The sequence below is a fragment of the Sciurus carolinensis genome, chromosome 5, assembly GCF_902686445.1.
Source record: "Sciurus carolinensis chromosome 5, mSciCar1.2, whole genome shotgun sequence".
Lineage (NCBI taxonomy): Eukaryota > Metazoa > Chordata > Mammalia > Rodentia > Sciuridae > Sciurus > Sciurus carolinensis.
The window spans coordinates 400,914-536,991 of record NC_062217.1 but is presented as its reverse complement, the minus strand read 5'-3'; the positions used below and the strand labels follow the sequence as shown (position 1 = coordinate 536,991).

The 136,078-nt window shown below is 60.8% G+C and overlaps 4 protein-coding genes across 8 annotated transcripts in view; 2 read left to right on the top strand and 2 right to left on the bottom strand.

Annotated features, from left to right (window-relative positions):
* The window catches only part of Atp4b (ATPase H+/K+ transporting subunit beta), a 5,204-nt gene extending 2,713 nt beyond the window's left edge, over positions 1-2,491 (bottom strand). Inside the window, exons 1-3 of the mRNA XM_047554494.1 lie at positions 2,380-2,491; positions 1,204-1,332; positions 75-188 (exon numbers count right to left, since the gene is read on the bottom strand). Coding sequence (XP_047410450.1) covers positions 75-188; positions 1,204-1,332; positions 2,380-2,491 — 355 coding nt within the window. The remainder of the gene's footprint in view (positions 1-74; positions 189-1,203; positions 1,333-2,379) is intronic.
* A 6,704-nt stretch (positions 2,492-9,195) lies between these two features.
* Grk1 (G protein-coupled receptor kinase 1) lies at positions 9,196-18,246 on the top strand. The gene is made up of 7 exons (XM_047554443.1): positions 9,196-9,891; positions 10,853-10,980; positions 11,952-12,109; positions 12,569-12,652; positions 14,489-14,613; positions 16,224-16,425; positions 17,948-18,246. Exons 1-7 carry the CDS (start codon positions 9,196-9,198, stop codon positions 18,244-18,246), a joined length of 1,692 nt encoding a protein of 563 aa, XP_047410399.1.
* Positions 18,247-28,998: 10,752 nt separating this feature from the next.
* Tmem255b (transmembrane protein 255B) lies at positions 28,999-62,210 on the top strand. Of its 3 annotated transcripts, none has more exons than XM_047553102.1 (9): positions 28,999-29,175; positions 35,059-35,201; positions 40,499-40,561; positions 47,504-47,593; positions 52,160-52,240; positions 53,073-53,158; positions 54,854-55,013; positions 55,600-55,743; positions 61,229-62,210. In XM_047553102.1, exons 1-9 carry the CDS (start codon positions 29,127-29,129, stop codon positions 61,247-61,249), a joined length of 837 nt encoding a protein of 278 aa, XP_047409058.1. In that variant the 5' UTR covers positions 28,999-29,126; the 3' UTR covers positions 61,250-62,210. The 3 variants fall into 3 exon arrangements, with proteins under 3 accessions (XP_047409058.1, XP_047409059.1, XP_047409057.1); XM_047553103.1 differs by having other exon boundaries at positions 61,002-62,210; XM_047553101.1 differs by lacking the exon at positions 61,229-62,210 and adding an exon at positions 60,643-60,992.
* Positions 62,211-68,354: 6,144 nt separating this feature from the next.
* Gas6 (growth arrest specific 6) lies at positions 68,355-97,186 on the bottom strand. 3 transcript variants are annotated; one of them, XM_047553078.1, is made up of 15 exons: positions 96,462-97,184; positions 95,925-96,091; positions 84,443-84,467; positions 83,257-83,319; positions 79,028-79,150; positions 78,397-78,519; positions 77,701-77,823; positions 76,320-76,441; positions 75,539-75,657; positions 75,199-75,388; positions 73,013-73,177; positions 72,045-72,213; positions 70,478-70,650; positions 69,550-69,778; positions 68,355-68,818 (listed from the first exon to the last, which is right to left on the bottom strand). In XM_047553078.1, the coding sequence occupies exons 1-15, from the start codon at positions 96,538-96,540 to the stop codon at positions 68,664-68,666; spliced, it is 2,025 nt and encodes a 674-aa protein (XP_047409034.1). In that variant the 5' UTR covers positions 96,541-97,184; the 3' UTR covers positions 68,355-68,663. The 3 variants fall into 3 exon arrangements, with proteins under 3 accessions (XP_047409034.1, XP_047409035.1, XP_047409036.1); XM_047553079.1 differs by lacking the exon at positions 77,701-77,823 and having other exon boundaries at positions 96,462-97,186; XM_047553080.1 differs by lacking the exons at positions 83,257-83,319; positions 84,443-84,467; positions 95,925-96,091; positions 96,462-97,184 and adding an exon at positions 81,547-82,557.
* Between the last annotated feature and the right edge of the window lie 38,892 nt (positions 97,187-136,078).

The following is a 136,078-nucleotide window of genomic DNA, read 5'->3' as shown; positions in this document are numbered from 1 at the left end:
GGGAGCCCGGAGACCCCAGCCGCTGAGTGATCCTTGGACAGTGTGGGACCTCAGAGAAGGGCCCTCGCGCCTACCTGCCAGGAAGCTGTGGAGGGAGTGCGTGAGGCCCGCCCAGGAGCTGCTGTCAGACACGTTGTAGCAGATCTCCAACCCTCTCTCCCCGTAGACGTCTGGCCTCAAGGTCACCCCTGGGGAGAGGGCACGTGGCTTTCCCAGGTGCTCGGGTACCCCGAGCATGGCAAGCCCAGCCCGGGAGACTGGTCAGCCTGGGCTCAGGGTCAGGGCCTCTCCTGGGGAGGAAGCTGCAGCTGGGCTTGCTCTGGAACCTCAGGGGCTCCGAGCACATGTCACCCCGGGACCCTGCCCGGGAGCCAGGGAGTAGCCAGGCTGGGCCTGATCCAGAAGCTGGGTGCCCAGCCCAGCAGGGGAGCCACGTGCGCTGTGGGAGCAGGCGGCTGATGGGACTGACCCCAGGCACACTGCTGTCACTGTCACCGCTCAGTGGCGTCTGTGACTGGCTGTCCGCGAAAATGCACACAAGAAGACCCTTCTCTGGTCTAGCCTAGTTCACAGAGGTTTTGTGTAAAAAATGAAGACTCAGTGCAGGGGAGTAGGAAGTCAGAGAGAAGCCGTCCCTGTGGCCACAGGGCTTGGGCACCTCCTCGATGGCCGCCCTTCCCTGACATGGGCCTGACGGCAGCTTGCCGCACACGCGGGGCCGCCCACACGGTCCCGTTCCCAAGGCGACTGCCAGCCCCTCTCCCTGCCATCTGACTCAGCTCTGGTTGCAGCCGCAGCGCGCTGGGCATTTGTGGGGGATGGTGTCCACCCTGCCTGCTCTGCTCCTGTCTGTGGCTGGCCTCTGGGTGTGGAAGCTGGGCGCTGCTGTTCTGTGGGTGCTGTGAGGGCAGGGCTACCCCTGCCTTGAAGTGACGCCGTCAGGTCTTCGGGGACAGGCCGACAGGCCTGTGGCGCGCCAGACACGCCCCTCTCTGGACCCTTCCTCCCTGGTCTCCGGGCCCTTGCCAGGGCCTCTTGTGTTCTCCAGAGACGTCCCACCAACATGTGGTGCTTGCGAGCACGCGAGAGCAGTTTCCTCGTCTCTGACAGACGTCTGTGGTCATGACTGAAGCTGAAGCAGAGTGGCCCTGTGATTAGGTCCTGTCCTCTTTGGGGAAGCTGAGCTGTCCCACCTGCACTTACCCGGTGACTTTAACTGGTCCTGGTAGTCGGGCGTGTACGGGTCGATGGTCTGCATCAGGACGTAGAGGCACAGGGCGAAGAGCCCAGTCATGACCACGTAGAAGGCCACGTAGTACAGGCTGATCCACACTGTGGGAGAGCAGGGTCAGGAGCAGCCTTTCCAGGGATGTCTGTCCAGCAGGGATGGCACTGCCGAGCTGCAGGGTCCCGTGGGGACCCTCCTGGCCAGCAGAGCCACAGCCGGGTTCTCGGGTCCTGAAGGGCGGGTGCTCAGGGGTTGGCTCTTCAGGGGCTCACGGACTCTGCTTGCTGAGGACCTGCCTGGTGGGGCAGCCCCGAGTAGGTCTGGGCCGCCCTGTTTTCTGTGGGGGCATTTCTATCTCCTGCAGTGGCCTGAGGGGACACCCGGGCCTTTTCTTGTTCTCCTCGCCCCGAGGAAGGGTGCAGGCCCCGCTGGTGGCCGAGGGGGGAGGGACTGTAACCAACCAGCCTGGTCCAGCAGCATCTGCCACAACTCTGGGGATCAGGGTGCCTCCGGGGTCATCTGGTGACCCTGGCTTCCTGCGAGGGTGAGACCGACACATCAGAACCCCCAGGACACGGGCCCCCTGGGGACCCAGGGAGAGTGCCTCTCAGGGAGGTGAGAAGCCAGGCTGGCGCTCGGCCTGGGCCAGGAGTCACACCAGGAGCAGGAGTGGAGGGCAGGGCTCAGTCTCCAGAGCAGGCCACCCTGGAGAGGGAGGAGGGCCCGGCCCTGAGCCCGTGCACAGGGAAGCGCCCGCAGGGACGCACGGTTCGGAAAGTGATCCCGGAGACTCCGAGGAGGGGCAGGGGGAGGGCGAGCGGGGAAGGGGCCCACAGCCCCTCCACCTGCAGGCCCCAGGTCTGGCTGAGAGGCGACCTGAAGAGGCGTGAGGAAGAGGCGGACGCCATGCCCCTCCCATGGACGCCACAGGAGTGTGCAGCTCTGTCCCTGGCTGGAGCCAGCCTGGGGCTCTGGCCCGTCTCCCCCGCCTCCCCTCGCCTCCAGCAGGAGTTCTGGATGAGAACCGCCTGTCTAGATTCCGTCCAGTGCACTGCTCCTTTCTGCAAGAATCCTGGGTCTGCCCTCGGCCCCTCGTCTCACACCACCCTGGACGGGCGTTCTGAGCAGTGTCCCCATGTGGCCCCACGTACCCCACCGGATCGGGGTGCGGCCCAGCATCTGCCCCGTGTCTGGGTTCCAGCAGTAGTGCTGGAACTCGGCCATGCGCTGGCCGCAGGACTTCTTCTCCTGCAGTGCGGCCATGTCGCCAGGTTGAGGGCGGCCGTTGTCCTGTGGGTCTTATAGTCTCCGTGCGTGGTCAGAGGCACCGGGAGGCCTTATCAGCTACGGGCTATTGGCTCTCCAAACACAGGGCCCGGTCCCTGGAGGCAGCCGTCCCCTGGCTTCCCTGTTATCATGGCCTGCCCTGTCCTGAGACACCTCGAGATGCCCTTGGCACGCGCTGCTCTGGTAGCGACGAAGGGCACACGTCTCCCTCAGCAGCAGAGGTCAGGGCGCAGGGCTGGGCACGTGGCTGCCACTCACAGGCTTGCCGCAGGGGCTGCGGGAAGGCTGCCCTGGGAGCCATGTCCTTCCATGGCCGGGTAGGACGGAGGTGCCCTGTCCTCCTCACAGGAGCTGAGGCAAAACCAGGCGGGAATAATGGGTGCTGCTCATGGAGAATCAGCAAGTGGGGTCACTTCTAATGTCATCCATGTCCACCCTGGCTGCCCTCCCATGGTCACCTCCTGGCTGCCCTCGCATGGTCACCTCCAGGCTGCCTTCGCATGGTCACCTCCTGGCTGCCCTCACATGGTCACCTCCTGGCTGCCCTTGCCATGGTCACCTTCTGGCTGCCCTCGCATGGTCACCTCCAGGCTGCCTTCGCATGGTCACCTCCTGGCTGCCCTCACATGGTCACCTCCTGGTTGCCCTGCCATGGTCACCTCCTGGCTGCCCTTGCATGGTCACCTTCAGGTTCACCACAGTCACCTCCTGGCTGCCCTTGCATGGTCACCTTCAGGTTCACCACAGTCACCTCCTGGCTGCCCTTGCATGGTCACCTCCTGGTCACCTCCTGGCTCATCATGGTCACCTCCTGGCTGCCCTCGCATGGCCTCCTCCCTCCAGGATCCCCTCATCCACGGTCACATCAGGCTCCCTGTTTATTCTCAGGTATGGCCACCCGCTCAGGGACCCAGGCAGCCAGCTGCCTTCTTTGGGAAGGAGAACGATGAAAACCAAGCAGCCACAGTTGTGTGTGTTTCTCTTTGAGGTGGTTTGGAGCGTTTCTCAGGACGCGAACCCTGAACTTCAGGTGGAATGGCGTTAATCTAGCTGGGCTCCTGTGGCTTCCTCATGAACACACGATCTGAGGCACTCTGCGTCCTGACTCTGAGTCCCAGGCAGTGCCTGCTGAAGTCCCCAGAACCCAGGTGCTGGGATCTATGCAGTTCTGCCTGGAAATGTGGAGATGCTCTGGAAGGGAAGAGAATACCCATTCTTTCTGAAGGGCTTGAGCTCAGTCTTCCTCACCTGGCCTCTGGGTTTCTGGAAGCAGGCCCTTGTGTAAATGCCACCTGTTGTCAGAGTGGCCTTCCAAACACGTCCCTTGGCAGAGGGGCTGAGACCCAAGCAGTTTCCCTGCAGTGTGTTCTGAGAGCCTGTAACGGGGCTCGGGCGACGGGGTCTATTTCCCACCCTCCTGCCTGACCCTGGCTGGCTGGCACCAGACTTGGCCTAGTGCAGAGTCAGGGCTTTGACCACCACCTGTGGTCAGTGGAGACCACACGAGGAGCCAGAAGTCCCGCCCACCCAGGTCACAGGAGGACTTGGACTTCTGCCCTTCCTGGTCATGGTGAAGCCTCCCTTCCGATGTCCTAGTGCAGTCTGAGAAAACCAGGCAGAACAGAGGAGTCAAATAATTCAAAATGTCTAGGTTTCAACCGGTAATTGCTCGTCACACTAAGAACCAGGAGGATTAAAAATGAAAGTCGACCATCTACGTGTGCGATTGTCAGGTGAAGGATGTGGGGGTCAAGGCAGGCATGCTCAAAACACTCAACGGCAACTACAAACATGCCTACGGCAAAGGAAACAGTGGACAACCCTGGCATTAAGGAAAGGAAGGAAGCTAGAGAGAACCAAGGGGAACTGCACGAACCCATCCGTGGATCCATCAGTGAGGTCAGAGCCCACGGGGCACACCACTCCCCAGCCTGAAACAAGGGCTGTCCTTGCAAAGATCAATAAGGTCGACAAACACCGTAAGAAACAAGACACTAGTCACCAGGGTCAGGAGCCAGAGGGGTGCCACCAGGCCCTGTGGCAGGAGGCAGTGGGGGTAGCGTGGAGAGGTGGACCTCTGTGGGGAGCGGCAACGGAGATTGGGGGTCTCTGATGACCTCATGGCTGTGGCATGCCCGGTGCCTGGGAACATTCCTGTGCAGGGTGCCCTGCATGAGGAGGCTGTGCAAGCGTCCTGTCAGCTCTGACCTTGATCTCAGGCACACGGCTCCTGGGAATAGAAGACTTATGCTCGACCACCCCAGTGTTTCACCAACAGCGTCTCTGGTCCCTGCCTGCCTTACAGTGACTTTAAACAATGGGCTTTCTTGAGAGTTAACATTGCACTTTGCAACTGTGGATTGCAACTTTGGAAAAGCTCCATAGATGGCCTGGTTTCTGTAACTTTCCTGAATACAAAGAATAATGGTTGCGTAGACTTTAATCTGATAACAAACCTGATAACGAGACATATATAAATAAAGATTGCTGGTGTGACTCTTTAGACCTGCATCTCCAGCAGAGAGCAGGCTGCACCTGATCCCAGCTTCATCTTCAAGGTCTGTGTTTGTGATTCTTTATTTTCCAATCCCCCTTCACCCCTCCCTGAACTGAGAGTTTGGCGTGCTGGTGGCCAAGGCCTCCTTAGGACACACCACACACCTGTCTCAGAGATGATTTCAACAGTCCTGTGACTACTGAGGAAATTAATTCATAATTTAAAATGTCAAGACAAAAAATCTCCAGTCCCAGGCTTCACTGGAGAATTCTACCAAATATTTAATGAAGAATTTATACCAATTCTTCACTTTTATCTTCTAGGAAATAGAGGACAAGAGATATTTCCCATTCCATTTTGAGACCAGTGTTAGCTGGATCCTAAACCAGATAACAGCTGGGCTGTGGACCAGCAGCCCTTGGGAACATGGGCACAAATGTTCTTTAAAATATGGGCAAGTGAATTCAACAATGTATGAAAGCGCACACTGTGACCAAGTGGGATGCGAAGTGGGTTTGTTGTAAAAAAATCAAGCCGAGTTACACACCATATTAACAGAATAAGAGAAAGACTGTGTCCATCTGTGACTCCATCCGGCATGGTGTGTGAGGGAGCCGAGTGGGCGCCGGGGAAGGAGTCCGCTCAGTCTGACTGGAGTGTCATCGCACGCTGGGGCTCATGGTGGCCCCAAGGGACGTGAGCGAGTCTGCCCAGGCGGGTCGCAGCAGTCACTCAGCCGGGCACTGAGGTTCTTGCCGGCCCAGTGCACAGGAAGAGGAAACGAGGGCTTCGGGTGGAAGGAGGGCTCACCGTCCCCCTCTGCAGGCACGGTGGCACACACCCACGTCCTGAGAGACTTGGAAGGAGACAGCAGATCAGTGAGCAGGCACGGTTGTCAGACGCGGATGACGTTCAGAGAGCAGCCGTCTTTCTAGGTGCAAGAAACACACGTGGATACTCAAATTAAAGGGCAGTGCCGTTATGACGGCTCCAACCGAAAAGGCTATCAAGATGTCAATCTAACAAGACACGCACATGACGCAGGCGCAGCCCTCTGGGTGGTGTGCGAGGAAGTGGAGGTCTCAGTAAGGAGAACAGGTCCACTGACTCAGCACAGTGGAGACTGAAGTCTCCAAACTGATAACTCTTATCAAAATCCAAGCAAGATTAGCTTGGAGATACAGATAGAAATTATTCTAAAATTTATACAGAAAACCAAAGGAACCAGAATAGTTTAATATTTTCTTCTATATTTTGAATAAAGAATTTTTGAAAATGTTTCTGACAATCAGGAAAAACTTGGGAGGACCAGGTCTGCCCCGTCTGGAGCTGGTTACAGCTTCAGTAGTCAGGAGAGGCCAGGGGAGAGGCCAGGGGAGAGGCCAGGGGAGAGGCCAGGGGAGAGGCCAGGGGAGACGCAGCTCTGGGGACGGACTCACGCAGACGTGCCCCACCGACTCCTGCAAAGGCGCAGAGGAAATTTGAGGTGTGGAAATAGCCCCTGCCAGGTGGTGTGGAGGCATCTGGACCTGCACCAGACCCTCCACTTAAGCCCAAACCTGGCCACAGGTAGCTCAGTGGGCTTCAAACCCAGGGTGACATGTCAGGAAAGACACAGGAGGGTCTTCAGGAGCCGGGCTGGGTGGAGTTAGGCTGGATGCCAAGCCCGCCCGTGAGAGGGTTGTGGTCGGCTGCAGTTCAGACAGTGCGCCGAGTTCTGTTCCGTGCAGCCACATGAGGAGACGAGGCGGGCAGCCGCCAGGAGAGGACTTGAGAACCCACATTGATAAAGGGGCGTGAGGGACGCTCCAAACTCAGTGGCAGAAAGCAGACCTTCAGTTAGAGGGGACACGCACAGAGGACCCAGCAGGGGCCCTTGGGAAATGCAGACCCAAGTCCCTGGGGCACCAGCACTGGCCAGGACTGAAGAGGAGGAGATGGGAGGGCCTCCAGCAGTGGGCCTGTGAGGCAGGGTCTGGTGGGGCAGCCCCGGGAATGGTCTGCAAGCTTCCCAGGGAGCAAAGGCAGCCCCGCCGCATGATCCAGAGTGGCTCTCGTGGACGCTCTACCCACACGGAAGCCACACAGTATCCGCAGTGGCTCTCCTTGTGGTAGTGGAACATGGGAAGCAGTGGCGGGTCCAGCAAGCTGGTTTCGAGTCCAAGGGGAGGGACCGTCGTACGCGCCGACCTGGGTGGCCTCTGAGCCATGCTGAGTGCAGAGCTGGACTGGAGGCTACTGTGAGGTCGGTGCAGACAGCGACCTTGGATGCTCAAGTGCCGCGGACTAGCGGTCCGCAGAGGTGGCCAGGAGGTGTATGGCACCGAGGCAGCACAGGGTCCTTCTGCCCTGCTGTGCCGGGGCTGGCTGTTACCCTGGGGGCTCTCTGTGGTCCCTTGCAATGCTGTGATCAGAGATGGTTTGGGGTCAAAGCACACCCCACCCTCTGGGCCATGTCTGCTAGGTCTGCGTCCCTGGGGGAGCAGATGCCTGCCTTTGCCGGCTGGGCACTTCCTGGCAGAGCCTGGATGCCCTCTCTGGGCCCCTCCAGAGCATCTTCCTCAGCCCCATATCTCACGTGGGCCATGACAGGTGTGTCCCCTGGGAGCCACCAGAGGGGGGTCTGCGCCTGCCCAGGCCCACTGAGGTGGGATGCCTCAGCAGGATCTCCAGGTGGCTCTCCTGGCTTGGGCTCCAGGGGAGGCAGCAGAGGTTGCCCCACACCAGCAGAGCCATGAGAACCACTGTCCCCTTCGACTCTGGTGACAAGAGGAGGTGAGGTGTTTGGCCCAAGGTCACCTGCAGCTAGGGGGCAGGGCTGGCCTAGCCCCGGGCGCGGGGACACCACTGCCCCGCCAGGGTGTTCTCTGAGAACTGGTGCAGGAGCACCCGGTGCCTCCCCGCACGGTGGACCGGCCACATGGTCTGCAGACCTGTCCTGGCACGGGTACTCTTCTTTCTGTACCCCTGGGTCCCTCCCCTCTGCAGGCGGGAACAACCCCTGTTCCCACCTCCTTTTCCACACCATGCTGAGCACTGTGGTATGTGCGGCCCACCTGGTGAGGCCAACCCTATGGAGATGGAGTTCCTGCCTGTTCTCCTAGGCCCAACGTGGGCATGCCCAGGTGTGTCCCTGTGTGTGTATCAAAGTGTCGCAGGGCGCCCTGTCTGAATGTCAGGTGTGCCCAGATGTGTCCCCGTGTGTATTTCCAGGTGTCCCGGCGTGTCCGTCTGAATCGCGGGTGTGCCCAGGTGTGTCCCTGTGTGTGTTTTGAGGTGTCCCGGTGTGCGTATCTGTCTGAATCGCGGGTGTGCCCAGGTGTGTCCCTGGATGTGTTTTGAGGTGTCCCGGTGTGTGTGTCCGTCTGAATCTCGGGTGTGCCCAGGTGTGTCCCTGTGTGTGTTTTGAGGTGTCCCGGTGTGCGTGTCTGTCTGAATCGCGGGTGTGCCCAGGTGTGTCCCTGTGTGTGCCCCTGGTGTTCTTCTGCCCAGTCCCTGCCTCACTTGTCCTCTTTCACCTGCCTCTCGGGCCCTGCCCAGGCAGCTCTGAGGTCCGGCTCCCTGGCCCGTGTCACCTGTGCTGTCTCTTGCAATCCTGCTCTGAGGAGAAAGTGACTTGGAGCTGGCTGCTCAGCATGGGTCCTGGCCTCTTCTATGGACACCCCTGGACAGCTGTCCTGGGGTTCTCCTCTCTAAGCTTCTATTGGCAGGTGGTTTGCTTCTCACTTGTAATTTTCTGAGCATAAATATTGAATGACTGACCAACCTTACAGAGGATCTCTCTGGGTTCCCTGTCCTTGCTGACCAGGGTTCCACAAGGACAGGCTCCTGACCCTGGGGCCTGGGTTCGTCCTTCCTGCAGGAAGTACAGGTCTCTGGCTGCAGGGCGCTGAGCTGCCGCCCCGCTGATCCGCTTTGGGGCAGCTTAGGGGATTTCCTTTTCTGAACCTGGTGGTCACCCCCAAGGTGCCCCCCTGCCCTGGGCTGGGACTTAGGTGCTGCATCAGCACTGGGCTCTCTGGGGCTTTGCGGCAGGTCCTCAGGCATCCTTGCCACTGCTGGGAGGTCTTCCTTGTCCCCAAGGGCAGGAGCAGGCCACAGGCCAAGGGCATCGGGTCAGCGCCAAGGGCTCGGCCTGGCTGATGGCGCCTCACGCCTGACGAGGGCAGGAGGCAGCGCCAGCATGGATTTTGGGTCTCTGGAGACCGTGGTGGCCAACTCTGCTTTCATCGCTGCCCGGGGCAGCTTTGACGGGAGCAGCGGCCCTTCTTCCAGGGACAAGAAGTACCGGGCCAAGCTCCGGCTGCCCCCGCTGTCCCAGTGTGAGGGTCTCCGGGACAGCCTCAGCCTGGAGTTCCAGAGCGTGTGCTCGGAGCAGCCCATTGGCAAGCGGCTCTTCCAGCAGTTTCTGAGGACTGACGAGAGGCACGTACCGGCCGCGGAGCTCTGGCAGGACATCGAGGACTACGACACTGCGGACGATGACCTGCGGCCTCAGAAGGCACAGGCCATCCTGGCCACATACCTGGACCCCCAGGCCAAGCTCTTCTGCAGCTTCCTGGATGAGGGGGCCGTGTCGAGGGTGAAGGGGGCGGCGGGGAGCCAGGACGGGCTCTTCCAGCCGCTGCTGCAGGCCACACTGGCGCACCTGAGCCAGGTGCCCTTCCAGGAGTACCTGGACAGCCTGCACTTCCTGAGGTTCCTGCAGTGGAAGTGGCTGGAGGCCCAGCCTGTCGGCGAGGACTGGTTCCTGGATTTCAGGGTCCTTGGGAAGGGCGGCTTCGGGGAGGTGTCCGCCTGCCAGATGAAGGCCACAGGGAAGATGTACGCCTGCAAGAAGCTGAACAAGAAGCGGCTGAAGAAGAGGAAGGGGTGCCAGGTGAGGGCAGCCGCCCAGCGGCAGGGACACACTCTCGGGGTCCAGGTGGAGGCCGGGCTGTGGAGGACCTGCCAAGGGCCCGTGTCCCTCGGCACTGGCCCTGGGGCCTGCAGTCCTCACTGGGTTTCTGGCCGGCGGACCCCGCACATCAGGGATTGCTCTCTGGAGTCTGCCCCTCTGGAAGTCCAAAGCCTGCTGACGCCGAGACAGAGGAGGCGCCGGGATGGGGGCCTGGCACCTTGGACTGGCTCCCCCTGTGGGAGGCAGAACTGGCCTGTGGGGCCGAGGTGCAGGGACAGCCTTCCCGGAAGGGGAGAGGGCGGCACGGGGCTGCTCCATGTTTTGTTGGCTCCTCTGCTGGCTCCGGAGTGTCCAGGCAGGGTCAGTGGAAGCTGCTCAGCCTCGAGGGACGCAGCTTCTGAGGCCAGGTGTGATTGTGCCCAGGTGGCCGGAGACCGTCTTGAAGGGCAGCTCTGGGTAGAATTCTCACGCCAGGCTGTGCGCGTCCAACCCACAAGAAGGTCTCGCCTGGCTTCAGCCTCCTTGGGTGCACCTGCAGGCTCAGCGAGCCTGGCCCCTGTCCTGTCCTTCACCAAGGGGCCTCACGCGGTCTCAGGATAAAGATGGACAGTGAAGCGGAGCTCATGGTGCAGAGGCTGGCCGGCCGGGGCTGGGTGGCCACAGGAGTGACTGGACCCAGGAAGGACTGGGAAGGAGGTGGTCATTGGCTGGGTGGTGGGCCTCCCTTGGCTGGAGCTGCCCCAGAGGCCCAGGCCCAGTCTGTGGTGACCTCTCATGCCCATCCTCTGTGGAGTGGGTGTGTGCAGAGGGTTCACGTCATTTCAGTTGCTTTCGAAGCCGGTTCAGTCTGGGGCAAGTCTGGCCCCGTTGCCACTGCGTGGGCAGCAGGGGCCCCTCCGTGTGCCTTCTGGTCCGCAGCCTGAGCCCCCTCTCCCTCCAGGGCGCCATGGTGGAGAAGACCATCCTGACCAAGGTGCACAGCAGGTTTATCGTGTCTCTGGCCTACGCGTTCGAGACCAAGACTGACCTCTGCCTGGTGATGACCATCATGAACGGAGGCGACGTAAGGTAGAGGTGGTCCAGACCAGGGTGCGAGCGGCTGGGCCGCTGGGCCCGGGGAAACCTCCGCGTCCTCCGGGAGCTGGCCCTGGCCTCAGCCCCACACTGGGGCAGCAGCCCTGCAGTGGCCCTGGCCTGGTTGGTCACAGGCCCCTGTGGTGCCACCCCACACGGCTCTGGAACCGGAGGAGGCTGAGGGCCTCGCACGGAGCTGGTGCCTGCTGAGGCCCAACCAGGAGGGAGCAGGGCTGGAGACACCAGGGGCCAGCGTGGACTCCCAGGAAGGTCGGAGGGCCCGAGAGCCAGCTGGTGGCCTGATCTTCTGTCTATAAAATGGGACAGCGCCACACCTAGGTTCTTGCTGTCCTGGGGACCTTGCTGTCCTTGCTGCCCGGGCAGGTCCTGGAGTGTGGGCACCGGCCCAGCAGGGGGAGCTGTGGCTGCGAGGTCTGCGCTCGTCCCTCAAGCCCGGCCCCACCCACGGACCCTGCTGTCTGGCTGCTCGGGTTCTAGTGAGGGACTTGAGGTCCACACAAGCAGCCTGTGAGGGCCCAGGGCGGGGAGTGGGCGGCCCACAGGGCAGCTGGCCTGCGGCTTCTCGCCCGCCCCTCCTGTTTTCTCCACTCTCCTCCAGCTCAGGGCACTCACCTCCGTGTAGCTCTGGGCTTGGCTTCTCTCAAGATGCGTACAGGCGCATCAGGCTCAGGGTGGGCTTCAGGGTGGGGCTGGGCAGAGGACTCTGTGGGTCCACCTGGGAGCTCGAGGTTGGGTGAGGACCTCACACCTGCTGTGGACCACGCATGTCTGCAGGGACTGGTGGCCACTGGGCCTTGAGTGGTCCTGCAGGTGGCCTTGGGCTCAGGGAGCACAGGCCCCAGACCGCAGCTCAGGCCTTTAACAGTCGCGGCTGGGGCAGGAAGCTGGGGCCTCTCCAGAGCAGGCTGAGCCCAGGCCCAGCGCCCCCGCATGCTGGCCTCCAGGTACCACATCTACAACGTGGACGAGGAGAACCCTGGCTTCCCGGAGCCGCGGGCCATCTTCTACACGGCCCAGATCGTGAGCGGCCTCGAGCACCTGCACCAGAGACGGATCGTCTACCGTGACCTCAAGCCCGAGAATGTGCTGCTGGACAATGACGGTGAGCGTGGTGGACGGCTGGCAGTGCCGGGGTTGAGGCTTGGTCAGGCGGTCTTGCTCTTTTAACAGTTTCCCAGCGGTCACTGCGAGAGCTCTGAGTCCTCTCCGAAGGACTGAGGGGTGGAGCGAGATAGGCCCTGGGGTTGCCGACGGCTCCGGGTGCCCGGGGCTGTGCGATACTAGAGCAGGGACTCCTGTGTGCCGGGTCAGGAGGTCCTGGGCAGGACACGGCCTGGAGCTCGAGGCCACCCGTGCCACAGGCAGAGGGTGCAGAGGCACGGCCCAGGGCTGGGGCAGAGGACCTGGTGGCAGGCAGGGTCACCCCAGCCTGCTGCCCTCCTGCCACCCGGCCAGGGGGGTGTGTGTGCTGCCTGCTGTGGGCACAGGCGCCTGCTGGCTGCTGCCTTGCCAGGCGCCCTTGCTCTGCAGAGCAGTGACCGTGGCCTGTGCTTGCGTCCAGGCAACATCCGCATCTCTGACCTGGGGCTGGCCGTGGAGCTGCAGGAGGGGCAGAGCAAGACCAAGGGCTACGCAGGGACCCCAGGTGAGGCGGGGGCAGGGCCCAGGAGGCTCTGCTCCAGGGGAGGTGCGGGCAGGGCCTTGAGGCTCACGAGTGGACAGCAAGAGTCCCGCAGGGCTTCGCCAGGGCTCCGAGCTCACTGCTCCTGGGGTCACCCTCTGCCCACACGCCACAGCTGCCCTTGGGGTGCGAGGGGCAGGGACCCAGGACCTCAGGCTCCCGGTCTCAGAGAGTGAGGGCGTCCAGAGCGCTGGCCAGAGGGGAGTGAGCCGAGGGCGAAGGTCAGGGGCTCGCTCCTCCAGTGCCACCCGCACTGTCCTTGCAGCGTGCACCACCGCGTGGGGTCTGTACACGTGTGTCATGCGTGCACACTTGTGAATGCGGGCACCGCCTCGCCCATGTGTCTGCCTGACCCATGTGTCTGTGCAGGTGTCTGTGTACACACACACTTGTGCCCTGTGTGCAGGTCGCTGTGCACCAGGGTGTGAGCTTGTGCCTGTGCCTCATACCCCCCGCCAGCAGAGGAGGAGGTAGCACACCCTGAGGAGAAAAGAGGAGGGGCATACTGCAGGCTCAGGGGTGCTGTGTGACGTTGGGTGATCTGCTTAATGTCTCTGGTCTTTGGTTCTGATGCACACCACAGGGGTTTGTGGTGAGGATTGACTGCGGCTGCTTGCCTAGTAACTGCGCAGAGGCCAGGGCAGAGCCACCTGTCTGCTGGGACGCGATGGCCCTGCCCGAGCTCTGGTGTGGCAGTGTGCCTGCGGTCGCCACAGCCTCCTGGAGCTGCTGAGGCAGAGCATGAGCTGGCCCATGGCCGTGGGCAGAGGCCAGGGCCTCCCTGTCTCCCAGTCTCTGCTTGCTGAGGATGGTGCCTTCTGTGTGCAGGGCAGGGACAGGGCATGAGATACTCAAGGGCACAGGACCCACAGCCCCGGTGGCGTCCTCATCTGTGGGACAGCAGGGGCACCTCTGGGTGGCGTGTGGCTTTGGGCGCAGCATCTGGAGTGGCAGGATGGGCTGCGCTGGCTGGGCTGAGGTGGCCAGCGGGGAAGATGGGCCAGGACCCTCCTATTGTAGGAAGCACCTGGCTCTTCATGTGCTGCGTGGCCGTTACAAACGCCAGTGAGGTGAAGATGAGGGGGTGGCCGTGATGGCCGCTCAGCTGCCGGCCTGTGGGCCCAGCCTGGCTTCCTGCTGCCTGCATTGGCCTGAGCAAGCTCCGTGGGGCCATTAGCTCCTGCCCTGTGGCTGCTAGCTCTCGCGTCGGGAGGGTTAAATGGACAGGGCTCCAGTGGCACTGGGTGGGGGCAGCGTGGGGTCAGCTCGGCAGGTGCCGCCAGAGGTGCCCGGGGATGAGGTTCCCCGGCGAGGGGGCAGGGCCTGACCTGTGGCCTCTGCCAAGGCAAGACACCTGGGTGTCCTGGGGCACCTGGCTAGGATCTGTGCCCTTGAGTGTTGCACAGAGCGAGCCGAGAAGCCTGCAGGGCACCTCGGCCCCCGAGAGCCTGCGCGTGGCTCGCTTGCCTGGCGTGATCTGCAGGATCCGGGAGTCCGGGCTCCAGGGGGAAAGGAGACCCGTTCCACGTGTGCAGGGCTCGGTTCCGGGCAGGGGAGCCTCCACCCAGGGAATGAGGGCCGTGTGGGGTGCCGTAGGTTGTCAGGACCGGGAGGCCGTCCGTCTCCTCGGGTGGAGACCAGCCTGCTGCCAATGTCCGGGACACTGCACTTTCCATCCCAAGTCTCAGAAGTGCTGAGATGCTGAGACCCCCAGGGTGGTCATCGGAGCATCGGCCGGCGGTGCGGGGGCAGGGCCGCCAGAAGTGCCACCCGTCTGAGTCTGCGGTTTGTGCCTGGCAGGCTTCATGGCCCCCGAGCTCCTGTGCAGCCAGGAGTACGACTTCTCTGTGGACTACTTTGCCTTGGGCGTCACGCTGTATGAGATGATCGCGGCCAGAGGCCCTTTCCGAGCCCGAGGAGAGAAGGTGGGTGCTGCCCAGCAGCGGTCTTGCCCTGGCCCTCGTTGGGTGGGACTGGCGGTGGCTCTGAGGACCACTGGGGCGCAGGTTTAGGTCAGGGTCTTGCTCCTGGTGTTGCTGTCTCGAGGGTGACACCCCTGGCCCTAGAGACGGTCCAGGCCGCCAGCCCCCAGGGCTGTGGGTCCTTTTGCCCCAGAGTGAGAGGTGGCAGAGGAAGCACCCCATGGAACATGCTGCCCTCCCTGTCTGAATGGCAGGTCGAGAGGAGGCGTGGGACTCATCCACAGGTCCGTCCACAAAGGGGCTGCTTCTGCACTGTCCCAAGGCCTGGCCAACAGCAGCTCCATAGCTCCCCGGCTGCCAGGCTGCCCACGGGGATGCAGGTCACAGTGGCTTATGCCCCTGGGACAGTTGCTACTCTTCCTTTCAGTACAGTGGGCTCCCCTCCTCCCCAGACCCTAAAAGCCTGCTGCCTAGCATGGGCACAGAGCTGACCTGAGCGTCCTGGAGGGAGGTGGCCATCTCGTGGTTCCCGTCCCACCCTGTCTCCATGAGCATCTCAGAACTCAGGCTCTCCTGCCACTCAAACAAGAAAGAGAACCCCTGCAGGTGCCTCTGCCCAGCTCAAGGCCAGCAGGGCGGCTCTGGGTCCATTCCCTTGGCAAGTGTGGACAGAGCTCAGAGGACGAGTGGCTGAGGCGGGGCTAAACTAGAAGCCAGGCGCCAGGGTCCCTGGGTGTCCTGCCGATGGGCACAGCACCTCACCGCGCCCTCAGACGCAGCCCTGTCCTGCTCTGAGCCCTTCACCTGTGACTGGGGGCCTTGGCTCTGCCTGGTGGGGTGCAGGCCCTGTGCTGGTCTCCCCAGGACGGGAGTTGGACGGGCGGAATTCTGAGCTCCTGGTGGCCCCCGATGCTCAGTCGCTGTCTGCCTCTGCCTCTACCAGGGCGGTGGAGGCCTCGGCAGCCGCTGGGGGCTGCACGGGCTGGGCCGCGCTGTCTGCACCTCACGTCCCCGGGGCCTGGGCGGCGCTGGGCCTCCAGAGTGCTGCTCAAGGCGCCTGGACCTGTCCTGCACTGCAGTGTGCTGTGAGGTCTTGGCCCAGCAGCGACTAGGCAGCGTCCTCTGATTCCCAGGCTCCCCTCCTGCAGCCTCTGGGTGTCCCTTAGGACTGCACTCCTGGGGCTTGGCCTTGGGTCTCACGATGCCGACACATCTGGGGGCAGCTTGCGGAGGGTCGTGCCACCTCCCAGGGCAGAGGGCAAGTTCTGCCGGGCTGCTGGGACATCAGGGAGGACTGTCCAGCCTGGCCTGTGGTGGGCTTGGGGCATCAGGGAGGAGTGTCCAGCCTGGCCTGTGGTGGGCTTGGGGCATCAGGGAGGAGTGTCCAGCCTGGCCTGTGGTGGGCTTGGGGCATCAGGGAGGAGTGTCCAGCCTGGCCTGTGGTGGTCTTGGGCATCAGGGAGGTGTCCAGCCTGGCCTGTGGTGGTCTTGGGCATCAGGGAGGAGTGTCCAGCCTGGCCTGTGGTGGGCTTGGGGCATCAGGGAGGAGTGTCCAGCCTGACCTGTGGTGGGCTTGGGGCATCAGGGAGGAGTGTGTCTACTCTGGCCTGCAGGTTGAGAACAAGGAGCTCAAGCAGCGAATCCTCTCAGAGCCGGTCAGTTTCTCAGACAAGTTCAGCCAGGCCAGCAAGGACTTCTGCGAGGCGCTGCTGGAGAAGGACCCGGAGAAGCGCCTGGGCTTCAGGGACGGCAGCTGCGACGGGCTGCGTGCCCACGCCCTCTTCAGGGACATCAGCTGGAGGCGGCTGGAGGCTGGTACTGTTGGGCACCTGGGCCTGGGGGCTGTGCTGTGTGGGCCTTGGTGGCCTGCCTGTCCTGGGGCCCTGAGGTGGGCAGTGCAGGGATGCCTGTGGGGCCACAGCTGCCTCCCGCCCAGCACACCACCCAGCCCTCTGTCCATCCCCAGTGTGCCGGGTCTGGGCACTGTGGTGGGGTGTGACCCTGAGTTCAGCTGGGTGCCCACAAGAGGCCGGGAGCTCACGGTGTGAAGGGGTGCTTCACCACCAGTAGCTGTCCTCGAACTGTGTGTGTCCTTGTGTGTCCACCCGTGTCCACCTGTGTCTGCAAGCATGCACGTGCAGGTTTGTGATCTGTGCGCACGTGTGCTCCCGCGTGTCTGTGTGTGCATCTGAGAGGGACGGGTACGACCCAGCCGTACCTGCAGGAGCCTGGGGAAGACTTGCACGTCATCTCTGCACGGTGCTCAGGACAGAGCGGGGACCACGGGGAGAAGCTGACCAGGGCAGGGGTCAGAGCCCCCAGAGTAGGGAAGATGGGCTCCACTTGGGAGAGCTGTCAGGACGTGGGCCCCAGGGAGGCCAGGAGTCAGGCGGGTGCTGGTCCAGGAAGCCCCAGGACTGTGTTCCGTTGGGCCAGGGGTGAGGTGGGGCCACTCACCCCGAGGAAGGCTTGAGTCAGTATCAGAGCAAAGTGCGTGGGGAGGAGGACAGAGGCCTTGGCCTCGGGAACTGCGGCAGCCCGCAGCCTCTCTGCACCCATGGGTCTGCTTGGAGGCGGGAGCCAGTGGGGATCTCCCAGAACAGGGAGAGCATGCACTGAGAGGAGCCTGGGGGGTCAGGGACTGGTGTCCTGCATCTGCTGGCTCCTGGGCATGTGAGCAGAGGCTGACTTGGAGGGAGGGCAGTGGGGTCAGTCCCATTGAACTGCAGCTGCAGTGGCAAGCCCCAGCTGGGGCCCAGCCGGGCGCTCTGGGGCCACAGGGAGGTAGAGGCAGCCACAAGAGCGGCTAAGCTTCCCAGGGGAGGGTCAGAGAAAGACCTGCTCCAGGAGGCTTTGGGATGGGGTCTGGGGAGCCTGCAGGGACGAGGGCCGAGTCCAGCTCTGTCCACGCAGGGGCTGGGCTCTGTGAGATGCTGGGCCCCTTCCCCAAAGCAGAGCCGCGGTCTCTGCACCCACGGGAGGCCCGTGCTCTGCCCCTCCCGCCTGTGCCCCTCACCTGCGCCCCTCACCTGCGCCCCTCACCTGCGCCCCTCACCTGCGCCCCTCACCTGCGCCCCTCACCTGCGCCCCTCACCTGCGCCCCTCACCTGCGCCTCTCACCTGCGCCCCTCACCTGCGCCCCTCACCTACGCCTCTCACCTGCGCCTCTCACCTGCGCCTCTCACCTGCGCCCCTCACCTGCGCCTCTCACCTGCGCCCCTCACCTGCGCCTCTCACCTGCGCCTCTCACCTGCGCCCCTCACCTGCGCCTCTCACCTGCGCCCCTCACCTGCGCCTCTCACCTGCGCCTCTCACCTGCGCCTCTCTGTCCCCACAGGGATGCTGACTCCTCCCTTCATCCCCGACTCCAGGACCGTCTATGCGAAGAACATTCAGGACGTGGGTGCCTTTTCCACCGTCAAGGGCGTGGTCTTTGACAAAGCAGACACGGAATTCTTCCAGGAATTTGCCTCGGGCAACTGTCCCATTCCCTGGCAGGAGGAGATGATCGAGACGGGCATCTTCGGGGAGCTGAACGTGTGGCGCCCCGACGGGCAGATGCCAGACGACATGAAGGGAATCGCGGTGGAGGAGGCAGCCCCTGCGTCCAAGTCAGGGATGTGTCTGGTCTCCTAGCTGAGCTTCCCAGAGCAACGGCTCTGGGTGGACGGAGTCAGACCGGCGGCCTGCAGGAGCTCCCTCCCTCCCTCCTTCCAGGCCCCATGGCTCAAGGACAAGAAGCCTGCAGGCCCCAGAGCAGCCTGGGGCCAGCCCGGCCGTCCACCTTCTGTCCTATTTCACTCAAAAGATCCAGCAAAGTGTTTCAGGTGGAATAAGTCAACAACACAGGTGGGCCCAAGGCCCTGCAGAGACGTGCAAGTGGACTCCGTTCTGGGTGGTGCTGGCCAGTCAGAAGCTGGTGGGCAACTCGGGTCTCCTGGGCCTCAATCACTACTGTCCCAGCCGAGGTCCCTCAGTGGAAGGTCAGCTGCCAATAAGCTCAGGGCCAGCAAACCACGGCTTGCAAGTGCTCATGCACATGAGAGTTTGGACTCTGGGCACTGTCCTGGACTCCTCACCTGGCCCTGCACCTCAGGGACTCCCATTTGGGGACATTGAGTCTTGTGAGGAGTGGAAATGAAGGAACCTCTCTGGGCTTAACTGGGAATCGCTGCTGCCCACAAAGTGGCAGGGACAGCTATCTCAGGTAGCCAGCACCACTGGTGGGGGACACCTCTGTCCTCAGTCCACAGCACCTGTGGTGGACATCCATCTGCGCAGTCCACACCTCCTGGGCTGATGTCTGTGTCCTCAGATAGTCTGAAGCTACCAGCTGCCCCGCCCCCAGCTTCTGCTGCCCCTGGGTCTGACCGGGGGAGGTCTTCCCAGCCTGGTCCACGCACACGTGGTTGTCACGCAGGACTTATGCCCAGCTGAGTCAGCGAGCACAAAGACACACCTGGCCACCCACGCTGCTCTGGGTCCAGGTCCATCACCTGCAGGCACCCTGCCTCTGCCGGGCCCTTGCATGACCATATTGCAGGGCAGGAACCCACAGGCCTGCCCCACCGGCAACCTCAGCTCTACGACCCTGACTTCAACACCCTTCCCAGAGGGGCAAGGTGCCTGACTGAGAGGCGACTGGCCAAGGGAGGGCAGAGGTGGGCAGCTCTTCTGCTCCTGCTGACCTCTCACCCCAGCAGTGTCTGCAGGCACCTCCACTGGGGGTGGCCTCTCAGGAACAGTCCTCCTACCTGAGCACAGGTGTCCTCCCTTCCTGCTGACCCTGCTTGGCCCTAGGAACTTACGGCCTTCTAAGTCCTAGATCTTAGGTCCTGCCTGGATCCTGGTCAGCAACTGCGACTCATCTGCTGGGCTTCATGATCCCCTGGAGAGACCAGTGCCCCACTGCTGGAGACTGGCACGTCTCTCAGGAAGTCTGGACACCACTCGTGCCAGGCCTGGGGTCCTCCGGAGTCCCTCAGATCTGACCCTGTCCAGACACCCTCCTGAGACCCCACCACAGGGTATCTCCTCTTGTACAGCTGACCCTGGGCATGATGGGAGGTGCCCCACTTCTGACTTCCTGAGACCTGCAGCTGCGGGGGATCATAGCCCCTCACTTCCACTTCATAGTCATTCTGGAAACTCTCTGCTCCCTAGGTGGGGAATGAGATGCCCTGGGGATGTTGCAGTCAGAAAGGACTTTGGATGAAAAGTTTGTTTAAGTAAAAAAGTATTAAAAATTAACAAAGAGGGGCAGGTTCCTTGGATTGTGATATGAGTTCCAATTTGCATTCTTTCCTTTAAAATTGCACATACACATGTATGTGCTTACATATACACACCCTGCACACATGCACACAGAACTGCACACTCACCCTACACGCCCCCACACCCCCACACCTGTACACACCTGTGCAATACCCTACATGTCCCTGCACCCACCCATACACATGCACACCCCATGCACACACCAGCATACATCCCTACACACACCCGCATGCATCCCACACACATGCACACACCTCTGTACACATGTGTACCCCTGTACCCACCCCTGCACACATACCTGTACACACCTGTGCACACACCCTACACATACCTGCACCCACCCATACACATGCACAACCTCTGCATACACCAGCACACACCCCTGCACATGTGCCTGCACATACCTGTGCACACACCCCACACACATGCACATACACCTGTGCACACACTCCTGTGCACACACCCCTGCACACATCTGTACATGCACCCTTACACACACCTGCACACACCTGAACACACACCTGCACACACTTGAACACACACATGCCACATCTTCATATACTCCTCCACACCCTGGCTGATTAGGGGAGCATCCTGGTTAGGTGGAGTCTTGATGGTTAGGGGAGCCTCCTGGCTGGTCGGAAGATCCTCTTGGTTGGGGGAAACTTCTGGCCAGCTGGGGAGTGCCCCCTGGATGGGGAGCCTCCTGGATGGGGAGACCCTGGCTTGCTGGGGAACCCCCTGGATGGGGAGACCCTGGCTTGCTGGGGAGCCCCCTGGATGGGGAGCCTCCTGGATGGGGAGACCCTGGCTTGCTGGGGAGCCCCCTGGATGGGGAGCCTCCTGGATGGGGAGCCCCCTGGATGGGGAGCCTCCTGGATGTGGAGCCTCCTGGATGGGGAGACCCTGGCTTGCTGGGGAGCCCCCTGGATGGGGAGCCTCCTGAATGGGGAGCCCCCTGGCCGACAGGGGAGCGGCCGTCAGTCTTTGTTCCTCAGGCAGCAGGTGTTCCTGCTGCACAGGGCAGTCTCTGGCCCAAGTGCTGGGCGCACGGAGAGCTGCACCCAATGGTAATAAAATTCCGTGGGTGTCTGACAGTGTCAAGCACAGTGCAGGAAAGAGCAGGGCAGGAGTGGGCTTTGCTAGTGGCCGCTGGGCTCCGGTCCTACCAGGGTGCTCAGAGGAACGTCTCCTTCCTGTTAGGAGAGACCTGGAGCAAAGCCCTGAGGCGAGACTGCCCAAGGGCCTCACATCCATTGTGGGGGGCATCCCTGCAGAACTTTGGAAGCATCCAGGCTCCCTCAGGACTCAGATTCAACCTGTGTGGCACCAGGTGGACTTCAGCCCACCCAGGTGACGGCAGTGCGCAGGTTTGGAGACACTGAATTGGAACTGGGTCCCACCTGCCCTCGTGCGATGTCCACCTTGATGCTGGGCACCTGGGTGGGAAGGTCACTTTCACAGCAGCTTCCACCCCGGAGGAGAGGGGTCTGACAGCGTGTCCAAGGGAAGCCAAGGAGTGGGCTGGGCTCTGAGGACGGGAGGCGCTGGCCCTGCCCAGTGACCCAGTGGACTGCAGCTCCGGGTCCTGGTGGGTTGACGTCACAGCAGCTGTGTTTTCCTGTCTGCAGCCTTCATGGATTTGCTGAAAACATGATCCCCTTTCGTACCTGCTGAGCCACACTGCGTCTTGGAATAGCCACGTGCTGCCCTTGGGGCTCATGCTCCCTGGGCTCACAGGCAAATGGGCCTGAAGATGAAGGGTGCAGCCGGCAGAAGGTGGTTTTGGAAGGAAACTTCAACTTGATTTTCATGCTTCTTTTTTTTCTGAGTGTATGTTTGTTTTTTGAGACAGGGTCCTGCTAAGTTGCCAGGCTGGCCTTGAACTTGTGGTCCTCCTGCCTCAGGCTCCCCTGGACTGGATAACAGGTGTGGCCTCTGTGCCCAGCTGAAAGGTCTCGGTTTGAAAACACAACACTGAGAAGGATGTGAGGTGGGCTTCTAGGTGGTGCCCGACAACCCAAGGTGCCCACAGGAGCTTGACTGGGTTTTGAAAACCATACCTCGGTCTTCCGTGTGTAGTAACAAAATGCTTTTTCCTCAAGTCCCAACTCTGTCATTCCCCAGACATGTGGACCGAGGGTCAGTGCCAATGAGGGGTGTAGGGAAGGCTGAGGGCAGGCCCTGGGTTGGTGCTGCCTGGCCAGGCGTGGGCCTTCCTGTGCTGCCGTAGTTGAGGGCCACAGCTGCTTCAGCAGGGCACGTGGTCAGGCGAAATCTGACCCGCCAAGTGCCAGCAGGCAGCCGTGTCTTGTTTCGGAGCCTGAGTTGGCAGGGTTCAGTTCTCTCCTTTCAACAGTAAGAGCAGGCTGCAGCCTGTGTGGACTCTTGCTAAGCTGGAGGTGTGGCTCCAAGTGCTGGGCAGGGTGGCCTTGCTCTGGGGGGGCGTCACATCCACCTGGGTCACCGCCAGCCTGCCCGGTTGCTTGGCGTCTTCCTGCTCAGGTCACTGGGAGGCTCTGGGGTGTCCCTTACAAAGCTCTGGGGTGTCCCTTACAAAGCTCGGGAGCCCATGAATTTTTAAGAATCTGTGACCGAGGACTCCTGCATCCTGCTCCTTGCTGGCCTCCACACCTCCATGCAGGCAGCGGAGGCCCCTGCTGCCCTGGGGCCCCAGCTTGCATTATTCAGGGGTTCTTCGGTTTCAGAAGGAGTCAGGTTGGACTGCCAGCCCCACCCCAGGATCGCTGAGAGCTGAGCCAGGTCCGGCCACCGCGTCTCTGCAGAGACGGCCTCCGGAGGTCGGTGAAGGGGGCCCACGTCTGCATTTCGTGACTCTTTCGTCCCCATGGGTTTGCAGCTGACAGTGCCTCGTGTTGCTCAAGTCTCGCGGGCCTTGTCCTCCTGCTGCAGGGCCTGCGAGTCCCGCGCCAGAGCCAGGGAGGTTCAGGGGTTGTTCTGAATGCCCAGCAGAGAGTGTGGCTGACCCAGGCTCAGGAGCAGAGCTCATGCGTCTTTTACTGAGGTCTGGGGGGCACCAGCTCACATCTGAGGAGAAAGGGACCCTCGTCCCGGGGAAACTGTCCTGAGGAGCAGGACCGCTGGGAGGCCTCAACTCAGAGGTGCACACGACTCCTTGTGGCTCTGGTGCCTCTCTGGAGTTGTGCCCCTCAGTCCTGCCCTCCAAGGCCACAACCCAGGCATGGTGGGCACACCTGTAATCCCAGCATCTTGGGAGACTGAGGCAGGTGGATCGCAAGTTGGAGGCCAGCCTGGGCAACTTAGCAAGACCCATCTCAGAAAGGAAATGCCTGTTGGGCTACCCAGGGAAGCCCCTTAGCCCCTGTCCCAGCCTGGGTCGCAGGCGAGGCTGCTCATGGAGCCACATCCTACACCATATCCACCACCTCCAGAGAGAACTCAGCTGGGCCCTGGGGGTATGTCACAGGCGGCTCACGGAGAGGAGGCTGCAGGTGGCCTCTGACTCCAGGGTCTGGTTCCTGCAGCACCAGCTCCAGGTGGACACAGGCCGATGGACAGACTGGCTCCTCAGACTGTGGCCTGGGCCAGCACCTTCTGGAAAGGAGTAAGAGCCTCCTCCAAGGAAGGCTGTGGTGGCACCGAGAGGGTCCAGGCCAGCACCTTCTGGAAAGGAGTAAGAGCCTCCTCCAAGGAAGGCTGTGGTGGCACCGAGAGGGTCCAGGCCAGCACCTTCTGGAAAGGAGTAAGAGCCTCCTCCAAGGAAGGCTGTGGTGGCACCGAGAGGGTCCAGGCCACAGTGGGGGTTTGGGAAGGCTTGTTTTCCACCCCGAGCGTCACAGAGGTCAGCAATCTTTTAAGTGACCAGTGCAAGATACCTCAGAGTCCTGCCTGGGAACGGCGACCCCCAAGAGCAGGAGCGTCTGTTGGGCTCCCCACACAGAAGGGACGGCACCTGTGCTTTCAGAGTCCTCCTGCACTGGCTGGGAGACCACGCTGTCTCCTTCTGGGGTCATTTCCAGAAGACGTCCTGTGAGGGCCCTTCAGAGGCAGGACAAATAGGATTACAGGCAGGTACACAGACGGGCGGCAGGCGGGAGGGGATGTGCCAGGGGACGCGGCTCATGCGATTATGGAGGCTGAGAAGCCTCACCATCTGCTCTCTGCCACCCACCAGAGGCCAGTGAACCAGGTCGTGGGGTCAGGTCCAAGGCTCAGAACCACAGCGGCCAGAGAGAATTCTGTCAGAGGCCCGAGCCCTGGGGATGAAGGTGCCGGGTTCCAGGAGAGGGCAGGTGTCCTTTGCCCTCCTGGTCCTGCCCAGGCCCACCCTGCCAGATGGGTGGCCACATGGAGGTGGAACTTCTCTACTCCCCACTGGCCACGAGCCAATCTCCTCAGGATCACCTCCCAAAGAGGCCAGAGGTAAGGCCTCAGCTGTCCGGGCTGCCCCAGCAAAGCCGACCCTGAAAGCAGTCATGGCGGAGAGGCACAAGGACAGCAGGCCCTCAGCCTCCCACACTTCACCACACACGTCACCGCCTCACTCCCACCTGGACTGTGCCTCAAGAGCAATGGAGCAGCTGCGCTCAACACCCAACCGGCCCTGCACAACCAGAGCGTCCCTGGCAGGGCGGGTGAGACAGTGGGTCCCAGTGGGACCCAGCACATCTGTGGTGCTCGGCAGCAGGGACGGTGGCTGTGGATAAGCAGCCACGTGTGTGAATCAAGCCAACACGCCCAACAACAGAAGGCAGGAAAATGTGGCCCAGGCCGCACAGTCGTTAACATGAAACAGGAGAACTTGCAAAACAGCCTGAGAGTGGGTCTGGGGGCTGGGGAGGGTCTGCAGGAGCGGCCGCGAGGGACACGGGAGCTTCGGGTGACAGGCGGTGCACCATCTGAGCGTGGTGGTTTTGTGGCGGGGTACACGTCAAAACCCGCGCACTCCCACCTGGGAGCTGTGTGGCCGTGGTACGCCGAGGTGTGCGTCTGTGGGCAGACCCAGGAGGTGCAGATGGGGTGGACACGGTCACTGTTCCAGGGAGCTCACACGCACACACGGCACGCGGTCAGGTTCACGGTCCTGGATGCCCCTGGCCACCGTCCATCCAGCCCACCCACGGCCTCCCCACCGGAGCGAGTGCCCATCCTGTTCTGACAGGCACTTGCACGGGTGGCACCGGACGGTGTTTGGAGGTCCACCCGTGTTGCGGTGTGTCTTGCTCCTGGTCTTCCACCTGCGTCTGCTGCTGGCCGTGGTGCGTGGACATCTGTCAGGCCCAGGAGTCACTCTGCCTGGTCCGGGTGGTGCTTGGTCACGAGGGGCTGTGGGGTGCGGCCCAGTGCCTTCTCTGTGTCCATGGAGATGGCCGTGGTCTGGGGTGTGGTGCGTCACACAACTGGGTCTGTTCATTGTGGGTCGGATTCCCTCATTCAAGCCCCTCTGGTTGTGGGGTATTCTGCCACATCCAGCGTGGGCGAGGGAAAGGGTTTCTGTTGGAGGAAGGTGCCAGCTACAGATTAATCACTAAGAAACATTTAATTAAATAAACACAGGAGCCAATTATCTTTTTAAATCGAAGCGGGCGTGACGGATTGAGCGGTGCTAAGATCTGCCTTCGACAACATGGGGAAGCCCACCTTCCCTTTGTTCATGGTCCCACAGGTACAGTGGACCGGGAGGAGTGCTTGTGTGAGGAGCAGGAGCGGGAGTCAGGGAGCCATCTGCCTCCGTCTTCCCTGCAGAACTGGCATCTCAGGCTGAGCCAGAGTCCCTTTCCCCGGCGACCTGGGGTCAGACTGCGTCCCGCCGCTCTCCAAGCCTGATTCTACTCCTCAGGACGGCACTTGCTCTGTGCTCTTCATGCCCACCCCTCCCAGGACAGCGTGGCGGGGCGGGTGCTGGTACGCAGATGTACGCCGATGTACGCGGGTGTATGCGGGTGTACGCAGGTGCCTCGCGGTGCTGAGGGTGCTTTTGCTACCACCCTGTCTGTTACTGCCATCTCCCTGCAGGAGTGCCGCCCACCAGCTCTCCCTCCCTCTGCTCCTGGTCCTCCTCAGGGGCTCCGGGCAGGGGTGCTGCAGGAATGGGGCGCGCTCCGTGGCGCTGAGCGCTTTCTCCTGCACCCTGCTCTTGGCGTTCGCTCTTGTGACCCACAGGAGTGCATCCACTTAGCCCCCCGCGCAGTCCAGAGTGAGCCCAGCAGTGCCCACGCTCCTCCCATGTCCCCCTCCTGGCGTGCCCTCCCCCATGTCCCCCTCCTGGTGTGCCCCCTCCCCCATGTCCCCCTCCTGGTGTGCCCCCTCCCCCATGTCCCCCTCCTGGCGTGCCCTCCCCCCATGCCCCCCTCCTGGCGTGCCCTCCCCCATGTCCCCCTCCTGGCGTGCCCTCCCCCCATGCCCCCCTCCTGGCGTGCCCTCCCCCATGTCCCCCTCCTGGCGTGCCCCTTCCCCTATGCCCCCCTCCTGGTGTGCCCCCTCCCCCATGTCCCCCTCCTGGCGTGCACCCTCCCCATGTCCCCCTCCTGGCGTGCCCCTTCCCCTATGCCCCCCTCCTGGTGTGCCCCCTCCCCCCATGTCCCCCTCCTGGCGTGCACCCTCCCCCATGTCCCCCTCCTGGCGTGCCCCTCCCCCCATGTCCTCCTCCTGGCGTGCCCCCTCCCCCATGCCCCCCTCCTGGTGTGCCCCCTCCCCCATGTCCCCCTCCTGGAGTGCCCCTCCCCCATGTCCCCCTCCTGGCGTGCCCCTCCCCCCATGTCCCCCTCCCGGTATGCCCCCTCCCCCCATGTCCCCCTCCTGGCGTGCCCTCCCCCCATGCCCCCCTCCTGGCGTGCCCTCCCCCCATGTCCCCCTCCTGGTGTGCCCCCTCCCCCCATGTCCCCCTCCTGGCGTGCACCCTCCCCCATGTCCCCCTCCTGGCGTGCCCCTCCCCCCATGTCCTCCTCCTGGCGTGCCCCCTCCCCCATGCCCCCCTCCTGGTGTGCCCCCTCCCCCCATGTCCCCCTCCTGGAGTGCCCCTCCCCCATGTCCCCCTCCTGGCGTGCCCCTCCCCCCATGTCCCCCTCCCGGTATGCCCCCTCCCCCCATGTCCCCCTCCTGGCGTGCCCTCCCCCCATGCCCCCCTCCTGGCGTGCCCTCCCCCCATATCCCCCTCCTGGTGTGCCCCCTCCCCCCATGTCCCCCTCCTGGCGTGCCCCTCCCCCCATGTCCTCCTCCTGGCGTGCCCCCTCCCCCCATGCCCCCCTCCTGGTGTGCCCCCTCCCCCCATGTCCCCCTCCTGGAGTGCCCCTCCCCCCATGTCCCCCTCCTGGCGTGCCCCTCCCCCCATGTCCCCCTCCCGGTATGCCCCCTCCCCCCATGTCCCCCTCCTGGTGTGCCCCCTCCCCCCATGCCCCCCTCCTGGCGTGCCCTCCCCCCATGTCCCCCTCCTGGCGTGCCCCCTCCCCCATGCCCCCCTCCTGGTGTGCCCCCTCCCCCCATGTCCCCCTCCTGGAGTGCCCCTCCCCATGTCCCCCTCCTGGCGTGCCCCTCCCCCCATGTCCCCCTCCCGGTATGCCCCCTCCCCCCATGTCCCCCTCCTGGCGTGCCCTCCCCCCATGCCCCCCTCCTGGCGTGCCCTCCCCCCATATCCCCCTCCTGGTGTGCCCCCTCCCCCCATGTCCCCCTCCTGGCGTGCCCTCCCCCCATGTCCCCCTCCTGGTGTGCCCCCTCCCCCCATGTCCCCCTCCTGGCGTGCCCTCCCCCCATGTCCCCCTCCCGGTGTGCCCCCTCCCCCATGTCCCCCTCCTGGTGTGCCCCCTCCCCCATGTCCTCCTCCTGGCGTGCCCCTCCCCCATGTCCCCCTCCTGGTGTGCCCTCCCCCATGTCCCCCTCCTGGTGTGCCCTCCCCCATGTCCCCCTCCTGGTGTGCCCTCCCCCATGTCCCCCTCCTGGTGAGCCCCCTCCCTGTGCTCCCTGCCTCCTGGTGCTGCACACACAGGTGGGGTCCAGTTTTGCTGTGGCACACAGTGCTGTGAACAGAGCTTTCTGTGTCTCTGTGCAGGTGTGCAAGCTGGCCACCTCAGTGGTGGCCGTGGGGACAACAGGACATAATCAACATCACCCCACAAGCTGGGCTCTGGTTCCCGGGCCCGGCGGGGCTCAGGACCTCTCTGCTGGTTCTGGGCAGCAGGGCTTAGAGCCAGGGCCTCCTTGGCCCCGGGGGCGCCGTGGGCCTAAAGGGCTGTTTCCCGAGGCTGCTCTCCAGGGGGCTGGGCCAGGTCTGCCGGGCTGTGGGCCGGGCTCCCCACTTCAGTGCTGGTCCCTGGGTGAGCCCAGCGTGTGCCAGCTGCAGGAGAGTGAAGCTGCTGCCCGGCGGTCTCCAAGGGCACCCCGACTGCCAGAGCGAGCGTCTACTCGGGTGTCCTCTCAGGTGGCCTCTCAGGTGGCCTCTCAGGTGGCGGCTGCTCCTCAGCTCAGACCCATTTCCAGGGCTGGGTCTGCCCCAGGGCCATCTGCTGCTGGGCAAGGGCTGCACACGGTCAGGGTCAGGCTGCGCCTCACAGGGTGTTTTAAGGACAAACAAGTGGCCTCTATGCACCTGCCTCTACCAGGACCCCTGTCCAGTAGGGGCCCCCTAGGGACTCACCCTTCTTTCCCACAATCTCATTCAGAGCAGCTCCAAGGGACGGCCTGACCAGGGTGGTCAGTGCTGTGAATACAGGCGCCCAACCGGGGCCTGCTTTCTGCTGCCTGCTGGAAACAGGCAGGGGCCGAGCTGCTGCCCCAGGGCCCTGTGAGGGGGCACAGGCCAGGAGCAGGAGGACCGCAGGGGTGCTCCAGCTGGGCTCCGGGCTCTGGCCCACCCGGGCAGCTCACGCTTCACTCCTCTGCCGCTCCCTGCACTTGCCAGTGTCCAGGGACCAGCTGGAGGAGTGTGGGGCGGGGTGGGGAGAAGGACGGGAGGGACGCGAGGGCTGGAGGGCGGGAGGGGAAGAGGGAGGGGGCGGGGAGGGGAAGGAGGCAGGAGAGGCGTGGCGGGAAGGAGGCAGGAGAGGCCTGGTGGGAAGGAGGCAGGAGAGGCCTGGTGGGAAGAGGCAGGAGAGGCGTGGCGGGAAGGAGGCAGGAGAGGCCTGGTGGGAGGAGGCAGGAGAGGCCTGGTGGGAGGAGGCAGACTGGGCTGGCTGCATCTGGGCCACCCACAGCCACCAGCAGACCACTGCTCTGCCCAGGGTGAGCAGAGGAGCAGCCCAGGTGTGCCGGCTCCGTGCGCCCTCAGGATGCCGCCCCCACCGGTTCCGGGGTCCCTGGCCCTGCTGGACACCACAGGTGAGGTGTGTGGCGGGAGCCTCCTGCGAGCTCTTCGGGGTGGGCAGTGAACCTGGAGCAGAGGGCTGGGGCCTGCAGGTCACAGTGGGGCAGCGGAGCAAGGGAAGACTCTGGGCCCAGGGCCTGTCCCCCTGCCTCCTTAGAGCCTGTCGGGCACCTTGCACTGGTCAGGCTCACCCCTCCTTTCACGCACCTCTCTCTCTCGTTGGTACCAGGATGGATCCCAGGGGCATTTTACCACTGAGCCACATCCTCAGCCCTTTTCATTTTTTATTTAGAGACAGGGTCTGGCTGTTACCTAGAGCCTCGCTAAGTTGCTGAGGCTGGCCTTGAACTCACGATCCTCCTGCCTCAGTCTCCTGAGCCACTGGGATAATAGGCGTGGGCCCCCGCGCCTGACTTCTCAGTGCCTCCCTCCCTCCGCACTCTCCCCTCTCTGCCCTGGGCCTTCCTTCTGTCTGCCTCTTCTGGTCTCTCTTCCCTGGGCTCTGTTTATGTGAAGAGCAGTGATACTGACAAATGGACCCACCCAGCTGCCTCCTCTCCTGGCTCCTCTGCCCCCTTATTCCCGGCTCCAGCATCTTCTGGAAAATGCTCCTTTCGAGGAACTGGGCAGTTTCCTCCTGCTTGAAGGTGGCAAGGTGCCTGCAGCTTTGGGAGGTGCTTGATCTGGGCATGCCCTCCCCCCACTCCTCCACATAAATTCACGGAACCTCCAATTGTTTAATTTCCAAATCAAGCCCGGTGCAGCTGTGGAGCCGGGCTGGGCTGGGAAAACAGGAAGCCGGGCGCAGCGGCTCCCAGGGGCTCTGCCAGAGGTGGCCGGTGGCTGCCGTGCAGGGTGCCCTTCCAAGGGCAGAGGACAGCGGGTGTTCTGGAAAGAAAAGCAGGCTCCCCAGGCCATGTTCCGAGGCAGAGCTGGGGCCTGGTGCTGGGTTCCACCGACAGTAAGAACTGCTGCTGCTGAGCCTCCGTGTTCTGTTTTGGTTTTTGTCTGTTGTTTGTTTTCATTTAAAATGTCTTTACTACGATGAGAATGAAAAATGTCCACAGGCAAAAGTAGTGGAGAAAATGCACACAAAGAATGAAAAAGACCCAAGCACTGGCGTTTCTGAAGGGACGTCACCCAGGCATCAGGTCCCTGCTGATAAACCACGGCATGAGCCACGGGGCGCGCAGCCTCAGGGAGGCACGCCTGGTCTGGTCTCTCTTTTCTTTTGTGTTTTTGCTCCTTTCGGCTCCAGACGGTGCGGAGGCATGAGGTGTGAGCACACCCTGTCTGCTCCTGCTTGTTCTTCCTGTGTTGGTTCTGCGCAGCCCTGCGCGGCCTGAGGGTGCCCTCTGACTGCTTGGGACTGACCCTGCTTCCGTCCCGGTGCCCCCTGGCCTGAGGGTGCCCTCTGACTGCTTGGGACTGGCCCTGCTTCCGTCCCGGTGCCCCGTGGCCTGAGGGTGCCCTCTGACTGCTTGGGACTGGCCCTGCTTCCGTCCCGGTGCCCCCTGGCCTGAGGGTGCCCTCTGACTGCTTGGGACTGGCCCTGCTTCCGTCCCGGTGCCCCCTGGCCTGAGGGTGCCCTCTGACTGCTTGGGACTGGCCCTGCTTCCGTCCCGGTGCCCCCTGGCCTGAGGGTGCCCTCTGACTGCTTGGGAATGACCCTGCTTCCGTCCCGGTGCCCCGTGGCCTGAGGGTGCCCTCTGACTGCTTGGGACTGGCCCTGCTTCCGTCCCGGTGCCCCGCGGCCTGAGGGTGCCCTCTGACTGCTTGGGACTGGCCCTGCTTCCGTCCCGGTGCCCCGTGGCCTGAGGGTGCCCTCTGACTGCTTGGGACTGGCCCTGCTTCCGTCCCGGTGCCCAGTGGCCTGAGGGTGCCCTCTGACTGCTTGGGACTGGCCCTGCTTCCGTCCCGGTGCCCCGCGGCCTGAGGGTGCCCTCTGACTGCTTGGGACTGGCCCTGCTTCCGTCCCGGTGCCCCCTGGCCTGAGGGTGCCCTCTGACTGCTTGGGAATGACCCTGCTTCCGTCCCGGTGCCCCGCGGCCTGAGGGTGCCCTCTGACTGCTTGGGACTGGCCCTGCTTCCGTCCCGGTGCCCCGTGGCCTGAGGGTGCCCTCTGACTGCTTGGGACTGGCCCTGCTTCCGTCCCGGTGCCCCGTGGCCTGAGGGTGCCCTCTGACTGCTTGGGACTGGCCCTGCTTCCGTCCCGGTGCCCCCTGGCCTGAGGGTGCCCTCTGACTGCTTGGGACTGGCCCTGCTTCCGTCCCGGTGCCCCCTGGCCTGAGGGTGCCCTCTGACTGCTTGGGACTGGCCCTGCTTCCGTCCCGGTGCCCCCTGGCCTGAGGGTGCCCTCTGACTGCTTGGGACTGGCCCTGCTTCCGTCCCGGTGCCCCCTGGCCTGAGGGTGCCCTCTGACTGCTTGGGACTGACCCTGCTTCCGTCCCGGTGCCCCCTGGCCTGAGGGTGCCCTCTGACTGCTTGGGACTGGCCCTGCTTCCGTCCCGGTGCCCCCTGGCCTGAGGGTGCCCTCTGACTGCTTGGGACTGGCCCTGCTTCCGTCCCGGTGCCCCCTGGCCTGAGGGTGCCCTCTGACTGCTTGGGACTGGCCCTGCTTCCGTCCCGGTGCCCCGCGGCCTGAGGGTGCCCTCTGACTGCTTGGGACTGGCCCTGCTTCCGTCCCGGTGCCCCTCCTGCCCCCGTCCCTCTGCTATTTACTTGCAGCTTTTTAAGCCTCTGTGAGGGTGTCCAGGGTGTCGGTGGTGAGGTTGGCCTCGCCGCAGAGGCAGTGGCCTCCTCTGCCCTCAGCCCTTCCGCCCCCTACCGTCCTCCCCCTGGCGGCTCTCCTGTTTCCTGGGTGCCCTGCCCCAGCTCAGGCCTTCCTGCTCTAGCTAGCACATCAGAGGAAGCATTCTCCCCTTGACGTTCGGGATCTGGCTTATTTTACTCAGCATGTTCTCCAGTTCCATCTATTTACCAGCAAATGACCCGATTTCATTCTTCTTTATGGCCGAGTAAAACCCTTTCTGCATACGCACCGTGGTCGTGTGTTGACCAGCACCTGGGCTGGTTCCATAGCTTGGCTGCTCTGAATCGGCTGCTGTGGATGTCCATGTGGCTGCGTCCCTGTGCCATGCGGATTCAGAACTTAGGGATTCCAACCAAGGAGTGGGACAGCTGGGTCACCTGGTGGCTCCTTTTCTAGTTTTTTGAACCTCGAAGTCCCGCTGTGGTGCTCTGGGAAACCCTTCGAGCGCGCGGGTCCGTGGGTGCTGGTGAGTAGCCCGTGAGGACTCCGGCTGCTCTCTGAAAGGCCCCACCGCTCCCACTTCCCCCGGCCGCACCTGGAGGCACACAGTTGTTGCTGCAGGTGGAGGTCACTTGGGAGCAAGGGCGCGTGCTCTCCATGGTGCCAGCCCCGTGGGCACCATGCCGAAGCGAGGGCCTGTGTGGGGCCAGAGGCTGGCACCAGGCTTCAGTGAGGTGCCCTGTGCCATTTCCACCCCTGAGGCAGTGTCCTTGGCCACCCAGATGGCCGGGCTGGCCCACCCTCTGTCCGCAGCCCGAGCTCCACAGAGCAGGTTGTATCAAGCCCATCTCAGTGACCAGGCTGCTGGGCGCGTCAGGATGCCGCCAGCTGGAACCACCCCGCCCAAGGCTTGGCGGTGCCACCCACTGACCCCCGGGCTCGCTTCCCGCACGGGCTCGGCCTCCCCGAAGCCTCCCACCTGCTCTTCACAGGTGCACCTCCTCCCCAGTTCCTCTGTCCCTGCCCTGCTCAGTTTTCCAGTGCCGGAGGCCACTGCTGCCCAGGCTGCATGTTGATTTGCCCTCTGGAACCCAAGCAGGCAGGGGCTGCTGGTGGTCATGGCCGATTGTCTGGCGGCTGGCGTGGCCCGCGCATGGCGTGCTCAGTTGAGTCTGTAGAGCGAGCGAGTGAGGGAGTGACCGGGACAGGGTAGTGTGTCTGCAGGTGACATTAGGAAGGCCAGGACAGTGAGCTGGGGCCAGCTCTGGGACCTGCAGAAGCTGGAGGTAGCCCTGCTCTTGGGGAGGCAGAAGAGGCTGCTCCAGGGCAGCCTTCCAGAGTGCCCAGTGTCCACTTGTGTCACTTCACCGGCCATCTGGGCTGGTGGTAGTGCCAGCAGGGCTGGTGGTGCTTCCGGCGTGAGGCTGCTCTCCCTGCCCTGCATGTGCATGTAGGGTCCAGACTGGCTTTGGCCTTGCAGAGGGAGCCCTGTGCTGCTCTCCCCTGCTTGGTGGGGGTGACCTGGACCAGGAGCGGCAGGTCAGGGCTGCCCCTCCATGCCCTGCCTTGACCTCCACCGTGAGCTCTTGCAGGGACCCCTGCAATGGGAGCCTGGGCTACTGTGAAGAGCCGCCGAAGCAGGTTCTGGGCCCCCAGGTCAAGGGAGGACAGGCGGTGGGGGAGAGGCGGGCAGCGTGCCTGCTTGCCTCACTCTCCCGAGGCGGCCGCTGTTAGGATTTGGTCTGGCTGCGAGTACTCAGCATGCAGAGGTTTACAGTCCAGGGATCGCCACCTGATGGCAGTCTGGAGTCTGGAGGCAGCCACTCTGGGCTGAACTCTGTGGCTTCCATCCTCGAGTCCCTCGAGGCCCACTGTGGCTGCTGAGGGCTCTGCCTTCACATATGCACCCCAGGAAGCAGGCAGGGTGGAGGGAGAGTCGGGTGCTCCCGGGAGGCACTCTGCCTGCCATGGCTGAGCTGAAGCCTGTGTGGAAGCGGCTCTCGGCTGAGTGAGGCTGCAGGTGCTGCCTCTCCTGCCAGCAGCCAGCAGGGCAGGAGCAGTGCAGCAGTCTTGGCCACAGTCACTGCCGGCCCACTGCAGCCCCTCTCCCGGTGTCACTGCAGGCCCACTGCAGCCCCTCTCCCGGTGTCACTGCAGGCCCACTGCAGCCCCTCTCCCGGTGTCACTGCAGGCCCACTGCAGCCCCTCTCCCGGTGTCACTGCAGGCCCACTGCAGCCCCTCTCCCGGTGTCACTGCAGGCCCACTGCAGCCCCTCTCCCGGTGTCACTGCAGGCCCACTGCAGCCCCTCTCCCGGTGTCACTGCAGGCCCACTGCAGCCCCTCTCCCGGTGTCACTGCAGGCCCACTGCAGCCCCTCTCCTGGTGGCCCCGAGCTTCCCCCTAAGGGGCAGCCAAGATGCTCCCACCTCAGGCGCCATGTGACAGTGGCCTGGAGGGCCTGTGGGCAGGAGTGTGGCCCAGGGTGCAGCACCTGCTCGGCCTGCCCAGGCCAGGGCGGCCGGCACTCAGGCAGCTGCCAGGGCCGGGGCTTCCTTCATGCTGGGTATCAGGCAGCTTGGCACACAGTAGGTGCTCATTGAAGGGCCAGGTGAGGTTGCTGCTCTGTGGACTGCAGGCAGGAGTCCTCAGGTCCTGCTCTCTCAGGCAGACAGCTCCGAACACCAACTCCACTGTCACTGGAGCGCCAGCCTTGCTGTGGCCACAAGGTGCTGGGCAGCCAGGGCAGAGGCGGCCCTGCCTGGGCAGCATCCTGTGGGCACACACTGGGACCTGTGACAGGCGGCAGGAGCCCCGAGGACATCGCGCTGGGCCTGAGGAGGGAGGGTGGGTGGGATGAGTGTTCCCAGGACAGAGACTCAAGTGGCACAAGGAACAGCGGAGGTGGCACTGTGGGGCAGGGTTCGGGAGCACCCATGGACAGAGACCTGCGTGGCGATGCCTGTGGGGCCCAGAATGTGCCCTGCTCCTGCTCTGAGAGGCGGAAGGAGGCGCGGGGGAGTGTCGGGGAGGGAGGGGGACTGGAAGAGGGTCAGGGCTGTGCCCAGGCCCAGGTCCCCTCTTGGGTGGCTGGAGCCAAGCTGTTCTGCTCAGCCCTCTCACCAGCCTCTCTGGTCCTCTTCACAGAAGGGTTTGCCAGAAGGAAGAGGACCTCCCTGTGGTTTGTAGGGTCCCTGCTACTGGTGTCTGTCCTCATACTGACCATCGGCCTTGCTGCCACCACTAGGACGGAGAACGTGACCGTGGGAGGCTACTACCCAGGCATCATTGTGAGTCCGGGGTCCATGGGGAGACCGGGGGCGGGGCTCAGCCTGTCCATGGGGCCAATCGTCCCTGCCAGCCCCGCACAGAGCTGGAGATCCTCACTAGGATCTTGTTATGCAGGATGACCCCAGTGACCTTCATGTCCTACTCTGAGACGAAGGCCAGTTGAGGTTGCTGGTCAGAAGACCCCAAGGCAGAGTGCTGTCCTGCACCATCCAGGCGGCGTGGGGGACTGCAGGGTCATCAGGAGAGGAGGGCGGGTGGTGGAGGTGGAGAAGATTCATAACCCAGGAGCTGGGAAAGGCAGGGAACCTCCCTGGAGCTGGGAGCAATGAGTCCTGAAGACCCTGGACTTCAGCCCACACGACTGACACCCACCAGCTCACTTTGGAAGGTGGACAAGTGCTTCAAAAGCATCCTGTCAAGAGGCCACGGTTGAAGGTTCTGTTGGCAATGCCCACTTGGGAACAGCAGAACCCTGGGGCTGACACCCTCTGCTGCCACAGAGATGTCCGAGGGAGTGACAGCAGGCCACAGCAGCTGGTCAGACCTGCGAACTCGGCTCCCAAAGACAAACTCTTCAATGAATCCCCAAGGGAGACACAGCACCTGCTGCTGCTGGTGACGAAGTGGCCCAGGGCCTGCGGCTTTCCAAGACCTCTGCTGACCCTGGAGCAGCTGTGGGCCTCAGCAGCACCCAGAGCATTTCTGCACAAGCCTCTTTCTCCTGGAGTCCCAGGGGAGTGCTGGTCTGCTCTTCCCCAGGCTGGTCCCCTTGGAGCAGCTGGACAGGGTCAGGCACTAGCTGCACATTGGCTACTTGCTGATCTTACCCTGGTTGTTGCATATGGTCCCTTGTGCACCTTTGTTCCCTGTGCACCTGTGTTACCTGTGCACCTTTGTTCCCTGTGCACCTGTGTCCCCTGTGCACCTGTGTCCCTGTGCACCTGTGTCCCCTGTGGACCTGTGTCCCTGTGCACCTGTGTCCCTGTGCACCTGTGTCTCCCTGTGCACCTGTGTCCCCTGTGTACCTGTGTCCCCATGCTCCTGTGTCCCCTGTGTACCTGTGTCCCCTGTGGAACTGTGTCTCCCTATGCACCTGTGTCCCTGTGCACCTGTGTCCCTGTGGACCTGTGTCTCCCTGTGCACCTGTGTCCCCTGTGCACCTGTGTCCCTGTGCACCCGTGTCTCCCTGTGCACCCATGTCTCCCTGTGCACCTGTGTCCCCTGTGTACCTGTGTCTCCCTGTGCACCTGTGTCCCCTGTGGACCTGTGTCTCCCTGTGCACCTGTGTCCCTGTGGACCTGTGTCTCCCTGTGCACCTGTGTCCCTGTGGACCTGTGTCCCCTGTGGACCTGTGTCCCTGTGCACCCGTGTCTCCCTGTGCACCCATGTCTCCCTGTGCACCTGTGTCCCCTGTGTACCTGTGTCTCCCTGTGCACCTGTGTCCCCTGTGGACCTGTGTCTCCCTGTGCACCTGTGTCCCTGTGGACCTGTGTCTCCCTGTGCACCTGTGTCCCTGTGGACCTGTGTCCCCTGTGCACCTGTGTCCCAGTGGACCTGTGTCCCCTGTGTACCTGTGTCTCCCTGTGCACCTGTGTCCCCTGTGGACCTGTGTCTCCCTGTGCACCTGTGTCCCTGTGGACCTGTGTCCCCTGTGCACCTGTGTCCCAGTGCACCTGTGTCCCCTGTGGACCGTGTCCCCTGTGGACCTGTGTCCCTGTGCACCTGTGTCTCCCCGTGCACCGTGTCTCCCTGTGCACCTGTGTTCCCTGTGCACCTGTGTCCCTGTGCACCCGTGTCTCCCTGTGCACCTGTGTCCCCTGTGGAGCTGTGTCTCCCTGTGCACCTGTGTCCCTGTGGACCTGTGTCCCCTGTGCACCTGTGTCCCCTGTGCACCTGTGTCCCAGTGCACCTGTGTCCCCTGTGGACCGTGTTCCCTGTGCACCTGTGTCCCTGTGCACCCGTGTCTCCCTGTGCACCTGTGTCCCCTGTGGACCTGTATCTCTGTGCACCTGTGTCCCCTGTGGACCTGTGTCCCCTGTGCACCTGTGTCTCCCTGTGCACCTGTGTCCCCTGTGTACCTGTGTCCCCTGTGTACCTGTGTCTCCCTGTGCTCCTGTGTCCCCTGTGCACCTGTGTTCCCTGTGGACCTGTGTCCCCTGGGGACCTGTGTCTCCCTGTGCACCTGTGTCCCTGTGCACCTGTGTTCCCTGTGGACCTGTGTCCCTGTGCACCTGTGTCTCCCTGTGCACCTGTGTCCCCTGTGCACCTGTGTCCCTGTGAACCTGTGTTCCCTGTGGACCTGTGTCCCTGTGCACCTGTGTCTCCCTGTGCACCTGTGTCCCTGTGCACCTGTGTTCCCTGTGGACCTTTGTCTCCCTGTGCACCTGTGTCCCCTGTGCACCTGTGTCCCTGTGAACCTGTGTTCCCTGTGGACCTGTGTCCCTGTGCACCTGTGTCTCCCTGTGCACCTGTGTCCCTGTGCACCTGTGTTCCCTGTGGACCTTTGTCTCCCTGTGCACCTGTGTTCCCTGTGGACCTGTGTCCCTGTGCACCTGTGTCTCCCTGTGCACCTGTGTCCCCTGTGCACCTGTGTCACCTGTAGACCTGTGTCCCCTGTGGACCTGTGTCCCCTGTGCACCTGTGTCTCCCTGTGGACCTGTGTCCCCTGTGCACCTGTGTCCCTGTGCACCTGTGTCCCTGTGCACCTTTGTCTCCCTGTGCACCTGTGTCCCTGTGCACCTGTGTCACCTATGCACCTATGTCCCTGTGCACCTGTGTCCCTGTGCACCTGTGTTACCTGTGTACCTATGTCCCGGTGCACCTGTGTCCCCTGTGGGCCTGTGTCCCTGTGCTCCTGTGTCCCTGTGCACCTGTGTACCCGTGCTCCTGTGTCCCCTTGTGCACCTGTGTCCCTGTGCACCTGTGTCCCTGTGCACCTGTGTTACCTGTGTACCTATGTCCCTGTGCACCTGTGTCCCCTGTGCACCTGTGTCACCTATGCACCTATGTCCCTGTGCACCTGTGTCCCTGTGCTCCTGTGTCCCTGTGCACCTGTGTTACCTGTGTACCTATGTCCCTGTGCACCTGTGTCCCCTGTGCACCTGTGTCACCTATGCACCTATGTCCCTGTGCACCTGTGTCCCTGTGCTCCTGTGTCCCTGTGCACCTGTGTTACCTGTGTACCTATGTCCCTGTGCACCTGTGTCCCCTGTGGACCTGTGTCCCTGTGCTCCTGTGTCCCCTGTGCACCTGTGTTACCTGTGTACCTATGTCCCTGTGCACCTGTGTCCCCTGTGCACCTGTGTTACCTGTGTACCTATGTCCCTGTGCACCTGTGTCCCCTGTGCACCTGTGTTACCTGTGTACCTATGTCCCTGTGCACCTGTGTCCCCTGTGCACCTATGTCCCTGTGCACCTGTGTCCCTGTGCACCTGTGTCACCTGTGCACCTGTGTCCCCTGTGCACCTATGTCACTGTGCACCTGTGTCCCCTGTGCACCTGTGTCCCCTGTGCACCTGTGTCCCTGTGCACCTGTGTCCCTGTGCTCCTGTGTCCCCTGTGCTCCTGTGTCCCCTGTGCACCTGTGTCCCTGTGCTCCTGTGTCCCCTGTGCTCCTGTGTCCCCTGTGCACCTGTGTCCCTGTGCTCCTGTGTCCCCTGTGCACCTGTGTCCCTGTGCACCTGTGTCCCTGTGCACCTGTGTCACCTGTGTACCTATGTCCCTGTGCACCTGTGTCCCTGGGCACCCGTGTTTCCCTGTGCACCTGTGTCCCCTGTGGACCTGTGTCCCTGTGCACCTGTGTCCCTGTGCCCCCTGTGTCCCTGTGCCCCCTGTGTCCCTCTGCCCCTGTGCCCCCTGTGCCCCTGTGCCCCCTGTGTCCCTGTGCCCCTGTGCCCCCTGTGCCCCTGTGCCCCCTGTGTCCCTGTGCCCCTGTGCCCCCTGTGCCCCTGTGCCCCCTGTGCCCATGTGCCCCCCGTGTACCTGTGCCCCCTGTGTACCTGTGCACCTGTGTCCCTTTGCACCTGTGTCCCTGTGCACCCGTGTCTCCCTGTGCTCCTGTGTCCCTTTGCACCTGTGTCCCTGTGCACCTGTGTCCCCTGTGCACCTGTGTCCCCTGTGCCCATGTGCCCCCCGTGTACCTGTGCCCCCTGTGTACCTGTGCACCTGTGTCCCTTTGCACCTGTGTCCCTGTGCACCTGTGTCCCTGTGCACCTGTGCCCCCTGTGCCCATGTGCCCCCCGTGTACCTGTGCCCCCTGTGTCCCTGTGCCCCTGTGCCCCCTGTGCCCCTGTGCCCCCTGTGTCCCTGTGCCCCTGTGCCCCCTGTGCCCCTGTGCCCCCTGTGTCCCTGTGCCTCCTGTGTATGGTTCAGGTCTGTGCCTTTTCCAGTTGTGACACAGCTAAGTCTTACTGGTGAATCGCCCAAGGGTCCTGCAGAGGGCCCTTTTCACAGCCTCTGTCCTCCTTCCACGGGCCCTGGAAGTGGGCCACTGGTTCTGAACACGCCTGGTCTGGGTTTCTTGCAGACAGCGAGTCAGACTCCCAAGGCGGTGCTTCCTGTTTCTTCTCCTTTCACTTATGTAGAATTTCCCCCTTGGAGTTGCATTCATACCTGGAGTTCACTCCGCAAGCCGCACGTATCCTGCCATGAACCAGCTCTCTAGTGACCAGATGGAAGTTAGCTTTTAGTTCAGGCAGTTGTGGAGGAAGGTGGCCACTCCACTTTGAGGGCAAGGAGATGGCTCCTGCTGAGCACCACGAGGGGCCTGCTCAGTCCACGCAGATGCAAGCTAATGCGGCTAGCAGGCCAGCTCCTGAGGCCTCCCCAGGGGCAGGCCCCTCTGAGCAGACTGCAAGTCTCCTGCGGTCAGTCCCCGAGCAGGCCGTGCAGCAGGTTGGCACACTGCCAAGGGCTGGGGAGCGCTCTGCCATCAGGCGCTGCCGCCTCCTCCCAGCCTCAGGTGCTGTGGAGACCGAGATCCGCAGGGCCCAGTGTGTGTTTATCCAGTGGCCACAAAAAAGCCAGGTCAGACAGAGGCTGCCTACCAACAGCTATCAAAGGGGACCCAGAATAGGCCTCCACAGCCTGACCCTGTCTCCAAGGTCACCATGCTCCACCCACTGGACGGTGAGCAACCTGGAGGCTCCTGAGCTGGTGAGCAGCCGCGGCTCCAAACAGCTGGACCCAGGGTCATGGCTGCCTTCCGCCATGCATGCAGCGGGCAAGGGTGTCTGGGTGGCCTGCACTGTGTCTGCATGAAGATGACCTGTGCTTCTTGTTTTTCCTTTGGCCACAGCTGGGCTTCGGTTCTTTCTTGGGAATCATCGGCATTAACCTGGTGGAGAATAGAAGACAAATGGTAGGAAACACCTCTCTTCCAGGGCGGGCTACAGCAGCGTCGGCCCTGGGGAGGGCTCACAGCTGCAGCTGGGCGTCTGAGGGGGGTGACCCTGACAGCTGCCCCGCCTCCTGTGCTGAGCAAACCCTGGCAGGGGCCTCAGTCCAGGAGCGCACCTTCGGTTGCTGGGTTGGTGTTCAGATTGGCCCAGGCTGAGGATAGGGAGAAGAACAGACAGGGGAGGGACCCTGGGTTCAGACATGTCAAATAGCAGCGTTGATCAGGCCAATTCGAAATCTGCTGTGCTTGGCGCGCTGTTCGGGGACTAGAGTTATAAAAATAAATAGCCAATCTTGCAGGTTCAGCAGGGCAGCGTGCACCCTTAGGAGCAGTGCTGGAGGGCAGCGGCTGGACGCCAGGCGCTGCTTCCCCAGACCTTGTCAGCTGCACGGCTGCCCTCTGACTGTCTCCAGCTGGAAGGACCCACCCTGAGGTTGTCACCACATGAGCGAGCACGGGACCCGGCAGTGCCGTGCCCTCAGGTCGCCTGTCCCTGATCCTGGCTGAGAGAGGCAGTACTGGCTCTCGTGACCCACAGCAACCAACAGCCAGGAGCTGCGTGGGCCCTGGTGCTTGGCCAGAGGGCCTGATGCAGGGTGGGGTCCTGGGGACCCTGGGAGTAGATGCTTTGCTGGGTGCAGGGTTGCTCTGTCTCATGGTGGCCGAGACGGAGAGAGAACCCGGAGCCCACACGTCTCCCCTGCTCCCCAGGGCAGGGCCGCTCCTGCTGGATGGCCTGGGCCTGGCACACTGGCCTGGGGACTGGCATCTGGACCAGAAGGCATGCCCCGTGGAGGCTGCTGGCTGCCAGGGACCCACCACTTCCCAGTCCAGTGCCCATGGGCCTTCCAGCTTCAGGCGGATGAAAAGGGGACTGTGAAGCTGGGGTGGGCGGAGCTGGCGAGGCAGAGTGCCCTCCAGCCCACGAGCGTCCACCTTGCCCTCCAGGGCCAATTCTTTTGCTTCCTATAAAACCGCTATATGGAAAATAACCATAAGTCCACCCACTGAGGACCTGCGACTCCACGTCCCTATCGCACTCTGAGATGCCACCGTCATCATCAGAGCATCTCTGTGCCAGCAAGAACCTGCTTCCTTCAGCTGTCATGCCCCACCCCCTGGCCCTAAGCACCACTGTGGCTGGGCTCCCTATCCTGGGTGTTCGCTGGAGTAGCTGGTGTAACGTGTGGTGCTTGGTGTCTGGCTTCTCACATCCAGCGTCATGCCCTCAAGCCTCCCCGCCCCGTGCAGTGGCGTCGAGGCCCCTGTGCAGTGGCGTCGAGGCTCCCGTGCAGTGGCGTCGAGGCGAGGCTCCCGTGCAGTGGCGTTGAGGCCCCCGTGCAGTGGCGTCGAGGCCCCCGTGCAGTGGCGTGGAGGCTCCCGTGCAGTGGCGTCGAGGCCCCCGTGCAGTGGCGTCGAGGCTCCCGTGCAGTGGCGTCGAGGCCCCCGTGCTGTAGTAGGTGTCGGAGTTCCCTTCCTTTTGGTGGATGAGTACTATGCCCCAGTGGCTGTGTCCACTCGCCAGGTACGGGACACCCAGCCTGCCTCTTCTGGCCTGGCTGACGGAGCAGGTGGGAAGCCTCTTGCTGGTGGAGTCTGCTCCCTGGTGGAAGGACGGCAGCTCTGCCTGTGTACGTGGAGTTCTCCTTCTGCCCCTGGGTGGGCTGCTCCCCTCGCCTGGTGTGCCCGGCCAAGGCCTGATGGGGCGTGGGTGCAGCCTGCAGCCCCTCGGCAGCGGCGCCCCCATGGTGTCCTTGGAGTCGCACTTGGTTCCAGTTTTGGTGACGTCTGATCATCTGCTTTTCCTTCCTTGCTCGTGCTTCCGGTACCACATCCAAGAGGCACTTGTCTGATCCAAGGCCTTTGGTTTCTTAGAAGGTTCTCACTGTTCTGGTGCTCTGTTTGGGCCTTTGGTCCACGTCGAGTCGAGTTTTGGCTGTGGAGTGAGGAGGGTCCATGTCCACTCCTTGGTGCTCTTTGGGTGGTCTGAGTGCCACGTGGTCATGGAGACAGTGGAGCAGGAGTATGAGGCTCTACCAAGGCCTCTCACTCATTACATGGACACATACCCTGTCCTTGGCGGGTGCCACACGGTCAGGATGATGAGCTTTGCGGGAGTGTGAGATGGAGAGGCCGAGCCCTCTGACTCCCTTCTCCTGATCAGCATTGTGTTGGCCAAGCTGGATCCTGTATGAGTCCACATGAGCTCAGAATCAATGGGTCCACCTCTGCAGGGAGCCCACCGGGGTTCTGGCAGGGGCAGTGCTGGATCTGTAAGTGGACATGAGGAGTGTTCCTTTGGTAGCTACGTAGGAACACCAAACATTTCCCATTTGTTTAGGTTTTGGGTTTCTTTCAATAGCGTTCTATAGTTTTCAGGGGCAAGTTAAATGTTGCTCTCAATTGCCCTGAATTGCTCCCTGGTGGTTCTCGTCAAGGCTTCTGTGAACGGCGTTACTTTCTTCATTTTGAGCATGAGTTGTTCCTCGCCTCTGGGTTTTGTGAGTTTGTCCTCCTGCACCCTGTTGAACTCTGTTGCTTCCAGTGGCTTTTCAGGGGATCCCTTGGGATTTCTGTTCAAAAGATCGTCACTGCCGATAGCAACAGTTCCTTCTTGTTCTCTGGCTTTGCCAAGAGAACGTGGACCTCACAGTGGCAGGGTAAAACAGCATGGCCACGGTTGCCAGGGTGGCAGGTCTACCTGCAGACAGGTGCAAGGTGGGCCGCCGGGTCCTTGGCCCAGAGACCCTGATGGGCCTGTGGTGCCTACGGTCTCACCTCTGCCTCTTGGAGGTGTCCAGATGGCCTGAGTGGGACCCTGTGCCCACCCTGGACCTCAGCTGTGCCCAGTGCAGGGGTGTGGGCCGATGCACTGGTGCACGAGGGTGCCACCCAACTGCCCCCAGGGTTCAGGGGGCAGCCACCGTGTGCTGTTCCTGAGCACAGGTCAGGTGCTGTCTCCAAAGCAGACAAGGAGGGCCGTGTGTCCCGCTGTGTCCGGGTGCACAGGAACACTTCTATTCAGTGTGCCTCAGGGAGTCGTAAGGAAAGGTCGAAGTGGATAAGAGCAAGCAAGCCCAGCACGCCCGCGCCCGCGCACAGCTGGCAGCCCAGGGCAGGTCCTGCTGCACTCTGGCCACCTCTTCCTGCCGTCTGGTGGGGCCAGTCCCAGACCTGCACCCTTTCCTCTGTAAGGGCTTCCCTGGGATCTGTGCATTAGATGTGGCTCCGCCACGATCTGTGCTGGTTGCGTGTTCGTCTCCAGACGCCCTGGGCGTCTCCACTCCTGCAGTAGGCAGGTGCCAGTCATGGACTTCACTGCCAGCTCTGGGTCTAGCTGGCTCCTCAAGGTCAGGGATGAAAAGGGCTTGCTAACTGCCGATCCCTGCCCCCACGTATGCACACGCTCATGTGCATGCACACACAAACACATACGTGTGCACATAGGTGCAGGCACACATGTGCTCATACGTGTAGACACACACTCACACATACAAATACTTGCACACATGCATGCACACACATGCACACACATGCACACACGTGTGCACACTCACACGAACACGTGTGCATACACACGTAGGTACACTCACACATGTGCGCACACTCCTGCACACATGCATGCACACACAAACACACACGTGTGCGCAGAGGCACATGCACACAGGTTGGGGTGGCAGCGCACGTGCCTTCCAGTCTGCTTCAGAGCACTGTGTCTCAAGCTTCCTTAGCCTGCGGCAGTCACACCACCAGCTCAGCCAGATGACTGAGAGGACAGAGCTGCAGGCACAGGACTGTGGCCTTCAGGAGCACAGGGAGGGGCAGGGCCCTCTGAGAAGGGCAGCATGGCCTGCTGAGGGGTCAGGAGGGAGGCGGGTGGGCGGCCTGTGCAGCAGGCCTGGTGGAGCCCTGCTCCGGGAGGCCTCTGGGTCTTCCGGTGCCCCCCACCAGGAAGCAGCCGGGAGGGTGCAGGTGTGAGGGGAAGGGTCTCCAGTGCGTGGTCACTCTGCGAGGGCCTGGGGTGATGCACCCTGCGAGGGCCCTGCAGCTGCTGGGACACAGCCACTGGGGCCGAGCCCCGGTCCCTGAGGCAGCCGCCCCTGGGCTTTCAGGGATCTCCCTGCTGGGGCCCCCGGGACGGACAGGGAGGCATCTGTGGAGGCCCATTTCCTGAAGTCCTTCCCGTGACCCCTTGCTAATGAATTTGTTGTCTGGGAGGCCATGAAGAGGAGGCTGGCCCTCCAATGAGGAGGGTGACTGAGTGCCAGAGGCGGCTGTGGCCTGGTTCTCTGGGGACCTGGTGCCCTGCTCTCAGGATGAGGTCATGGGACAGGAGTGGGGTACGAAGCAGGGCAGACGAAGCAGGGCTGGGACTGGAGGGCAGCGAGCGGGAGTGCGCCCGGGGGAGGCAGGCCGGCGGGGGCAGGTTCATCTGTGTCTCTGAGACCTCGGGAGCTCTGTTTCTCTGGTTCTCAGGGCCTTGGAGGTGGTCAGAGCAGAGGAGGGCAGGGCAGGAGCAGGAGAGGGCTGTGGGGCCGGGCAGAGCTGTGTTCAGCAGGCAAACATGACATGAGACGAGCGTCCGGCGGCAGGGTCTCTGGTACCTGGCACTGCCACCCAGCAACCCGGAAGCCAGGAGAAAGGTGTGGGGGCACTGAGGTGGCCAGGGACCTCACCAGAGCTGCGTGCTGAGGCAGGAGGTGGCAAGGCCAGTGAGGGAATGAGGCCAGGCCTCTGGGAAGGTCACCACATGCCCTCAGCATCCCAAGGGCAGGCGTCAGCTTGGGGACCGTGAGGGCAAGCCGGGGGTGCCAATCCTGGAGCACAGGGCAGCCACCTGCTGGGTCAATGGCAGCCAGGGACAACTTGATTCCAGCATGTGGAACGTGGAACAGGGTTGGGTGAAGGACACAGGCAGGAGGCACCTGAGGCCCTGGCATTGGCTGGCTCCAAAAACCACCTGCAGCTGGTCCTTGCCCGGGGCTCATGGCCATCTTGTATCCTGCGGGTGGCCGGCCACCAGCACCAGACAAGCAGCTGTGGACAGCACGTGCTGGGAGCTGTGCTCCAGGCCCGGCCAGCCCACTCCTCAGCACTCCATCTCGGCAGGGCCAGGACCCCAGCACCGCTCAGTTCTCCCCGACCCGCCAGCTGCAGGCCCCTGTTCTCCCGCCTGGGCAGCACTGGCTCCATTCCTCCCACCTGCCGTCCCACTGAGCCTGGGCCCAGCCGCCCTCTCCTGGTTCAGGCAGAAGCTTTTTTGCAGGAGTGACAGGAGGAACTCGGCAAGAATGGTTGAGTGGTGCTGAGCCCACAGGATCCAGGCTGGAGCCAGGGAAGGAGGGCTGGGGAAGGCCTCCCCCGGCAGGGAGGTTGGGGGCTCCCAAAGGCAGGAGAGGTGGGGCGGAGGCTGCTTGCCACCTGCAACCTCAAACGAAAATCCAGCTACTTCTGCAGGAGAGCACAGGGAGGGTGTCTCCCTGGTGTGGCTTCTGCCCACCCGCTGGGCAAGAGGGAGGTGTCTCCCTGGTATGCCTTCTGCCCACCCGCTGGGCAGGAGGGAGGGTGTCTCCCTGGTGTGGCTTCTGCCCACCTGCTGGGCAGGAGGGAGGTGTCTCCCTGGTGTGGCTTCTGCCCACCAGCTGGGCAGGAGGGAGGGTGTCTCCCTGGTGTGGCTTCTGCCCACCAGCTGGGCAGGAGGGAGGTGTCTCCCTGGTGTGGCTTCTGCCCACCAGCTGGGCAGGAGGGAGGTGTCTCCCTGGTGTGGCTTCTGCCCACCAGCTGGGCAGGAGGGAGGTGTCTCCCTGGTGTGGCTTCTGCCCACCAGCTGGGCAGGAGGGAGGTGTCTCCCTGGTGTGGCTTCTGCCCACCAGCTGGGCAGGAGGGAGGTGTCTCCCTGGTGTGGCTTCTGCCCACCAGCTGGGCAGGAGGGAGGTGTCTCCCTGGTGTGGCTTCTGCCCACCCGCGGGACAGGAGGGAGGTGTCTCCCTGGTGTGGCTTCTGCCCACCCGCGGGACAGGAGGGAGGTGTCTCCCTGGTGTGGCTTCTGCCCACCTGCTGGGCAGGACTCCACCTCGGTCCTGCTCTTGCACAAGCAGTGCAGACGTGAGGCCTCAGCGCTGCACCTGGTCTGCTTCAGGCTTCAGGGCCGCCTCCCACCCTGCTGCCCCACAGACCTCACACTTGCTGCCCTCTCTCTGAGGCCACTGGGGCTCTGCCTCCTCTTCCAGGGCTGGCCCAGGCCTTCCTGCTTCTCAGGCCCAGTGTGCCCCCTTCTGGGCACCCGAGCTTGGTTCTGCCCCGGCCTGGCTCGGTTCCTAGGGGGCACCCTGTCTGTCTGCGTCACATCTGCATGCACAGCACCTCCTGGTGCTGTGGGGACTCCAGAGCATCTGTCCAACTTGCGGATCAATCATGGAGCCCAGAGCCCTTTCCAGCTGGGGAAACTGAGGCAATTGTGGCCGGCAAGGCCAGCTGTCAGTAGCCGAGTCCTCAGGAGGATGGGAACCCCTGGCCTGGTGCAGGTGTCAGGTCTGGGGCCCTCTTCTCTGCCATTGCAGATGAGACCCGTGGGTCACTGGGACCCCTGAGCTGGAGGCCACTGGAGAGAGTTGACACCGCCCCTGTCCCAGGACAGTCCTGGGGTTGGACACGCTGTTTCACCTGGAATGTCCGTTTTCCTGCATCCACTCCATCTCCCATTCTTTCTTGTGATCACACAGGCGTGACCTTCACCAGTGGTGGATTGAGCTGCACCTCCTGGGCTCTGTCTGGGGGCGGGCGGTGTGCATGAGAGGGTGCAGGGGCAGGTGCAGAGGGAGGGAGGCAGACTCCAGGGAATGGGATAGAGCTGGAGAGGATTTTCTGAGGAGCTGACCTGTCCTGCTTGTCCTCCGCTTCCAGCTGGTGGCGGCCATCATATTCATCAGCTTTGGCGTGGTGGCTGCCTTCTGCTGTGCCATCGTGGATGGCGTGTTTGCTGCACAACACATCGTGAGTACCACTCCCTGCCTGTGGGTGGATAACAGCCCCCAAATCACAGACCACAATGATAGGTACATGATGGAACACAATCAGCTCCCCTGGGCGACATAATGAAATGGAGTAGGATGTAGTGTGATAGAATGCAGAAATAATGACCCAGATGAATATGGTGGAGCAGGAGAGGTGTGAACAGGAGTACGATGCTCTGACAGGCACAGGGTGGAGCAGGAGAGGTGTGAACAGCAGGTATGATGGTCTGACAGGCACAGGGTGGAGAGGAGAGGTGTGAACATCAGTATGATGCTCTGAGAGGCACAGGGTGAAGCAGGAGAGGTGTGAACAGCAGTAAGATGCTCTGAGAGGCACAGGGTGGAGCAGGAGAGGTGTGAACAGCACTATGAGGAGAGGTGTGAACAGCACTATGATGCTCTGAGAGGCACAGGGTGGAGCAGGAGAGGTGTGAACAGCAGTAAGATGCTCTGAGAGGCACAGGGTGGAGCAGGAGAGGTGTGAACATCAGTATGATGCTCTGAGAGGCACAGGGTGAAGCAGGAGAGGTGTGAACAGCACTATGATGCTCTGAGAGGCACAGGGTGGAGCAGGAGAGGTGTGAACAGGAGTACGATGCTCTGACAGGCACAGGGTGGAGCAGGAGAGGTGTGAACAGCAGTAAGATGCTCTGAGAGGCACAGGGTGGAGCAGGAGAGGTGTGAACAGCAGTATGATGCTCTGAGAGGCACAGGGTGAAGCAGGAGAGGTGTGAACAGCACTATGATGCTCTGAGAGGCACAGGGTGGAGCAGGAGAGGTGTGAACAGGAGTACGATGCTCTGACAGGCACAGGGTGGAGCAGGAGAGGTGTGAACAGCAGTAAGATGCTCTGAGAGGCACAGGGTGGAGCAGGAGAGGTGTGAACATCAGTATGATGCTCTGAGAGGCACAGGGTGAAGCAGGAGAGGTGTGAACAGCACTATGATGCTCTGAGAGGCACAGGGTGGAGCAGGAGAGGTGTGAACAGGAGTACGATGCTCTGACAGGCACAGGGTGGAGCAGGAGAGGTGTGAACATCAGTATGATACTCTGAGAGGCACAGGGTGAAGCAGGAGAGGTGTGAACAGCACTATGATGCTCTGAGAGGCACAGGGTGGAGCAGGAGAGGTGTGAACATCAGTATGATGCTCTGAGAGGCACAGGGTGGAGCAGGAGAGGTGTGAACAGCTCTATGATGCTCTGAGAGGCACAGGGTGGAGCAGGAGAGGTGTGAACAGCAGTATGATGCTCTGACAGGCACAGGGTGGAGCAGGAGAGGTGTGAACATCAGTATGATACTCTGAGAGGCACAGGGTGGAGCAGGAGAGGTGTGAACATCAGTATGATGCTCTGACAGGCACAGGGTGAAGCAGGAGAGGTGTGAACAGCACTATGATGCTCTGAGAGGCACAGGGTGGAGCAGGAGAGGTGTGAACAGCACTATGATGCTCTGACAGGCACAGGGTGGAGCAGGAGAGGTGTGAACAGCACTATGATGCTCTGAGAGGCACAGGGTGGAGCAGGAGAGGTGTGAACATCAGTATGATGCTCTGACAGGCACAGGGTGGAGCAGGAGAGGTGTGAACATCAGTATGATACTCTGAGAGGCACAGGGTGGAGCAGGAGAGGTGTGAACAGCACTATGATGCTCTGAGAGGCACAGGGTGGAGCAGGAGAGGTGTGAACATCAGTATGATGCTCTGACAGGCACAGGGTGGAGCAGGAGAGGTGTGAACATCAGTATGATACTCTGAGAGGCACAGGGTGGAGCAGGAGAGGTGTGAACATCAGTATGATGCTCTGAGAGGCACAGGGTGGAGCAGGAGAGGTGTGAACATCAGTAAGATGCTCTGACAGGCACAGGGTGGAGCAGGAGAGGTGTGAACATCAGTATGATACTCTGAGAGGCACAGGGTGGAGCAGGAGAGGTGTGAACAGCACTATGATGCTCTGAGAGGCACAGGGTGGAGCAGGAGAGGTGTGAACATCAGTATGATGCTCTGACAGGCACAGGGTGGAGCAGGAGAGGTGTGAACATCAGTATGATACTCTGAGAGGCACAGGGTGGAGCAGGAGAGGTGTGAACAGCACTATGATGCTCTGAGAGGCACAGGGTGGAGCAGGAGAGGTGTGAACAGCACTATGATGCTCTGAGAGGCACAGGGTGGAGCAGGAGAGGTGTGAACATCAGTATGATGCTCTGAGAGGCACAGGGTGGAGCAGGAGAGGTGTGAACATCAGTATGATACTCTGAGAGGCACAGGGTGGAGCAGGAGAGGTGTGAACATCAGTATGATGCTCTGAGAGGCACAGGGTGGAGCAGGAGAGGTGTGAACATCAGTATGATACTCTGAGAGGCACAGGGTGGAGCAGGAGAGGTGTGAGCAGCAGTAAGATGCTCTGAGAGGCACAGGGTGGAGCAGGAGAGGTGTGAACATCAGTAAGATGCTCTGAGAGGCACAGGGTGGAGCAGGAGAGGTGTGAACATCAGTATGATACTCTGAGAGGCACAGGGTGGAGCAGGAGAGGTGTGAACATCAGTAAGATGCTCTGAGAGGCACAGGGTGGAGCAGAAGAGGTGTGAACAGCTCTATGATGCTCTGAGAGGCACAGGGTGGAGCAGGAGAGGTGTGAACAGCACTATGATGCTCTGAGAGGCACAGGGTGGAGCAGGAGAGGTGTGAACAGCACTATGATGCTCTGACAGGCACAGGGTGGAGCAGGAGAGGTGTGAACATCAGTATGATGCTCTGAGAGGCACAGGGTGGAGCAGGAGAGGTGTGAACAGCACTATGATGCTCTGAGAGACACACTGTGGAGCAGGAGGTGTGAGCAGCACTATGATGCTCTGAGAGGCACAGCGTGGAGTAGAAGAGGTGTCAACAGCAGGTATGTTACACTCATTGATACATCAATCAGTAGGAGGAATTTCTGGCTTCCAATGGTCCACCATGACCCTGTAGATGGCCAGGCTATAGCAGGGGTGACCTCTGTCTCAGTCTACCCTGGTTGGCAAGTGATAGTGTATGCACTAACCTTATCTCCCCGGTGGCTGATTGCATAGGTGATTCTTGCTGACGCCATCCCCATCCAATCACTTTTCACTGGGAAGTCCAGTAGGGGGGGATGTAGAAAGTGCCACATTGGAGGTGAAGACCCCACAGGACTACCATCGCTGAACACTGTTCTGGGAGCTTTGATGCTATCTGTCTGAAGCTCTCATGTTGCAGTCTCTGGTCACCTCCGCCCCTGCACACCTCTGGTGTTTTTCTTCCTGCCCTTTTGCTCTGGCCCTGGTATGGTTTCCCCAGGAAGAGGACAGCACAATGACAGAGATGTGACTGTTTTCTACAAATGGACCCAGCTAGAGCAGGCCTGGTGTGTGCCATGCCCAGCATCTCCCTCCTGAGAAAATAGGAGTGGTTTTTCTCCTCCAGAATGACCAGGGGTTGCAGACTCTTCTTGGGTCAGAAATAGGAATGCTGTGAGAAGTGGAGGAACACAGTAAGAAAGCCAAATACAGGCTGGAGTCCTAAGTTCTTTACAGATTGTACAACTAGTGGCATTTTATAGTTTCTGTGTGGCCCTCACTATACTCTGCCACAACAATTGTAAGCATTCTGTAATTGTCAATTTATTGGTATGACTCACTGACTCGTCTATGAATCAGGTGGGAACTCTGCCTTGTCTTGGCATTCTTGTAATTTGAGGCTGTTGCCCTCCATGAATATTGGAGACAAATGGATAAGACAATTGAGTACATGGTAGAGTGTTGGATTGAAAGATAGATGAAAGGATGGATGGAGGAATGATGGATGTTTGTATGTATACATGATGGACAGATGGAAGAATGATGGATGGATGGTGGATGGATGAGTGTGTGGGTGATGATGCATGGGTGAGTGGATGGACAGGTGGAAGGATGGTGGATGGATGGTGGATGGATGAGTGTGTGGGTGATGATCCATGGGTGGGTAGATGGACAGGTGGAAGGATGATGGATGGATGGTGGATGGATGGGTGTATGGGTGATGATGCATGGGTGGGTGGATGGACAGGTGGAAGGATGGTGGATGGATGGGTGGGTGGGTGGGTGGTGATGCACAGGAGGGTGACTGGACAGAGGCATAGGTGACTGAAGGACTGGATGAATAGGTGGATGTTTGGGTGGGAGCTGGTTGGATATCTGAGTGAATTTGCTCAAAATCCTTCTTGCTACCTTCCAAAGTAGAAAAAAGCAGTTTTTCTCTTAGCACGAGAGGCAGAGCCTGGTGTAGAGTTGTGGGAAGTTCCTCATCAGGCTAAAGGCCGACTCACCCTTCTCCTTGACTGACAGGTGGAGATGTGTCAGCCCAGCTGCGTGGCTGGAGGGTGCCCCTGCTCTGGGCTTTTGCTGCCCTGCCTCTGCACAGGAGCCAGCTGCACTCTCTGGCAGGCTCTGGCTAGTGTGCTCTGGGCTCTGGGTCCACAGCAGGCAGGTCTGGAACAGCCTCTGGCCACTCCTGATTGGGAATACGATTCTACTCCCTCTGTATTTCTTCTCTAGGAACCACGGCCCCTCAGTATGGGAAGATGTCAGTTCTACTCTAGTGGGGCAGGGTACCTGTATGACGTCTACCAGACAGAGGTGAGCTCTGGCCGGCTGGCCTCCCTGACTGACTCAGGAGTCCGCGGTTCTGTCTGGTCATGGGGTGGCTGTTTTGATTCTAGCACATCTTCCTGCCACTCTTTCCACTGTGGAGTAGTAGGACACTCATAGCTCCAGGTGTGTTTCTGGGCCAGTTTGATCGTTCAACGTCCTCTGCTTTCTTGGGAACCACAGCTGTGGTTGCTTCTTGGACACACAAGCTGCCGTTCATTCATGTTGCTTCGTGTGGCCTTCCAACGGCATTTGTACTGACTCAGTGCTGCCGCGGACACTGGGGCGGCAAAGGCATGCTGTCTTTCCTGGGTGGAGGACAGCTGCAGCGAGGTCTCACGCCAGCTGAGGGATGCTAGGAAGGACAGGAGCAGGAGGTGGCCTCAGGTGGAGGCCGCTGCAGGTGACAGGCCCATGGCAAGTCACACAGCTGTCCACACGGGGTGGAGTGGGGAGGCCACCCTGTCTCACACTCAGCTCCAGGTGGCTCTGCCTGGCCACCCCCACCAGTGCTGTGGAGATTCGTCACTAACTAAACGTGGCCTCTCAAACTGAGTGCTGGTGTCAGAGGAGGGGCAGTGAGTGGCCACCACTCCCACCCGACCCACAGAGGTTGTCCAGTGCTTAGGGCATCTTGGAGAGGAGGCAGCTATGACTCATGGCAGCACGGATCCCTGTGGCAGCGGGAGGGAGTCTGGACATGTGTCCCCCTGCTGCGCCTGGACAGGGCAGGCCCCTGCCAGGATCAGAGGGTCTCGGCATGAGTGGGGAGGACAAGGTGCCGGGCCCCAGATGGACCTGTCTGTCCCTGTGTCCCCAGGTCACCTGCTACTCCTTCAATGGCAAGTGCCAGCTGAAGGTGAGGAGCAACACCTGCTACTGCTGTGACCTCTACGCCTGCGGGAGGTGAGGTCACACGGTGCACGGCTTGCAGTGGGCGGGAGAGCAACCTGCCAGCATTGCGGTGTCCCCGGAGCGAGGTCCGCTGGTGGCGCCCGCCCGGGCGAGGCCCACGTGCTGCCTCCTGACCGGCTCGCCCTTTCTCTGCACCAACGCCTGGTTAGAGTGCGGAACAGGCACCACTGGTGGGTCCAGGAGCTGTGCTGCAGAGGCTGCCCCTCCTCTGCCCGTCACATGCTGCCACAGGTGGCCACCAGCGAGTCCCTGCACTGTCCCTTCTCAGGGCCGGACTGGGGCCAGTGAGTTGGGACTTGGGGTGCGCACTCTGCACCTACCAGTGAGCCCCAGGGGGAGCCGCCCTGGCCAGCCCTGCCAATGCAGATGGACCCCCAGAGCCGTGGAGGGACCCCAGATTGCTTGAGAAAAGTGCCACCTGCTGGCTGGGAGGGCACTGGCAACCCAGTGGGGGGCTGCCTGCTGCTGTGCCCAGGGCCAGGCCGGTGCCCGTGTGACACAGGCCGCTTCCCGGGGCCCTCTCCCCTCCTGCTGCCGTCCCTCCTGGCCCTGAGGGAGCAGGTGTCTGCTCTCAGCCTGGCTCTGCTGCTCCCATCCGTCCAAAGGAGATCCTGTGAGCCCCCAGGACCATGGAAGCCTGGCCGGGGTGGCTGCACCTGGGCAGCACAGGGCCTGTGAGGGTGGGTCTTCTTTGCACCTTGCCAACACTTCACAAGGTGCCCTCCCCAGCATCTGGGCCCGAGGGCTTCATTGGTGTGGGTGTAGGGGGCATTGCCCTGAGCTGCTGCCTGTTCCAGGCAGAGCCGGGGCCTGGACAGGTCTTGCTGATGGGCAGCTGCTGACCCCCCTCACGGTGGCTCCCAGCGTGGGGATGTGTGGTGGCAGGTGCCCTTCCTGTGCTGCCCAGGAGCTCATGGAAAGCACCCCACTGCCCGGTGTTTACGCAGGGAGGCCACCCCCGCCTCCCGAGGTGCACACTTGGGGCCCAGCCTGGGAGCCACCTGTCTGGGGAAGCTGGAGTTGAATGAAGCTCATGCTCCAGGGAGCAGGGTCCCCGAGAAGGCCAGCCTGAGACGCAGAGGCCACAGCTTCCCAGGGCCTCTGCCCCTCTGGAGACAGGGCGCCCACCCCTGCAGCAGCCTGACCCCAGGTGCATGGTCCGAGGTGTGCCCGCACTCCAGCCCCACCTGGACGTCTGCCTGCCTGGGAGGGCAAGATGGCCCTGCAGGCATCACCTTCAGGGCTGTGAGGCAGAGGACTGGACGTCAGCCCTGCCCTCTGCCTGCTGGCCCAGTCCAGTGTCACTCATGGAACTCACGGCTGGCCTCCGCCCTCTCAGTGCAGCCTGGTGCCCAGGGCAGGGGTACGGGTGTGGTGTGGCTTTGCCAGAGGCATCCTGGCATCCGTGGCTGCAGATGCACTGAGCCCTCTCACTGTGTCCCTCCCAGAACTGACCTGGCCCTGCAGGGCCAGTGTGGACCAAGACTGGCTTCTCTGCACTTGGAGGTGCCCTGCGTGGGGTCGATCTGCCTCCAGTGCTCACTTCTTCCCCAGACCTGCATTGCCCAGGTGTGAGGTCACTCGACCACAGTTCAGCCCTTGAGGTGGTCACCTGGGCCTCGGGGTGGTCGCCTGGCCACGCTCCAGCCCCCAGGGTGTTGACACCGCTCCTCCCTCCCTCTGCAGCATGGAGCCCTCGCCCACCTATTATGAGTTTGTGGGCGTGCGTGGCTGTCAGGACGTGGTCCACCTCTACCGGCTGCTGTGGGTCTCCACAGTGCTGAACGTCTTGGGCCTGTGTGTGGGCATTGTCACGGCTGCAGTCCTGGGGGCCTTCAAGGACATGGTGAGTGGCCCCTGTGTTTCCAGCCACTGGCCAGTGTGTGGTCCCTTCTGTGGGGCTCCCAGCAGGAGCATGCTAGGCCAGCACCAGTGACCACCGTGAGCAGGGCACAGCTGGTACCACTGCCCGTCGCCACAGGAATGACTCCTCAGCACTTGTAGAACCCCCAAGTTGTCCCTACCGCAGAGGCAGTCACGCCAAGTCCCCACTTAGGGAATGAAGCTCGGTCCCTGGGTCCCCAGTGGGGTTCATGACCTCCCAGGAGGCAGGTCTGGGCAGTCCTGGGCTGGTTGGAATGAGCTGTGGGTGGAGGCTCCAGGGCAGCCACTGGCTCTTTCCGGGGACAGTGTGGGCCCCTATGAACTGCTGCTCAGCCTCTTGCTTTCCAGGGCTTCTCCTCCCAGAAAGCCCTATGGAGTCAGGGGAGGCCTGGCCTCCCTACAGTCTCCCTTCTCCCCTCCCACCGGAGGCTGCATCTCCAGGCTCCAACCTGCTTCCAGGTGGAAGTTCCCATCCACTGGGACCAGTTTCGAGGATGCTGGACTCCCGTCAGTGACCAGGGCAGTGCCGACAGCCTCTCCTCCCGCAGGTCCCTCTGACCCAGATGGCCTGCAGTCGGTCCACTGCGCCTCAGATCCTCTACGACCCTGCCCAGCAGATACTGGCCTACACAGGCTTCTGCCCACCGCCCCCAAGCGTGCCAACCTGCTCGTCCTACCCGCTGCCCCTTCAGGTAGGTGCATGCCACCTGCCCAGCCAGGTGTGCCCTGCACACAGTGGTCAGTGGTGCTGGCTGCTGCCCAGATGGTGGTGGGCCCACTGGGGGCCATACAGGGTGACGTGGCCTTGGGGCTTGTTGCTGCCCGTGGCTTGGCGACCACGTGGCTCTGCCAGCGCCTTTCTGCTTTCCTGGCTGCCAGCCAGCTCCACGAGGCCAGAGCAGCTGAGGGCACGGCCATCACCCTGGCAGGTGGATGCCCATGGGCACAGCACAGCGAGCGAGTCGACAGAAGTCAGGTTTGCCCGCACCCTCGACTATGGGGTGGCCCCGCCGGGGCTGTCGGGCAGTGCCGTGGGCCCTGGGCCACCCTGGGGAGCGCCGTTCTCTCGCGCCTTTGCTTGCTGCGCGTGCTGGGCCATGGTGGCCGTGGTGAAGCAGGCCCCATGGTCCAGCGGAACCTTGACTCAGGGCCTCGGCACTGGGCCTTCGGGCGTTGTCCTCTGGTGGGCGCCTGGGCACTGCAGGGTGTTGGGCAGGCCCTGGTCTCTGCCCACATGTGCAGGGGCCTCGTTGGGGCCACAGAAGCCCTTTCAGAGGTGGCAGTGTCCTCTGGGGCGGGTGGGAGCCCTGGTCCGCCTGAGCCAGGCTTCCTTTCTGGTGGAGGCGCCTGACGGGCCGTTGACCCGGTTTTGGGTGTCGTCGGGGCAGCCACGCCTGCAGAGCTGCCTGTGGATCCGTGTGGCAGCCTGCGTCCCCAGGCCCGTGGGAGGCGGAGCTGAAGGCAGGTGTCCAGGTGCTCCACAGGGGCTGCACCCAGGAGGGAGACTCGGGGAGAGGGCAGGGTCTGCCGGGGCTCCAGGACTGAGCCCGCACAGTGGCCAGGCGTCAGCTGCACCAGAGAGTGTGGCCATCTCAGCTCCAGGGCTTCAAGGAGGTGGGCGGCAGCAAGTGGAGCCAGAAGCAGGTGGGGGGCCAGGCGCCCGGGATCTGAGCAGAGGGTCCCACCAGCTCTTCTGACAGGGACACCGTAGGCTGTGGGTCGGGGCGTGAGGCCACTGTGCTGGCCTGTCCTCACCCTTCTCTCTGTGCCTTAGTCTCCTCTGCTCATCTGGAAATGAAGCCAGGGCCTTGCACTGGGGCCTTTGAACTCAGGAGGAATGTAGGGGTCCTTTGCGAGGTTAAGGAGCCCATCCAGGCTTGTGAGTGACAGCTGGAAGGATGTCCAGAGGATTCCCTGGTGGGCGCCACGCCTGGCCTCCGGAGGCCAGGGGCTCCTGACCCGGAGAAAACTAGGCCCTTTCAGGGTGAGTCTCCTGTTCCCGGGATGGAAGGGGCTGCCTCAAGGCTCAGGAAATGACAGGAGCATTGGCCAAGGACCCTGCGGTGTGGCTACCAGGAGCAGGTGGCCCCAGCACGAGCTCCAGCCTCCCTCTTCCCCATGAGCTTCTCCGCGCCTGCTTAGGGACGCCGGCCGGCCCCACCGAGGAAGCCCTGTCAGCTGGAGCCATGCTGTGGGCCAGGGCTCTGCTCTGCCCTCCTCTCCGCGTCGGGGGGTGTGCTGGACCCAGGCAGGACCCAGGACAGCAGGACTGTTCCACGTCGGGCCCTGTCGGGTGCTCCCCTGGACCCGGACCCTGGCCTGCACAGACCCAGGAACACGCCTGGGTGCTCAGCCTGACCCTGCTGCCCAGGAGCAGCCACCAGGGGTGTGCAGTCCCTCCTGCCTGGTGCCTGGACCTTGGGCTGCTGGAGCCTGGTGCTGTCTGTTGGCAAAGTCTATCTATGGGGTGTGCGGAAGGCCTGGAGGACACAGGGCCATCCTGCCCTCCCCAGCCTGGACTCCCCCTGGCCGTGGAGAGCCAGGGATCCAGGCAGGGGCCAGGTCCTGCGCAAGGCAGGGAGCCGCTCCCACGTGCCTGAGAGCATGGCCTGCTGCCTGCTTGGGCTGTGGCCTGCCTCCGCCCTGGGCCCCGCGCTTCAGGCAGGAACTCTCCCCTCCTCCCAGGGGAGGCCCTCGCGCCCTGGCCGAGGGCAGCTGAGCGTCCACCACCAGCACGTTGGGTGTGCAGTCCGACATGTGGATACAACCAGGTTTGGGAGGAGAAGGCCCACGGCCTGGGAGCCATGTTTCCTCAGAACCTGGGCACAGAGAGGGAAGGGTGCATGTTGGTGCTCTGCCAGGTCAGGGCGCCAAGCGGCTCCCGCACCTCAGGTGGCTGGCCTGAGGGTGGCTTTGAGCTGCGAGCCAAAAACATACTCGAAGGGATCAGGTCGCTCACACCCAGCAGCTTCCCAGCATGAAGTGCAGAGGGGCCGGAGAGGCACAGGTCTCACCTGAGTCCTGTCAGCGAGGGGCTCTGTCCACCTGCTGATGGGGTCACTGTGGGCAGGTCCTGATCCCAGTGAGGCTCCTTCCACACGACTTCCTCTCTGTTTCCTGGGGGTTTCCCCTATGATTCCTGGGGTTTCCCCTGTGGTTTCTGGGGGTTTCCTCTGTGATTCCTGGGGTTTCCCCTGTGGTTTCTGGGGGTTTCCTCTGTGGTTCTTGGAGGCTTTCCTGTGGTCCTGGTGGTTTTTCCTCTGTGATTCTTGGAGGCTTCCTTTGTGGTTCTAGGGTTTCCTCTATGGTTTCTGGGGGTTTCCTCTCTGGTTCTGGGGTCTCCTCCATGGTTTCTGAGGGTTTCCTCTGTGGTTTTTGGGGGTTTCCTCTGTGGTTCTTGGAGGCTTCCTCTGTGGTTCCTGGGATTTCTTCTGCGATTCTTGAGGGTCTCCTCCATGGTTTCTGAGGGTTTCCTCTGTGGTTCTTGGAGGCTTCCTCTATGGTTTATGGGGGTTTCTTCTGTGGTTCTTGGGATTTCCCCTGTGGTTCTAGAGTTTCCTTCATGGTTTCTAGGGGTTTCCTCTCTGGTTCTGGGGTCTCCTCCATGGTTTCTGGGGGTTTCCTCTCTGGTTCTGGGGTCTCCTCTGTGGTTTCTGGGAGTTTCCTCTCTGGTTCTGGGATTTTCTCTGTGGTTCTTGGCTTCTTCCTCTGTGGTGCTGGGGTCTCCTCCATGGTTTCTGGGGGTTTCCTCTCTGGTTCTTGGGTTTCACTTGTGGTTCCTAGGTGTTCCCAGTGTGGTTCCTGAGGCTTCCTTTGTGGCTTGTGGTTCTAGAGTTTCCTTCATGGTTTCTAGGGGTTTCCTCTCTGGTTCTGGGGTCTCCTCCATGGCTTCTGGGGGTTTCCTCTCTGGTTCTGGGGTCTCCTCTGTGGTAGTACAAGATTTGTGTGGCTGCTCATTTTCAGTGAAGAACAGAGTGGACTCATGTTGGGGAACCAGCTGTTCCAGAGAGCTAGGAAATAGTCCTCTAGAAACTCACTTGGGCCCTGAGGTCAGAAAGATATGTGGGTTTGGGAGAGAGAAAGGAAGGGAGGAGAGCAGAGGCCTGAGCAGGGCTGCAGAGACCTCGACACAGCGACTTGCTGCCCCTTTGGAGGACATGCTGCCTTAGGGCTGTGAGGCTGACTGGCCCCTGGACTCTGCAGCAGGGGCCACCTGGGAGGGGTGACAGATATGCCTCAAAGTCCCTGGGCAGCAGCTGCAGCATTAAATGGCGTGTCCAGTCAGTTTACAAGCTGCATCCTTTGTTAGTCCACAGGAGTCTTTTGTGTATTTATTGAAGTATCGACTTTAAGAAGGAGTTTTTCAACCCTGAGAACTTAAAAGGAGAAAAAATAAAGAGACTTCTTGGCAGAGGAGAGAGGCCGGAAGCTCTGCTGCTTTAAGACTTCCACTATTCCCCAACATTTCCCTTCTCTCTGTCACTTTTGCCCGTCTATGTGGCTTTTCAGGGTTCTCCAGAAAAGCAGAACACACAGAGCATGACATAGGAGAGATTTGTTCTAAGTGGTTGGGTCTCACAGCTGTGGAGGGGGCAGGTCCACTGTCTGCTGGCCACATGGACTGGAGACAGGGAAGAGCTGACGCTGAACTTGGAATCAAGTGTCTGTAGCAGGACTCCTCCCTTTTCAAAGGCCTCTGCCTTTTCTCTAAGGCCTGCATCTGGTTAGACAAGGCCCACCTACCTACGCTAGGAAGGGTGATCTGCTTTACTCAGTCATTGATACCGCCGTTTACCGGTGACGAGTTCTGCCCCTTCTAATGTTGAAGATTGAACACTAGAGAAGCAGCCAAGGCAAGCATATTAAGCAGGTTTTATTTGAAGGTAATAATACAGACTTCTCCCGGCAGGAAGAAGGGGGCCATGGCTGATGTTCTAAAGTCCCAAGAAGTGAGCCCACCCTACATCTTTTATAGGTTAAGGTCTCTTTTGTTCTCCAGTTCTCTCCCCCCTCATCTCTCCTTCCTGCCTATGTGACTAGGCCTGGTTTTGCATTAAGTGAGAAGCGATGGGCAGGGGGAGGGCCAAGGTGATTCAGGCAGGCAAGGGCCCAGGTGGCATTAATTAGCATCTCCTTGCTTGCAGTCCTTGATAAAGGCAGGTAAATTTGGTAATCAAGGGACTCCTGAGATCCTTGACATTCCATTCTTAGGGGCAGTCTCCAACTTCCAGAGGCAGATGGCTTCATGGCTTTATTTCCTCCATTTGACCCGATCCCCTATTTCTACACTAACTGCCTGTCCCCAATTCTGGCTTCAATATATTTAAATTTTAATCTTATCTGGCCGGGTGATCTGTGATCCCAGAGACTTTGGAGGCTGAGGCAGGAGGACCACATGTTTGAGGCCAGCTTGTGCAACTTAGTAAGATCCAGTCTCAAAATTAAAGGGCTGGGAATGTAGCTCAGTCACAGAGCACCTCTAAGTTAAATCCCCGGTACTGGAAAAAAAAAAAAAAGAAGTTACATCCGAAAAATGCCTTCCGTGAACCTCCTAGGTGTGTGCGTGATGTGTGCCTTGTCACCCTGTGCAGTGTACACTGATGGCCTCATGTTTCCCGTGAAGGATGAAGTGTTGGGTGAGCCCGGAGGACCTGGCTCCCAGCTGCCCCTGACCCTCTGGGTCAGACCTTGGTGCCAAACTTGCAGACTGAGGGGCTAGGAAACCATGGGGAGGGGCTCCGAGCACCTTCCTCAGGGTCCCTGGAGGCTTCGGGAGCAGTCTGTGCCCAGGAGCCTCCAGCAGTGCCGGCTCTCGGCCCCTCTCTTTGGGCCTTGCCTGGCTGGGGGCTCCCTCAGGACCCTGGTTGGGTGGGGCCCTGGGTACAGGAGGGCTCCTCACCACGGTGGGCCCGGCGTGTGCTTTGGACAGGATGCCTCTGTTCAATTGCAGCCCTCCAGCATCCTCTCGGCCTCAGCCTCCACTGACCTCCGTCCGCCTGAGGATGTGCAGCCTCCCTCTCAGGGCTCCCACCATGGGCCTCCACCCCATGCCCCAACGCCCTGTGTGCCAGCCTACTGCCTCTCGGGGGAGAAGCCACCCCCCTACGCACCCTGACACTGGGTGGCAGAATGGAAAGTGACTTGGTTTTGCTTGTTTCTTAAAAACGCCACCTCTAGAAATCCTGCTTCAGCAGCTGACCCTCTAGAGGGCTGGAGAGTGTTCTGGAAGGCTGTGCCCTCCTCCCCTTCAGGGGCCCATCCTGAGCCACGAATGAAGGTGGAAGCTGAGTCTGGCCAACGCCCGTGGCAGCCCTGCTTCTGCCTCTCTTAGCACGAAGCCAACACCATAGGCTCAGCCCGGCCTCCTTGGGTGAAAGGGGCTGCTCTGACACCTGCCATCACTCACCAAGCCACAGATTCATTCCCTGCCTTCCTCTTAACCTCACTCCTTAAGGAAAAGTGTAGATTTTTGTATTTGTGTGTAAGATGGGCCGGGACCCCACCTGACCCTTAGTGCCCTGTTCTACTGACATTTGCTTGGAAAGAAAAGCTGCCTCCAACCCTGCTTCCAAAGGCCTGCACTCGAGGCCTGTGTCCTCTTGCCCACTCAGTGCTGGGACACAGATCTGCCACCCTCGTGTCGAGGCCCATCTGCCGAGTGCTGCCTGGGGCCCTGGGGTCCTGTGCTGCTCCTCACACTGCCCAGAGACTGCCCACCTGCAGCTTGCCACCCGGGCGCCATCGAGCCTCTGATCTCTGTTCAAGGGGATGCCAGCGCAGACAGCCCGGGACCCAGGTCTCCCTGCTCTGTCATGCACTGAGGGTCCCATGTGTGGCCACCCTGCCAGCACAGGTGAAGAGACCAGAGAGTGCTCGCTTTCAGAGATGGCCAGGTCCCGACCGACGGCGCAGAGTCCCTGCATGAGCTGTGAGCCATCGGAATGCGCCCCAGCGTGCGCACATGCTGTGCGGATTCCCTGCGGCCAGAGCGTCCTGGAAATCATCCAATGCAGGGACAGGCGAGTCCGCCCCAGGACGGTCGCAGAGGGACTCGGCACCTCTCCGTCCACCAGAAGGAGGGCTAGGAGGAGAGGCCAGCTCTTCCTGCCCCTCCCCTGCTTCGCGGGGTTCCCGGGGTGCCCAGGCACACAATAAACCTGTCCCCTTCCGCGTGCCTGTCTGTTTATTTCACAGATTCAGCTGCAGCACCTGGGGTGGGGGTGGGGTCTTCCTCCCCAAGGCAGTCCTAGACCCATGGAGAAAAAAGACCAGGGCCTTGGCAGGACAGGGGCGGGGACTGTTGGACAGGGACAGGCAGACGTGGCTCCTGCGCCCCCTGCTGGCCACAGCACACCTCCGCACACAGCGAACACAGGACTGGCATGCGGAGAACACCTGGCAACCGCCCAGGAACTCCTGACTGGTCTCTGGGTGCAGAGACGGCCCCTGGATTGCGCACTCATCACTCTTGATTATCATTTTGTTGAAATTAGCCTCAGGAGAACATGACCTGGATCTCTCCTTGGCGCTGACAGCCTTGGGCCCAGCCCGGCCTCAAATTCCCTGACCTCCAGGTAACAGACCCAGCTCTCCTGACCTCCAGGAACCAGATCCCAGTGCCCCTGACCTCCAGGAACCAGACCCCAGTGCCCCTGACCTCCAGGAACCAGACCCCAGCTCTCCTGACCTCCAGGAACCAGACCCCAGCTCCCCATGACTTCTGGGAACCACACCCCAGTGCCCCTGACCTCCAGGAACCAGACCCCAGTGCCCCTGACCTCCAGGAACCAGACCCCAGCTCTCCTGACCTCCAGGAACCAGACCCCAGCTCCCCATGACTTCTGGGAACCACACCCCAGCTCCCCATGACTCTGGAGCATGACTCCAGCCTCTTTTTTTTTTTTTTTGGCCTTGGTGGTTCTTTGTAAGTTGAGTTTCAAAGGCCATTTATGGAACCGTTTGGGGTTTTAGATCCCATGGTCAATGACCAGTATTGCTGAATTGTTTGACTTGCTTTGACTACATCTTTAAAATTAGCAAAATCAGCAAAAGCAATCCCCTTGACAAACAGCTCTCAGACACACTGAAGTCACATAGCGCTTGGGACCGTCTGTGCCCCTGTTTGTTCCCAGTGTCGACCTGGCCATCTTGCTGTCCCTCGAGCTTCCAGAGCCATCTTCGGTTCTCCGGCATGGCCCAGCCCAGGTGCTCACGTGTCTGTGCTGGTCTCCTTGCTCCTCTCTCCTCAGAGGAGATGAGGGTGGCAGTGTGGCCCACACGCCTGCCATCTGAGTCTGAGCATCCTGCAAAGCAGCCACCTGTACAGAGAAGCCAGACGCAGTGGGGGAGGTCCTGTCTCAGCGTGTCGGGCACCGAGGAGCCTTGTCTTGACCGGCGGGGAGGCCAGAGTGGGCCTCCGTGGCACCCCTGGGAGAGGACGGCAGACTGAGACCACCCTTCCAGGCCTGGGAGTGTCAGCCTTCCACGGCTGTGACAAATACCCAAGGAGATGACGACGGGAGAAAGGTTTATTTCGGCTCATGATTTCAGAGTTTCAGTTCAGGGTTAACCAACTGCAAACAGAAACATCATGGGGAAGCTGTGGCTGAGGGCGGCCGCCAGCTCGCGGCAGCCGCGAGACTGTGGGTGGACGAGGTCAGCCCTCTCCGGGAACGCCCCTGGTGACCTACCTTCTCCAACAACTTTGGGTCCAGCCCAGCCTCCGTCCCCACCTCTCAGAGGTCCACGATTGGGTCAGTCCACTGTGGACGTCAGAGCCCTTGTGGGGAACCCTTCCCAAAGCCCAGCTCTGACAGCTGCACTGGGGACCAGGCCCTCAACACGGGCTCCTTGGGGGACATCCAGGTCCAACCCTGCCAGTAATTCATGTCCATGGTCCCACAAATGAAGGCTCTAGGAGGCCACAGTCTGGCTGGCTGCTATTGAGAGACCAGCTTCTGTGTCCCTTGCCGTGACCAGCTCTGCCTGAGGAGGCCAGGAGGATGGCTCATACACTACGGGCTTGTGCAGATTCAGGGACTTTTGATAGAATATAAGAACTGGGTAACACACAGCTCCACGTGATGGAGGATCCTGCCAAGATGGCAGAGCACAGGCCACAGTGACCACCAGCATTCAGCTTTCTGGGGACTCCTGGATTCTAGGCATCGATGCCACCAGTCTGCTGAGGTCAGGCATTCTGGACAACACGTGCTTCCAGCGTAACTGATGGAGCTGGGGGTGGCTCCCTGTGGCAGCCCTTTCCAAGTCTCCACAGAAACTGCTTGCTCTGCTCCGTGTCAGATAAGTTCCACTGGCTTCTCACGAGCTCTATTAGGCGAATCTGGATCTTACAGGACCACCGTTATGTGGCATTTGTGAAGGTCTATTTAATATCCCACTGGGGATGCTGTCTGAGACCCTCTCTGGACCACGTAACACATCCTGCTCAGCACCTGCTGGTGGAGGGTCAGTTAGCACCAGCCCCAGCACCTGCCCCTCATGTCCACCCAGAGCGGGCAGCTCTCGTGACAGTGTAGGTGTGGCCTGCTTTGCTGGTGGTAAACTCTCCGTAAGGAGGCGGCAAGCAAGCAGGTGTGGTGGCCCGTACCTGCAACCCAGACTGGAGAGGCAGGAGGCCACAGGCTCCAGGCCAGCGTGGGCAAGTGAGCAAGACCATCTCGAATAAAAGACCAAGGCTGGAGGTAGCTCAGTGACGTGGAGGTTGTGACAGGCCAGGGGCACTGAGGGGTGTCTTGGCAAAGACCCCTGTGGCTGGGGTGCTGATCCAGGGCTGGCGCGCAGGACGCCTCGCCCTGCGCAGTGGTTAAAACAGCAGAGATGGACTTCCTGGCTGCCGAGGGCAACTGAGTCTCCAGGCCTCAGAGCCCTGCTCTGTGGGGTGTCTGGCTGTCTCCATGGGGCTCACGATTCCTGGAACTGTGGCCTTGTGTCCAGTGGTTCTCCCTGTCTGGTCACGTGGGGGCTCAACCCTGACTCCCCAAAGCTGGCCTGAGGGTCTCTCCAGCAAAGAGAAGCTGAATTGCGGGTCTGGTGGGGCCTCTGCCCACCAGAGCCAGGGCACCGCAATCCCCAGGAATGAGCTTCCTGCATCTGGTGCTGCGCTCAGAGTGCAGAGCCGGGGCAGGGTCAGCCCTTTCCTGAGGCTCTTCCTACCAGTGTCTTCTTCCAGGCCTGGCATTTGTTCTCCCTGGCTGGGTCTTTTCTCTTTCCTAGAGCCAAGAGCTGTTAAGAAACAGTAAACTCCAGGGTCAACAATTTTATTCATGCCCACAAAAATGTCTTTATCTCTGACGCAGCCACAAAGAATGTGGGCCATTCCACCCACAGCCCAGTGGCTGCTCCCGCTCCCCCGGTGCAGGGCAGCCCCCTAGCCAGGCTGCATCCCTGGTGCTGGCCTGGCCTGTCTATGAGTGGACAGTCCCTGGTCAAGCCTCTGCCTTCGTGTGGAGGGTCCTGGGAGGCCCTCTGTAGCCCATTGCTCCACGGAGCTGGGTTTGCAGGTGTGACTCGCTGGGGCTTGGCCTGGAGGCGCTGCTGAGGCCTCTTCTTGGGGGGCTCCCACCCAGCCCGTGGGGGCCCTCCATGGCTCTCCCCGCAGGCTGATGGGTGGGCCCACCGTGGGCAGTTTCTCCCACCTGTGCAGGTGACAGGAGTTCTGAGTACACCCCTTTCCATTTCACAAAACTTTAAAATCACAAATTCTAATACACTTCGCAGAGCTGTGCCCCGGGTCCAGCCTCTTGCCTCAGGACTAGAGCCCCTCAGGTCACTCTTGCCGGTGCCCCTGCAGGAACTTGCTGTGTGAGCTGGAGGCTCTTTGGGTGAGGGGCGCCTGCCCAGCTGCCTCAGGCCGTGAGGCTTGCTCACGGGGTCACCAGTCTAAGCTCTGCGTCCCGTCTGCGCGTCACAGGTGAAGGCCGACAGGGTCCTGTCTGGGTGTGTGCTCCCGAGCAGCTGTTGCGCGTGGCTGCATGTGGCGGGCGCTTGCTGGGGCCTGACAGAACGGCGCTCCTGAGACCAGCGCATCTCCTGGGGGTGGGCTCCTGCCATCTCCCTGGGGCTGCGGGGCCTCCGTGGCTGAGTCGCCAGGACGGAGGGGCGTCTCCCGTGTTTGCCGTGTGTGTCTTTCCCCTCTCAACCGGCACTGTGCCACCTGGCACCCTTGGCCGCAGGGCCTGCCCTCACCTCTTGCCCATTTTACTGTTGGGTGGTCACTACCTGATGGGCTTGCAGGAAGTCGTTACCCACTCTGGATGGGAGCCCTGTGTTCCCGTGTGTCTTGGTCTCTTCTAGCAGAGCTTACGACCTTCCTTCACATGTAAATGCACAACCCAGGATCCTGCCCATCAGAGAGGGGGGACGATGATCCTTTGCTTTAAGGAAGTGGATCCATGAGGGTGACTTTGCCGTGGGCATGTGGGCAAGGTCTGCCGACTTTTCCATCGTCTCGCGTGAGTGTGTCGACAGAGGATGCCCTGGCACCTGCGGGTGAAGGGCTGCTCTAATGGCCCTGTGCACAGGACCAACCTCCAAGGGGAAGAGTCCTTCTCCAGGGTACCCTCGAAGGAGAGGAACTCAACACAGTGAAGCTGTTAGGGCTCCTTCCTTAAGAAAAAGGGAATTCTGGAATCAGACGGGAAAGTCAGCACCCTGACCTGTCGCCCTGGCAGCAGTCAGAGGATCGCTGTGCTGCCCAGCAGCCTCCTTGCCCCTCAGGCGCCGCCTGGATCCGCGTGACAGGCAGCTGGAGTGTGGGCTGCAGTGTTTGGCCAGCACAGGTTTCTGCTGTGTTCTGCCGGAGGAGCAGGAAGGCCTGGGGCCCACGGAGCCTGAGAAAGCACCAGGAGCCAGAGGTGCCCAAGCCCCCACCGCACTGTGGCGCCCAAAGGAGGGCAGGGAGAGGCGCCTGTCCACTGGGCCCAGCCCCAAAGCCAGCGCTTGTTCTTCCCATTCTTGGCCCCAAGAACTCCTGGAGAGAAGAGGGCTGACTGGGAGGACGCTCCCTGAGAACATTCCAGGAGAACATTCCAGAACAGCCTCCAAGACAAAGGGAAACCACCCCGGGCCCTGGGGACACAGCAGCGCCAGGGCTGGAGGTGGGCCCGCCCCCGGCTCCCGAGGCTGAACGGTCCCTGCAGGACTGTCTTCCCACGACTCCCAGGGCTGTGCCTCAGGTGGACGGCCTGGGGCTCTGGCCTACAGCTCCAAGCCCTGACTGACCACCATCAGCCCAGTCAGCCACCTGCCATCCTGGAGCCAGTGCAGAGCAGGGGTCGGGGTCACCTGTGGTGCGAGCTGGTGCCGCCTGTGTGTGAACCCAAATGTGGCTCTGCCCTGGAGAGCCAGCCGCCCCCAGCAAGGCAGGAGCCAGCAGCCTGGAACACAGCCCGGGGTTCGGTGCTTATGACCTGGACCCTGCACTCTGCCCTAGAGGACCGGCCACTCCCAGCAAGGCAGGAGCCAGCAGCCTGGAACACAGTCCGGGGTTCGGTGCTTATGACCTGGACCCTGCACTCTGCCCTAGAGGACCGGCCACTCCCAGCAAGGCAGGAGCCAGCAGCCTGGAACACAGTCCGGGGTTCGGTGCTTATGACCTGGACCCTGCACTCTGCCCTAGAGGACCGGCCGCCCCCAGCAAGGCAGGAGCCAGCAGCCTGGAACACAGCCCGGGGTTCGGAGCTTATGACCTGGACCCTGCACTCTGCCCTAGAGGACCGGCCACTCCCAGCAAGGCAGGAGCCAGCAGCCTGGAACACAGCCCGGGGTTCGGAGCTTATGACCTGGACCCTGCACTCTGCTCTGGGACCCTTGGCGGGCTCCACCATGACTGCATTCCTGGCAGATGGAAGTGGCCTGGGACTGAGCCTTGTCCTGGTCCTCCTCTGGGCAGGAGGAAGAGAGCCGCCCACAGGATCCCTGTGCACCCTTGCTGAGAGTGGCTCCCCTTGTCCTCCAGGCAGTGGCCTCCCTGGAGGCTTATTGCTGCTGAGTGAGAGGGGATCCGTGAGTCCTCCAGCCTCACTTACAGACTTCGAGGACACTGGCCCAGGAGCAGATGGGCCTGTCCAGGGGAGGCAGAGCCTGGGTGTTGGGTGCAGTCTCCACGGACTCCTTTGCTGTGGCTGGTGCTCAAGTCAAGCAGGTCTCATCTGTTCACAGTGGGCAAACCCAGGCTGCTGGAGGCACGGACCACTGTGGGGCAGTCACCCTCACAGTCCACTAACCCTGGAAGCCACCCGTGCTGGAAAACTTCATGGAGCAGCAAATGGCCAACACGTGGTTAAAAAGGTTTCTGTAAATATTTTATTTCCCATATTTTAGAGTCAGAAAGAAGCATGTGGTAATAAAAATAATAGAGAATTATTTTCTTCAAGTCTGCTCTTCTGTGAGCCGCTGGCCCTCCCCATGCCCGCCCTGACCAGCCCCGAGGGCTCAGCCTCCGCCAGTCCCCTATTCACAGCTATGGTACAAGGGCGCTCAGGGAGCGTGCAGGAGGGCGGGCTGCAGCTCCAGGCCGGCTCCCACCTCCGCCTCTGCCCCGCCTCCTGCCTCCCTGGCGGGAGGCCACCCCAGCAGTCCTGCAGGCAGCCTAGGGTGCGGCCAGCTCCACGGGAGGGCAGGAGTGGGAGGTGATGTCGCTGTGCTTGTAGGCAGCCTCGTCCAGGTCCAAGGGCCTCCCGTTGACCTCCAGCGTCATGCACCCGCGGTAGAAGGCTGTGACAGGCGCCGAAGTCACCGGCACATCTGGGCACAGGGCGACAAGCACAGTGAGCAGCGAGCCAGGCCCGGGATTCGCACAGCCTGGAAGGCAGGGTCCGCGCCTCCCTGCAGGGTGACACCCTGGGAGGGCACACAGCCAGCCGCAGTCACCTCCACGCCCAGGGGCCCCACACTGCCGAAGCCTGGGCCCCCCAAGGCCTCACTGAGGAAGACCCATGGAGTCTGTCTGGCCACCGGAACGGAAGTCCTGCAGTTGCTGCGGCCAGAGCGGGCGCAGAGCAGCAGCCCTTCCTCCCGGCCACATCCTGGCTCCCGGCAAGCCAGGGAAGGGACAGTTCCAGGTTGGGTACCTATCCCACCCCTGGGTCTGCATGAGCCAGCAAGGTGCTGCCCAGCGCTGCTGCTGGACGAGAGAGGGGCTGGTAGCCACTGTCAGCAGCCAACAGTGGCAGATGACCAGCGGGGCAAGGGTGGTGGCCTCGCACACTGCCCGGGGCCAGCCTGGCCACCCACTGGGCCTTGGCCTGCCGGGATCTCAGAGGATGCTCCTTGGAGATGTGGGGCTGCTGGGGTGACCCAGCCCTGCCGGGCGCCCGGGCCAGGGGTGGCAGCAGAGCTGAGGTTTCTGGGGAAGCCGGCCAGCAGTCCCTCTCCTGCAGAGCTGAGGCCCGCCCCTCCTCCCTCAGCACCAGCCTCGACTGGGCAGAGCCGGGGGCCCAGCAGCCGCCCTCCCCGGACGGCGCAGGGATCCCCACCTGGCAGGCCCCCCACAAAGGTGAGCACGGAGCCCTGCAGGTGCCTCTCCAGGGTGGCCAGCCTCTCCTGCAGCAGGGCAGCACCCACTTCACTCTGGCCCTTGGTGCCGTCCACCTCCAGAGTGGCCTTGCCATCCTTCAGGGACACGGTGACCACATGCTCCTGCCCGTCACACACCTTGATCTCCATCAGGGCCAGGGCAACATCCTCAACTGCCAGGACCACCAGCTGTGGGGACACCGAGAGGGGTCAGGGGGAAATGGGAGTGCAGGGGCCACAGGTCAGGGCATGCCGGCCACGGGTCCCATTGCCTCTGCTGTCCCACACCAGGCCACACACAGCTCTCCGAGCACCCTCGGAGGTCCTAGCAGGCCAAGGCCCACTGTGTGGCCAGACGGGCCCCGGGCAGCGTGCGAGGCCACCACCCACCACAGTGGCTGCTGACAGTGGCTACCAGCCCCGCCCCCGTGTCCAGTAGGAATGGCTGGCAGCACCTTGCTGACTCATGCAGACCCAGGCACCTCTGTGGCCTTGAGGTGTGAGGGGCCAACAGCCCTGGTGACCACTGCCCAGCTGGGAGTGAAGAGGGGTCAGCGGGAGGTGAGAGACAAGAGCAGGACAACCCTACCCGGCCAGCCATGGGGGACACAGGCCACTCCAGGCACTCGGACGAACCCAGGTGGCTTCCTAGGGCCCTTGGTGCCTCCAGATGGGGACGTGGGTAAGGCTGCGGGCTCCCAGCCCCGTGTGCCTGTGCTGTGGAGATGCTCCGTGTCCTGGGACCCTGGTGGTCCCTAGCGTGGGGGTTTTGGTGGTGGGGGGCTTGCTGTTCATCCCGGATGCTGGGGTGGCCGGGGCTGAGACCCGCCCCAAGGCGGTGGGTCCCAGGCTCCGGGTGCGGGGTCCCGCGTGGCAGAGGCGGCCTACCTGCTTCTTGAGCTTCTTCGTGGAGTGGTAGTCCACCAGGACCACGGAGAGTGGCACCGCGTGGTCCTCGCCCACCAGCGCCAGCAGCACCCCCGTGTCGGCCGCAGGGCGCAGCCGAGCCACCACCTCTATCTCCCAGGCCGTCTCCGTCCCGGCTCCCGGGGCCGTCCGTGCTGCAGTGAGAGCCGCGCGTGACAAGGCGTCACGGTGTCGGAAAGACAGGGCCTAGCGTGGGTCCCCCAGGGGCGCTGGGACACCTGCTCGGGGCCGTGGAGGCGCGGCCTGGCCGGAGGCCGAGGCCCCTGCTGTCCCGCCACAGTCCCGTCTGGGAAGAGGTGGAGCAGGCCAGGTGGGCAGGCCACCCTAGCTACACGCCTCCTTCCCTGGGGTGCTTGGGTTCCGGGTTCAAGGGCCTCATGCCGACTTCCTTCACGCGCACTGCCAGCCTCTCCTGCGCGAGGCGGTCCTGGTGGGCAGCTCAAGACGGCTTGGCTAGGGAGGCAGATCCTGGCTCTCCAGGTGCTCGGATCCGCTGTGACTGGGCCGCCAGAGACCCCTGCCCCTGCCACTGTGTTTAGACCTCCCTAGAGCTGCAGAGTGCTGGGGAGCACCTCAGCCGGGGTCCGCAGCAAGGCTGCCTGCTCCTGCCTCCTGCCCCCTCAGACCAAGGCCCTGTGCTGCCCCGGACCACATCCAGCATCTGGCTCTCCGACCCCAGAGCAGCGTGAGCAAATGCACGGGATTGGAGACACGCCGTTCACTGAGAAGGAAGAGGCGGAGGCCTCCGCCTGCGGTCCCTGGCAGGGTCCTCCACTGGCCAGAGCTTCTTTCCCCTTGCTTGTCCTCAGCATGGACCTCTAACCTGAGGTCGGGGCCTAGCCCATCCCAACTGACTGTGGTGTTTAAGAAATCAAGAGCTCTGCTTTACAGGTGCCGAGAGGTCCTGGCTCCACCTCTGCCTTCTGGTTATCCCTGGTCCTCCCCTGGCTTTAGCACCACTAGCCTGATGGACAGAGTCCAGTGCCCATCCCATGGACACAGACCACGTAGGTCCCCACGGGCCCCAGGGCTTCCCTGCCTCGCCGCAGCCCACTCTTCTGCGAGGTGTCTGCGAAGCGTGCTGAGCAGTGCAGACCCTCCTCACCGGCCCTCCTGGGGCTGGGGGCCCCGGGGCTGGCCCCGCTCCTCCCGCCACTCCGCCTGCCCTCCTCCTGAGCCGGGCACTGCCTCCCTCGGGCAGCCTTACTGCATCTGGACCCCTGCACCCCTCAGGCGGGTGGGTGAGGCGGGGCTGCTGCCTGTCTGCATCCTGGACACAGGGAGCTCCTCCTGCCTCAGCACTTCCTTCCAAGGACCCGACACTATCCTGCACTGGCCTGCAGGACTTCCTGCTGCATGTCCCCTTCCCCTCACCCCCGACTCAGGGGGCGGGACAGCTGGCCACATGGGGGCTGTCCGTGCTTGCCTGCCATGCCCCCGGGGCTGTGCTGGTGTTGGCCATCCCCTTGAGACCTTCTGACCGGCCTTCTGAGACCCCGCCACAGTCCGTACCTCAGGTGCGACCTACCATAGCTGAGGCTGTAGAAGGCAAACCCGCTGCCCGGGAAGAAAGACCCCCTCTCTGCCACGGAGAAGCACTGCATCTTGGAGTTCGCCTTCACTGTTTCCTGGATGGTGCTGTCCTCCCCGTTGAGCCAGTTCCAACTCCGCAGGCAGCCGTCCAGACGGGGGTTGATCTGGAGAGACAGGTGTCCCCAGGTTCCCCAGCCAAGGCACCGTGGCGCCAGGAGTCAGGGAGGCCACGCACTTGGCGCCATCCTGACCCTGGCGGACTCCCTCTTCTCAGGCATGTGGAAACCCCCTGCAGAACCAGGAGGCCTGCTTTGTCGTTCCTTCAGAGAGGGCTCTTGGCTCCGGGCAATGGCCGAGTCCGCCTCCACCCGGCAGGCCTCCCAGGCTCCAGGCAGGTGTGGGGAGACCATGCTCATGCGGCTCGCTGCCCCTGGGCTGGCGTCACCCAGCCTCTGGGGGCTCTCCCCACGGGAGGCAAGAGCCCTGTACGCTGCCCACAGGTCTGATGTCATGCTGGGCCCAGGCAGGGCATCCCTCTAGTGACCCTCCAGGGTGGGCATCAATGTCTACGCCCCCTGGGTGCCAGGCCCGTTTCCTGGGCAGAGTGGACATCCCAACCCCAAGCCAAGAGTTCCAGCCATAGGCCTCAAGGGCTGTGGTGGAGCCACACGAGGGTTGAGAAAGGCAGCACTGGATCAACCACCACCACAACCACACACAGCCCTGGAGTGTGTGCGGACATTGTCCCGAGAGCCTGTCTTTTTGTTAAAAAGTAACTGCATTGTTAAAATGCAAGGGCACCAGGCTTCACCGTCAGCTCAGACGAAGCAGGAGGCTCGGGGGAGGCTCATACAGAGGCCGTGAGGTCCCAGCCCGGAACCTGGGCCTTCTCTGGCCCGTGCCTGGTTCGGCTCTGGCCCTAAGCATCCTGAGCACCTCCCAGCAGCCAAGGGCCCCACTCACAGGCTGGACGAGGTCCTTCTCCTGGAAGGGAATGCCCCCCACGGTGAGGTTCAGGTGGTACAGGCCTCTGTGCAGCTGGAAGAGCTCCCCAGCCACCGCGATCTTCATGACCGCGTCCCTGTTGACCTTGATCACCAGGTTTCCTTCCAGCTCTTCCACCGAGATCTGCAGGAGACCAGAGCTCTGAGGGCGGTGTGGGCACCCCTTCGGCCAGGCCCGCATTGCCTAGCCAACGAAGCCCCACTTCCTGAGACCAGGCTCATGGTGTGCCGGCCAGCTCCCTGCACCCTGGGGACAGCAGGCACACGGGGCAGGACTGCTCCCTGGAGTGCGTGGGTTGGGTCAGCACCGCACGCTAGGGAAAGGGCTGACCTCCCGCACATTCAGGACAGCAGACTCCAGAGACCTGGTGAGGCCATGTGGTAGGGCAGCAGCTCAGGGGGCAGAGGCCACGTCTGCCAGCCGCTGCGGGCAGCCCCCAGCTCAGGGCCCGCAGGACTGAGCCCAGGGTCACCTCTGCAGCTTGGCAGCACCGGCTCCCCTCGGACGTTCTCAGCATCTTGCGAGCCCAGACACTAGAGAGCAGGGGGTGGGTCTTTGGTGGCATGTGTGACTGTGCGGGCACACTCCAGACCACTGGGGATCATCTGGTCAAACGCAGCACCAGAGCCAAACCGAACCTAAAGCAATCTCAACGTTTAAACCCTTCTTGTTGCAAAATAAAATGTCAACACAGAAGCGTTCAAACAGCATGAACTTGTACCTCAGTGGCCTTCATGCAGAAAGCAGCTGGGAAGCCAGGCAGGGCACAGAGGCCCAGCACTCTGCAGGTCTGCCCTCACGGCCCGCCTGACTGCGCTTCCCCCAGGAAGACCCCGAAGCTCCAGGCCTGAGCGTCCGCCCATCCTTGGCCTCTAGCATGTGCACTGCAGGACACCCCACCTCCTCCGCCCATGTGTGGCCCCAGGTCCTAAGGACCCCTGGCCACACTTGGCCCTGGATACTCCTCGAGCCACGCTTCTCTCTTGGCATCTTGGGGTTCTGCTTGTGCAGGGTGCTGCCCCAGGGATTGGTCTGCCCTGGCCACCCCTCCCATGTTAGCCCTGGCCTCCTGGTCTCTTATGTGTCAGGTTGTCCTCCTGGCTGGCCTGTGTGGTTGAAGGCAGGAGAACATTTTTTATTTCTAAATCCCTCACAGCTAATTCAGGGTCTGGTGTGGCCTGAATGCTGAATGGACAAATAAATTCCTCTGAGACTTTCCATGAACAGAAACCTTACGCCTATGGCTGTGCACACTGGACTCCGTCCTCTGGAGACAGTGCTTCCTCTCTGGCTAAGGTGGGAATGCTAGGCCCTGCAGGACCACCCAGGTCTCCTGCAGCTGCCCCAGGGCATGAGGCCCAGGCCCAGGACTGTCCCAGTGGACATTCCAGCCTGCTGTCCCCTTGGGTCACTGTCCCTGGGCCCATCCCCATGCTGTGTGGCATGTGTGCTGTCCACCCTGGAACGGGCTTCTTCCTGGCTTAGGTCTCTGTCTAGCTGTGTGGGAATGCCCTTCCTGCCGCGGGAGACCTGGCTACTCTAAGGACGGGCGGGACCAGGACATGACGTGGCAGGTGGGAATGTGAGAAGTCTGCAGGGCTTGGTCTGCGGAGTCCAGGGTGGAATTTTCCACTTGTCTTCACTTCTAGGGAAAAGGTGTGTCTTTCTGTTTCTCTGCCCAGCTCCAAGCCTCTTCTACTGCAGAGCGTCTTGCTCACAGCCTGGAGTACGGGGTGGGCGGGACAGGCGGGTGCGTGTAGGGGAGGCTGGGAGTGGGACATCTCTGTGCAGGACACCCTATCAGGAGTGAGGCCAGAGCCAGGGGCAGAGGGTCAGCACAGCCAGGGGCACCCTGGACCTGCGACTTGGGTTCTGTGGGCAGATCAAGCTTGACCAGCCTCTGTGGCACTGGGCAGCCCCTGGCCTCGATCCCTTGCTGTGGCGTCCTGGACTCCTGCCACCATGCCTGCGTGAGACCTCTGAGGGCAGCCCATGAGGGGAAGCAGGCCCCGAGCAGCACGGGAGCCCCAGGGTGTGAACAAGGGAGCCGGGTCCTGCCTGTGGGCGTCGGCATAAGGCCCAGAGCCAGGCGTGCCCTCGACAAGCCATGTGTGCGGGCCAGGGAGAGCCGGCAGCCCCCTCACCGTCTGCCAGGCGCCATGGTTGATGACGGGCCCGCTGCTGGTGACGCGGCCAACGCCGCTGTAGCGGAGCTGCAGCTCCAGCCGGCCGTCCCGCAGGCCCAGGACCACCCAGGTGCTGTCCTGACGGCCTCCAGCAAAGAAGAGGACCCCTTCAGGGTCAAAGGTCCGGAAGTCAAACTCAGCCACCAGCCTGCACACAGCCAAGAAAGAGAGGGGTGTGGGCTGCCCAGCACCGTGCAGCGTGACCCGCAGGATGGAGCAGGCCTTGGCCGTGGCTCCTCCCGGACCCTGGGCGGCTCTGCTCTCGGGGGACCCCAGTCAGCAGCACCTGCCTCCTCACCTGGTGGGCTGCAGTCTCTTGAAGCGCAGTCTGATCACAGGGGTCCCACTGAACATGCGGCCCAGGTACAAGGACTTCACACTCTTGGCCACGCTGAAGGGCACACACGGCAAGATGTCCTGCCGTGCGAGGGGGGCACATCAAGAGGGCCACCCTGTAGCTCCCTCTCTCTGCCCTCACGGCAGGTCCTGGCCCCTGTGTTCCCAGGGAGTGCACTGCCCACCCCCACCTCTGCCTCCCTGGCTCCGAGGTCCCAGAGTCTGCTACAGCCTGACGCAGGCCCCACAGGGCGCAGGGCTGCTGGTGGGCCTGCTGGTTCCTGTCTTAACCGCTGTGCTGTCCATGCCTCCTTCCCATGATTCCCTCAGTTTGTTTTTAAAATCATGACTCACCTGAGGACCCTCACTGCTGTGTTTTGGAAAACACTCAGGTGCACATCCACACAGGTTTGTTGCTTAGCCCAAACCCAAGCACGGGGCAAGGCCGCCCCGCTGGCTGCTGGATGCCCCACAGGGAGCAGGGGCACCCACCCACGTTGCAGGGCAGAGCCAGCCGCAGAGCCTGCGATGCTGCCTCGAGCTTTGGGGCTGCACCAGGCTGGCCAGTGTGACCGGGTTGCTGTGGAGATTTCGTCAACACAGCCAAACCTCACATAGCACACAGCTCCACCCGTGGCCCTGGGTCCCAGAGCCCTCGGCCAAAGCTGTGTCTCCAGCAGCATTCTGCAGGCCCTGTCGGCTGGAGGGTCCCACTCCCGACGATCCTGAGGCCACGCACCCACCTCGCAGGTGTCCATGTCTGGTGACAGCTTGAGCCCCCCGCGTCCATTACAGTGGCACGTGTAGCTGCCTGGGGTGTTGACGCAGATCTGCTCACAGCGACCCTGCCAGCACTCGTCCACATCTGCTGGCACAGAGACCCAGACTATGCTGGCCACCGCGCAGCACGCTGGCGGGGGACCTCGGGTTCCCAAGGGTCTCCCCAGAACAGCCTCTGCTCTTTCATGAAGCAAAAGCTGCAGGTGTCTGAGGAAGGTGCTCAGACCACGCCAAGCCTGCTCACCCCACTAGGCCCAGCTAGTGCAACCAGGGCCCCAGGAGACTGAGGGACGTTGGGGTGGCAGGGAGCACTGTGGGATGGACTCCACAGCTGCCCAGCAGGGGCCAGGGTCCCTCAAGGCTGCCAGAAAGGAATAAAGTGGAGACAGCCTCACTGCTCTCTGCCTAAGACACACTGGACCTCCCCAGGGAGGAGTCCCACCTCGCAGGCCAGTCTTCACAGCATGAGTTTACTCGAGGGTCGGGGCAGTCCAAGCTCAGGGTCTCTGCTCTGTGTCTGTTGTAGGCTGCTGGAGGGGATCATGCATGTGCATGAGTGCATGTGCAGTGTGCTTGTAGGCATGTGTCCATGTGTGCAAGTATGTCTGCTAATCTATATACATGAGTATTATGTGCACAAACATACACGTGTGGGTACATACCCATGTGCATGTGTAACTGTCATGTGTATATGTGCATGCAGTATATATATGCAAACATGTTTGCATGCATTTTGTGTACATGTGAACTTGTGTGCAGGCATGCATGCAGGTATGTACATGTGTATGTTTGAGTGAATGCACCATATGTGGATTGCATGTACATGTATGTGTGTGCCTCCACAGGTATGCACATGTACATGCATGTGTCTGTATGAAAGCATGTCAGTGTGCACGTGTGGTCTGCATGTTGGTGAGCATGTATGAGTGTGTATATCTGTATGTGTCCATGTTCACGTGTATAATGTGCATGTGCCTATTTGTGCCCACCTGTATATATGTGTGTGTGCTGTGGTGTGTGCACACATGATTGTGCCCAGGTATGTTCCTGTGCATAGAGTACACGTGTGTAAGCATGTTCATCAGCATATGCGTGAGAGTATGTGTGTGCACACATGTGTGGGTTGCATGTGTGGTGGAAGTAGCCCGGAAGGCAACACGGGAGCTCAGTTTCAGAGTCCTCTTCATTGCAGGAGGTGTCCTGGCCTTTTCCCAACCCTGCTGTGTTGACAGTGGTTTCCTAGAAGACTGGACCAATGGCTGTTACCAACGAAGCCTATGTGGAGGCAGCGACTCACATGTGTCTCTGGGCTCAGGAGAGGGAGGAGGAGGAAGCCGTGGGTACCTTGGCAGGCTTTCTCCTGGAAGCTGTACACATAGCCCTCGTCGCAGAGGCAGGAGTAGGAGCCCGGCAGGTTCCTGCAGCGTGTCTGCCCACAGGCATCTGGGTCCGCACACTCGTCTATGTCTGCAAGCAAAGCCAGCAAGCCCAGGCTGTGCAGATGAGGCTGGGCCAGCTGCGGCCAGCTGCTGCAGCGACGGGTGAGAGGAGCCCCAGACACTGAGGAGGAGGACGGAGAGGGGGAGGGCACCACCACCAGGGGCCGACCAGCCCAGTGTCCACATGGAGCGCTCACCCCACACTGGGCAGCATTAGCTACTTTAGACACCAGTGTTCAGAGTCCACCTAGCGACGGGATGTCCTTACTCTGCTTCTAAAGCACCGAGCATGGGGTGGAGCCAGGGCAGGGAGCTCTAGAGGCTCTAGGTGCGAGGAGGCTGGAGGGGCCAGAGAGACGTGTGGGTGGCCCTGGGGCTGCAACCTCGACTGAGCTCCCTGCACGGCCACCTGTGGGATCTGGACCCTGAGAGATGCACTAGTGGCCAGGCAGGGTCAGCTGCCTCCGGCTCACCCCTCAGATCTTGGGGAATGGGTGGTCTGGCAGCCCCGCTGAGCCCTGCCTTCCTCGACTACCACAGCACTGAGGGACGCCCATCTCCGCCTGAGACAGGGTCCTGGTGGGGCCTGGCTAGGCCTTACCTTGGCAGGTCCTGCCGTCTGGGGCAAGTGCAAAGCCACTGTGGCAGGCACAGTAGAAGCTGCCCGGCTTGTTGTGGCAGACCTGGTTACAACCCCCGTTCTGCTGGCCACACTCGTCCACATCTGGAAGGACAGAGAGGGGGGCTGAGGCCCACAGGTCCCCTGCAGTCCACCACGCTGCCCTGGGAGCGAGGGGCACAGGGAACTGGAGCAGCTGTTGGGGCAACGGCTGTAGATCAGCTCCAAAAGCTCCAGGTGCAAGCAGGAGAGGGTCGAGGCCAAAAGTGGCCCTGGCCAGTGCCTGAGGGTGGACACTGCCCAGCACCACAAGACCCATGAGGCCACAGGCCAGGGCCATTTGGAACGTGCCCATCCATTTGCTTTGGGCCCAGCGGGGCTGTGGGCTCTTGCCCCGAGTGAGGGGCTTGCCAGCATCGGCAGGTGGCCCTTGGCACCAGCCCGGCTCCCTCATGCTCCCTGGGGAGCTCCAGGAAACCTCAGGGAGCAGGTAGGTGTGGGGAGGGTGCCCACAAGGGGCCCCATGGTGGGCGAGGTCAGGGGTGCACAGCTGTGGTCAGGGTCAGTGTGAGGTCAGAGGCCCCCCGCCCTTCCGGAGGTGCTGGGCTCTTACCTTGGTCGCATAGCCGGCCCCCCCAGCCGGCTCTGCACAGGCAGAAGAAGTTACCCATGAGATCCTGGCAGAGCTGGGCTCCCTCCTTATCACAAGGGTTCGGCGTGCACTGGTTGGGCAGGTCTGAGTGGAGACACAAACAGAAAGTCTTGAGAGGCTCCCAGGCCCCCACAGCCAGCTGACTGGCTGGTGCTCGAGGGCATGCTGGGTTCGGGCGGTGGCCAGGCGGGTCCTCACTAGGGGAGGAGTAGCCGCAGGAGCTCCCAGACCCAAGGGGCTCTAGGAAATGGCAGATGCCCAGGGAGGCAACTGCTCAGGCAGGTGGGGAGGACTGAGGCAAAGCAACAGGAGCTTGGGCCTGCCAGTCGGCTGGGGCAGGTCCCTCACAGCCCCTGACAACCCCTGGCTTCTAGGCAGACCAGAACAGTCCACCTGCCCACCAAGCCTAGTCATCCACCTCTCGAGCTTTCTGTCCACAGGGCCCAGCCTCAGTGGGCACTGGCACAGGAGGGAAGTCCCTAGGCCCAAGCCCAGGCCCCACGGGCAGGAAGGGTCTTCTAGGACTCGCCCCTGCCCACAGCGTCCCCCGCAAGGGCTCCAGGTCAGGGGTGCCCAGCAGAGGTGCAGGATGGGCTCCAGGTCAGGAGTGCCCAGCAGGGGTGCAGGACGGGCTCCCAGCACACTCTCATTTCCAGGTGAGGGAAATTCCTGGCATGGCTACCTCCCAGGAAGGGCCACACACCGGGAGGCTGCCTGGCAGAGTTAGGGACCTGCCCGATGGGCAGGAAAGCACTCGCGTGTGAGCCACCAAGTCCTAAGGTCGCATAAGTTGCCAGAAAGAGCTATTGTCATGCCCTGGACTCAAAGAATCCTTTCATGGGCTGCTGGCCGAGCAGATGCAGCCCAGCCCAGCACGCTAAGCGTGCTCTCTGAGGCACGGGTGGCCCAGGATCAGGGCTGGTCTGGTTGTCAGGTCCCCTGATCACCAACAGCCAGTGGGTGGCAATTCTGGGAGGCTCGGGGTGCAGCATGGAGGGCACTGGCTTTCCAGAGTCACAGCGGGACCCTTCCTGACCCGACTGGCTTCTGTCCCAATCAACAGAGCCTGCAGATGGGCTGGTGCCGGGCCTCCACTCCACCACACAGGGCTGCTTTCCAGAGACAGACGCTGACCCTCTTCCGCGATCCCCACGTCCCCTCCCTCCAGGCGTAACCGTGGCTGGTGGGTTAGAGGCATGGGCCTGGTGGCTGCAGACATCTGAATCTGGAATGGTCTCGTCCCGGTGAGGGTGGCCATCCTTACTCCCCAAATGCCCTGAGACCACGGCCATCAGTCACCTGGCTGTCCCACCCACCCAGGCCCGGCCACGGTGGCACACTGGCAGGGCTGGCCAGTCTCTCTCCCAGCACCAGGGTCTGTGGCCTCCTCCTGCAGCAGGATGTTTTCCCCTAGGCCCAGGCCCTGAGCCAAGAGCCCCTGAGCCAGGTGGTCACTCCTTTCTCATGGAGTGACCAGCAACGGGGACACCATGTGACCATTCCTAGAGGAGAAGGGAGCCTCGGCTCCTTGCTCCTTGTTGTCCCACAGAAGGACGGCCCGTGAGTCAGGTGGCAGGGCGTGGCTGTGGGGGCTGCGCTGGCTTCCCGCAGACAGGCCTTGGCTCCGGGCTTCCCCACCTACCTGCTACCCACTCAGGGCAGAGGCCTCCACTCACTCCACCTCCTCTGGGAATAGTCTCAGGCACCAAGGAGCTGGGCACTCATGCCAACATGTCCCTCATCCTTAAGGAACACTGGCGGGTATGGGCCACAGCCTGTCCCCTGGCTCCCATCCGAGCTGTGCCCCGTGGCTATAAGGAGTCTGGATGAGGTGGCAAGTGGGCCTCTGGTGGCAAGGCTGCTCTGCACCAAGCTCGGCAGAGGGCTGGCCAGCAGGGGCACGCCTCTTTGTGGCCTGCCTGTGGCCACCTCGGTGAGCTGCTTTTGCACAAATCAGCCAACTCCTATTGGGCTTGGGAGACTTGACGTCGCATTGCCCTGCTGGGCATGGCTGTGAGCCGGCCAAGTCCTCTGGAGGCTGCTTCACCTCTCTTGCACCCACTGCATTGGGGACACACAGGGTGAAGCCAAGCTGCACCAGAGGAGCAGAGAGCCACAGGTGCCTGCCTTGATGGAGAGGCCCTAGAGGCAGTGGGGTCAGGCGTGGGGGGTGGCTCATGCTCCTGAGGCCCGAGACCTGCCACGGGAGGGCAGAGGGGAGACGGAGTGTGCTCCCACTTCACCATTTGGCTGAAGGGTCACAGCGATTTTGAGGTATGCACCTGTGGACTCAGCATGGCGAGCTAGCTGATTTGGCCTTGAATTTTCCTAGAATGCTATGCCACCCCTTCATAAAATCTGTCCCTTGGCCAAGGGACAGTACCAACTTCCACTGGGATGGGCTGCTTTTAAGAGTCCCCCACAGGAGCCAGCTCCATGACGCCTGTCCCTCCGTCCCTAGGTAATGTAAATGCACCCACCGTCACCTCCTTTCCCTGTTGGAAATTTTTCTCCAGGACAGAAGCAAAGACCGAGTCTCTCCCTGTGCAGGTCCCAGTGAACTTCTGTGTAGTCAGGTTGACACATTCAGGAAGAGTAGAAGGAGGGACGGCCTCCGCAGCCCCAAGGGCGCCCACTCGGCACCCCCGGTGCACGGGCTGGACACCAAGCCTCGCGCATGTTCATGGAGAGGCGATCTCAATCTCTTCACGGGCGGCGGCTCAGGGAAAGTGAGGCCAGCTGGGACCTGGCAACACGCGCCACCCACTGCCGGCCTTTGCTCTGGCCACAAGAAAGGGGCCTTGTTCCCTGAGGGAGCATCCTGCATGGCCAGGCTCACGAGCCTCTGCCTGAGCACAGTCTGAGATGGCGGGACAGGATCTCTGTCCCTGCTGGGTACTTGCTGGCATGGTGAGGAAGCTCAGCTGGAGAACCGGACTATCCGCTCAAAGGTAGAGAAATGGAAACGGAGACTCTTCCTGCACGAAGGGAGTGAGCAGTCTGTGCTCGGCAGCAGTGGCCACTGCTGGCCCTGAGAACAGCCCGCAGGTTCTGGGCCCCAGAGGCTCGCCACGAATCCGTGCCTGTCTAGGGCTGCTTCTGGACTCTGGCAAATTCGGAAATGATCTGTGAGGCTGCTGAGCTGCTGATTCACTTCTAACTGGAGTGGCAGTTAACTGGAGGGCAGGAACGCAGGCTCCGAGGTGCCCTGGACTCCACACAGGACTGCTCATCAGGGAGCCAGTGAGCACGTGTGGGGGGCTGGGCTGTCCCCAGGGCCAGGCTCATAGGGAGGGTGACCCTACCTGGGCAGCTCGCGGGCTGCCAGGGCACCCTGCACCGGATGTGGGCTTCCTCCTGTGCATGAGGAGCGGCTGGAGAAGCGCCGAGTGCGTCTGGCGCAGCCTCAGCGGGGGCCTGTCCTCCCTGGGTGGGCCTCCCTCCTGCCCACTCCTCCAGGCCTCCTGCTGCGGACGCAGTCTCCAGTCCCATCCGGAGGGCGTCATCACGACTCAGAACATGACTCGGAACATCAAGGGACTGTGGTGCCGTGAAGAAATCAGCCAAAGCAGAGAACTCCACAGATACTGGAGCGAAACCCGGCGAGAGAGGCTGGTAGTCTCCAGACAGGCGGGCGAGCTAGAGGACACTGAAGGAATGACCCACTGGCAGAACAACCACAGCCAGGGCTCAGCCCAGCAGGGAGCGTGAGAGGAGCGAGAGCGCTGGGCAGAAACACAGGCTTTGCCACCAGGAGGGACAGTGCTTCGGAGGAGGGCTGAGCCCACCGAGCAGGGACAGAAGGCAAGGTGAGGGACATGCGGGGCTCGCTCTGGTTCCACCCGACAACCCACCAGTCTGTGAACTCACTAGACAGACTGTCAGGGACGACAGTAGGCCTGGCGCTAGGGTCTCCTAGGAGGGGCAGCAGGCACAGAGGGCAGGCGGGCAGGGCAGAGAACCCCGCGCAGGCTGGGCTGAGCAGCAGCCCGTGGATGGGACAGTCTCCCCTCACTCCCTCCTGCAACACTCGGACACACTGACCCCACTGGAGGAAGACAGAGTCCACTGTACAAAAGGAAGGTTGAGGTGAAGGAAGAAGATTCAGGAAGGCCGACTGCTCCCTGTGGTCACAGAGGAGCTCAAGAGCCTCCGACGCACACGCTGGAGCAGGGGAAGGGCACGCTTACCCCGGACACAGGCGGCAAAGTCCGGGCTCCTGCTGTACGGAGATCCATGCTTGTTGACACACTCTGCAAGGGAGACACGGCGCTGTCACTGCGCCCCGGCAGGACGAGCTCAGGGCCCCAGCCATGGCTGCGGCTCCACCCCCAGTGCCTTGGTCCACAGCCCCAGGCATGCGGCTCTCTTATAGCACAGGACACGTCAACCACAGGAAAGCGCCCGTGGCAGAGCCTGCACCCGAGCCAGCGTGGCAGCCGACCCTCCCGGCTCACAGAATACTGAGGAACGTCCAGGGAGCCTCCTGACCCCATCAGAGAGGAACATCGATGTCCAGGTGACCCCAGACCTCAGTCAGAGAGCAGAACTTCCGTGGCAAGGTGACCCCGTTAGAAGGCACTGTTCTTACTCTGGGGGCTCCCTTCTGCCACCCACATGCTGGACACAGCTGGACAAGGGGCACTCCAGGAAGGAGTCCAGGGCGGGGGTCCTGTCTTTTGAACATGTGTGTCCAGGGAGTGGCGCTCAGCCACTTGGCCTGGTCCTCCAGTAGGTCACTGCTGCTGTCCACTGCTGCTGAGGACACTGGTGTGGACAACACAGGCCAACAGATTTGCCCAAGTGCACTTTAGAGTCAGAAAGACCCAGAGCACATCTACAAGCATCAAAGCATGTCAGTCCGCAGGGGGCAACCCAGGACCCCCGTGGGAGCGTGCTGGGTCAGGGTCATCGTCCCCGGAGGGCGACTCTTTCTTTCTCGCCACGGGCACTGTGGGTCTCAGAGCCCTGCCCATGCCCACCTAGGCTCTGAAGGCTGTAGAGTTTGCTTGTGCGTTCCTGCCCTGCACACTCAACACAAGCGTTTCTCAAGGTTTCTGTTTTAACCATCGGAGTGGTGACCACAGTCAGCACAGCCCACATGAACGCAGCTCTTCAGGGTCCTCAGGGATATCAGAGTCCTGAGACCAGGAAGTCCGAGGACACCAAACCAATCACATTTCCAGACGGCAGGGGAGGGTCTGCTAGGAGGGTCGGCAGGAAGTCAGGGCACAGCAAACTCCTGCTTCTGCCTGCTCGCTCTGGATCCCCACTCAGTCTTCCCTCCAGCAGGAGCTTGGTGACAGGGTCCCTCCAGTGTGCGCAGAGCCTCCCAACCCGCCCTTGCGATGGCTAGGGGGTAGCGGTCAGACTTACCGAGGTATCTTGGGTAGAAGTAGTCCTGCGGAAAGAGAAGGCAGGCGTGAGGCTGCGGGCAGCACAAACCGTGGCTGGCTAGGCAGACCTCAGGAGACAGACTGGTGGGCAGGTGTGGAGGGAGGTGGAACTCCAGCCCTCGGAACCACAGGCCCCTCCCAGGCCACTGCCAGGAAGGAAGATGGCACCAGGAGAGAGGGCAGGAGGGGGCGTCTGCTGACCAGGGCCTGCAGGATGGCTGCAGAGCCTCGGCACACCTGTTTGGTCACTCCCAGGTGCAAGCAAATCAGGGTCACCCCAGCTACTTGGAAAGTGCCACCAGAAGTGTCTCAGGGCAACACACTGAGGGCCACAAGGGCCTTCTAGGCCTCTCCTAAGGCCAGTCGAGCCGGACGCCCTGTGCCTGATTTGCATCCACTGCATCTGTGAGCCCGCTCTGTGGAGGAGTCAGGGAGGCACTCATGGGTCCTTTCACCCTGAAGGCAACCTTCGCAAGGCCCACGGCGTACAAGTGGGCTACTGCACTGTGGGGCCATTGCCAACTGGAGACTTCGTCAGGTTCATCCAGGGTTCAAACAGGCCCCAGTGCCCAGTTCAGCTAGTCACAATGGCAGTTTGGCGCTGCACGTCCCGACTGGAGTGACCACAGAGGGATGTGTGAATGGCAGCCATGACACACGGGGTGGGGGCTCTGTTCTTCCAGGCTCCATTGAACCGCACACCCACCCCGATGGAAAGACCCAGAGGCAGGTGGTTGTGGAATCTGCCCCAGATCAGGAAGCAGGAAGGACTGGGAGGCTGAGGATGCACAAGCACCTGCGGGCCCTTGGTGACGGGCAGAGTGACAGATGCTGGTGGCCCCCAGGTCCCCTCTCCCTCCCTCATGCTCAGGCTTCCCTGCGTGGGCTCTGCACAGCACCCTGATGCCTTCAGGCTGGCCTCACACCCCTGCTTCTGTTGGAGGGACTGGTGGGGCGCCTTGGGGGCTCAGCAGCTGCAGACTGTGGGGACCGGCTTGGATGTCTGTCCAGACAGCTGAATTTGGACACGTACTCCTCTTAGCATTTCTGAGGGCTGTCAGCAGGGGCACTGGGAGAGGTCTAGGGTTGGGAGATGCCTGCCTTTATCTCTCTTTTCTGCTTTTAGCCATGGGAGGCAAACTCCAAGAACAGAGAAACCAGCAAGGTCAATGAGCTTGGTAAATTCTGTGAGCTGGGGTGGATGTCTCATTCTTCTCCCCAAAGACACACAGGCAGTGGTCAGGGTTAATCAAGGGCAAGCCTTGGTGTTCTAAAGTGAAGGATGTAGGATGATGTGGAAAGTGCCTGCCCAGGTTCAGGAAACCAAGAATTAGACTAAGAAAGAATCAAAACCAAAAGGCAACTTGTGAGTAAACACCTAATTACATGTAAGTGTCTGCATTACCACTTTCCCAAGGTGAGTTCTATTTTAAAAAGTGACTAGTATTGATGGATGATGGATGCATGGACAAAAGGATGGATGATGGATAGATGAAGAGTGGATGGACAAATGGATGGATGGATGAATGACTGATGGATGGATGCTGGTTGGATAGATGGATAATGGATGGATGGGTGAATGGATGGATAGATGATGAATGATGGAGGGATGAATGGATGGAGGGATGAATAAATGAATGGATGATGGATGGATGGATGGATGAATAAATGTATGGATGATGGATGGATGGACAAATGGATGGATAGATGATGGATGATGGATAGGTAGATGGATAAGGACAAATGATAAATGGATGGGTGAATGGATGGGTAGATGATGGATCAATGACATGTGTAAACTCTTCTATTAATGAGCTCAGTTGCTGCAAAAAGTTGCTGTTAATAGATTAGCCAGGCCAATCTCCCATCAGTGACAACCATACCTGTGGGAACAAGCAGGCTCTGAAATGTCTAGACCACGTACCTATCCATGTGCTTGGTTATGTGGAAGGGGTGGGAGCAGGCAGCATGTGCAAATGTGTCTGGTAATCCAGGGTAGAGACAGCTAAATCCTGAATAAGCAAAGCTAAAGCAAATGCACCTAAAAGAGATACACACACTACCAAAAGAAAAACTCTTGTCCTGAGAAGGTGCTGACCTCTAGGAATGAATGTGACTAAGGGTGCCAGACAAACTTGGCCTAAAGTCACAGAACCAAACAGCACTGCACTTCACACCACCCATCCCCACCCATTATGTAAGTCACCTAGGTACACAAACATCATCTGAGACCCCCAAGGAGTCTGCTCTCCCTCATGGTCCCCAAGAGGAGGCTGATATTGGAACCAGGGACTATCTCACATGCACACTCACCCTCTTTCTGCTGGACCAGGGAGGAACAAGGCCTGTGGGAATGGGGTGGGTGTGGGTAATGTTGGGAGGGGACCATTTGTCACCTGGAAATATTCTTCCATGGTGATTTACATACACTTTGATCAAACCATTTAAGATAGAGACGTGAGCAAAGTCAGAGGCCACTGCACTATGAGCTGAAGCTGTGAGAGGCAAAGGATCACAGCTATCTGCATGTACCCACCCAGGGCTGGCCATTTCCAAGAGGCCCCAGGGATCATTGCTGAAAACATGGGTGAACGACCGATGAATGGCAGATGAATGGATGGATGATGGATGACTCATGGATGATGGATGGATGGATACAGATGGATGGTGAATTCATGGCTGGATGGATAGTGGATGGATGGTGGTTGGATGGATGATGGATGACTCATGGATGGACGGATGATACAGATGGATGGTGAATGAATGGATGGATGGTGGACGAATGGATGATGGATGATGGATGGATAGATGGATAGATGACTCATGGATGGATGATACAGATGGATGGTGAATGCATGGATGGATGACTCATGGATAGTGGATGGATGGATGGTGGATGGATGGATGACTCATGGATGGTGGATGGATATGGATGGATGGAGGATGGATATGGATGGATGGTGACTTGAATGGATGAGTGAATGAATGAGTGACCAAATGAAGAGACAAGTACAAGGGCATACAGTTTTCACTCAAGTAGACAAAGCACCAGATTCTCCATTTTATTTATATCATAGACAAGCATCGTGAAGAAAAATAGAAATCAGTGCCTCAACTTGTCCCTTGCAATAACATGGACGTATTAATGTCAGGTTCCTCAGGTTCACCAACCTTCAGTGCAGTTTTGATACCTGAATTCTCATGTTACCTGACCTCCTTCTGCCATTCACTGCATGTAAGATGCAAAAACTATGTCTCCTGGAAAACTTGCCTCCTTGTGGGCACAACCAGCAGGGTCTGCATAGCATGCAGCAGTCTCCTGGCCAGACAGGAGTCCTGTGCCCAGAGATGTGCACTCAGAGGGTTCCTCAGGCTCAGGGTGCTGCCTGCTGGGGAAGGTCCTGGTATGAGCACCCAACCAACTCCTCCCATGGCTGACCCTGGCTGCACTCCTGTGCTCTCGGTGTGCAGCACAAAGCCGTGAGTACGTGCCTTCAGGGATCCTCACCGGACAGGGGTTTGGTCCAGTTGGGTCTGATGTGAGGTCTTGAAACCTCTTGTAAAGCTACAGAAAAGCATCCTGATGAGCTGAGCCCCTTGCCACAGACCCTCATTACCACCTCCTCCATCTCTGCTCCTATTGCTCTGTCATCCACATGGGTCCCTCGAAAGCAGGCAAGGAAGATGGACAGATGGTGGTGAAGCCCCCGAGACTCCAGAAACCCTGAGTTGGCCTGCCTTTGCCAACACCAAGGCCCTGGTCAGCCTGGAGGGACCTTTGTGCCCCAGTGGCCACCCTTGTGGCAAAAATCAGGAGTAACAGGGAACTGCCCGTGCTCTGCCCTGGGACAGGCTCTGAAATCCAGTTCCAAAATGACCCAGCAACCTTGGCAAACTTGCTCTGATCAGAGCAGGTGGCTGGCCTCCCCAGCTCCACCTCGGATCCAAGGATCTGGGTTCCAGGTCGTCATCCTGATCGCTTCTGGGCCCTTTCCTGCCAGAAGGGGAGGATGGTTTCCTGTGGCCTCCTGATCAAACCAGGCCTGAGGGCAGATTCATTTTCCAAAAATGGTCAAAACCCATAAGAGACCCATCCAACACACACAAGACAGACACTGTCAGACCACAATTGCTGAGCTGACGGCCACTCTCATGTGGCTGGGGCCCAGCAAGGCCCCTACCCACCAGGACTTCTAGTCCCAACCCTTGGTGTGGAGCCAGCTGCCTCCAGCCCTGCCTCTCACCCCGGATGGGCCTCGCAGAAGGCTCACCAGCACCACTCTGAGAGCTGGGAGCTGATGCAGAAAGTGACCAAGCCCTTCCAGGGGGACTCTGCACACAACTTTTGGGTGGGGAAGTTCCGGATCCTCATGCAAGAGCAGGCCTGGGCTGCGGCGTGGTCAGTCGCAGCCAGTCTCGGATGCTCGCTGTGTGCCAAGAGCTCCCTTTGCTAAGTTGCTTGCTGTAGTAACTAACGGTCCGTATTTTTACTTTCACTCACCACTCCTGACGCTGCAAGCTGAGCCTGCGGGGGGTGCGCCGACTCTGCTCACTACAGCAGCCATGCAAGCTGCGTCCTGTGGGAAACAGCCAGAAGAACCCCCACGCCTCCCACCACGCTGTCTTGCCAGCAAGCAGGCTTCCCAGGAAGGGCGTTGGGGGCAAGCGGACCCTGTGGGCAGGAGCGCCAGAGCCGAGCAAGGTGGTCACCGCTGTCAAGAGCCTCTGCAGACCCTGGGCTGGCAGGAGGGCACTGGCCCCTGGGCACCACCCTGGCACAGAGCTTGTGGCACTCAGGTCCTCCAGCATGGGTCCTGCCAAGTCCTCGTCCTCTCCTCCTCCAAACTCACTTCTCAGACTCACCCTGCTACCTGCTTCAGAGGCCACAGGACAGATGCTGCACTGCCCACACAGGCACTCCCAGGACTGCCCCATGGGAGGACACCTGGGCCACCGTGAGGGAGGCAGGCCCAGGAGGGCACAGTCGGTCCACCCTGCAAGGCTGCGGGGCCCGCGGACAGCACGCCTGCCCTCTTCCTCCCTCAGGGTCACTCCAGAGCACGCTCCTCTGGACAGACCCTGGGCCCAACCAGGTCACAGGCGACTGGGTGCCGTCTGCAGCTGCCGCCCATGTCCCTGCACTCACAGGAACCTGCTGACCGTGACGGGCCTGAGCCAGCAGGAACACGGACAGCGGCAGTCATGTGGGATCAGAGTCGCTTTTCAGGACAGAACTGGAAGCATGGTCGCCACTGGGGTAACCTGACTCTGGGTGGAAGGGGACTCACCCGGGGCCACGGGCACCGTCACACCCCTGCGACTCCACTCGGCTGCAGCGGGCAGCCACCGAGGATGCCAGCAGAACCCAGGGCTCCCCCAGCGTGTGTGTCCGTGTGTCAGTGTGTGTCTGAGGACACGTGCAGGTGCAGGGGCTGCGTGTGTCAGTGTGTGTGTCTGCGTGTCAGTGTGTGTGTCTGTGTGTCAGTGTGTGTCTGTGTGTCAGTCTGAGGACACGTGCAGGTGCAGGGACTGCGTGTGTCAGTGTGTGTGTGTCTGTGTGTCAGTGTGTGTGTCTGTGTGTCAGTGTGTGTGTCTGCATGTCAGAGTGTGTCTGCATGTCAGAGTGTGTCTGTGTGTCAGTGTGTGTCTGAGGATGTGTGCATATCCTGTGTGTGTCAGTGTGTGTGTCTGTGTGTCAGTGTGTGTGTCTGAGCACATGTGCACATCCTGTGTGTGTCAGTGTGTATGTCAGTGTGTGTGTCTATGTGTCTCAGGACACATGCACATCCTGTGTGTGTCAGTGTGTGTGTCTGTGTGTCAGCATGTGTGTCCGAGGACACGTGCACATCCTGTGTGTATCAGTGTGTGTGTCTGTGTGTCAGCGTGTGTGTCTGAGGACACGTGCACATCCTGTGTGTGTCAGTATGTGTGTATGTGTGTCAGCGTGTGTCTGAGGACACGTGCACATCCTGTGTGTGTCAGTATGTGTGTCTGTGTGTCAGCGTGTGTCTGAGGACACGTGCACATCCTGTGTGTGTCAGTATGTGTGTATGTGTGTCAGCGTGTGTCTGAGGACATGTGCACATCCTGTGTGTGTCAGTATGTGTGTCTGTGTGTCAGCGTGTGTCTGAGGACACGTGCACATCCTGTGTGTGTCAGTATGTGTGTCTGTGTGTCAGCGTGTGTCTGAGGACACGTGCACATCCTGTGTGTGTCAGTATGTGTGTCTGTGTGTCAGCGTGTGTGTCTGAGGACACGTGCACATCCTGTGTGTATCAGTGTGTGTGTCTGTGTGTCAGCGTGTGTGTCTGAGGACACGTGCACATCCTGTGTGTATCAGTGTGTGTGTCTGTGTGTCAGCGTGTGTGTCTGAGGACACGTGCACATCCTGTGTGTGTCAGTATGTGTGTATGTGTGTCAGCGTGTGTCTGAGGACACGTGCACATCCTGTGTGTGTCAGCGTGTGTCTGAGGACACGTGCACATCCTGTGTGTGTCAGTATGTGTGTCTGTGTGTCAGCGTGTGTGTCTGAGGACACGTGCACATCCTGTGTGTGTCAATGTATGTGTCCATGTGTCAGTATGTGTCTGTGTGTCAGTGTGTATCTCATGACGTGCACATCCTGACCATGTGTCCTGTATGTGTCTGTGTCAGTGTTTGCATGCATCTGTATGTCAGTGCATGTCTGAGTACACATGTACATCCTGATTATGTGTTCTGCGTTTCAGTGTGTGTGCATGTGTTTGTGTGTCAGTGCATGTCTTAGGGCATGTGCACCTTCCTGACCATGTGTGTCTGTGTGTGTGTGCATATGTCTGTGTATCAGTGTGTGTCTGAGTACACATGTGCATCCTGACCATATGTTCTGCATTTCAGTGTGTGTGCATCTGCGTGTGTCTGTGTCAGTGTGTTCATGTGTCTGTGTGTCAGTGTGGGTCTGAGTACACGTGCACATCCTGACCATGTGTTCTGCGTATCTGTGCGTGCATGTTCTGTGGGTCAGTGCGTGTCTGAGGATGCATGCACATCCTGACTATGTGTTCTGTGTGTGTCTGTGTGTGTCTGAGTACACACACACATCCTGACCATGTGTTCTGTGTGTGCCTGTGTGTGTCTGAGTACACGCACACATCCTGACCATGTGTTCTGTGTGTGCCTGTGTGTGTCTGAGTACACGCACACATCCTGACCATGTGTTCTGTGTGTGCCTGTGTGTGTCTGAGTACATGCACACATCCTGACCATGTGTTCTGTGTGTGCCTGTGTGTGTCTGAGTACACGCACACATCCTGACCATGTGTTCTGTGTGTGTCTGTGTGTGTCTGAGGACACGCACACATCCTGACCATGTGTTCTGCATATCTGTGCATGCATGTTCTGTGGGTCAGTGCGTGTCTGAGGACACGTGCACATCCTGACCATGTGTTCTGCATATCTGTGCGTGCATGTTCTGTGGGTCAGTGCGTGTCTGAGGATGCATGCACATCCTGACCATGTGTTCTGTGTGTGTCTGTGTGTGTCTGAGGACACGTGCACATCCTGACCATGTGTTCTGCGTATCTGTGCGTGCATGTTCTGTGGGTCAGTGCATGTCTGAGGACGCGTGCACATCCTGACCATGTGTTCTGCGTATCTGTGCGTGCATGTTCTGTGGGTCAGTGCATGTCTGAGGACACGTGCACATCCTGACCATGTGTTCTGCATATCTGTGCGTGCATGTTCTGTGGGTCAGTGCATGTCTGAGGACGCGTGCACATCCTGACCATGTGTTCTGCGTATCTGTGCGTGCATGTTCTGTGGGTCAGTGCATGTCTGAGGACACGTGCACATCCTGACCATGTGTTCTGCATATCTGTGCGTGCATGTTCTGTGGGTCAGTGCATGTCTGAGGACACGTGCACATCCTGACCATGTGTTCTGCGTATCTGTGCGTGCATGTTCTGTGGGTCAGTGCATGTCTGAGGACACGTGCACATCCTGACCATGTGTTCTGCGTATCTGTGTGTGCATGTTCTGTGGGTCAGTGCATGTCTGAGGACACGTGCACATCCTGACCATGTGTTCTGCGTATCTGTGCGTGCATGTTCTGTGGGTCAGTGCATGTCTGAGGACGCGTGCACATCCTGACCATGTGTTCTGTGTGCGTCTGTGTCTGAGTACACACGCACATCCTGATCACGTGTTCTGCGTGTCAGTGTGTGTGCATCTGTGTGTGGGGGTATGTTGGGGCAGCTGTCAAGCAGGGTGTGGTGGGGTGTGTGTCAGTGGATGTCCCTTCCCAAGAGGTGCCTGCTTCCAAGTCTTCGAGGCTCCCTCTCTCCTCCTGGGAACTCCCCAGGCCAGGCCAAGAACTGGGCCCTGCCCCCAGGCTGTCCCAGGGCTGTCCATGGAGAACCGCATGCTTCGTTTGTGGGAAGGTGACCATCCCTCGACTGATCTTGAAGAATCCACAAGTGCAGGAAGAAGTTTTTGGAAGGTAGACGCACCTCACACAAGGCCAGTGGGGCTTTCACTTTTAAAACTGACCGCACCCCAATCCTACCAGAGCTCACCACCAGCTGCAGAGGCGGGAGGGGGTGGGGAGGGAGCAGGGATGAGGGGCGGAGCTGGAGCCCGCGGCAGCCACCCTCACACCCCGCTGTAAACATTGCACTTTGTATCTCAAATAAAACAAGCGCTAATCAGGAACGCCGGGTTTCCGCCTCCAGGCGGGAATGCCAGTGCCTGGGCGGCGATGGCTGACATCGGCCTCTTGACCAGGTCCTCCGGAAGCAAAGAGATCCTATCCGGCGCTAGGGCTTTGGAAAGAGGACCCTGCGCCACGCAGCGCGGCCGAGGCAGCCCCAGCAGAACCGCCTGGGGCTGGACCGACTGGGGGAGGCACCGTGCAGGAAGGGAGGGCAGCACCGTGAAAGGGAAGCCAGATAAGAGGAGCGCGGGAGGGGAAAAGCGGTCAGGAGGGGCCGGGCTTGTCACCGCAGGGGCACAGCCGGGCGAGGGAGGAGTGCAGCCGCAGGGAGGTGCTGCAGGAAGAGCAGGGAGGGCCTCCGCCTCGGCAGAAGGTGTGGGAAAGCCCGCAGGGCCGGGAGGCCGCTGTACTCCACGCCTAGCTGTGGGGAGAACCCTGAAGGCCTAGCGCCATCCCTGACAGGGGAGAGAACCCAGTTAGGGCCCTGGAGACTGAGCCCTGGCTCCAGCTGCCCAGGCCCACACAGCGGGGAGCAGAGCAAAGCTTCCACTCTCCCCCTCCCGAGGAGGGAGCGGCTGGCCTTCTCTGCCCAGGAGAGGGCTGGATGTGGGCAGGCGTGCTGTGCAAGGCCTCTCACAGGGGCCAGGACAAAGTACCAGCTCCCAGCTCCCTAAATCCCTAGGTGGCCAGCACCAGGCGGGGGCGGTGGGCTTGTCCCAATGGGAGGTCCTGGCCTGGCACAGCCACTGGTCCATGTCTGGTCTGGCCACAGCCCTCTCATTCCTGCACACCAGGACCCAGGTCCTGGCAACTGGAACCCAGGCCATGCGCCTTATCTGGACATCCCAGGAGACCCACTGAAAACGTGCTGAAGAGTTGTGTGTCCAGCCAAGAAAAGCTGAGTGCCTGTTTCTCAGGGAGAGCCCAGGCTCTCTGCTGCCCACAGCCCTGCCTCCAGGTCCTCCCTCCTCAGGGCATGAGCGTCATGGCCCCTGGAGCTCTCCTGTCCCCTGGCCCCAGGTCTCTGCATGGCTACGCATCAGCATGGGGTGCAGCTGGGAGGTGGACACCTGGTCTGCAGAGCCCAGCTCTGACCAGACCCAGACTGCCCTGCATGCCATCCCGCCTGAGAAAAGAGCAGGAAGCACACCAGGAGCTCTGGCAGTCCCAGGTGGTCTGACCAGGAAGCTGACAGACACGGGGACAATGGAGGTGTTAGCTGGTCCTGGAGCTGGGAAGGACTCCTGAGGGACCCGACTGTCAGGATAGGAGAGGAAGTCACAGCTCAGCTGCCCATAAACCCGGACAGGAGTGCAGCCCCCATCCAAGGCCCAGGGTCTGTGTTGAGGCCATGGGGCTCTGAGTACTTATTTCTTTGTCTTGTCTTCGATTCACATCCTTGTAAACAGAGTTATAATTAAAATATAAAAGCAAGCAAAACCAGAGGGGCCTGACTCTGGAAAAGCAGCCTGTCTGTCTGGGCAGCCAGGAGCAGCCAGCTCGGGCCTGTCGGTCCTGGGAAGCAGAGGGCCGGGCTCCTCGGGCTGGGCGGGAGCCTGGCTGTGCTCAGCTCTTGCCTCCACAGGCCCCGTCCCAGGTGAGGGTGGGGCGGGAGGGCACTACCCCAGCCAGCACTCCCACAGTCCGGTGAGGAGGGCACGGGCGTCCTGCCTCAGCCCAGGGCCTTCTACGGGGTCACCACCAAAGGCACGGTAAAAGAGCCAGGCTAGGAGGCGCGTGAGGACCGCAGGCGGGCTCACGGAAGGCCGCAGGCTTCTCCAGCCCGCGGCAGCCCTGGCCACTGGCATGAGCAGTGTCACCCTGCTGCAGACTCAGGTCTGAAAGGGGCGGACCAGTCAACCATTAGAAACGCAAGTCAAAATAAAGGCCACATGGGCCACAGGGACCCTTCCTTTAATCAACTGTGGTATTTTATCCCAGAATTTTTTAAAATAAAAATTCCAGCAGAGCCGAACACTTAGCTGTCAAATCGCTGATCTGGTGGCACCTGACACAGGTTGTGCCACACCACTCCAAAGCACTGCACTAGAGTCCCGCAGGTCCTGCCCAGCGCCTGTTCCTAGGTATCCTCCGCTCTTCCTGCAGAGACTACTGTCTGCCCGTGGGCTGCTGTCTGCCGGGTTCCCAAAGACATTGTTAACACAAGCATGTCCCGGGCCACAGCCTGCGAGGCCAGCCCTGGGCCTGCCTGCTCCTCCCCACTGCCCTGTGTCTGTTTTCTGCACAATTCCTTAATCATATTTTTGGACCTGCTGCTGCAAGCAATTCCAGCCTTGAGGTCTTTCAATTCCTCTTTCAGGAAAAGCCTCAGGCTCTCCGAGGAGCACCGAATGTGGCCCTCACCTCACTCCGGTGGGAGGGCCATCAAAGGAAGGCCTAGGCTTTAACCTCTGTGTTTCCTCTACTTTGAAACAGACTCCCTGCTTCATCCTGAGGGAGGGCAGTATCTTATTTTGAACATTCCTTTAAAGTGTTTCTCTCAGGGCTGCTGCACAGCCCCAACCACATCCCACTCTGGGACCTGCCTCCCCTGGCCCCTCTAGGAAACAGCCTGGGGTCACCAGGGAAAGGCTCAAGAGGGCCGAGAAGCCGCTGGCAGGCCTGCGCCTGTGACCTTCAACGGGGAGCTTTCTGGGTCTGAGTTGTGGGGTGAGCCCCGATGCCCCTCCACCAGGGCTCCCCAGGCAGTGGGGAGAGTGTGGGGAGAGCCAGGGGCTTCCGGACGCCGGCCCGCCCCGGCCTCGCGGCTCACCGTCTCGGGGTCGTTCTCGAACACCTCCCGGGCCTCCTCCTTGTTGCACAGCTCCTCGACGCACTCGCGCTCCAGGTGGCCCTGCTTGGCCTCCTCGAAGACCTGGTAGGCGCGGCGCTGCCTGGGCCGCAGGAACTGCGCGGCCTCACGCGCCCGCAGCAGCACCGCTGGCGAGAGAGGGTGCACGTCAACCTGCGCCCCGGGCTGGGGACCGCGGGGTCGGGATGCCGCGTGGGGCTGCGGCGGGGCCGGGGTCGCGAGGGCCGGGATGCGGGGATGCGCCAGGGAGACGGGGTCTGCGGCGGGCAGGGAGGCCCCGGGGGGCAGAGGTGCCGCAGGGGGCGCGCTGTCCCGGCGGCCAGGTCGGGGGCGGGGATGCGCGGGGGCTGCAGGGCCGCCGGCCCGAGGACCGCGGCGGGGCCCCGGGATGCCGCAGGGGTGGCCCCGGGCCGTGCCGCGGAGGGCCGAGCCGCCGCGGGGGCTGCGGTGCCCAGGCGCCCTCCCGGAGGTGGGGCCCCGGGCCTGCGCCGGACTCACCGTGCGCCGGCTCGGAGGCCAGCAGGAGCAGCAGCAGCGCGGTGCCCAGGGCGGCGGCGGGCCCGAGCGGCGGCGGCATGGCGGGGCCGGGCCGGCGGGCGGCCGGGAGCGCGCGCGGTCAGAGCGCCCGGGAGGCCGTGGCGAGCCGCGGGCGCCGCGGGGCAGTGGCTCCGGTCATCCCGTCCCGGCGACACTGAAGGTCACATCCCGGCGGCAGCACCGGCGCGGGGCGAGTGGGCGGGGGCGGCGGCCGGGGCGGGGCGGCCCAGCAACGACGCGGGCCGCGGGGCCGCGCTCGGGCTGCGTCCGCGGACGCAGGGGAAAGCAGGTCACCCGCCGCGGGCGGTTCCCTGCAGCGACCGACTCGGCGCGCACGTCCTGGGAAAGGAGGCTCCGAGGCTCGGTGCAATCAGGAGTGCGCTTCTTCACCGGGCGGCGTCCAAAGGAAGGAGGAGGAAGCAGGTCCGGCTGGGCCGGACCACGGAGCCCATCGCCTCCCAGTCAGAACGCCTCTTAAACCTCTCTCCGCCACCCGGCCCCCTCCGCTCGGCAAAGCATCCTTTTTGGTTTCTTCGTTCTTGGGCATATCTCCTCAAGACTGGGGCCCGGGGAGTGAGGTTATTTCTTTTATGGTCTGTTTTCCATAATGATGGGATGCAGAACCCGAGGTTTCCCAGCCTAAAGCACACTGCGCTGTCCTAAGACTTTCTCTCTTGTCTCTGAATATTTTGCAAAGTCACAGGCAACACACAAACAAAGCCCAACCCTGGCGGACCACTCAGGGGAGTCCTGCGGCAGGCGGTGAGCCTGGCCTCCTTCCAGGAGGAGGGACCTGGAAACCAGACTGGAGAATCCTGCTTCTAAATCCCCACACCCAAAATGGTGATGGAAAGGGACAGTGAGTCATCCCACTCCCAACAGCTGGCCACTTTGCCTTCTAAGCTGAGCGCCCTGATTCTTGGGAGAATGGAATGTTGTTGCTGGGAAATTTTTTGACCAGGTCCTTGATTTTAAAGTGGGGTTAATGATCATGGAACATGTGAGTTCCAAAGAAATGATGAATGTCCATGGGAATGATCTTCAAGGAGAACTGAAACTTGGTTAAGTCATGCATGTCGGTGTTTGAGTGCCAGGGCACTCCCAGAAAGGCTCCCGGTGATGCAAGCACCCAGGTCCCCAAGGCTGCCTCAGCCCTGCAAACACCACTGAGCTTGGACAGTGTCATGTTAACTGTCCTGCCCTCCCTAAGGAGAGGCACTGGTTTCCAAAATATGGGTGGTGTCAATGAATGACCATAGAGCACAGCAGTGAGCCAGGCACGTGTCACGTTCTGGACCCTAAACCAGGGGACATGGTAGACTTCAAGAAGGGCGTAGGTTGAAGAAGAGTCTGTGCTCCTGCAGTGCTCTGCTCTCCCTGGCACATAAGGGCAGACAGCTTCTCTGGGCAGTCTGCACCAGGTGTGGCCCCTGCTTCAAGTGATCCCGTGTCAGCATGGCCTCAGCAGGATGCAGTCTTCCAGGTCTGCTGCCCGAGTTTAGCCTGGTCCTCACTCCCCGTCCCCATATTCTCAAGCATCCTCTCTACCCAGTTATCTCCCAATAGCAGTGCCTCCCATGGTGTAGATGCTTGTTTTAATCAAATGCATCCACTTGCTCATTTTGATTCAGATCACTGAACATTGCAGGAAACAGATATGGAGAGCAGAAGAGGATTTCCGACCCAAGAGAACTTCAAATTTCAGCCTAGTTACCAGTGCAAAAAATGTACTGTTAGGCAGAAATGGAAAATGGGTAAGAAACAGTCTGGATAATGTGTTTCAAAAGTGGAAACAGTCGTCAGCACTACCTTGTGCCCAGAGACAGCAACGAAGTGGACAGTTCAGCTCTACTAGGGTCAGGAGTTCAGACCAGGTGGCAGGCAACCCACATGACATCTCCTCTTTCCTGCCCAGAAAGCAGGGGTAGGGTGGGATGGAAGTGGGGTGTCTGGGTCTGGAGGCCCCTGCTACCATCACCTTCTCGTTGTGGTGGTTCTGTGGTGATAGACCCTTCATGCATTCGGCACCCACAGGTAGAGAACTTGCTGTCTTACCTTAAAGCCAGGCCAGCTTTCGGTCACCACAGGTTGTTCTGCGGTTCTTAGAACATTCCATGTGTGGAAGCACACGGCGTGTGCACACTTTGACACTTTCGTCTGCATCTGTGACTTCAGAGTGTCCACGTGGTGCGTGTGTTGATAGTGATGCTCAACTGCTAGCGTCTGACACTGTTTATCGCTCACCTCTTGACAGACATTTGGCTTGTTTCTGGAGTTTTCATCATTATGAATCCGCTACGAACAATTGTGTACAAGTCATCCATGCAAATATGCTTCCTCCTCCTGAAACACCTAGGAGTGGCGTTGAGGCAGTCATTGCGTCTTTAGGGAAATCCCAACCCCTTCCGAGGGCTCACCACTGCAGCACATGCGAGCTGTGCCTGCTGCGCGTCAGCACCAACGCTCACCATGGCCCTCCAGGTCTGTGGGGGGATGGGGGGTCGTTCCTCCTTTAAACACGCACTTCCCTAGTAACTTAGGAATCAGAGCAGATTTCCATGAGCTGCCACTATTCAAATACCTTTTCTGGGGAAGTGTCTGCTTAAGACGTGTTTTTCTTTCTTTTAGCTTGGGATGCTTGCTTTTCAGATTGCTTTTTGTTGAATTTCAATAATTCTTTACATATTTTGGATAAAAGTCCCTTATCAGTTGTGTGGTTTGCAAATATTCCAAGTCTGTGGCTGGTGTCTTCATTTTATCAAAATTATCTTTCAAAAAATGGAATTTTAAAAAACGAGTGCATTTTAATGATATGAAATAATGGGCTTCACTGTGGCATGTGCGCACATGCAAATGACTTACTGTGGCCCTGGCCACCCCTACCCCTGGTTCCCTTCCTCTCCTCGGATAGTCTCCCTGCTGCTGCCTTGTTGTCCCCCAGATCCCAATGGAAGGAAAACATGTGACAGCTGTCCTTGTGCGTCTGGCTCATTCTGCATCACCCCATGATCTCTGACTCCAGCTGTTTCCCTGCAAACGACACAATTTCATTATTTCTGGCTGCATAATACTCCATTTTGTATGCGTGCCACATTTTCTTTATCCTTGCATCACCTGGGCTGATCCCACGACTTGGTTAATGTGAGTTGTGCCATGATAAACTTGGGCATGCTGGAGTCTGTGCAGTACAGTGGTGTTCATTCCTTTGGGTGGTGTAGTGGGGTTTATGGTGGCTCACTTTCTTTTAAAATAGTTATTTATTTATTTATTTTATTCTTAGTAAGTACATATCAATTTCATTTTTGAACAGGAAAAATGTGGATGTTTCAGAGTAATCTTAGTAAAGTAATATGTAGTATTAAAATTTTTTCATTATCTTTTTTTTGACAGTAATAAATATTTTAAAAAATTCTTCATACATGTATATAGGGTAATAATGTCTGTCTCATTCCTTAATCCTTCCCATCCCCACTGCCCTCTTTACAATCTTGCCCAAACCAGAATGGAGGCTCCTCACGCAACTAGAAAGAGAGCCACTATAGCTAAGGAACTGAGCAGACACTTCACAGAAGAAGAAATACAACTAACTGATCAACAAACATGAAAAAATGCTCATCGTTTCTTGCAATTAGCAAAATGCAAATCAAAAGTTCTCTAAAATTTCATCTCACTCGAGTCAGAATGGCAATTATCAAGAATATGAGCAACAATAAGTGTTGGTGAGGATGTGGGGAAAAGGCACACTCACACCCTGCTGGTGAGACTGCAGATTGGTGCAGCCACTCTGGAGAACAGTGTGGAGATGCCTCAGAAAACCTGGAGTGGACCCACCATTTGACCTGGCTATCCCGCGCCTCGGTTTATCTGAAGGTGGATGACGTGGAAATCTTTGCATGCACTTATGGCCACTTGCCGGTCTTTTGAGAGGTGTCCCTCATTTCATTTGCCCAGTGGCTGGCTGGTTGTTTTTCTCTGGCGTTAGCTTTGCGTTTGTCTGTTCTGCTATCAACCCTCTGTCGGAAGAATGGCTGGCAGGGCTCTCCCCCTTGGTCCTTCCCTTCGATGTGTAGAGTTATCGATGCTCCGATCTGTTGGTTTTTGCTCTTGCTTCCTGGAGTCTTCTTCTGGAACTCTTGGGTCTTAAAGCCTCGCCCCAGGTTTTCTTCCAGCAGAATTCTTAATTTTTAAATACAACTTGCAGTGTTTTTGTTAATGGGTTCTGCTCATGGTGTCGACTTCGCCTAACCACAGCCATGTGGCTTTCTTTGGGACGCTGACACCTAGGCGCGGGACCCACTTAGAGTTGGTGCTCCTTTCTCCCCTCCGGTGACCCACGTGAACAGCGGCGACGGGCACTGCCACCGTTTGAACAAGCGGTGTTGAGGTGTAGCTCAAGCCGCCTGTCCACACGCGTGTGCTCAGGAAGTGTGCTGCCTCTGCACAGTCTGTGGAGCCTGTTCTTTCTGGGGACTTGCCCTGCACCCTCGCCGGCCCTTGGCTGACCGTGGAGGTGTGGTCTTCCTGCGGACGCCGTCCTGCACACATTCTTGTCTCCCTGGCAGTCAGCGCCGCACAGTCCGGGGGGGAGCCCGGCAGCAGCTGTTCCATTGGGGGTGTGCTCCTCCAGCACGCTGCCTCCCGACTGGCTGTCCCCAACCCGGGTCTCCACAAGTGTCTGGGATCAGCTGACCGTTTTCTGCACAGGCTGCTGAGTGCTGACCAGGACGGGCCCAGTGTGAAGGCCAGCTTTCCATCTGTGCCCAGGGAATGCCTGGCAGTCTCCGAGTCTGAAAGCCCCTCAGGGACTCGGTGTGCCCCTGGCACGTGTGGAGGATCGTGCTGAACGTCCACCTTTCCATGTTGTGAGTGTGTTGGTTTCCGTTTGGGCCTGATGGACCGATGTCTTACGTTTGCCCAGCTCGCAGGCAGTCTCGCCTGGGCTCCCCCTCGAGGCCCGGCCGCCCCTTCCCTGGTCTGCACACGGTGCTGACAGTGGTGTCCCTGCCTCTGCTCCTCCGAGCGGAAGTGGCCTCTTCTCTGGCCAGCGAGGCCGGCCATGTGCTCTTCCTAGGTGCTCCTTGTGGGCTGGGAAAGTCCACCTCCATTTCCAGTGTTCCGTGAGGCGTTTCTTCTTAAAGTCAGGAAAGAGCACTGGGAGGCTCCTTCTGCCGTGGGCATGGGGGTGGCCGTGACCGGCGATCCTTGTCAGGCAGAACCTGCAGCCCTGTGCAAACCCACCCGCTTCAGTTGGCTGCTGGCTTCAGTTTGCAGGCTGCTGCTGGAGTCTCCCCGTCCACACCTGATTCTCTGCTGGCTGCTTCCCGGTGCAGTGACTCGCTGAAGCCTGGAGGACCCCGGCAGGCCCTGGCCCCCTGCTGTGCCTTCTGGGCCTCCTGGTCACCGGGGTTCACCCTGCACCGCTGCAGGCCTGTTAACCCTCTCCTCCGGTCCCGTGTCCAGTGCCTGGAAACCGCCGTTGTGTGCGTGTGCCTGTTTTAGCTGCCTCAGCAGGAGTGACCCTCTGGTCCCCTGCCGTCTTCAGCAGCGCAGGAGTCCCGGGCGGGCTTTAAGGAAGGCCGTTCCCCAGCGTGTTCTGCTGCTCACACGAGGCCCTGACGCGGGTGCTGTGCGCACGGCGGTCTTAATGACACGGAATGCCACGGAGGGCCTGGGTTCACCCCGTGGGTCGGACCCTCGGTTCCTCTGGACCTGGGTGCGAGTGTGTGTGTGTGGATGACGGGGTCATGATGGGACGCAGTGGCCTGCACGAGGGCCTCAGCCCTCCTATGGAAGCCCAGGCCTCGCCCGGGCGCCCACTTGCCCGCGTTCCAGTACATTCCCAGCTCCAACGCTCAGGAGCCCTGGGGTGTGGGCTGTGTTCTCTTGCTGGTCTCCCGGGGCTGGAGCTGCCGTGGAGGGGGCCTGGTGCCAGGGCCCAGGGTGAGGCCGCGGCTGAGGGGCACTGCAGCTCGCCTGGGAAGCTGCCCCTATTGGGCGGCAGGGGTCTGCCTTCTCCTGAAGTTCTGCGTAATGGAATAATTGGTAAACTAAGAGAAAATTCGCGAGTCCTGAGCCCCGGAACCTTCCCTCTGACTGGGCAGGTGAAGGCAGGCCCTGGGGAGGGCTCTGAGCGCCCCTGGTCTCTAGAGGGTGGACACAGCCCTCTCCACATGGGCCAGAACCCTCCTCGGGGCGAGGCGCTCTGGTTCAGTCTGCCCCTGCTGCCCCTGGAGGCCTAGGAAGGGCTGGGGAGACTGTCCCGCGGGGCTTGGTGCAGCCGTGTGACAGACGGCGGCCTTGGCCCCCACGTAGGGGGCACGTGAGTGCGGCACGGAGGCTGGGCACAGGGCGGCGTCCCCCGCAGGCCGCCGCTTGCTGAGCAATGGCTTTCACAAACTGATGAGCTTTGCTTCCGTAAACTTGAAAGAGGAACCTGGAGGCCCGGGGCTGGAAGAGGCTGATAAATGCCACGCTGGGGCCTCTCCAGCGCACCACGGCTCGCTGTGCCGCAGGAGGGACGCAGCTGTCTTCACGCAGCGCCGTCTGGCCTTCCAGGACAGCCCACCCATCGGCGAGAAGCGCAGGGCAGCTCCGCTCCACCAGCTGGACTCCTGTCCTTGAAAGGTCACAGGTGCTGGGCATGCAGAGTCCAGGGGCAGCTGGGCAAAGCCACAACTGAGGACGCTGCGTTCTCTAGCAGTCCCGGAGCCTGGGAGTCCAGAGCCCCGGTGAGGCAGGGCTGGGCTCCCCCTGGGCTCCCGGCCTGCCGCCCACCGCCCCGCCCGGGCTGCGGCGTTCCTGGCTCCTGTGTCACACTTGGTCTCAGGCCATCTTCACACAAGACGCCTCTGGGGGTGTGCCTTGGTGTCCCTGTCCTCTGCACAAGGACGCAGTGCTACTGGACGAGGCTCCTCCTTCCTCCATATGACCTCCTTGCCTTCACTGGCTATGTCTGCAATGACCCCACCTCCAGGTGAGGCTGCGTTCCGCAGTGCCGGGTGGACGCTGACGTGTGGCTAGGGGAGATGATTGGCAGAGCTGGAGGAGACTCCGGGGACGTGTCTTCCCCTGCTCGTCACAAGTGGGATCTGTCTCTGCGTTTCCCGACCGTGCCTGGGTTGCTCCTGCCCTGGGGTGACCAGTTCCTGGTCCCTTCTCCTGACTCAGGGGTAGGACAGAGAGCAGCTTTTTGGTGCTGGGCCCAGCTCCCAGGCAGACAGAGGACAAACTGTGTCAAGGCCTCCGGTTGACTGAGTGGGCGGAGCAGAGGGGAGCAGGCAGAGCTGGTTCCTGGAGAGCTTTAAGAAGCGGAGCTCTCTTAAAGCACGAGTGTGAGAGCTGATTTCCGGGTGAGGTGCAAAGGATGCCAGTGGCCTTCAAAGACACTGAGTGCAGAGACAGAGCTTTTCTTGTGAGCTAATATTTGCCTCTTTACTGGGAAAGATCTGTGGGTCCATGTGTAACTCAGAGTCGGGTTGGAATTCCTGTAAGTAGCAAGGTGGATGTGGCAATTGCCTGATGCGGATCGACCCAGGTGACTGGGAAGGGGACTTCCGCCAACCCAGAGGGACTCTGCAGGGCGCTGGCCTGCTGTCCCAGGCGGGCTGGGGCAGGGCTGTCTGTGAAGGGGCCGTGCTCCTAACGCACTCCCATGTTGTACGACTGCAGGTGGGGTTGACTCTAGCCTGATCAGCGTCCTGTGCGGGTCATGGAGTTGGTGGCTCTGAACACAAGAAGAACTGTTTGCACTGCAAACTCCTTTATGACAGAGTGCAGCTCCTGGTTTATGGATTTCAAAGCCTGGTGATGGGCTTTGTGAAGTCGGGCAGGTCGCCTGGCGGTGCCCGGGCTGCTGGTTTTCTTGATGGCATATGCGGGATGGCTTTGTGTCTGATGCTTGGGGTGCCAGTGAGGTCAGGCCTGGGGCCCATGGCGAACCAGCCTGCCTGGCGCCTGTGGACGGAACCTCGGGTCGGCCAGGCTTTTTCCTGCTCCCATGAGCTTATGGTCCCAGGGGACCCCTGTGGCCCCTGCTCCCTCCTGACATCTGGAGACTAGATTTCTTAGTCTCTGGAGTAGAAGTGGAATGACAGGCAGCGTGCCCACAGGGCACAGAACCCCCGAGGGAAAGGGCTGCTGGCTCCTCCTGGCGTCTCCTCCCAGGGCCCTTGGCCTGCACCCTGAACCCAGGTTATGCCTGTTCGTAGGGCGAGAACCTGGCTCATAGGTTGGGTCTGCTTCCTTCAGGGCTGGCTGCTCCTCCCTAAGCCACCGGCATCAGCTGACCAGGACCAGAGAGGAACAGGATGCTGTGTGAGGTGGCTGCAGTGAGGAGAGGCCTTCCCCAGCCAGGGCCCAGCCAGCAGCCCTCTTCCCTTCTGTGGCCACAGCCCACCGTCTCACAGGGGGAGGTGACTTGGGCTGAACACACCCTGGACTCTTCCATCTCCTTGGAGGCAGCACAGCCTCCTGGTCGCTGGAAATGGGCCGTGGGAGACGAGGATCGGGAAGGCTGGAGGGCTGGGCCGGGACGTGGGCAGCTGCTCGAAGAGCCAGGTCCACACAGGCAGAAGGCGCAGAGGCCACGAGCTCAGAAGCCACGGTGTGCTTGGGGCCTCTGTCACCACCTGCAGACAAGCTTGGCAGCAGCTGGTGGGGCTGCTTGGCTCCCAGTCGCCCCTGAGAGGCAGCAAGCCTGGCCCAGGCTCCAGGCTCACACGTGGACCAGCTCAGAGGGCACCTCAGCACGGCCCTGGTCCCGTGCTCCTGCGCCCCATGCCAACATCCTGGCCAGGTGAGGCTGGCTTTGGGCCTCGCCCAAAAGTTCAGGTAAGGCCACTTTCACTGGCCAGGGTTGCGGAAATCGGGTTCCACCCATTACATAGAGTCTCGTATTTGAGTCTGAGTCTGCACCCAGGCCTGGTGAACTGAGATGCAGCCCCTGCAAGCTGAAGGACGTCCCAAGAGCATGACCCAGGGGACGTGGCAGAAGAGGGCGGCTGCGGCTCTGCACGCTGGCAGTCAAGGCGGTCAGCACTCTGCCATTTGGTCCTTGTGGGCTTGGTCCCAAAGCCCAAGAGGATCTGGTCTCCAGCCCAGCTGTGCGGTGTGGAGTCTGCGGCTGCTGGCCCTCGGGCAGGGCCCGTGGGCAGTGGCGCCGTCGCGTCCACCTGCCGCCTCCCTGCCCACCACACCACCCACGCTGCCCCGACAAGGCCCTCCCTGAGTGGGAGGCAGTGATGCGGAGCCCAGGCTGTGGCACCAGCTCCGCAGTGTCCTGACTCTCCCCATGAGGACAAGCACCTGTCTTGGCCTGATGGGAGGCCGCCCCGGAGGTCGCTGGCTCCCGCACTCCAAGCTCCCTAAAGCCTGGATGGCTCGAGGCGCCAACAGCCCCACTTCACGGGAGGATGAAGACCAAGCTCAGACACGGAAGTGGAGGAGACCCCAACACACGTGTCCTCGGCTCAGCCAGCAGAGACCTGCGGGCAACCCCCCAGTGGGCCTCCGTGTCCTCCCCAGCCACCTCCTGCTCTGTGCTCGGTAGCAGGACCAGAGAGGCCCGGCCCTGGCGCTGTGGTGCACAGAGGCTGTGCTTGCAGCAGGGAAGTCCACCACAGAGCTTCCAGACAAGCAGAGCACAGTGCCCGACCCACCCCTTCCACCAGTCACAGCCCTGGGGCGCCACGCCCACTTCCTCAGGGTTATTTGAACCTGTCCCAGACGTCAGGTTGCTGTGTCCATGAATATTTCAGAAGGTCTTCCTAAAGATAAGAAGTAAGACCCACACAGCCTCAGTTCTGCATCACACCTGGAGAGACAGCCCTCAGGACCCGGACTCCCTCCTGGCAGCCTCGCTCCTGCTGTCCCGTGGCCTCCCTCCTGAAGGGCCTCCCTCATGAAGTGCCTCCCTCCCTGCTCCTCACTATCCCATGGCTTCCCTCCTGCATGGCCTCCCTCCCTCTTGAAGGGCCTCCCTACCTGCTTGGCCTCCCTCCCTCCCTGCATGGACTCTGGGTCTGTCCCTCTGTCCCCCTATTTTTCTTGGCCATTTGGCTTCTGCCCCCACTTTGCTGAGGTCTGGGGTTTGTCCAGTGGGCCGGTCCCTGCCTCACCCGTGTCAGGGCCTGCATGGCTCAGGGCTGGGGCCGCGCTGCCCCGTGCAGGGCCTGCTGTGTGGTTGCGGGTGCACAGCCTGCTTGGGCCTGCTTGCTGGGCCTTGGCCTGGCCCTCACTGCTCACCCTGGTGCTGTCCTGGGAAGGAGTCGTTTGTCTTTCCTTTGCCGGTTTTCAGGAGAAGAGCGGACTTTCCCGCCTCCAGGGTACCTCCTGCTTTGGCCACTCTCTGGGTACTACGAACTCTGGGCTTAGCTCTGCTGGATGTCACCCCATCGTGCCGCTCCCCGTCCCCAGCGTCCCTGTGTCCTTCAGCCTGGTACCTGATGGGAAGGCCAAGCTGCTTAGTGATGTGTCCTGGTCGGGATTTTTAGAGAGGAAACGGCATGATGGGGTTACTGAGAAGAAGAGCTTCCCTCTTCCTGCCTTAGTGACTTCTCCCAACATCCCCCGAGAAGAGCCAGACCAGGAGCAGTCTCCTGACCTGCCCCAGGTCCCCTCTCACGCCAAGGCGTCTGGAGACAGCAGCACCTCAGCCTGAAGTGGAGGCAGCAGAGGGGTTGGTCTCCTGGCCTCTCCTTGCCAGCTTCTAACACCCCACAGGAACCCCCAGGCCTGCAGCCCCCAGCGACAGGTCTGGACAGAGCATCAGGCTGCTCAGCCCTGCTACAGTGGCCAGGGGACACCCAGATCCAAGGTTGGGCCTGTGGCCAACCCCCAGTGTGGCCAGTCATGTGTCCTCCAAGGACCCACAGGGAAGGCAGCCAGGCCCGGGCCCAAGCCCCGAGCTCCGGGAACATGTGTGAAGAGACGGGTCCTCGCCATGGAATCCATGGTGCACAGGAGGTCATGGGGCCTGGACAGCAAAGGCCCGACCAGAGGAACAGGTGGGAGGAGCTCCAGCCTGGCTCTGGTCATCCTCACAGGGCCGAGGGAGGCTGTTAGGTGGAGCTGGCCTCACTGGGGACGGTAGGACCGAGGTTACCCGGAAGAGTATCTCAGTGAGGGTCCTCAACCCACCCTCCTGTGTCTTCAGACGGGCATGCAGGGCCCTCCAGGCTCTTCCTGTGGAGAGCCTGGTGGTCACTCAGCCCATCCGAGGGGTCGGGGTCATCAGGTCCTCGCCCTCTCCTGCAACGCCCTCCTGGGGTGTAGCTGCCGCCCTCGTGGCAGGACTGGGGGCACCAGCCCACGCTGCTGTGTGGAACTCGCATGTCTGGAGCTGAAGTTCACTCCCTGTGCAGAGCTGCCCCAGGAAGCGTGGCTGGGCCCACGCTGCTGTGGGAGGGCAGCTCTGCGGCCCTGGTGCTGGTCTCGTGCTGAGCCTGCCTGAGCCTCGACCTCGGTCCCAAGTCCAGGCTGGAGAACCTCCCTGGCCCTGGGCATCCGGCTCAGACCCGCAGGCAGCATGCCCTCTTCCCTGAGGCTGTGGTCAGCAGGAGACACTGTCACTAGGGTCTCCAGACAGCGACTGTGACACCTGACTGTCCATGTGCGGAAGAGGAGACAAGGTAAACGCTGCACCTTCGGCGGCTCTGGCCGCCTGGCTGCTTTGCTGAAGGGCGCCAGGGCCTCCGGTCAGCATGGGACGGGGGCGTGGTTCTGCCCCTGCTCTGGTCTGGAGCGGAACGGCCTCTCTAAGCTCGGTGGCCCCAGTCCCTCCACCCCTTGGTCCTGTGGGCTAATCCCACATGAACAAGTTCTTTATCCTGTGATCCCGCCAGGGGCTCAGCTCCGTTTCTAGAACAGGACTTACCTGGAGATCAGTCAGCTCTGCACGCAGGTGTGAGGAGCGGCTCTGGGCGCCTGGCCCAGGGTGGGCAGCTGCTCTCGCAGTTGCCGGGCCTGGGTCTGCGGCCGCTCCCTGAGGACAGGGCTTTCCAGGCTGCCCTGTGTCTCCAGGACCCCCAGGAGCAAGGCGGCCCCACAGCACGTCCCCAGCTCTCAGGGCGTCCAGACGGGCCGCCCTCCAGAGCCAGCCTCCGCCCCCGCTGCCTCTCTTCCACCCCCTCGCCCTCACCCTGCCGGAGGAACCTCCGTGTGAGATAAGAGCAGGAATCTCTCATCAGCAGCGCGCTGCCATCCCCTGGGGGCCGTCCACCACCCAACGGTTCTGTTGTGAATCCTCAGTGCCAACCGGGGGAGCCCACCTCCCCTCTCAGAGAGGGTGCCTGAGCTCAGCGCCAGCGTCGCTGACCCTGGAGACCAGCCCCACTCCTCCTGGCCACCGCCTGTGCCCTGCTGAGCCTCTGCCTGGGAGGTGCAGGACTTGGACCGTTCAGCCCCAGGCCTGGAGGGACCTGAGGGAGAGTTCTGCAGGGAGGCCCCGTGGTGCAGAGGCCTGGAGGGACCTGAGGGAGAGTTCTGCAGGGAGGCCCCGTGGTGCAGAGGCCCAGGGCCTGGAGGGACCTGAGGGAGAGTTCTGCAGGGAGGCCCCGTGGTGCAGAGGCCTGGAGGGACCTGAGGGAGAGTTCTGCAGGGAGGCCCCGTGGTGCAGAGGCCTGGAGGGACCTGAGGGAGAGTTCTGCAGGGAGGCCTCGTGGTGCAGAGGCCTGGAGGGACCTGAGGGAGAGTTCTGCAGGGAGGCCCCGTGGTGCAGAGGCCCAGGCCTGGAGGGACCTGAGGGAGAGTTCTGCAGGGAGGCCCCGTGGTGCAGAGGCCTGGAGGGACCTGAGGGAGAGTTCTGCAGGGAGGCCCCGTGGTGCAGAGGCCTGGAGGGACCTGAGGGAGAGTTCTGCAGGGAGGCCCCGTGGTGCAGAGGCCCAGGGCCTGGAGGGACCTGAGGGAGAGTTCTGCAGGGAGGCCCCGTGGTGCAGAGGCCTGGAGGGACCTGAGGGAGAGTTCTGCAGGGAGGCCCCGTGGTGCAGAGGCCTGGAGGGACCTGAGGGAGAGTTCTGCAGGGAGGCCCCGTGGTGCAGAGGCCTGGAGGGACCTGAGGGAGAGTTCTGCAGGGAGGCCCCGTGGCGCAGAGGCCTGGAGGGACCTGAGGGAGAGTTCTGCAGGGAGGCCCCGTGGTGCAGAGGCCCAGGCGCCCGCCAGCCCAGGGCCTCTGCTCTTGGCACCAACAGGTACCCAGAGGCAGACGTGAGCAGCTGGGCACTGGGCGCCCAGCAGGAAGGCCGTCTGACTCCCTGGGGGCACGTCCCAGATGTACCAGTGCCACACCAGCACGCAGGGGGCCTGGGAGCGTCTGCGGGTGCGTGGTGCCTCCGTGCTCCTGGGAGCGTCTGCGGGTGCGTGGTGCCTCCGTGCTCCTGGGAGCGTCTGCGGGTGCGTGGTGCCTCCGTGCTCCTGGGAGCGTCTGCGGGTGCGTGGTGCCTCCGTGCTCGCGGGTGCATGGTGCCTCCGTGCTCGCGGGTGCGTGGTGCCTCCGTGCTCCTGGGAGCGTCTGCGGGTGCGTGGTGCCTCCGTGCTCCTGGGAGCGTCTGCGGGTGCGTGGTGCCTCCGTGCTCGCGGGTGCGTCTGCGGGTGCGTGGTGCCTCCGTGCTCGCGGGTGTGTCTGCGGGTGCGTGGTGCCTCCGTGCTCCTCAGACACCCAGGTGCGGGCGTTGCAGCCCACCTCCATCGCTCCCAAGTTTTGAACAAGCAAATGTATTTCTTAGTTTAAAAATCAATTGCAATAAATTAATTGATCAGGTAAAATACAGCCATAGAACATCCCCAGCTAAGGGTGGTCGAGTATCAGGGTTTCACAGCAGGAAAAGGAGAGCCAGGGAGCCTCACCAGCTGACCGAGGCCCACTTGCCTGGGAATTGCCGGCCGAAGGAGCTGTTGCTGGGAGCATGAACTTCGGCTTCCGACCTGACAGGTCAGCGTGTCTCCACCTGGGGGAAGGACAAGTTTCTCTCACGTACAGTGTGTGTGGACGGAGACTTTAGCAGCCCTCCTTCAGTGGTGGATGGAAGAGCTGGTCAGCATGGATTGTAAGGTGTAATAAAGCTGGTTTGTGGCCACACCTGCAATCCCAGCACCCTGGGGACATAGGCAGGAGGGTCATAAGGTCAAGGGCCACTCAAGGAGACCGTGTCTCAAAATAAAACATAAAAAGGGTTGGGGATGTGGCTCAGTGGTTAAGCACCCCTGGGTTCAATCCCTGATACAAAAAAATGAAAAAGCAAAGCCAGCAAAGCGGAGGGTGACCCATTTCTGGAAAGCAGCTGGCCGTCAGACCTCCCTGCGTCCTCTGGGAACCTTCGGGCGTGTCCCAGCACCAGTGAGACCTCCCTGCAAGAGCAGGCAGAGGTCGGCCCAACCCAGGGTGTGGAGGCCTGGGGAGGGAGAGGGAGCTGAAGCAGATTGGATGGGCTGGGCGGCTGGCAGTCATAGCAGGGTGGGAAGCCTTGGCCCTGCAGAGAGCCCAAGAGGCCCAGCAGACAAGCCACTGTCAGAAACACCCGACGCCCTGAGGAATCCAGCAGGTGCCCAGGAGAGCTGAGCACGCCCAGCTCCACTCCTGCTGCAGGACTGAGACTCACTGCCCAGCTCTGATAGGAGGAGCGCCGGGGTAAATGTGTGCAATTGGCTAATTGCAATTGGGGTGGACAAAGGGAAGGGCTGTGGTTAAAGTGGCTGGACTGGATCTTGCATCCCATCTAAGGCTATTCTGAAAACGGACCATCAACTTTCTACTTCTCTCATTACCACGGGGAAGACGGCCCAGGCACTTCTTACTCAGCACGCCCACCCAGCCCCTGCCAAGAAGGCTGAGTGGCCTCGGTAGCAGGGGAAGCAATGCCCATCAGATGCGGGCAGGAGTCCTGGACGGTGGCGACATCTCCAGCCTTCAGGGAGAGGCAGAGGTCTCCCAAGCCGGCCTCACCTCATCCAGGGTCAGTCGGAAGCACTGGGGTCTGAAGCAGAACTGGCTGACCGCTGGTGGGTGGGAGCCTGGCAGGTAGGCGGCCACCCTCTCAGGGTGGTCCTGGGAAGAGGAGGCCGTGTTGGGGAGGACACTGCTCGGGAAAGTAATGCTGACAACTTGGAGTGCTAAGCCAAATTTAGTTTTGGGAGAGGAACAGGAAATCCTGAGCAGGCCACCCCAGTGGGCACTGGCTCACCCTGTCTGGATGCCCATTCTGGATGCCCAGCCATGCTTTTCCCTCCTCCACACAGGGAGATCCCAGGCTTGCCTCTGGCTCTTCTGCCCAGCCCAGCGTGGGGCACACCTGTCAGAGGAGTTCGTTTTGTTTTGGGGTGGGGACAAGGGATCAGGGACCACAAGACCCAGCGTACATGGTGCTTCCAGGTGGACGGTCACTGAGAGGGTGTTGGGAGAGGAAAGACTCACACATGATCCCAACTGCTCGGCTTGGCAGAGCGCCCAGGCAGTCCCTAGCGCTCACCCACCCTGCCAGAGGCCTGTGCTCTGCTCCACCGCAGACGCGTGCCTGCTTGGACGGCCCCGGGCCTCTGCACCTCCTGCTGTGCAGGGGCCAGTCCTCAGGCCATCTCGCCTCACATCCCCGCTGCAGAGAGCTGGGCGGCAGACGCTGGGACATGCCTGGGTGGCCCAGAGCAGGGACGTCCCAGCCCCTGAGGAGTCGGGTTGTGCTGGAGGCCGGGCTGGGGTGTGACCCTGGCGCCCCGCCCTCTGGGTGCAGCCTTGGAGGTGCTGGCACAGGCTGGGCGGGTAGCTGGGCATGGAGAAGCCAGGGGGAGGACAGGGAGCAGCCGGGACCGCGACCCCGGCCACTGCCTGAAGGAACGGGAGATTTGAGATGAAACTAGGTTCCCTGCTTCACCAACTTCTTTCTGGGTTCTTGTCTCATAAATTTGGAGAATGAAACCCATAGACAGGAACCTCAGGCGAGCACGGGGCGGGGGCGGTCTGTGTGAGTGAGCGTGGAGACCCCTGCCACGGGCAGCCGACCTGACGGCAGGGATGCCCGTTGTGCGTGCTGGCCTAGGGCTTGGGTGGCGCTTTGGGTGTGAGCACTGATCACGATCTGCGCTAAACATGCTTTGGGAAAGCGCGGGAGCCATTGGCTCCTCCCTTAGCCTTCCCGTGATGCCCTCTGGTGAGCAGCCGCACGCCAGGGGAGCCCCTGGTCTCTGCGGGTGAAGAGGCCTTGGTGAGGCCCTCCGGTGCCCCGGCTGGCCCGTCTGGTGTGATCTCCTCATCTGAGCAAGACCTTAACTGGCCCCTTACCCTGACCGCCTGACCATTATCTGTTCTTATTCTGGGAGGTGGCCAACCTGGTGGGTGGCACTGGCCTCCCATGGGACCACCTTCAGACTTGAGCAGGAGGCTCAGCATCTACACAGCCTGGAACTGGATCCACGGGTCTCAGACATCATGAGGCCCGAGTGTGGACGATTGGGTTTCTGTCAACAAACGCAGGGCTGCCAGCCCCTGAGAGAGGCCTGGGTTCTGAGCAGGCCTTAGGGTCCAGGGGCGGGTGGGTCGCTCTGGCTGTGGCCTTTCCATGGTGTGCCGAACGCAGCAGTCCACCCTCCATGGCCACCTGTGCGCGGACGTGAGGCTGCCCTGAGGGGCTGTGTGCAGCCTGCCACAGGGCGGCAGCCTGAGGTGGTCCCGTCCTTCAGCAGAGGAGCACCCCCGCCTGCAGGCAGGGTGAGCTCGCGCCCCAGGAGCCCCGCTGCAGTGGGACATCCCCCAGGGCAGCTCCGGGGCATCCACAGGCAGGGCGCATGCTAGGGTGTGGGTGTGAGGTGTCCCCACAAGCTCGCGTGAGACAATTGGAGAGGGTTTGGAGGGGAAACGATTGGGTTGTGAGAGTCTTACCCCAATCAGTGAATTGACCCCTGATGGGTTAACTGAGTGTAACTATGGGCAGCTGGGGTGTGGCTGGAGGAGGTGGGCATGGGGCGTGGCTGCAGGGTGGACATTTGTATCTGGCCAGTGTAGTCTCTCTGCTCCCTGATCACCATGATGTGAGTGGCTTCCCTCTGCCACACTCTCCCGCCATGATGTTCAGCTTCACCTCGGGCCCCCAGGATTGGATCTGGCCTTCCAGGGACTGAGCCCTCTGAAACTGTGGGCCCTGATCACCTCCTCCTCCTCTGCTCCTGTGCTGTTGGGTCTTTCAGCGATGAGAAGCGACTCCAGCAGTCCACCCAACTTTGAGAGCAGTGTTGCGTCTCAGCCACTACCGAGATGGCGCTCTCGAATCCAGGGTCCTTTTGTCGGCTGGGATGGAGCCCTGGGCCTCCTGCGTGCCAGGCAAGCACTCTGCCACCGAGCCCCTGAGTGATTTTGATTAGTTGGCTGGGTGCCCTGAGGAGTCCGGCATGTGCTTGGAAGCACTTGGCAGGGCAGAGCACCCCCTGCAGAGGGCGCACTGCGACAGTCTGGCCAGCAAGCACACTGGGTGGGCAGTCCCCTGCATTGATCCCTAGGGCAGCACAGCCCCTGGCTCTGATAGGAGGAGTTTGGGGTCACAATGTGCATGACTGGCTGCTCTTAAAACTGGGGTGGGCAAAGGGAAGGGCTGTAGTTAACATGGCCGGACTGGATACATTCGGGCCATCCTCTGGAGACTGGGTCTAGAAATTTAGATAGATGAGCCACAGGCTGCCTTTCTCACATCCCAATTTACAATCAAGGCAGAATATTCCATTCTGAACATGGACCACCAGACCCACTTCTCACAATGGAAGCGTCCACGTTACAGACCACTGAAGGGCGAGGAGGACCCCAGAGGAGCAGAGGTTGCCAGCCACGCAGCTGTTCTCCCGTGTTCTTGAATATAGTGTCTGACAGTGGCTGCAGACGTGGGAGCACGTGGTGGCTCAGAGCAAACAGCTTCCCCACAGCGTGATTGTGCTGTGGACACCGACTGCTTTTCTGCATACAGTCAGCGCCTTTCAAGTTCACTGAACATCCTCGGAGCCCATGTCACAGGCTCCAGGGACCTTCATCAAGAGCTGCGTAGGCAGGTGCAGGGCCCACAGTCAGAAGTTTGGTTGCTTGTAAACCTTCACACCCAGCAATAAGGAATGTCCTGCAGATACAGCTGGTGGACACTCACACAGGGGAGGCTTTAGGGAGGAACTGGAGTTGGTCATGAGCTTCAGGCTGAGGACGGGTAAACAGTGACAGTGGTGAGAGTCAAACAAGACTGCTGTTCTGCAGACGGAGGTAGAGATTCAGAGAGCTTACGCGTCCCCAGAAGAGGGCGCAGACCCACCCCGGCTTGGTCTGCAGGCTGAAGTGAAGCACCGGAAGTGCCCGTGTGCACTGCTGCTTCTGCTTGTGCCATGTCTCACTCACTCAGTGACCCACCGAGGCTGAGGGAAGGGCCCTGCTCCCTGGCAGGCCTTTGTCCTCATGGCTGCACCACATGGCCCGGGCCTGTGCTTTGTGCACCCAGCTCTGCCACCGCCCATCTGCATGCGGCCAGCACCTCTCATTATCTAGTTTCTTCTTATCACATCTTAACCAGATTTGCTCTTTCCCATATCCCTCTACACCCCACTTCCCAGGAGGCATTGGGCGGCCCCCGGATTGCCCCACTCCTTCCCCTCTCCGGTGCTGAGCTTGCGCCTACTCCTGGACGTGTTAGTGGAAGCCCAGGGCCCAGACCCGACTCTGGAGCTGGTCAGACTGTCTGCATTCGGGAAGGAGCAGTGCTCCATCCAGGTTCTGGCAAGTCACTGTCCCTGAGGTCTCAGCCTCCACACTATAAGGCCTGAGCTGCGAGGCCACCCCGTGGGAGGCTGTGGCAGTGAGGGAGGTCGGCACAGACCCCTCAGCGCAGCTCTGCGTTGGCGCCACTTTCCCTTTCTGCTGCTGTGCCTTGCCTTCACTTCTTGCTGGTCCTACTGCACAGGTGGCACCTGTGCAGAGGGGGCGGGAGTCCCTTCCTGGGCTCATGACCAACTCCAGATGCCGCCAGGAGCGGCAGGTAAACCTGGAGGCTGGGACTGCTCTCTCTTCTGCTGTCAAAGTGAACTTGCTGTCCAGTTCATGCTCCTGGTGAGCCTGGTGGTCCTCCCGTCCACGCCTGGCACAGCTGTCACAGCGGTCTCTCCGACAGCTTCAGGAGCCTGGGCTGCTGTGCTGACAGGTGAAGCCTCACGTCCCCACAGAAGGAGCAGCTTAGGGACCCGCGGTTGGCATGCCTGGCTCCCTGGAGGTGGCTCCGCCTGATGCCCGGCAGGCCAGCTGTGCCCGGGAATGTCCTCTGACTCCCAGGCCACTTCTCCTTGAGCTGATCTTGAAGTCTGGAGGGTGTTGAAATGCACTGGGCAAAAGCGGCTGGGAGCCTGTCCAGGAGGGGCAGCCTGTTTGCAGAGGGCTGGTGATGGACCCGGACGCCACCAGGAGAGGCGGCGAACCTGGCACAACTGAGAAGCAGTCAGGAGGCTCCCTTGGTTTCCAGTCGCCGTGGCTTTCTTCTGCGAGGCTGCTGACCAGTCGTTTATCCTGGGTTCGGAGTGGTCCCCCTCCTGACCGCGTCCTCTTGGGTGTGATGACCCTGATTGACGTGTGTTCTCACACTGAGCTGGTCTCTCACTCAGGGCAAACACGGGGTCGGAGGCAATGTTCTTTTACGATGCGGCTTGCTACAGTTTTGTTCTTAATTACTCTTAGAGTTTCTAAGACTGACTTTATGGAAGTGTGACTGACCTACGGTGGACAGTAGCCCACCAGAGTGTGCCACACAATGACAGTGGCGTGTGCCCCAAAGCCACCAGTCCAGAGGTGCCCAGCCACCCAGCGTCAGGCGACCTCCGTGCCATTGTCCCCTGCCCTGGTCTCTGCTGGGATGTTCTGCCACCACCTGCTCACCCAGCTTCTCCGCATGGCAGATGCTGTGATTTTCAGTCCGTTCCCTGTTGATGAACAGGGAGGTCTCTTCCAGTTTTTGTGGCTGAGAGTCAGGATGCCGTATATGAGCGTGTGTGCGCAAAGCTCTTCACCCTCTGGAGGGATGGCCCACGGGCAGAGTGGGCGTCCCCCTGGCTGGGCTGGCAGCTGCCACATACTCACTGGTGTCTGCCCTACTCAGGCTCCTGCTGCCTCCCCGTAGTGTCACCGCATGTGTCCTGGGAACAAGCAGAGCCAGTGTTCCTGTGTCCATGACATCACGTCTCCTGGGGCTGCTCCTGTCCCTCCCCACCCTAAGTCGCAGCCGTCGAGCGGTGAGATGTGCACATCCAGCGACCCAGCATGGTTCAGGAGCACACACCGAAAACGTGTTCTTGTCCAGGACCTGTGTCCGGTTTCCTCGATGTCTTTCCTAAGCAGTTTAACCCCCATCTCCTTCCATAATCCAGGGAATCTCCCCTCCCAACACACTGCCCAGGTGGCGCAGCCAACTATCCAGTGCCAAGCAGCCCAGCATGCCGGCCTGCACTCTGCTGAGACCCTCCTGCTGTCTCTACATTCCGCGGGCTGATCTTTTCCATTTTATTTTGCTTTTCATGCCCTGGGGATCAACCCCGGGCCCTCATGCATGCTGGAAGTGCTCGACCCTGGACAGCACCCCGCCTCGTGCTAAGGTTTATTCAGGATTTTTCCATCCGTACTGAGGAAGGGGCTTGCTCAATGGCTTTATTTTGTCTGACTTTGGTGTTAAGATAATCATAGGTCCTGAAACTGAGTTGGGACATGTTCTCACCAGTTATATTTTCTGAAAAACATTCTATATGATCACTGAAAATTCCTTGAACATTTGGTAGAGTCTCCAGGGGGGATGTCTGGGACTGGAGACTCCCTTTAGGAGCTTTTAAACAATAGGTTTCCCTAACAAGAGGCAGGTCTATTTTAGATAGTCTGTTTAGAAGGGGAGAACTGTGGTGTGCCCTTTGAGTGACACGTGGAGCTCTGGTGACTGTGGCCTGTGGTCCCACCCCTGGTGGTGCGTGGAGCTCTGGTGGCTGTGGCCTGTGGTCCCACCCCTGGTGGTGCGTGGAGCTCTGGTGGCTGTGCCCTGTGGTCCCACCCCTGGTGGTGTGTGGAGCTCTGGTGGCTGTGGCCTGTGGTCCCACCCCTGGTGGTGCGTGGAGCTCTGGTGGCTGTGGCCTGTGGTCCCACCCCTGGTGGTGCGTGAAGCTCTGGTGGCTGTGGCCTGTGGTCCCACCCCTGGTGGTGCGTGGAGCTCTGGTGACTGTGGCCTGTGGTCCCACCCCTGGTGGTGTGTGGAGCTCTGGTGGCTGTGGCCTGTGGTCCCACCCCTGGTGGTGCGTGGAGCTCTGGTGGCTGTGGCCTGTGGTCCCACCCCTGGTGGTGCGTGGAGCTCTGGTGGCTGTGGCCTGTGGTCCCACCCCTGGTGGTGCGTGAAGCTCTGGTGGCTGTGGCCTGTGGTCCCACCCCTGGTGGTGCGTGGAGCTCTGGTGGCTGTGGCCTGTGGTCCCACCCCTGGTGGTGCGTGGAGCTCTGGTGGCTGTGGCCTGTGGTCCCACCCCTGGTGGTGCGTGGAGCTCTGGTGGCTGTGGCCTGTGGTCCCACCCCTGGTGGTGCGTGGAGCTCTGGTGGCTGTGGCCTGTGGTCCCACCCCTGGTGGTGCGTGGAGCTCTGGTGGCTGTGGCCTGTGGTCCCACCCATGGTGGTGCGTGGAGCTGTGGTGACTGTGGCCTGTGGTCCCACCCCTGGTGGTGTGTGGAGCTCTGGTGGCTGTGGCCTGTGGTCCCACGCCTGGTGGTGCGTGGAGCTGTGGTGGCTGTGCCCTGTGGTCTCAACCCTGGTGGTGTGTGGAGCTCTGGTGGCTGTGGCCTGTGGTCCCACGCCTGGTGGTGCGTGGAGCTCTGGTGGCTGTGGCCTGTGGTCCCACCCCTGGTGGTGTGTGGAGCTCTGGTGGCTGTGGACTGTGGTCCCACCCCTGGTGGTGTGTGAAGCTCTGGGCAGACTTCCTGCTGCACACACTGGTGCAGTGCCTGTGGTGTGGTTCTTTGAGCTACTGTGGACACCCCATTCTGTCCTCTGGCAGCAAGTTGATGTGTTGTGAATCTCTCAGAGGCAACTCTGTTCACTGACTCTTTTTTTCTGTTTCACATCCTTTATTTCTGTTCCCACCTGACCATTTTTCCATCTGGGTGTTCAGGTTCATTTTGCTCCTTCTTTCTGGGCTCTTGGATGGGAGAATGGCATTGACTGTAGATGGCCCCTGCCTGCTGTTGGTACTGCTCACTGCACCCCTCAGTCTTCCTGTGCTGGACTGAATTTCATCTTCCATGTGCACAGCTGTTCTTTGACTTTCTGAGGCTTCCTCTGCAGCCCAGAGCTTCTTAGTGTATGCTGCTTATATTTGAATGTTTGGGCTTTCCCAAACACTCTGTTCATCTTTCTGTTGTTGGTTCCTGGCTGAAGATTGTAGCTAACCAGCTCTTCCTGTATGCTTCAGTTCTTTCAGCATTGATGAGACTTGTCTCGTGGCCCAGGTCTATCTTGGCGAATGTCCACAGTCTTGGGAAACTGTTGTTCTGGTGTTATATAAACATTGATTGGACTGTTGCTGATGGTGTTGTTGAGTTCAGTATCCTTGCTGAATTTCCGTCTAGTTATTTTATCAGTTTTTGAGAAAGAGGTGTTGAGGTCTCCAGTCAGAGTTGTGGATTTGTTCCTTTTTCCTTAACATCCTCTGTTTGCTCCATGTATCTTCAACTCTGTTGTGGGTACAAAGACAATGGGGCTCCTATGTGGATTTAGTGAATTGAACTTTGTATCACGTCCCTCTTTGTCCCGGGCAGTGTTATCTCTTCTGGAGTCTGTTTTCTCTGATGTAAAACAATCACTTCTGATTTCTTTTGATAGATGTTTTCAACTGTCATCCTGACCCAATTGTCAAGTTAGAAGAGTTTCTTGTAACTAGTGTACAGTTGGGTCAGGTTTTTAGTCCATTCTTCCAATCTTTGTCTTTGGATTCACATGCTTAGACCCTTTACATTTAGTGTACTTATAGATATGTTAGGACTTGCATCTGCCATTTTAGTTTTTGTTTTCTATTTTTCACTTCCGTTTTTTCTTCCTTTGTAGTTTACTTCAACAATTTTTAGAATTCCACCTTGAATTGTCTACAATGTTTTTATTTTTCAGTGGTTGCTCTAGATACAACGTTCTTGACTTAGTGTGGCTAGGCTGGAGAGTTTTCAGAGACTGAAACCAAGGATCCTGGAATCGTGTTTGACGAACAGGCTGGTCCAAGCTCCAGCCAATGACCCTTTGACCCCAGGCCTCTTCCCACCTTTGGTGAACACCCAGGAGCTCCGGGCATACCTCTAGCTAGAGGAGGAGAGACTTGGAGTGAGGGGTAGCTGGTCTACTGGGTGCTGCCAAACATGGGAACAAGGATGGGAGCTAGAGACCCCCAGCCAAAGCTGAGCACTGTAGACCTGCTGAGGTTGTGAATCTGGAAGCCCAGAGTCCAGCATGAAGGCCCTGGCAGGGCTAGCCCTTTCTGGAGGCTCCAGGACAGGGAATATCCTGCCCTCTGCTACCCTGCCTAACATTCTCTGTTGGGGACCATGTTACTCCAATCCGGGATCCACCACCTCTGGCTACTCTTCTCTGTGGGCACACGCTGGAGTACCCCCTGGGTCCTATGTGGAAGACAGGGCTGTGGACAAACCCCTGAGTCCTCCTGTGTGGAGGATAGCTATGGACACACCCTTGAGTCCTCCCTGTGATTTGTGTGGACAGCCTTGGACACAACCTTGAGTCCCTTCTGGACCCTGTATGGAGAGAGGGGCTGTGGACACATGCTGAGTCTCCATGGGCTGTGCATGGAGGACAGCCTGTGGACACACCCTGAGTCCTCCCTGGGACTTGCGTGGAGGACAGTCTGTGGACACAACCCAAGTCCTCCATGTTCCTTGCATGGAGGATAGCTTGTGGACACACCCCAAGTACTCACTGTACTCTGTGGAGGACAGCCTGTGGACACACCCCGAGTACTCCCTGTACTCTGTGGAGGACAGCCTGTGGACACACCCCGAGTACTCCCTGTACTCTGTGGAGGACAGCCTGTGGACACACCCCGAGTACTCCCTGTACTCTGTGGAGGACAGCCTGTGGACACACCCCGAGTCCTCTCTGTACTCTGTGACAGCCTGTGGACACACCCCGAGTCCTCCCTGTACTCTATGACAGCCTGTGGACACACCCCAAGTCCTCTCTGTACTCTGTGGAGGACAGCCTGTGGACACACCCTGAGTCCTCCCTGTACTCTGTGGAGGACAGCCTGTGGACACACCCCAAGTCCTCCCTGTACTCTGTGGAGGACAGCCTGTGGACACACCCCGAGTACTCCTTGTACTCTGTGACGGCCTGTGGACACACCCTGAGTCCTCCCTGTACTCTGTGGAGGACAGCCTGTGGACACACCCCGAGTCCTCCCTGTACTCTGTGACAGCCTGTGGACACACCTCGAGTCCTCCCTGTACTCTGTGGAGGACAGCCTGTGGACACACTCCGAGTCCTCCCTGTACTCTGTGACAGCCTGTGGACACACCTCGAGTCCTCCCTGTACTCTGTGACAGCCTGTGGACACACCTCGAGTCCTCCCTGTACTCTGTGGAGGACAGCCTGTGGACACACCCCGAGTACTCCTTGTACTCTGTGACGGCCTGTGGACACACCCTGAGTCCTCCCTGTACTCTGTGGAGGACAGCCTGTGGACACACCCCGAGTCCTCCCTGTACTCTGTGACAGCCTGTGGACACACCTCGAGTCCTCCCTGTACTCTGTGGAGGACAGCCTGTGGACACACTCCGAGTCCTCCCTGTACTCTGTGACAGCCTGTGGACACACCTCGAGTCCTCCCTGTACTCTGTGACAGCCTGTGGACACACCTCGAGTCCTCCCTGTACTCTGTGGAGGACAGCCTGTGGACACACCCCGAGTCCTCCCTGTACTCTGTGACAGCCTGTGGACACACCTCGAGTCCTCCCTGTACTCTGTGGAGGACAGCCTGTGTTCACAACCTGGCTGCAGCCACGCCCTAAGGAGGTACAGGGTTGGAGCAGGACTCGGGGTGTCTGTTCACTGAGCTGCTGGGGTTGTGGAACTCTATCCTGCCTTCCTGCCCAGGGTTTGCAGCCTTGGCATGTTGAGGGGTTAGCAATGTCAGCTCAGGAACCACAAAATAAACACCACGTCCTTTCCCAATCCGTCCGTCGATTTCGCAATCAGCACACAGCTCTATGGGGTTCCAGTGGATTCCTGAGGCTGCCCTGCTGCTGGGAGGAGGCAGGGCTGCACGTGGGTGGACCATGTGGACCTCCTGGAATGGGCAGCACATCTTGCCCGGGCACTTGTGGCACTTCCTCCTGGCTGACGGAGTCACTGCCTGAGGTGGACGCAGAGGAGCTCCGGTGTCCCCCTGGCCAGAACCCTGCTCTCCGGCAGCCGTGTCCGAACACCTCAGTTGTCCTGGCTGTGCAGACACATGAACTGGGCTCCAGGTCAGACCTGTCCTCGGGCATGGAGCACCTGAGCATGGAAGGTGATCCTGGAGTCCCTGGTCTTGCTGCTGCTGAGGGTTAGACCTGGATCTCACCTCAGGACCAGGAAGGAGCATTTTGTCCATGGCTGGTCAGTTAGATGGACTCTTGTGACGATGATGTCATGCATTTCCCTGGGAAGTGATATCCAAGGCTGGTGGACACGTGGCCCACTGTGGAGACGGGCTGGGGGTTGGGGAAGCCAGGCCCCTAGTGTGCAGCCTGCACACAGCAGACCCGGCTGCACCAGCTGGCAGCTCTGCTGTGGTCTAGTTCCACTCCGCAGAGGACACCAGCTCCCACATGGCCTCACGCTCACTGTGTGGGCAAGTGCTTTCAAGTCTTGATGCTCCACAGCTGAGCTTCCAAGTTCCTGGTGATACTTGGAACACCTTCTGGTTCCATGCTGGGCTTTCAGTGGGATCCCCCTACCAGCTGCAGATCTGGGGAGAGATAGTGGGGCCCCCACTGCCTCCCTACAAGCAGCCACTTCCAGCTGGGATCAGCACAGTCAGCAGACTGAGCCAGCAGCTCACTGCACCATCAGGACCCTGAGCAGCCAGCCTGTGTGCTAACGTGGCAAAACCCCGCTTGCGTGCCTGGGACCCAGGCCAGGCCTAGTGAGGCCCTGCACGTCACAACTGGAGCTGAGCTGGGGGGTCTGGAAGCTCCTTTAAGGTCGCAAACCAGGTCCTCTGATCCCAAACAATGCTCCCAGGAGGGGCTCTCAGAGTTGAGCTGAACGACCCAAGGACACGGCCTCCCTGTTGTTGGGAGGGTCCCAGCCCTGGGGATGGACACTCAGGAGTCCTTGTGCTGGGTCGGTGACCGCTGTGGGCTCTCACATACCTTTCTTCTGGAAAGCCCTTCCCAGTGAGAAGCATACCCCAGGGCTCGAGCCTCCTGCAGCTTTGGCCAGTCAGACCTGGCTGTCCACAGACTGGCCGGGCCTGTGATGGCTGGTGAGCTGACCAGTCTGCAGTGTGGAAAGGGAAATCCTCAGCCTCTCTTGAGATCCTCTGTTGAAGGGTGAGGCAGAACCAGGCCTGGGGGTCACTCTCCACCAGGTGGGAAGGCTGTCCCAAGATGAGGCCCATGGTGGCCCTCAGGGATGAGTAGAGGCAGCAAGAGATAAGATGGTGTGACCCGAGGGCCAGATCCGGTTGTGCCTGAAGGCAGAGATCTTGTAGTTACAGGACTGCAAAGCCGCCTTGGTGTGGCTGACGGTGGCTGGGCTGCATCTCGGCTGCCCGTGCCCAGCAGTCCCCTGACATCTTGTCACGCATGCTGGGCTCCCTCCCCTCTTGCTGCAACCTGGGGACAGATGCGAGATGGCAATTCCCTGCAGACTTTGGGTTCGGCCTGAGGCGGGAGGTGCAACAGGCCCTGCACCGCACGTGCTCACGGCCGGGAGACAGCAGCTGTGCCGGTGGGTGGGCTGTGCTGTCCTGGGAGGGGCGGAACGGACGGCCCCTGGGATAGCTGCAGAGGCCTCCAGCTGTGCTGCCGGGCAGCGGTGGCAGTCTGGTCTCCTGGGCAGAGGCACCGGCTTGCTCCCGAAGTCAGGGTGGGGTCCTCGTGGCCCGGCAGCCGAGGAGCCTCATGGTGGTGAGCGGGTGTCCTGCGCCTGCTGCAGCTGAGGGAGGAGGCCTCCCGGTGCCGAGTGCGGTGACTCCCTCCGTCAAGGGCTCCCCCACGGCCCCTTGGCCCAGCGCTGAGCTGACATGGGGTCCTGGGCTCAGGGAGGCCTGTGTCCAGACGCGGCAGGACCTGTCCCCAGAGCCCCGTGCGTGCTCTCCCTGGGGGCTGGGGTGGTGCTGCTAGCGGTGTGCAGGGCTGGCACCGCGCCCTTCTCCCCAGAGGCAGGACTGCCCAGAAGCTCGGACGAAGCCAGGCAAACTTCAACACAGGCAGGACTTCGTCCTTCAGCTTTTGCTGCATTTTAAACACGCTCCTCACTTCCTCAACGGACTGTGAGCGCCTGACCATTGCCCTGCCTGGGGAGGCCCCATCAGCCTCTCCCCTGCACCGCCCTGGCCGCACCTGTGGACTCCAAATTGAAGTTCTGGAATCCCGTGGTCCTGGGGCCACCGGTATTTATGCCCACTGCCTGTGCTGGTCACTGTGTGTGTCCACCAGTGTGTTCCAGTCACTGCATGTGCAGCTCACTGTGCCGGTCACCATGTGTGCTGGTCCCTGCAGGTGCTGGTCACTGAGCTGGTCACCATGTCTGATGGTCCCTGCAGGGGCTGGTTTCTGAGCTGGTCACCATGTGTGCTGGTCCCTGCAGGTGCTGGTCACTGTACTGGTCACCATGTGTGACGGTCCCTGTAGGTGCTGGTCACTGAGCTGGTCACCATGTGTGGTGGTCCCTGCAAGTGCTGGTCACTGAGCTGGTCACCAAGTGTGGTGGTCCCTGCAAGTGCTGGTCACTGTACTGGTCACCATGTGTGACAGTCCCTGTAGGTTCTGTTACTTGCAGGTTCTGGTCACTGAGCTGGTCACCATTTGTGATGGTCCCTGCAGGTGCTGGTCACTGAGCTGGTCACCATGTGTGACGGTCCCTGTAGGTGCTGGTACCTGCAGGTGCTGGTCACTGAGCTGGTCACCATTTGTGACGCTTTCTCCAGGTGCTGGTCACCTCACTGGTCACCATGTGTGCTGGTCCCTGCAGGTGCTGGTCACTGAGCTGGTCACCATTTGTGACGGTCCCTGCACGTGCTGGTCACTGAGCTGGTCACCATGTGTGCTGGTCCCTGCAGGTGCTGGTCACTGAGCTGGTCACCATGTGTGACGGTCCCTGTAGGTGCTGGTCCCTGCAGGTGCTGGTCACTCTACTGGTCACCATTTGTGACGGTCCCTGCAGGTGCTGGTCACTGTACTGGTCACCGTGTGTGCTGATACCCGCAGGTGCTGGTCACTGAGCTGGTCACCATGTGTGACGGTCCCTGTAGGTGCTGGTTCCTGCAAGTGCTGGTCACTGAGCTGGTCACCATGTGTGCTGGTCCCTGTAGGTGCTGGTCACTGTACTGGTCACCATGTGTGACGGTCCCTGCAGGTGCTGCTCACTGTACTGGTCACCATGTGTGACGGTCCCTGTAGGTGCTGGTCCCTGCAGGTGCTGGTCACTGTATTGATTACCATGTGTGCTGGTCCCTGCAGGTGCTGTTCACTGTACTGGTCACCTTGTGTGCTGGTCCTTGCAGGTGCTGGTCACTATACTGGTCACCGTGTGTGCTGGTCATTGGGCGTGCAGGTTGCTGTTGTGCAGACAGCTCAGAGAGGGCCTGTGGGAAACCCTCTGAAATCACGCTGCTCTGTCCTCCTGAGCAGCGTGGGGTTAACACAGCAGACCCCCCCAGTGGTACCAGGCCAAGGGGTGCTGGGCTCACTCGGAGGGGAAGGGTCCTTGTATGGAGGGGGCGGAGTCCCAGGCAGGCGCTCTGTGTCCCAGGACCCTGGGGTCCACCAGGCGGTCCCCAGCTCAGGAAAGGGTGCTGGGAGCAGCTGTGCCCTCCAGCTGCCCTGGGAAATGGCTGTCCACAGTTCCGTCCCTGCAGCAGGTGACCTTTCCTGATGGTCCTCCGGGGCTTCTCCCAGCAGGGCACTTGGCCCTGGGCAGAACCCTGGTCCCAGAGGAGGGTCCAACTGGACTGTCTTGTGTTCTCTGTTCGTCAATTGGCTACACCTTCAGCCTCAGCCTCCTGAGCACGGAGCTCCACGTTAAGATGTTGGTGGAGGCCACACCTATGGTCCCAGCAATGGGTGGCTGAGGCAGGAGGGTGGCCCGCTGGAGGCCAGCCTGGCAACCTAGTAAGGCCCCGTCTCAAAGTGAGAAGTGAGGGAGGCTGGGGTGAGGCCTGGTGGTGGAGCACCTGGTCCAGTTCCAGCACCAGCACAAACAGGCACACAAAGCTGGCAACGTGGGGGCCACGGGGCCCGCCTGGCGGGCACTTCCCATCGCTGGTGCCCTGGCCCGTGCTGGGCTGGCTTGGCTGTGAGGGCGAGCCTGCCCTGCACAGGCTCCTGTCTCTGAGTGAGGGAGTCTCATGGTGGTCTGCAGGTCACGGGCCACGTCCCAGGGCCTCGTGGGGAGCAGCCTGGGCCCTAGGGCCTGGGAGGGTCACTGATTGTGCTTCGCGGTCTGCCTCGCGACATTCTAACTGATACCTTGACTCCACGGCTCCCTGTGAGACAGCCAGCTGGGCGGGCAAGGCTCATCGGCAGCCAGGAGTGGCCCTGTGCTGCTGGGCGGCTGGCCTGGAGCCACTGCCCCTCCCCTTCTCCCACCACGGCTGCTGTCCACGTCTGGGCTGCTGTCTTCCTCAGTAAGTCCCTGCACTGTGAAGTGTCCCTGGCGTGCTGAACCCCGGTGGGCCACATGTCACCGGGCTGCCCTCCGGTGACTAGGAGTGAGTGTGGTCAGCCCCTCTGGATGCTGCTGGGCCTTCCGCCTGGTGGTGCTGCTTCCTTACGCCTGTCCTCTCCTTTGCCTGTGTTCCTCACAGCCTGCCTCGCCTGCACCCTGCTGCCCTGCGTCCCCCTCCTGGCCTCTGTCCTCCTGTTGTGCCGTGCACTCCCTCCTTGGGGCCTCTCTGCACAGCTCCTCCATGTCCACGCACTGCCATGTGGTCCCAGGTCTTCTGTCTCATTTTCCCCTTCGTTTTGCTGGAGCGCACCCTCTAGGAGCCTTCTGAGACACGGGGGTGAATGTCTGGGGAACTCGAGGGGCAGGAAGCTTCACCCTAACTCTACGCCCGGCTCCCTTTTGCTGGAACCAATCTCCAAGTCGAAGGTCACTTTTCAGGGGCTAAGAATTGAACCCCACCTGTCCACTTTCAGACCTGGTTCCTTTTCCCTGATGCGTCCTTGTCCCCGCTCAGCCCCGTGAGGCTCCCAGCCCACGGCTACGCCCGCGCTTTCTTCCTGTCGCTGCCCCTAGCCAGACGGGTCCTCAGTGTGGGTTGCTTGTTTTGCAAGCTACGTGTGGACTGTGGCTGTGGACTGCGTGGGGGTGGGTCTGCGCTTCCCACGGTGCCCTCTGCCTGGCAGGGATGCTGGCTGCGTCTCTCCCGGTTCTCTGCTGGGAGCAGGGTGCAGGTACAGGCTCCTCCGCTGGCAGTGGCTCTCAGTGCTGGCTCAGGTGGGGAGGGTCTGGCCCGTCAGGCTCTGGGGAGGGGCCGTGAGCCTGGGCTGCCATCAGAGTCCGTCTTGCCTGCATTGCACCGAGTGACGGGGCTGACTGTGCTTCCAGGTTGGTGGATGTGCCCACTGGCCAGGAGGGTGACGCCACCCAGCTCCAGGAGACAGGCTGCTGCTGGGCCCTCCCGACCTCGCCCTGTGGTCTGCTGGCCGACCCCTCTGTCCTCATCTCACCCTCTGCACTACCCCAGAGAGTGAGAATGAGCCTTCCCCAAGTCCCTCGAGCTGTTTGGCAACTCACTAAAAATGACGTGGGAAGGCCTGACCGGAGGCCAAGTTGGACAGAGCACAGGACATTGGCAACCCACAAGTGGCCGCTGGCCGCTGACGTGAGGCGTCCTGCGGGACTGGGTCCTTCTGCCTGCAGGCCAGACATTAGCTTACAGAAGTGGGTGCCTGGCTGCACTGCGCTCCAGGGCAGCCCGTGGGTCGAGAGGGGACCTGGGTCGGGGGAACGGCTCTGCTTGGGGCCTAATGCCGGAGTAGACACGCTTTCCTGTGGCCTCCGCCTTTCTTCTGATAAGGGCCAACCTCATCCTGCACTCACGGCCTCCTCTAAAGACATCTCCTGAGGCCCACCTCCATTCCCTCAGCTCGCGGCTTCACCGCGGGGCTTGAGCGTTCAGTGACCGGCAGCCGGCAAGCAGGTTTGTCCTAAGGTCTTCACAGAACACAGGTGTGGCCTCAGCTGCCCCCCAGTCAGGTGGGTCCTCCCAGAGCCACGGTCAACCTTCGGAAACAAGGGGCTTCCTTCCTGGCCTCCAGTCTCCGCTGCTCCACGGAGGGCACTCCTGCGGGTGACTGGCAGGATTTGCGCACCTGAGTCCCTGCAGACATGGAGCCCTTTGTTAGTGATCCTGCCCTGTTGTCAGGCCCGCCTCCCCCGGCACTATGCAGCTGCTCCGTGGAGAAGCAGGCTGGCATTACGGGTGCCCCGGACCCGGGACAGGTGCCCAGTGCCCCAGCCCAAGGGTGCTGGTGCTGCTCTGTTGACCAGCTCTAAAGCAGGTCTGGGGAGCCAAGGAGACAGGAGGCCATGCCCCCACAAACAGCAGAAGGCCCAGCTGTGGGTGGACCTGGAGTGTTCCCGGAGGCTTCGAGGTCAAAGGCTCGGTCTCCAGTGCGGCAGGGTTCAGAGAGGGTTCAGGCTGATCCTGAGGGCTCTGAGCGCAACTGTGCATGGATCCTTGGAAGACCGAGGGACTCGGGAGCCGTGGAGGTGTAGGACGTGGGACCAGTTGGAGCAGGTAGGTCCCTGGCGTGTCCCTGGCCTCTCTCTCTGCTTCCTTCTGCCCTGAGCTGAGGGCTCCTCTGCCACACCCTTCTGCCATGAGGTTGCTGCCTGGGAGCCATTGGCCATGGACTGAAACCTCACAACCACAAGCCAAAGCAAAGCCTCCTCCTTTAGGCTGCTCTGCCAGGCATTTCGTTGGCAGTGATGAAAGCTGATCCACACAGGGACCGAGGGTTTGTGGAGGATGCTAGACTCCACAGAGACAGCCAGCAGGGCGGGTGTGAGCCTCCATCCGGCTGGTCACCCTCCTGCCGCAGCCTCGTGTGCAGAGCTGCCGGCCATGGCACGAGGCGGGCTGTCTCCAGCAAGCCCACAGCATGGCCATCGTAGGAGCAGCTGGGCTTTCTTCTCTTGTCCAGGAGAGACGCTATGGGCTGCGCCCTCCACCTGGTGGAGCTGGCCTTGAGTCCAGGGTGGCAGGAACAGAGCAGGTGAAAAGAACACTGTGTGATGCTCACCCGGAGCTCTCCAAGGGCCGGCCAGCGCTGGACTAAGCCAGGACTGTGGTGCAGAGCAGGACAGGGAGCTGGACAGACTTGTGGAGGCAGAGAAGCCAGGGCCTGAGCTGGGCTGTCCTGCACTCTGGCCGTGAGCTGCGGACAGTGCCATCTGTGGGGAGTCCGATCCTTTTACTGCAGAAAAGGAAGCGCCAACTCTCAACTTCACGAGGGACCGCAGGGGACCCTGTGTCGCCAAGTCTACTGCAGGGACAGCAAACGTCTCCGTCCACTAGGGAAGCTCCAGCAAAAGCCTTAGGCGGGGCAGCTGATAAGCAGCGGAACCCTGGGCACAGCGCAGGAGCCTGGGAAGGCCAGAGGTCCGTCCACGGAGGCCAGTCCCTCGAGGCACTGCCTTCTCTGCCCCGGTGCCCTCGTGCAGGATGAGCAAGGTCTCCAAGACCTCTCTCTCTCTCTCTGCTGTGGGGTCTCGCTGTGTTTTCTAGGCAGGTCCTGCGCTCTTGGGCTCAGGGACCCTCCTGTGCTCTGAGAGGCTGGGCCTTCCAGGCGGAGCCCTGCAACCTGAGCGCCTCCCCCAAACCCCACCTCCCCAGACTTCCCCAGGGCTGGGGGCCGCCATTCAGACCTCGGCAGGTCGTTCCTACCTCCCGATTCCAAGGCTGACTCCACAGCCAGTCAGGCCGCGGTGTGGCCTGGCTGAGGATGGACGTAGACCAGCGCTGCAGGACGGGCCAGGAGGGAAGCCGGCACCCGGGCCAGGGGCTCGCCGGTGTGGGGACCACGCAGGGGGAAGGAGGGAAGCTTCAACAGACAGTTCGGGGACAACTGAGAGCCACGTGCAGACCCCACGTGAGGCCCGCACCTCACTTCCTGTGCACAGATGGATTTGAATGGACAGATGGCCCAAATACGCACGTTAAATCTAGCCGGTTGTGGTGGCACATGCCTGTCATCCCAGGGGCTGGGGAGACTGAAGCAGAAGGTTGTGAGTTCAAAGCCAGCCTCAGCAACTCAGCAAGGCCCAAGGCAACTCAGTGAGACCCTGTCTCTAAATTTAAAAAGGGCTGGGGTGAGGCTGAGGGGTCAAGCACCCCTGGGTTCGATCCCTGGTACCAAAAAGAAGACTGAGACTCTACAACTACTGGAGGGAAAAGGTGAGTCCTCTCAACCGTGGGGCGGCCGTGGATTCTTAGCGCTGACAGCAGAGGCAGGAGGAGAAACACAGGCCCTGGACGGTGCCGTCAGAACTGCCCACACCAGCGGTCACTGGACAAGGAAGGGAGAGGACAGCCTGTGAAGCAGAGGAAGAGTGGTAAGCCAGACCTGACCAGGACCCGGGTCCAAAACCCACGAGGCTCTCCACGAGGAGGCACCAGCAAGCACAGCCAGCTCCGCGGCATCCGGGCCAGAGCAAAGCCAGCAGGGCCCCTGACCCCACGAAGCCCCCAGCCTTTCTAGGGAGCGGGAGGCGAGGGCGGGGAGGCAGCAGCCACACATGTCACTAGCGGAGCGTGGAAACAGCCCAGCACCCACCCTGGGCCCCAGGTGCTCACCCAGAACAGGCAAAAGTGCCCCACATACGCCATCCTTGATGTAAGGCCACCGAGCCCCAGAGTCCAGCGGCCGGCTGGTGGGGGACAAGCAGAGTTCCCCGATGGAATGCAGCTGCCCTCTTGGGAGGAGCCTGAGGGCGTTCCTGGGAAGAGGCCGGATGCAGGTCCACAGGTGGCAGGCTCCCTTCCACGCAGAGCGGACAGCTCACTGGGCAGTGGCTGGGGAGGAGCAACAGGCCCTCACAGAGGGACGCCAGGGCTTTGAGCAACAAGGGAGGCGGGCTGCCTGGCATGTGGGTGCAGGTCCTTCTCCACTCCCTCCTTCTGGCCAGAGGGTGCCTGAGAGGGACACCTGCCCCTCGCCCTGCACAGTGGACTCCTCCCTGCAGGGACGCACTGGTCCCAAACTCAAGGCCATGCACGACCCCACAGGGGAGCAGTGCATCGGTGTGGCCCACCCGCCCAGCCACTCTGCCCAGCGAGACCAGAAGGAGCAGCCGCCGAGACTCAGCGACTGCTGCTCCCGTGTCTGCCTGGCTCCCCCCTGAGCCCCGGCCCTGCTTCTCCAGGGGCCTTGGACGGTGCAGACGCCCTCCGGCTCCAGCTCTGGAGACCAGGCTCCTTCCCCGCCACTCCCGGAGGCGTGTCCGGCCTGGACAGCGTGCGGCCCAGGCCTGCAGTGACCCACAGGCTCCACGAGGTTCTTAGAGGAGGAAACGCTGTGTTCCTCCAGATGTTTCGAAACCCGAACCCTACGTGTGGCCAGAGAAAATAAAAGGGAAATGGAATTTTGTTGACGGGCTCCAGTGGTGGTTATGTACCGTGTCAGTTCCAGAACAAGCAGGACACAGGGGGTCCTGGCCTCCGTCCCTGCTGAGGCAAGAGCCGTCTGAGAAGGCAACCACATTCCCGGCCTGTGAGCTGGGCTGTGTTTTATGGGCTGTTAAGGGGCTGGAGCAGAGAAGCCTGTTTTTGTGGACAGAGACTGATTTGGGGAGAAGGAGAGGGGCTGAGGCTGGATGGCCACCTGACTCGGTGGTGAAGCTTCACCTTGGCCACATGGCCTTGCAGATGAGCGGAAGCCTCCCTGGACACTGGGCATTGAGCCAGGGTCCTGATCAGGAGGGAGAGGAAGGCCGGCCTGGACGCCCTGAGAGGAGGAGTGCGGAGCCTCGAGGGCAAGCAGTGTCCAGAGCCGAGGGGGCCACCCGTCCACGCCCACTGCCCTCGTCTCCCTACCCTTGCTCGGCTGGCCCATCAAGGACTGTGACTGCGGAGCCTGCCGCAGGCACCTCAGTTTCCTTTCTGTTCCTGGAAACAGAAAGCAGATCTACCTCATGGCGACAGGCTCTGGACGGCTGGGGACGTGGAGGTGCTCCCATGACCTCTGTCCCAGGCCTGGGGGCGCACTTCCCTCCCCCCAGACTCAAGGTCTGCCCTCCTCGGGACACAGCTCCCTCTCTGGTCCTGGTGGAGGAGACACACGCGGTTAGGGGAGCCACCAGGGCTCCCTGCAGGCTGGGATTTGGCCACAGCTGGAGGAGCCAAGTCCTGACTGCACTGGGCCCAGCCAGAAGGCTGGATCCACAGGCCTGGGCATCCCGCCCGGTGGGGTGGTTCTCTCCTGCTCACGGCCCCTCAGTACCACCCCACACCTACAGACATGCCCAGCAGGGAGCAGGCAATAGGCAGCAGCTCTGCTGGGTGGACCGGAAACCGGCCAGCCCTCCTGGTCCCAGCATGGCCCTGCACCTGCACAAGGTGAGCCCCACACAGACAGCCCCTTTTCCTGCCTGCGTGGTACTCCCTGAGTCTGGGAGGTGAGACCTCTGGACCCCAGGGCCTCACATTTCCAGAAGGCCTGACTGTGGCGAGCCTTCCGGCTGGCTAGGTCCTGCCCACGTCCTGGCTCTCAGGCCAAGACGGGTGGTCTGGGCCCGGGGCAGCACTGTGCAGCACGGATCCCTGAGTCACCCTGTGCAGTGGTGAAGCTCAGATGCCCGTCCTTGCTCCGAGCGGGGTTCCTGGGCGGCTGTGTGGTGGGCGGGGCAACCAGGAGCCGCTGGGCAGACTCCCTGGGCACCTTCTTCGGGTGTTGCTGGAGCTTCCTGAAGCCCTGCACCTACAGCTCCGTCTCCCCAGAAGCAGCTGTTGCCCACGGTGTGTCCTCCGCCAGCTGCGCCCTGCGGGGGTGCCCACTGCAGTTCTGTGCTGCAGTTCCGCGCTGCAGGTGGGTCCTGGCGTGAGTGGCAGGCGTGACGGTGTCCCCTGGGTCCTAAGCTCAAACACGCTCAGCAGTGCACTGTGCCTCACGGCCACTGTGTCAGCATCTTGCTCTGCTGACCTGAATCTCTCTCGCCACGATGGATGTGATCCGTTCTGCTTTTTTGGTCCACTGTCATCTTTGTTCAGGAGTGTGTGACACACAATGAGATGCCCATGTCCATGCTGTGCAGTGCGATGCTCTGACGCGCACGCACCCTGGAAGCCATTGCTGGTCACATGGTGAGCACGTTCCTCGCCCATGGCTTCCAGGCTTCACGCTGCCGCCCGCCCCCCGACCTCATGTCCTGTGGAGGACGGGCAGGCTCTGGAGTTGTGAGGAGTGGCCTGCTGCCGGACTGTCCTGCAGGCTGGCTGCTCTGGTGCCTGGGTGGGTCTGCCTGCCGCTCACCCAGGCCGGGTGGACATTTGTGTTCTTCTGGCCTGGCGGACAGCTGTGAAGTAGGACTGCCAGGGCCCCAGCGAGCCCCCGGCATCTGGCCGAGGAGCCGCCAGGGGCTTCCCGGGCGCCGAGCTGGCAGTTGAGACCTCTTCATCTTCCCTCCCCGGGTGGGCCCGTGTCTCCCAGCGGCTTGGACTGGCATGTCCTGATGGCTGCCGCCCGTTCAGACCCTCTGTGGCTCCAGTGCCCTCTGTGTGTCTTCCTAGGTGACCTGTCCATTCCAGGTGTCAGCGTGTCAGCTCGTGTGACTAAGGAAAGCAACTTAGAGGAATATTTACTAGACTCGAGGTTCCAGAGTCTTCCATCCATGGTTGCTGCTCCGTGGCTCTGGGCCCCAGGCGAGGCCCAGCATCGTGGTGGCAGGACACGGCTGAGGAAGGCTGTCTGCTCGTGGCAGCTGGGCAGCAGAGGGAAGCAGGGTGGGAATAAGACAAGCCCCCACGTGCTGCCCAGGCCCCCCCAGGCCCCAGGTGCTGCAGTCTGCACCCCCCCCGTCCCCTCAACTTTAACCCAACCAAGGGTCAACCAACGGGGGGTCAAAGCCCTCAGCGTCCACCACTCCCCACAGTCCCCGAACCTGCCCCACAGGGACCAGGCATCAGCACAGGGGCCAGCAGGGACGTTTGGGTCAACCCCAGCAGACACACTGACCACCTCTTACCCGAGTGACCAGCCTTCTGCTGAGAGGGACGGCTTCCTCGTGCTCTGGAAAGGTCCTTGCTGGTTCTGCAAGCATTTGCTCAGGGCCATTGTCCACCTTTCACCTTCTTTGCAGTGTCTCTTAAAGGTAACAAGTTAGACTGGTGAAATGAAAGTGCAGAGCTTTGAACTTTTTATGTGATATTGAAAAAAAATGCTTTCCAAACGGGAGGAGCAATCGTTTCGTCCTGCATTCCTTGACTGTTGTGGCTCTGACGCATGGATGAGGACGAGCACTCCAGCCTCAGTTAGAAAGGGGTGTGGACTCGGAGCGAGGATGGCTCGGGAAGGTGGCTCTTCACTGCGACGCCACCCGTGCGTTGGTCAGAAGTGCATTGGCTCCGCCGGCGCGAGCACCGCGGGCCCCACCTGCTCACTCTCTTAAGATGATGGAATCCCGGATTTCCCCTCACCTGCTCACTGCCTGTTAGGAATAGGGGGTCCCACCCCTTCCCTCACCTGCTCCTGGTCTCTTAGTACGGCCACTTCCCAGCCTCTTCCTCCAGCATCTGAGTCCAGGTGTGATTATCCGCAGCCAAGGACTCTCTCACCTGCTGGGGCCACTCGGGTCCCTGCTCCTCTTGTCCCTCTGGGCACTGGTGGGCCTGGGGTGTGTCTGGGGCAGGCGCTGGGCTGGCTCCTGACCTCTGGGTCCACTCTGTTCAGGGCAAGGCCTCTCCCTCCGTCCTGCCCACTTTCCCTGTGGCGTTAGTTCAGTGGTTGGGCCTCCGCAGATCACGCTGGGAAGATGGTGAGTACTGCGCACCTCCAACTCTGTGTGGAAGGAGCGGCCGCTTCCTGCAAAGAGCGGGCACAGAGGTGCCGCCCAGGCTCCGCCTCCTGAGGCCTCCCGGCACCAGGGGGTCCTCCAGCCGGGGCAGATCTGCACAGCCCCAGGTGGGCTCTGCGGGTCTCCGTTTCCCCGTGAGCTCATCTGGCCCTAGAAGAGGACAGTGACCCGTCACCACATGCAGGCCTGTGACCCACAGCCCCACAGGGAAGAGCTACGTCCAGTCGCGAGAGTACCCTGCGCGCTGCCCTTTCCAGCCCTGGCCCTGTCTTCTCCTCCGCCTCTGTGACTTGCTGATCTGAGAATGTCACAAAGTGGAGTTTGGCAGAGACCTCTGAGGGCAGACCTCTGCGTCTGCCGGTCCCTCAGTGTCCATGGTGGTGTGGTGTCCTGACCATGGTCAGGACCAGGCTCACCCGTCACATTCGTGTGTGTGCAAGCCCTGGAGTCTGCGGGTAGGTGCCGAGGAGTATTTTGCCGTTCATTGGAGGGCGTGTGCTTAATTGCCTTGGACACAGCCCGGCAAGCAGGGGGACATGAGTCAGTGCAGGCCAGCACTCGAGTGCAAGGAAGCGTTCGCAAGAGCCCTCTCAACACACTCACAGGCAGGCAGACCACACCTATCGGTACTTTATTTTTTCTTTTGAGGTGAGGACTTGCTGACGCTAGCCTCAGACTCAAGATCCTCCTGCCTCAGCCTCCCGCGTAGCTGCCATCACAGGTGGGCACCACCATGCCCAGTGGAAAATTGATCCACAATAAGGGGCCAAGATAACACCATGATGAAAGAAAGCTTTTTAAAAATAGCATCAGATTTACATTCAGGGAGAAACTCTGGTCTTTAAGTCAAACAACACACACACACACACACACAATTGGAAATGGATTAAAGCCCAAATTCTAAATTCTAGAATATCAAACTTCTGCAAGGAAACAGGAGAGAGCCTCTGCCCTGGGGTGGGCAAGGTTTTCTTAGCTCTAACACAAGAAGCGGGAAGCAGTTTTTTTTTTGTTTGTTTTCAGATAAAAAAGACTGATTCTTTATTCTGCACTTAAAAGAAGTATGTCTTTTGTCTTACATCGGAAATATTTTTTAGAATATTACTTCTCCCTTTTTTGCAGCTAGTTTATAGTGATAGCACTAATATTCATGCCTTATCACTACATTCCCAAGTGTTTACAAGGTTACACAATCCTTTATCCATATAAATCTTTCAAAAAGAAAACTCCAGTTTCAAATAAAACAGCCTCTGCGCTTCCTATTTATTTATTTATTTATTTATTTTTGGTGTAATCATAAATTTACTTAGGGTAATGTTTGATTCACTCTGTTATT

What these genes read in the sequence shown, in the direction of transcription:
- Grk1 (XM_047554443.1), top strand. Translation starts at nt 9,196, where the DNA reads ATGGATTTTGGGTCTCTGGAGACCGTGGTGGCCAACTCTGCTTTCATC. An exon ending in GGGCTACGCAGGGACCCCAG is followed by an intron (nt 12,653 to 14,488) that starts GTGAGGCGGGGG and finishes TGTGCCTGGCAG; the next exon opens with GCTTCATGGCCCCCGAGCTC. An exon ending in CTGGAGGCGGCTGGAGGCTG is followed by an intron (nt 16,426 to 17,947) that starts GTACTGTTGGGC and finishes CTGTCCCCACAG; the next exon opens with GGATGCTGACTCCTCCCTTC.
- Tmem255b (XM_047553103.1), top strand. Translation starts at nt 29,127, where the DNA reads ATGCCGCCCCCACCGGTTCCGGGGTCCCTGGCCCTGCTGGACACCACA. An exon ending in GCTACTACCCAGGCATCATT is followed by an intron (nt 35,202 to 40,498) that starts GTGAGTCCGGGG and finishes CTTTGGCCACAG; the next exon opens with CTGGGCTTCGGTTCTTTCTT. An exon ending in TGGAGAATAGAAGACAAATG is followed by an intron (nt 40,562 to 47,503) that starts GTAGGAAACACC and finishes CTCCGCTTCCAG; the next exon opens with CTGGTGGCGGCCATCATATT.
- Gas6 (XM_047553078.1), bottom strand. Translation starts at nt 96,540, where the DNA reads ATGCCGCCGCCGCTCGGGCCCGCCGCCGCCCTGGGCACCGCGCTGCTG. An exon ending in TCGAGAACGACCCCGAGACG is followed by an intron (nt 84,468 to 95,924) that starts GTGAGCCGCGAG and finishes CTCTTTCCGCAG; the next exon opens with GACTACTTCTACCCAAGATA. An exon ending in CGAAGAAGCTCAAGAAGCAG is followed by an intron (nt 69,779 to 70,477) that starts GTAGGCCGCCTC and finishes GTGTCCCCACAG; the next exon opens with CTGGTGGTCCTGGCAGTTGA.